At 43.2% G+C, this 144,179-nt stretch overlaps 3 protein-coding genes across 4 annotated transcripts; 2 read left to right on the top strand and 1 right to left on the bottom strand.

Moving 5' to 3' along the window:
- The first annotated feature begins 674 nt into the window (after positions 1-674).
- GNL2 (G protein nucleolar 2) lies at positions 675-32,367 on the top strand. The gene is made up of 16 exons (XM_075604746.1): positions 675-906; positions 4,334-4,418; positions 5,479-5,573; positions 7,498-7,637; positions 11,895-12,079; positions 12,938-13,004; positions 19,405-19,563; positions 21,213-21,326; positions 21,795-21,923; positions 22,648-22,752; positions 23,399-23,557; positions 25,057-25,164; positions 26,476-26,927; positions 29,575-29,648; positions 29,990-30,081; positions 32,174-32,367. Exons 1-16 carry the CDS (start codon positions 843-845, stop codon positions 32,321-32,323), a joined length of 2,178 nt encoding a protein of 725 aa, XP_075460861.1. The 5' UTR covers positions 675-842; the 3' UTR covers positions 32,324-32,367.
- Positions 32,368-33,999: 1,632 nt separating this feature from the next.
- Positions 34,000-39,697, bottom strand: DNALI1 (dynein axonemal light intermediate chain 1). The gene is made up of 6 exons (XM_075604747.1): positions 39,499-39,697; positions 39,219-39,352; positions 38,539-38,708; positions 37,765-37,943; positions 36,548-36,712; positions 34,000-34,178 (listed from the first exon to the last, which is right to left on the bottom strand). Exons 1-6 carry the CDS (start codon positions 39,682-39,684, stop codon positions 34,143-34,145), a joined length of 870 nt encoding a protein of 289 aa, XP_075460862.1. The 5' UTR covers positions 39,685-39,697; the 3' UTR covers positions 34,000-34,142.
- Positions 39,698-40,444: 747 nt separating this feature from the next.
- On the top strand, positions 40,445-67,996 carry CDCA8 (cell division cycle associated 8). Of its 2 annotated transcripts, XM_075604749.1 has the most exons (12): positions 40,482-40,587; positions 43,910-43,996; positions 46,700-46,816; positions 48,940-49,068; positions 49,492-49,532; positions 59,473-59,548; positions 60,159-60,241; positions 60,793-60,875; positions 62,779-62,877; positions 63,516-63,642; positions 66,739-66,825; positions 67,709-67,996. In XM_075604749.1, the coding sequence occupies exons 3-12, from the start codon at positions 46,720-46,722 to the stop codon at positions 67,748-67,750; spliced, it is 864 nt and encodes a 287-aa protein (XP_075460864.1). In that variant the 5' UTR covers positions 40,482-40,587; positions 43,910-43,996; positions 46,700-46,719; the 3' UTR covers positions 67,751-67,996. The 2 variants fall into 2 exon arrangements, with proteins under 2 accessions (XP_075460863.1, XP_075460864.1); XM_075604748.1 differs by lacking the exon at positions 43,910-43,996 and having other exon boundaries at positions 40,445-40,587.
- Positions 67,997-144,179: the final 76,183 nt, after the last annotated feature.

Below are 144,179 nucleotides of genomic sequence, written 5' to 3' on the forward strand. Positions count from 1 at the left end.
CTTGAGCTCTCTGAAAAGATCATGTGTTAAAGTGTCTAAATATAGTTTACATTTAATCAAAAATGTCCCTGTTCTTTGAGTGGTGTTAAGCATGGTACCCTGTTAATCAATTTTTTAAGGGGGGGGGAATCATTTTTTTAATAGTGAATTACGAGGAGAGTCACTCTATGGTGACATTTCCATTCCCAACACACTTGTCTCCTTTATAACGTTACTACAACTCCGCCCTCACACAACAGCACCGCAGAACAGTGCGCCAGGCACGTGACTGGACAGGAAGTCGGCCTTTGCCATCTTGGGACTGGGCAAACAGACCAGTTTGTGGCTTGTAATAATACATACCAAAGTGCTTCAACATTGAGTCGCATGGAACTAAGAACATGTACAGTGAAATTAAAGATGCAGCCCCTTTTCCACGGCCCTCACCACCCAAAAGTGGATATAATAGTTTTATAGGCAAAGTGGACAGCTATTAATTTTACATGCAAACACTGCAAAGGATGGTTATGTTCTTATTTTCGCCGTTGAATCGCTTGTTAATGATGTTTTGGATGCTAAATTTCACTTTGCAGTGTGTTTTATAATGGCTGTTACAAGCAAGTTACCCATATCAAATATGGCCGCCGGGCGCTTCAGCATGTCTAGCGTGTGCGTGCCAGCAGCATGCTTTACCCACAATGCCCTGGTCTGCTCTCTTCCGTTGCTGTGTCCGTGGGGTGCTGCGGCTTTCCACCGGTGCCCGGCTCTCACCCGTCTCTCTCCCTGCGCGCTCTTCGCGTCGTAGTCGGTGTTGTCCGGGCTGATTATTCTTCTCGTGCTCGAGGCCGAAACTCATAGACAAGATGGTGAAACCGCAGTTTAAGGGACGGAGCACCATCAATCCGTCCACGGCCAGCAGCAACCCCGGTATGTGAGAGGGAGCAAGGGACAGGAGGGACCCGGGGGTTGCAGGGGGACAGGAGGGACCCGGGGGTTGCAGGGGGACAGGAGGGACCCGGGGGTTGCAGGGGGACAGGAGGGACCCGGGGGCTGCAGGGGGACAGGAGGGACCCGGGGGCTGCAGGGGGACAGGAGGGACCCGGGGGCTGCAGGGGGACAGGAGGGACCCGGGGGTTGCAGGGGGACAGGAGGGACCCGGGGGTTGCAGGGGGACAGGAGGGACCCGGGGGTTGCAGGGGGACAGGAGGGACTCGGGGGTTGCAGGGGGACAGGAGGGGCCCAGGGGTGGCAGGGGGACAGGAGGGACCCGGGGGTTGCAGGGGGACAGGAGGGACCCGGGGGTTGCAGGGGGACAGGAGGGACCCGGGGGTTGCAGGGGGACAGGAGGGACTCGGGGGTTGCAGGGGGACAGGAGGGGCCCAGGGGTGGCAGGGGGACAGGAGGGGGTTGCAGGGGGACAGGAGGGACCCGGTGGTTGCAGGGGGACACGGGGGAAGCAGGAGGCTGGTGCATGGGCGTCCGCAGAAATGTTTTCAGGGGGGGGACATAATTTTAAGTAGACAGAGAGAGAGAGGGGGTGTGGGGTGTGTGTGGGTGACCGACTGACTCGTGTGTGACTGACACTTGGGTGACTGACTGACACTTGGGTGGGTGACTGACTGTGGGTTGGTGTCTGTAGTCATTCACAGACAGGCAGACACTAACACACACACACCCTCCCTCTCAGACTCTCAGACTCCCCTCCTCCCCGCTCAGACACTCTCTCCCCCTCAGACACTCTCTCCCCCTCAGACACTCTCTCCCCCTCAGACACTCTCTCCCCCTCAGACACTCTCTCCCCCTCAGACACTCTCTCCCCCTCAGACACTCTCTCCCCCTCAGACACTCTCTCCCCCTCAATTCTCCCCCTCAGACTCCCCCCCCCCCTCAGACACTCTCTCCCCCTCAGACACTCTCTCCCCCTCAGACACTCTCTCCCCCTCAGACACTCTCTCCCCCTCAGACACTCTCTCCCCCTCAGACACTCTCTCCCCCTCAGACACTCTCTCCCCCTCAGACACTCTCTCCCCCTCAGACACTCTCTCCCCCTCAGACACTCTCTCCCCCTCAGACACTCTCAGCCTCTCTCCCCTTCAGACTCTCTCCCCCTCAGACTCTCTCCCCCTCAGACTCTCTCCCCCTCAGACTCTCTCCCCCTCAGACTCTCTCCCCCTCAGACTCTCTCCCCCTCAGACTCTCTCCCCCTCAGACTCTCTCCTCCTCAGACTCTCTCCCCCTCAGACTCTCTCAGACTCTCTCCCCCTCAGACTCTCTCAGACTCTCTCCCCCTCAGACTCTCTCCCCCTCAGACTCTCTCCCCCTCAGACTCTCTCCCCCTCAGACTCTCTCCCCCTCAGACTCTCTCCCCCTCAGACTCTCTCCCCCTCAGACTCTCTCCCCCTCAGACTCCCTCTCAGACTCTCTCACTCTCAGAAACTCTCTCTCACACCACACACACACACACACACACACACACACACACACACACACACACACACACACACACACACACACACACACACCTTGTCTGGTGCCACTCTAATGCAGATAGTCCCAAGGTGTAGAGCCATCTCTTTCTTACCCTCTCTCTTCTTCATTCACTCTCCCCCCTCACCCCTCTATTACACCCCCTGTCTCCTCACTCTCCCCCTCCATCAATTATCCCCCTCTGACTCAAACCCACTCCCTGAATCCGCCCTCCTCACATTCATTCCCTCCCCCCCTGATCTCACACACACACTCAGACACACACACTCAGACACACACACTCAGACACACACACTCAGACACACACACTCAGACACACACACTCAGACACACACACTCAGACACACACACTCAGACACACACACTCAGACACACACACTCAGACACACACACTCAGACACACACACTCAGACACACACACTCAGACACACACACTCAGACACACACACTCAGTCACACACACTCAGTCACACACACTCAGACACACACACTCAGACACACACACTCAGACACACACACTCAGACACACACACTCAGACACACACACTCAGACACACACACTCAGACACACACACTCAGACACACACACTCAGACACACACACTCAGACACACACACTCGCAACAAGGGGGAATCGGAGCAGGGGGGGGGACCGGAGCAGGGGGGGAATCGGAGCGGGGGGGGACCTGAGCAGGGGGGAATCGGAACGGGAAGGGGGGACTGGAGCAGGGTGGGGGGGGAATCAGAACGGGGGGGACCAGAGCAGGGGGAAGATTTTGGAACGGGGGGGATCGGAGCAGGGGGGGAATCAGAGCAGGAGGACAAGGAGGAAGCGAGAGTGGCATGGAGCAGTAGTCACCTGACTTGCTCCATGCAGGAAAGGGCGGGCCTCGCTATGCAAGCTCAGATAGAGCTTGCGAGGGACAAAAAAAAAAAATCCTGACAGCGTGCCAACACGCGCCAGCCAATCAGGAGACGAGGGAGGTTTTTTTTTTTTGCAGAGACGCGCGCGCTTCCTTGCACATCGTGAGCGTGCTAAATCCTGTCACGCCAGTGCCCTCTGTCCCCCGCTGTTGGCGGCCCTGGATCCAGGGGGGGCAAGCGCCCCCCCTTGCCCCATCCTGCGGACGCCCATGGGCTGGTGTGAGCAGGGTCCAGGCGAGATATGGGGTTGCTGGTACCAGTGCAGAGGAAAAGGAAATATACCCGGGTGTGAAGCAGTAGGAGTGGGGGAAGAGTGCGTTAGGGTAGATATACACATTGCAACAATGTATGATCTCAGGGGCAGGGGACTGCAGTAGCCCCCCCCCCTCTCGTTCCACCGAAACACGGTAAATAGCATAATAAAAACACATTGTATGTTAACTGCACTCGAATCAAAAATACATTCAGGATATTATAACTTGTTACAATCTATTCACAGTACACAACATTTCAGACTTCATAATTATTTTTTCTCAGGTCCGAAAGCTTGTATATTGTAAATGTATTAACCGATTTCATCATTTTTAACATAAAATTCACATGACATAAGAGACCATAATAGTTACTGTTCTTTTGTGATCACAAGTGAAAGTTAAAAAGGACCACTGATCCCAACTAGTCTGCTGGTCTTTGTTGGTATAATTTTATTATAGTGCTAACCATGTATGCAATGCATTACAAAGATGTACACGACGTACAACGGGGAGTGTAATACAAATACGGATGTAAAGATCACAAGTAATTATGAATGTTGAGAGAGGAGTCCCCCTAGAGACATAATCTGTATGTATTTACATTTGTTAGAAGAAAAGATCCATCTAAGTACGTCATAGTGCAGCATCTATCTAATATTGCACTAAAATAGATTTTATTTCTTTTTGCAGATCGTGTGAAGGGTGAAGGAGGTAACAACATGAGGGACCGATCAACCATCAAGCGTCTTAATATGTACCGTCAGAAAGAACGGCGGTGAGTTTAATTTACCCTTCAGTTGTCAGTGAAATTACATTGCTAACCACTTGACCCAATTTAATGCCTCCTTTTATACTCCATAGATACAAAGCTCTGTCACCTGTAACAGGCCTTTTCTGAGTTATTTCTCTCAAATTCTTCAGGGATCAGTTAATGATACATTTTTTTGTTTCATCTTTATGGTGCTGAAAGTCCAGCAGCGCCAGATTACCATGGTACTTCCGTGATGGAGAGCTTGTGGTATCTTGTGTAATGATGTTCCCATTGATACCATAGCATAAGCAAAACTACCTTTCTCAGAAAATAAGGGCCACTGGTACACTTGCCTGTTGTGACATCTGGAGAGCATCATAAGCATAATCCAAAGGTGCAATGTGGGTTATGCCACAGTTCAGAAAAACCGTAACCTTAACGTAACCTTAATGTTTTTTCAAGTAGAGTAATAAATGTGTGTAGTATAAATGGGCCAAATATTAAAATAATCAGGTAAAATTACACCGTGTAAAGCAATTAGTGGTTTTCATCTTTGTGCTGCCATGTTAAGTGCTCTGAATTTCTCTGCTGTTCATTTTGGGCTCCAGGGGCCTCCGGGTTTCTGATATACTGTATTTACTGGTGTTACTACCTGTTATCTTAAAGGGATTTAAATGCCTGTCCAATAGGAAGCTGCAACAAATGACATTGCGTCTTTCTTTTAGCCCTCAGAATAAGTCAAGGGTGAGAACACTTTGATTGTAAAATTAGATTGTAAGTAGATACTTATTTTCAAACAGATTTCATATGTGATTGAGTGCCCTAGTAATTAGACCATCGCAATAAGGGGGCCCTGTGGGGGGGGGGGAGGTTGGGAAACATGGCCATAGGGACAGTGTAAAGGTTAAATGCTGTTTTCATTACCTTTCACATTCAGTATTGTGCTGTGACTGATTGCATTTTCTTATGTGAATGAATGCACCTTTTCCCCTGCTTGTATTTGACTTGTAGTTAAGTGTACATGTGTCGTCTTGATCCTTTGTGTAACCTGCATCCGTTCTCCCCCCCCCCCCTCCCTCTATAGGAACAACCGTGGGAAGGTGATCAAGACACTGCAGCACCAATCATCAGTTGCTTCTGGTACAGTGGCTAGAGTGGAACCCAATATTAAGTGGTTTGGTGAGTATCTCGTCGAGTTTGTGAACTAACACTGTTTTAATTAAACTTGCACTGCAACTGGCATGTAAGAATATACGTATGTCCGTACGTATGTCAATCTTGGTTAGATGGCACTCACTCACATATAACAAAGTTATGGTTGGTACTTGTCACATAAAAATAAGATAAATGAGATAACCTTACCGGGCAGACCCTTTTCAGTGTACTTTCCAGCAAGAATGAGACCACACAAGGCAATCCAATTTCAGGATATTTTGCAGGTAAATGGCACATTGTATATATGTCTGACACGATCACCATGTCAGTGCACTCCCTTTAGAAAGGTCCCTCTGTGAGGAACGAAACATCGGTATGTGTGCCACGTACTGCTATACAGTTTTTTTGAATTGCTACCTTTGTGTGCTGTCTCGTTTTTTCTGCACGGCTGTCCAGTGAAATTTATCCTATCCCATCTATCCCATCTATCCCATCTATCCCAGCTATCCCAGCTATCCCAGCTATCCCAGCTATCCCAGCTATCCCAGCTATCCCATCTATCCCATCTATCCCAGCTATCCCAGCTATCCCATCTATCCCATCTATCCCATCTATCCCATCTATCCCAGCTATCCCAGCTATCCCAGCTATCCCAGCTATCCCAGCTATCCCAGCTATCCCAGCTATCCCATCCGTAAAGACAGGCGCGTGCACACTGTTGCCTATTTTAGACCTCGGACATGGTAAAAAAGGCCGCGCTGAGCCAGCACACTTACCTTCTGCATCTGGTATGTGTGTGGCTTTAGCAGGCGCTTCCGCACGCGTGCTTAGGCGTGCGGAATTGCAGGAGACAGATTGATTTTAGTTTTCGCGCTGAGGCAAGCGGAGGGCCCGTCAGGTGATTGGCAAAAGCCAATGGCAGTGACGTCAGCGCCGTGACATGGCGCGCTAGCCCCGCCTCCCACCTGCCTCTCAAGCGCACACGCTGACGCTCATGCAAGGACACAAAAAAGCTCCTGCTTGAGCAGGAGAGCATGAGCGTCAGCGCAGTATTTTTTACCGTGGCCTAAGAGTAAAGCCGCAATTGCTCCTGTAAGATTCTTCTTTATTGAAGGGGCAATCCAGTTTGGGTCAAATACAGACATACCCCGCTTTAAGGACACTCACTTTAAGTACACTCGCGATTAAGTACATTTCGCTCAATAGGCAAACAGCAGCTCGCGCATGCGCCTGTCAGCACGTCCTGAACAGCAATACTGGCTCCCTACCTGTACCGAAGCTGTGCACAAGCGGGGAGGCTATAGAGCCTGTTACACATGCGTTATTTACATCAGTTATGCACGTATATGACAATTGCAGTACAGTACGTGCATCAAAATTGGGAAAAAGGGAGTGCTTCACTTTAAGTACATTTTCACTTTACATACATGCTCCGGTCCCATTGCGTACGTTAATGCGGGGTATGCCTGTATTGAGTTTTAAATATATTTAAGCAATATCAATAATTCATATGCGTCATTTGTAACAAAATCGGTAACCGCTTAATGATGTTTTATGACTTTTGTGTTAATCATGTCTCGCATGCTTTGGCAACACAATTTGGTAGAGGCCTTTCCTAACACCCAGTATGCTTCTATCATTACATTTTGGATTTGGTATATCCCCATTATTGTATTCATTTTGCATCAGTGAGTGCTGGGAACCCCCTTGTTCTTTGACAATAGCATAATGCATTTCAAGATTGGATCAGTTTGTTTTAAACGGCCAGACCAGATTGTCCTTTTTAAATTAAATATATTCTGAGAGGTGATACCTTTAATTTTTTAGGTGCAAAGAAAACAAACATTTTAAAGACCCTTTTAAAATAGGGACATCATTGACCTTTTTGCAAATACTCTTCTGACGTTGTATTTAATTTTTTTTTTATATATATGTCTATATTGAACAGGAAATACCCGTGTAATCAAGCAGTCTTCCCTGCAAAAGTTCCAGGATGAAATGCAGGTAGTAATGAAGGATCCATACAAGGTCGTGATGAAACAAAGCCAGTTGCCAATGTCTCTCCTGCATGACCGTACCAAACCACATGTAAGTTTTCAAGTATTTCTTTACATATTTATATTATAAATTCAACTAATGTTAGAGAGGATCAACACATACAAGAAATATTCAGCTGATCTATATTTTTATTTATACAGCTCTAACAGTGTATGCCGCACCATACATTGGATTTTTCAGGCCTGAGTCCCTCCCCAAAAAGCTTACAATCGAATTTAGCTGCCTATGGCACACATTTTTACTAAGCAGCCCTCTTCCGTGAAGTACCTTTCAGTGCTGGAGAAGAAAAAGAAACCTGGCGCCAAATAAACAATGGAAAGTCCTGTGTTCCTCATGGGGTCCGCACACTTGCTCGACAGGCCATGTAAAGAAAAAAACACAAACAAACAAAGATCATAGTGCAACACTGTAGGGTTAAACAGTTCTACACTATAAATCACATAAGACAGTGAGAAACCTAGCAACACTTAAAAATACTATTTATTAAAAGGGGCTATGCCATAAAATGGTACTAATAAATACAAAGAACCGCAGGTCATCCGGGATAGAAAAATTGGAGCCCTACTTACAAGCAGCAAGGCATAAACACGCGTTGTTAGGAACGAGTCCTCTAGGCGCTGATGATGTCCTTGCAGAGTTAATATCTCTGCTCCGCCGCGACTCAAGTTCGAAACCGCCCTTCGGGTATTCACCAGAACAGTGCCAGTGACGGAGGCCAGTTAGCAGGGTCCACAGCTCTGCACCACGTGTGGCCGCTCACCCCACTTCCTCCTCCGGTTGCACAGGATGTCTCAGCGCGCCCGCGCGCGAGTGTGCCCGTGACCTTAAAGGGACAGCTGATGTGTTCCAAATGTCGGGAGCTGGCAATTGCAGAAAGGCTCCAAATCCGAATGTCCATAAACGTCCAGTACCAACCAGTGAGTGACTGTGTCACCTTCCCTATACAATGATATTAGGTGACATACTAATATACCCATTGGTTAGGGTATATTAGTATGTCACCTAATATCATTGTTTGTAGCCCCTGAGAAAGTAAAGTAACGTCTACGAAACGCGTAGGGCAAGTCACTCACTGGTTGGTACTGGACGTTTATGGACATTCGGATTTGGAGCCTTTCTGCAATTGCCAGCTCCCGGCATTTGGAACACATCAGCTGTCCCTTTAAGGTCACGGGCACACTCGCGCGCGGGCGCGCTGAGACATCCTGTGCAACCGGAGGAGGAAGTGGGGTGAGCGGCCACATGTGGTGCAGAGCTGTAGACCCTGCTAACTGGCCTCCGGCACTGTTCCGGTGAATACCTGAAGGGCGGTTTCGAACTTGAGTCGCGGCGGAGCAGAGATATTAACTCTGCAAGGACATCATCAGCACCTAGAGGACTCGTTCCTAACAACGCGTGTTTATGCCTTGCTGCTTGTAAGTAGGGCTCCAATTTTTCTATCCCGGATGACATGCGGTTCTTTGTATTTATTAGTACCATTTTATGGCATAGCCCCTTTTAATAAATAGTATTTTTAAGTGTTGCTAGGTTTCTCACTGTCTTATGTGATTTATAGTGTAGAACTGTTTAACCCTACAGTGTTGCACTATGATCTTTGTTTGTTTGTGTTTTTTTCTTTACATGGCCTGTCGAGCAAGTGTGCAGACCCCATGAGGAATACAGGACTTTCCATTGTTTATTTGGCGCCAGGTTTCTTTTTCACGTTTTTCTGTTAGTTCTGGCAGTATCACCAGGCAGCCTTCCTTTATTATAAGATATTTGTTATTGTATACACATTGTTATTTAGACTTTAGCGCTTGTTCACATTTTTTTCTTCACCTTTCAGTGCTGGAATACACATTTTTATAGCCCACTCAAGTCAATGGACTATAAGAATGGCCCACAATGACTTGTCCAGGGTCTCAAGGAGAGTGGACACTTGGATTTAAATCTTCCAGATTGGATGGGAAGATGGTTTCACTTCACAGCATATTGAATGGTAGCCTAGGAGGAGAAGGAATTATTAAGTTTCATATTAAAATTTGGGATCTGGATGACGTGTACAGTATGTATATCTTGTCACCACAAGTTAAGATAATTGTTTGTTCTTGTATAGCGCTGCTAGTTTTTCGCAGAGCTTTACAGAGACATTTTGCAGACACAGTCCCTGCCCCGTAGAGCTTGCAATCTGTTTTTGGTGCCTGAGGCACAGGGAGATATAGTGACTTGCCCAAGGTCACAAGGAGCCGACACCGGGAATTGAACCAGGTTCCCATGCTTCAAACTCAGTGCCGGTGTCGGTGTCTTGACTCACTGAGCCGCTCCTCGTTGTTTTTGTTTTTTTATCCAGGTTGTCTTGACAGGATCCAGAGACTCTTCCCAGCTAGTCGGTGTTATAAATGAAAGTGCTCAGAGACTACAACCAGGCATGTTAATGTTACTGGCTTGGTTTCAAGATGAAATGAGTTCCTGGTTTTAAATATTAATCCTGGTTTATGTTGTGCAACTACAAACAACAGTTAATACAGTTCAGTCTCTTATTTCATTTAACGATTGGAACTTAGCACGGTCTGTTCCGACCGCAGCCGACATTCACAACATTTCCTCTCTTATTCAATATGCTGTGAAGCAGTCTTACCCCATGCTCGAGAAGATATCAGTCCTAATTCATTGGAATCCAACTGGACTGTTCTTCAAGAAGCGCGTCTTAAAGCTGCAGTTCAAGCTGCCGCTTTACATTATTTTTATTATTTCATTCAATATGTGCATCAGTACAATCTGCACACTTACAAGTGATTAGCTAAACTTGCAGATCAATCTGTTCTCCTGTAGTCGATCGCTTTGCTCGGGGTTATTTAATTCAGCTATTGCTGGATTACATTACCCACAATGCAAAGTTCTGTGTGGAAGATCATGTGACCAGGCAGTTACTAGATACAATTGGTGCACTGCTTGAGAGAGGGTGCGGCTCAAGAGCCAGAGCCAATCGGAAGGGAGGGGGGGTGACGTTGTAAATGGTTTCTATAGAAACAAAAATGCTTCCTACATTAAAAATATTAAACATTTATTTTAAAAAAAATTTTTTTTTAATGCTACAAGTATTTTCTCAGTACAGAACTGATGCATTAAAAAAAATACACGTAGGATATTTCTTGAACTGCTGCTTTAATATGTTGAACAGGGGCCAAATACTTTCCATGAATTCACCCATATGAGCTGAATGCAAAATGACCAGCATAAAAATGTTGATCCACACTGGTTGTGAAGTCATGGGCGGCTGCCCTGATGTTGGCTAATAACTCTGTTTTGTGTTCGGAGACGCAATTCTCCGTACAGATTTTATTAGATAACTAATATGAGGAATATTGGATGCTTTCTAATAATGTGACAGACTTTTCCACTAGCTGGAATCTTTCATCTCGATTCAAGAATTCTGTACTCTTTTTCATCCCTGTCCCCCTTTTTTATTTTTATTTTTTAGGAACACAAAGTTCTATGCTACGTCCACATCCAAAGATGATATATATATATATATACACACACACACTTTTCTTTGAATTGGTCCATCCATGTGTGTCTAATAAAACAGTAAATGTTATCAGAGTATAAAAGGCACAGAAAGACCAGCTGTTGCATGGAATGAAGGCTGAAATATCTTCCAAGGGAAGCTGGAAACTTAGGTTACGGACATGCACATATCCACTTAAACCTTAGCATAATTAGTCTTCACAAACCTATGCAATTGGGCCGAAGTTCCCTCCTTTTGTAGGAACTGTGGTATATTTTTTTTTAGTTGCTGTTCTAGCTACTCACACACTCATGTTGATGGGAAAAGCCTGGCAAAGGCTTTTAACCACCCTGGCAGTGTGTGTGTGAAATTAGCCTAGTTCTTCTCCGCTTGTGCTTTTGAGTCATTGCATTCCTTGGAAAATATCTTCAAAGAGATGTACAAAGGGAAAACGGACCCCTAGGGCAAAGTATGAAGCAGTAACATGTCAGACGCTTTCCAAAATATAGCTGCACAGGCAAACTTAAAGGTGCCCTTTACTGTTCATAATATACTCTTCCCATCTTTTCAGAGGGGTCTGCATCTTGAAATAAGTCAGTGCTATATAGGAATTTATTTTTCATATTACATTTTTTTATAAGCACTGATACAATACTCCTATGCATTGTTTGAATGTACTTGTTTTTTTTTATAATACGAATAGATATCAAATATGTGTATTTATATAAATGCATCACTGTATTTTCTATTGATCATATATTATGGTACATTTTTTTTCTTTTTCCCCCCCTTTATTTTAGAATTCCAAAGTTCACATTCTTGACACTGAAACCTTTGGAACCACTTTTGGCCCCAAATCTCAAAGGAAGAGGCCAAACCTTGCTGCCGGTGACATGCAGGAACTCCTGGAGAAGGCTGAGGCCTTGGCAGAAAGCTACGACCAGGAGAAAGATCGGGATTTGGTTACAGAAGACACAGGAGTCAGGTATAAGTCCTGAGACGCCGTACCAAGGACAACACACAGACCAGACACAACATTATATGAACCACTGCCGTGCAAGAGCAGCATCTAGTCACTCTAGTACATCAATATCACACTTTGAAAAAGAACTGTATAGGCAGCTATGCACAGCAAATCTGAAATTTAAATCCCAGCTACCGGGGTTTAAACCTCCTAAGTACCAGAGTGGACTGATACAGCAAGGAAGCCTATATAAGTTTAACTTAATGTTATTAGTGTTAAATATCATGCATTTCCTAATCTTGTGTCTGAGGTTACCATGGTAACCTTTAAACGGCACTCGGGTCTGGGGAGAGCTCCATTTTAACCTCCTTGGATACTTCATATTTAAAATGTTTGTTTATCTCCTGAACGGAGCATCACATTTTACAAATTACGCCAGTGTTGGAAAGGGCAAGAAGAGACTTCTTAAAGTAGGTAAAATGCACAGTAATTGGCATGGATTGCTACAACACAGAGCACAATGGCCAGCAGACCCGCTTAATGCTTGTTTGTTACAGGATGGGACCACTGGCTGAGCTGCGTATTGTTGCCCATAGTTTTTTGCCTGTTACGTTTTATTGTTTCAATAGCTGCATTATCTCACTGATGACTTGGATTGTGTGCTTCCTGCCTTTTTTAGTTTAGCGAATGAGGCGTGTCTTATTTCTATTGTAACTGTATCTCCATTCAAGTACAAGCATTGAATGACTGCGTCACACACCAGAAGTCCACTCTGACTTGCCTGATTCAGAATCTCTAAGCACTTCCATGCTGCTGTGACTGTGTATTGCTAAATAGCAGAAAAAACGCATTTTCTAAAAGTGCATTTGTGTCGTTTAGGGATGAAGTCAGTGAAGAGATCTATAAGAAGGGCCAGTCAAAAAGGATTTGGGGCGAGCTCTACAAGGTAAAGTGTGTTTGTGGGTACCAGATTAATTCTAGTTGTTTTCTATTTCCAGGTGGTTAAAACAGAGGAAAGGATCTATTATTAAATTTAAAAATGTACGTAGCACTGAAAATATACATGGCACTGTACTTAGAATTTTGCATGCATGATTGGTTCACTTTCACTAAGTAGTGTTCTGCACCTTCCAGCGCTGGTAGACACTGGGCTGGGAAGTGTCTTCCGGCAGCTTCAGCTCTCCCAAGGTACAAGGCGTGCAGACACTGGATTCACCCACTTCAAACACGGTGACAGTACGACTAAGCTACTCCTTCAGCCCCAAATATTGTGCAGGAAATTAGAAATACTATATTACCATAAATAGGTAAATATATAGGGAGACAATGATGTTTTAAATTCCAGACCAGCATATTAACCTCTTCCCTGTGTATTTGATGCTAAGGCGTTCTAAAGAACGTATCCTTATTCAGCAAGCTGCAATGGTGCCGGCGCATTTTGTCACGTCTCCTGAGCCTGCCGCCCCCCAGCTTCAGAGAATGACCTCTGCGTCTAGTGCTGAGTCTCTTTAAATGTTTTCTTGCTTTCACTAAGAGGTAATAGACCGACAGAGCAGTCAATTAAACTCCAAGTTTTAGTTTGCATAACATAATTGCCTCTGACTTTTTCTTGGCGTACCAAACCGCTAAAAATGCCTCGCGTTCCCCAAGATCAAGGCATTTGGATGCATCTGCCCAAATGAGAAACATTAGTTAGATGTTAATAATCCCTACCCTTGTTGGTCATATTTGCCGTGTGTAAGATGTGTGCAGAGGTACTTACAATGGAGTTCGATTAGGGTGAAATTATATATTGGCTTTATGGAGTCTGTTCCTTTATCCAGGCAAAAATATACAAAAACAACACAATAACAAACCCCTATCCCTTTGTATGGGCTAGCTTATTTCCCCAGACCCTCTCTGCAGGACTGGAAGAATAATCCCATTACCAGCATATCACCACAAAGTCGCAGGAGGTACCTTAAGCAGGTGGCCCTCCATGTCAGTCTCTGGTAGGTTCCTGGGTCCTCTGTGTCCAGGAAATATAGGTCTCTGGGTGTCTGGATCTCAGCACAGCCTTTGTGCTCAAGACAGTGTCTGTGTGCAGGCTTCACTGCTCTCCTTCTGTCAGCCCAAATGTGAGCTAAGAAATCTCTCTCCTGTATCTCACATGAGGCTTTTTACAGAGCTCTCATTAGTCCAGGTGGAGACTAATTAATTGACTGGCTGCAATTGACTATCTCTGTGCCGGATTCTCACGGCTCGGGGGCTGCTTTATTTAAACAGGGATCAGTCCCTGTTACACAGTGACATGTCACCAAGTCAATTGTATGGTCCCAATTATTTTTGTCAGGGTCTGCGTAAGTGCATGAGCATGAAATGAAGTTTCAGGGACATTGTGTTTGGTTAAGCTACAGTTTAACCCCTGCAGTGGCAAGTATTGCATAAATCCCACAGGATTTCTTATTAAAACGATGTGTTAGTGGATCCTGTTAAGAGACCGAGGAAAAGCAACTGGAAATAATTGTGATAAACTGTCTCCAAAACAATTTTGGGATGGTGTGAAAATGTTCCACTAAAATCATATGATGTCTGTACTTGTTGCATTGATTAAAAGCAGAATTGACATGTTCTCAGTAAGGTGGAATAACACCAAACACAAAACGGAACTGTTGGATAAATGGATCTCTGCCTTAGAGTTTACAATCTGAGCGCTACAGTAAGTTGGGAGACTTCTAGATATAGCATGAGTATTAAAGTCGGTGTAAGGGCCGTGCATTGTAATTCTTTGTTGAGTGGGGGAGTAAGTACATTTTGGATTTTGATAGCTCTGCACCTAGTTTCTGAGCTACTGATTAAATGCTTTATTATAGGCACGGGTCACACACACTGGACATAAAAAGTTGTTGTTCTTAAAGAACTGATCTGCGCAGTTGGCTTCCTTAGAAATATTGAATTCCTAACAGTCAGCTTGTAACTTGTTTAATTCCTGTGTTCAACCCAGTCTCTTTTTTTAATTAATTTTTTATAAATATGTAAAGCATGTGACCATGTATAATTCTTACCTAAGGCTGCGGCCCCAGTGTCAGCTGCTGCACGTGTGAAAAGCTGCGGTCTGTGGCTGAGCTGCAGGAGATCGCAGCCATGACGTCACACGACTTTCGCCCTCATTGGCTCAACCGCCGCCATAACGTGGCCACCGCTCCATCGCCACTAGAAAAGACAAAAATCTTGTCTTTACAAAATGTGGTTGCGCATCGCGATCTCTCCATGCGCGTGCAGGCAGCTACTGTGCCCAGCACCATAGAGGGGCGGTTCTTGTTCCCGCCTAACACTGGGGACGAAGCCTAAGATGGCAATCATTTGGTGTTCCTGTTATAAATCTGTAAAAATCTTGATTTGTGTGGCTAACATAATGGCTGCCTTTTCAGTTTCAATCAATCCTTTAGTTACTGTAACTCAGCAGCTACAATGTATCCTGATATGACTAAGTTTACAACTCAAACTGCTGGAAACATTGGCAACAAATAATTACAAACAGGAATGTGTTGCAAGTGTCATGCACTGCTAGGGAAATCAAAGGGTGCTTTAAAACGCATTAAAATGGCATTAAGAGTTGAATAAAAACAAAAAACAGCCACTATTATCTAATACTACAGAATAGAGAGAGAGATATACCTCTCTGCATCACAAATAAAAAGATCACTTGTGAGCACATTCACATGTCTTAGGCAGGTCTGCTACCCTGCCTTTCACCATTATCACCCAGCATACAGTGCTTCCACTGCAGCAAGGGATTCTGGGAAATGACATGCAAATGAGCACACAGTAGCACCTTTTGTCTCTAGTCCATTATTACATGGAGCCCTTAAGCCAATGCTCGCTGTTAACACAGCTTTTAAGCACAGCATAAGGCCTGGGACATGGTGATATGAAGAGCGCTGGGCAGCGCTGATGCTCATGCTCTCCTGCTCAAGCAGGAGATTTTTCGTGTCCCTGCATGAGCGTCAGCGAGCGCGCTTGTGTGCCGGGTGGGAGGCGGGCCGGGATGCAGGGCTAGGGCGCCACGTCACGGACTGCCATTGGCTTCTGGCAGTCACGTGACCGGCCCTGCGCTTCCCTCAGCGGCAAAATTTAAACTTGCCTGTCTCCTGCATTTCCACACGCCTGCGGAAGCGTGTGGATGCGCCGTCTAAAGCCGCGCTGATAGGGATAATGTTTCCCCTCAGCGCACCTCGGCACGGTCTTTTTTTACCATGTCCGAGGCCTTAGGATCGAATGTAAAGCCAGAGACATGCAGCATGACCAGGAGATCCCCCGATGGGCGGCTGTGTTGTGGGGGTTCACGGGAATAAAAAGAATCGGTGGTTACTGGAAACTATAAGCAGCTATAGAGAATTGCAGCTAAGCGTTGTTTACTTTTATACAAATATTCTTTCATAAGTTAAAAGAACTCAGTTGAAGTGCCCCATTAAAAATGTTTGATTTCTTCAGGTCTTGGGTAATTCTAACCTTATCTGCTTATTGTTTTTGCTTCTTATCTCCATGGTAATGATTGCAGCAGGGTTAAAGAAAAACAAAATAAAGTGCAGATCGATTGTTTGGAAAAAAAGACCTTAGATAAAGATTTGTTAACTCTCAATGGGGACATTAAAACAAGGGGCGCACTGAACACTGACCTGTCTAAACAATCCTGTCAGGTGGAAAATAGCTATCGGAGACATTAATCTGATAACCTCAGAAGGATTCAAATTATCTAAGTATTACTACTTGTATGGGACTAAGGCCTCGGTCCCGCTGCGCTCGTTGGCGCGGGCGGCAATGTAGCGAGTTCCCCACCAGCAGTCCCACTCCCCGGTCCCCACTGGCTGCACAGCTGACTACATGCTGTGGCGCGTCAGCCGCTGGAGACACCAGAGAATGGTGTTTTCTAGCTTTGACGCGTGACGTGTGTCGCTGTGAGCCAATGGGGAGGGGAGGCTTCGGGAGGAGGAGAGGCTTCGGGGAGCGGGGAGGAGTGTGGAGTGAAAGCAGGTGAGTGCCTGTCTATGTGTGTGTCTGAGTGCGTGCCTGTCTGTCTGTGTATGTGTGTGCCCGAGTGCGTGAGTGCCTGCCTCTGTCTGTGTGTGTGTGTGTGTGTGTGTGTTTGTATGAGTGCGTGAGTGCCTGCCTGTGTGTGCGCGCGTGTGTGTGTATGAGTGCGTGAGTGCCTGCCTGTGTGTGTGTATGAATGAGTGCCTGCGTGTGTGTGTTTAAACTTACTTTCCAGCTCCAGCCCGAGTCCGTGGAGGGAGGGGTGGGGGGAGAGTAGCGGGTCCCTCCGCTCAAGCCACGCCCCCCCTCCCTGTCAAACCGCCCACCACCCGCCCACCTCCCGCTCCGGCTCCCGCTCCCTACAGACCGCATATCGCGGTCTGTGTATCTCAGCGCACTGCCTGTCAGCAGTGCGGGTGCGCTGACTCTGGGAGCGGGGCCTTAGCCTAAGATACATTGTTTATATACAATACACAGTGCAGAGTGACACGTCACATGGTATACTAGCTAAGGAAGCGCTAACTGTTTTTTTTTGTTTGTTTTTTTTTTGCGCCCCATCTGCCTGTGCTGGTCCGGTGGTGCGCCCCCCCCCCCCCCCCTAACCTCGCGCCGTGTCAAATGACGCTGCGGGGTCGTGTGACATCACGTCACCCGCGGCGTCATTTGAAGTCACGTTGCTGTGGCAACCGTGATGCCACATGACCCCGCGTTGCCATGGCCACGTGTCCTGAGGCCGGCTGAGCCTCGCTAAGTAGAGGTTGCAGAGACCTTGTGCGGTCTCCCGGCATTTAATGTAAATGCTTTGGGGGAGAGCGTGGGACCTCTGAAACCGCCTGCGCCCACCCCCAGTTTGCGCACCGCTGTACTAGCTACCTAGACATATATTAGTTGATCTATATAATATTTACATCGGGTGGAAGGATATTATAACGAGCCTAACAATATAGCAGAGAATGTAGGAAATTCAGCGCTCGTGCTGCAGGTATATAGTTTGCTGGAAGCATTAATCCCCTTGCAGCATGTGTGTAGAGCGTCTCCCCAATGAGCTCCAAGATGGGGGGGCACCTTGAGATGAAAAGAAGAAAAAGGCTCACCAGGGATTAAAATAATGTCAAATATTTATTAAAACAAAAAATAACTGAGGGGATCCAACCCCACCTCAGTACATATAAGCTATAGATCCGGGTTTAAGTAACAATAAACAAAAACCACATCAAAAGTATACTGTATCTAATTAGACTAAATCACATAACAATCATGTTATGTGATTTAGTCTAATTAGATACAGTTTACTTTTGATGTGGTTTTTGTTTATTGTTACTTAAACCCGGATCTCTAGATTATGTGTACTGTGGTGGGGTTGGATCCCCTCAGTTATTTTTTGTTTTAATAAATATTTTACATTATTTTAATCCCTGGTGCGCCTTGTGTGCATTTTTCTTCTTTTCGAGCCTAAGAATATAGCAGGTGTTTATAGCACAGTTGTCTGTTGGTGTACCGACCCGAATTGGCGTTATTTAGGAGCATTTATTTTATTCTTGAAACTATTAAAACTATATTTTTATTTCTCTAATCAGTTTCACTTAGGGAGCCTGAGTACAATTCAGTCTGGGACCTTTTTTCTCTTGGTTTGAGGGACATTACAAGTCAAAAATAAATATATTTAAAAATACATTAAAAATAAAAATCTGAAAGGGCCTGACCCGATCCATGGAGTGAGGAGACTGGTGGATTTTGCTGGCCAGTACAAAATACAGAGACACCTCAGGGAGCACTGCAACAGCTAAGTGGAGAAATATCAGGATTTAACAGCCACAGGAAAGAAAGAGGTCCACCTGCATTGGAACACCGGTTATGCTGTCAAATTAACTGTAAGAAGCAGCAGCCTGTATCTGTTTGAATCCAGAGCTCCAACAAAAGGTTATTGTACAAATACCCTGTCTGATCAACAGGTTGTGAACTAATATGCAGTGACTGTAAAATATATAAAGAGAGAGGCACAGCGTTAGTGATTGGTTTTAGGATTGCAGAAGTACTGTGTGATTATGTGGTAGCCCTGTGTATGTATCCCTGTTCAACATTATAGATAAAGTAATATAAAGTTTGTTATAATTCCTTACAGTTTTGTGTCTAATTACTCCTGCTTCCCACTGTGCGTACCACTCACTATAAGAGTTAAACCCCAAGTTACAGGACTCAGGCCCCCACCTCAGTGACAGGTTCTATAGTCTGAGGTAAAGTAAAGAGCGGTTACATACAGTATGTGTGTGGTGTGTATGTATGTAGATGTATGTTATGGTGTCAATCAATGTTACCTGTATGTTCACTTTCAGGTGATCGATTCTTCTGATGTGGTAGTCCAAGTTCTGGACGCTAGAGATCCCATGGGAACCCGCTCCCCTCACATCGAGACTTATCTGAAGAAGGAGAAGCATTGGAAACATCTGATCTTTGTCCTAAATAAGTGTGACCTGGTGCCTACATGGGCTACAGTAAGAGCCTTTTTCATTGGCTTCATAACACCATTGTTTGAATAATTTGTTCCCAATATATGTACAGTCTGCTTCTCTTCTAAACAAGGCTTAGGCTGGGGCCATGGTACCGCAGTCCCTGTGGAGGCGTGCACACGCTGAGCGAACAGACTGCCTTAAGGCAGCGTTTGCGTCCATGCGGCGCACAGGCGGGTCCGCGGGGAAGCAGGCGGGGGCGTGTGTTGCGTAAAATCAGTTAAACTGATTTCTCATTGCGACAGACGAGTCACGTGAGCGGTTCGCCAATGACGTCACTGACACGCCCACGGATGGCGCATGTACCATGGTAAAAAACTCACCTGCTTCACGTGGGTGACGTCACGACCGTGCACGCCTCCGCACGGGCGAAGGCACCATGGACCAGGCCTTAGAATCTGGACTGGGTCCCAGAGAGACTGAACGCCATCGCAAAAGCTGTTTCAGGGCTGAGTGCTTTTACTTTCTTGCAGTTCAATAAATCTTGCTAAATGAGATTGTAATTGTAAAAGTCCTTAAATATGATAGGTACACAGAGAATAAATTGCTGCTGCTCAGCTTTTCTATAATTACCCTACAGAAGTACATTTAAGTTCAAACATCTATTTTATTTTTTTGTTTACAATGGGGATATTTAGTACTTTTTCACCAGCAGATACTTTTCTAGAATATTTTTTTTTACTATTCATGTGGTTCACATATTGGCTTTTTATCCCACACCTAGATTTCATAAGAGCTACATTTCCCCTCTGCAAATTGTATTGAGAGGGCCATCTTTTGTAAAATACCGTAACAGACATCAAAAGATGTCTGGTTTTTGTTATGCTAAACTAATTGGACTGCTTTAAGAGTAAAACAACGCTGGTTTATTCAGGAAAAAAAAAATAACAGAATTAGGCATGTATAATATCAGAGAAATATTTCTTATGCTATTTTGCTTGGAAATTGTTTTCAAAATGAAGTCAATTTGGCACAAGTGCACCTCTGCGGTTTGTTATTGAAGACTTTAAGTCTGTAGCAAATAATTTCCTTTACCGTTAAATTCTGGAATGGATGCGAATACGTGTAAACTTAGTAATGGATCATCTCGGCGAACTATTAACTGCTTCAATGCCAAAGGTGCCTACAGTTGTTTTTTTTTTTTTTGTGTGTAGTGGCATGATGGAGTTAAAAATGCGTAAGACTAGTAATAAAATTAGCTTCAGTGAAAGGTTCTTTAAAATGTAAAAAGCAGTGCTTTGTAATTATTCGAAATAGACCTTGTTTTGTTTTTTAAACTCCACCCCCGCCCCCCTAAATAAATTGACGAAGATTGCCAAGCGTGGTAAATTATTATCCTCAAGGGCCACCAACAGGTCAGGTTTTTAGGATATCCCTGCTTGAGCACATGTGATGCAGTCTGACTGAACCACTGATTGACCCGCCTGTGCTGAAACTGGAATATCCGGAAAACCTGACCTGTATGGTGGCTCTTGAGTACTGAAGTTGGCCACCCCTGAGGCATCCTCTAAAAGAAAATCCATTGAAAAGGTGATTAGGTAGAGCAGGACTTTTCCCCCCACATTACACTGTTGTGTTTTACACTCAACTGTAGATTTGCTGTTTAATCTGCTTTGTAAAATATTATTTTCCAGAAACGCTGGGTCGCCCGCCTGTCTCAAGATTATCCAACATTGGCCTTTCATGCCAGCCTCACCAATTCGTTTGGGAAAGGAGCGTTCATCCAGCTTTTGAGACAGTTTGGGAAGGTAAAAGTTCTTAAACCCTCTTTCCAGCCAGAGGGGCCTGCTGGGGAGCAGTAAATCCACGTTCTGCCGTCAGTTTGGCAATTGTAAAACCTTTGCCACAAGTCCACATAAGATGAGTGTATAGAAGTCATTGTCCCATATGAGGTGCACTCCTAAAAACCCTCCAATTTAATAATTAAAATAAACACACACCCTAAATCGAATGCTATAAGTATGTCACCCTGGTACTCTGACAGGACCTGAACATACGGAGAACCACGATGAGGTAACTCTGGTACCACGGATATATGATGTATATAAACATTAAGGGGAAACGGCATTTTTTTTTTGTATTTCATTCTATATACTGGGCAGGTATTTAGTCACAGGATATTTAGTCACAGCCCTTTCAGCTCTGCGCATAAAGATGTTTTGTAAATAAACGGACAACAGGTCATTTCTTTTTATTCCTTCCTTTCTGTGAAACAGCTGCACGGTGACAAAAAGCAGATAAGCGTGGGTTTTATCGGGTACCCAAACGTGGGCAAGAGCTCTGTGATAAACACATTACGGTCCAAGAAAGTCTGCAATGTGGCTCCAATCGCAGGTTTAACAAAGGTAAGACGAGAGGAACTGATCCCACAAACCATTGACCCCAATTCTTACAATTGAATGCAAGGTTTAGTTAGTACATGTGATCTTCACATTAACCACTTGGCTGCTGCAGGCGTATGCTGCCCCCAGTGTTAGATACACATTATGAATTAAACCCCTTTGAATTGGAGTTGATTGTAATGATGCCGGTAGTTCTGCATGTACAGGAAGAGTGTTGGCTAAAAGCTGACCCCGCTGAGCTAAGGTAAATTAGGCTAAAGGGTTAATTACTGCAGTTGCGTAGTCGTTGTTTTACAGACTCATTCATTAGTCGCTGGTAAGAGTTTTACTTGACAAACGGAACAAACGGAACATTGGTTGGTAAATGAGTTAAACAGATTATACACAAGTAAGAAACAGAGCATTAAATATTGAGGATGTTAAGTTTGCAGAACTTTTAACAAAAGGTTTAACCTGCACAATGGGAAGTTAAACAAGATAAGTCCTTGTGGGTATCCCTGCAAACACCGTCCATGTTACCTCCACTGCTGGAATGCTGCTGTCCTGCACTTTATGAAACTCTTTATGAAAAGACACCGATGCCCCCCCCCCATGGTTATCCCATAATTGTCCAATGCATTGCTGATCCCTCTGCCAGTGAAACAGTTAATAATTATTGATTGTACTGGATCATGCTTATATTTAAAAAATATGTTGTGTTTTTTTTTATTTTTTATTTTTTTGCAAGGTTTGGCAATACATCACCCTCATGCGTCGGATATTCCTCATAGACTGCCCTGGTGTAGTTTATCCATCCGGTGACTCGGAAACAGACATTGTGTTGAAAGGAGTGGTGAGTATTTAACCAGGTGATTGTCCTTTTCCCCACCCCTCTTTGCTTTATTGGTTTCTCCAGTAAGACACCACTGACCATTTACCCTCCAGTCAGTTATTTAACATTGTGTTAAAGGAGCAGTTCCGTCTACCATTTATTTATTTATTTTCTTCGCCCCACATTTCTTTGCAGGGTTGGGACTAGGGGTCCCCCTGAGCCAAATGCCACTATTCTTAGTTGCCAGGGTACTTACCAGCTAATTTACCAGTTTTAAATCTCCCACAGGAAATAAAAAAAGCTTTCGAATCTCAGGCCAATATGAAATTGCAGTATCAGTTGTGGCTTTCTATTAGATGGCCATTTAAATCCCCTTTAGAAACCAGGAAGTCATATCGCTAAGTTCACCAGGAAGTATCTCTGGATCAGTGGGGTGTCCCTGGAGCTGACAATAGTGTGCCTCAGCTCTTGGGGACCCCGAATCCAATTCTGTAATAAAAAAAGAAATGGTTACATAGGGTGGATTGCTCCTTCAACTAACTTTTTTTTAACCAGTGTCTATTAAGCCTAGCAATGTAACACACAGGAAAATACATTAATACATAGCGCAATGGTATATGTATAAAATAACTTTCTCTGCCTCTTACTTGTATTTTTTTTTTCCTAGGTCCAAGTTGAAAAGATAAAATGTCCTGAGGATCACATTGATGCAGTTCTCGCGAGAGCCAAACCGGAGTATATCAGCAAGACGTACAGAATAGACACCTGGGAGAATGCAGAAGATTTCCTGGAGAAGCTCGCCTTCAGGACTGGGAAATTGTTAAAGGTCTGTGAAATGGGGCTGGTCACTATATATACAGTGCACTTGCCTTTCTTTGCTTTAAACCTGTCTACCAATCTATGGGTGTTATGACTAATGGATACCTTATGTTTTTGGACACCTGTAGCAATCGGCGGTCAAAGTGTGATGGCACTAAGGCAGGGGTTGGCAACTCCGGTCCTCAAGGGCCACCAACAGGTCTAGTTTGAAGGATATCCCTGCTTGAGCCACCTGTGCTGACACAGGGATATCCTTCAAACCGGACCTGTTGGTGGCCCATGGAGTTGGCCTACTCCTGCATTATGGGGGTATGGCATGTTATTACTTTTTAACTTACAACTCTGGAGGGCAACTACTTTTTTTTATTATATTGATGGACTAATGGTTCCACTTTCTGTTTAAATAAAAGTAGATGCAATGTAGGAGGCCTCTGTTCCTTTCTGCTTTAACAGCATAAATGTTGTAGAAAGTATTTCTAAAACATGGTCACGGTACTTGTTTAAGACATTTAACCAGTGGCAACAATACTTTGTGTTTACGAGGCAATCCAAGCCGGCAATTTAACATTGGATGGAAGCAGGTGGTCTCCGGAGCTGAACCCCATTAATTTCAGCTTTTGGAACCCCTACTTCCAGAGATACTTCGCTCTGTATGGAGTACCAGTAGCTGCTCCGCTTGCAGGGATCACATAATGACCGTTTTTCAAATTGCCCACACCCTGCATGCCAATAAGAAGCCGTTCCGTAATCGGGGCGGCTTCCTATTGTGACATGGGAGCTTTAAAAAGAGGGAGATACCGGCACCCCCTTTGCAGGCAAATATCTTTTGAAGCAGGGGCTCACCGGAGCTGAAACTAATGGGGTTCAACACCGGAGACCCCCTGCTTCAATTCTATGGTAAAAAAAAAAAAAGAATTTGACAAAATAATCACCTGTTTGGATTGCTACTTTACAGGAAGTTCTGCAATTGCATTCGGAGAACCGGCGCACAGCAAGGTCCGTTACCTCTGCTCGAAGTTCTACAGGCCTGAGAGCTTTTTTTGTGGAGCAATGTACGCCTTGTGTTTTAATGATTTTTTTTATTTATTATTTTTGTATCTGCCGAAGTGGTACAAGAACTAGTAGTTTGTGTCTTCGGTCTCTATTTTTTTTTTTATTGTAAACTTTGTGACTGGCGTTTGCATAAAGTATGTGTATTATTCTACTTTGTTCAGCAATGTGTAAATTAATTATCTGGTAAGCCAGGCAAACAAGGGTGGGTAGCCGTGTTGGTCCTTTCTTCCATGAAGTAGCAAAGGAGGGAGAGAGGTGGTATGATACCTTTTTTATTGGACCAACATGTAGTTAGTTATGTTACAAGGTTTCGATCCTCTCGGGGTCCTTCATCGGGTATATCAATAAGCCAAACTCTATTTAGGAAAGCTAAAAAAGGAAGTGTGACACATCCTAATTAGTTTGCCTTTTGGTCATATCGTGATGTTCATTTATTGCCTTTATTGATTACAGGGGGGAGAACCTGATCGTCAAACTGTATCAAAAATGGTGCTCAACGACTGGCAAAGGGGAAGGATACCGTTCTTTGTGAAACCACCAAATGCGGAACCGGCTGCACAGGTATCCTCATTAAATAATCCTGTAATAATACTTCCGATGGTGTATGTATATCTTTATTTAGCGCCATTAATGTAGATAGCGCTTCACAGCTGTAATACACGTGACATAAATAACACACAATGGGAATATGTGCTTCAGACATAAAAGTAACATTAGGAAAAGTCCCTGCCCAGAAGAGTTTGCAATCTAATTGGTAAGTAGAAAAAATGTACAGAGACAGTAGGAGGGTGTTCTGGTAAGGGCATCTGCAGGGGCCACGGTCGATGTATGAGGTGTATAGTATCAGCCACATAGCTACCTGTATGCTTCGTTAAGAAGGTGGGTTTTAAGATAGATCTTAAAGGTGGATAGAGAGGGTGCTAGTTGGATATTGAGGGGAAGGGCATTCCAGGGGTGTGGGGCAGTGTGTGAGAGGGCTTTATATACAAAAGGGGTACAGAGAAGATATCCTTGAGCAGAATGTAAGAGTCAGGATGGTGCACATTGAGAAATTAGGGCTGAGATGTAAGGATGGGCAGCGTAATGTAAAGCCTTAAAAGTGAGAAGAATTTAATGTTTTAATCTCTCATCGGTGAGTCTGCAGGTAGATTTCGTTTTTGCGTTCATCCAGCCATTGTGACGGTGCAAATTGTGCTGTATTATTGGCCGGCCAAAGAATACAAAGATTCCAAATGTAATAGAGCAACAATTGTACATTCAATCAGACATTAAAAAAAGTAACGGTGGGTAAAAAAGTGACATCCTACAGTGTACAGGAAATGTAAAAAAATATCACTTAGTACATTTACATGTCTCAGACAGATCTGCAACCTGTTCTTTCCCCATTCTCTGTTTGCATACAATGCTTCCACTGCAGCAAGGGATTCTGGGTAATCCTCACACTAGTGTGTAATAGAAGTAACTGCACACAAACCTCTCTTGCTGTAAGGAAAATAGAACTTGGGTTGGTTCCATCACTCAGACCTAAACAAGAACCTTCACACTTCTGTATGTTGCTTTTCCCCTGTTGTCCCACAGATACGTCCTCCCGTGCAGTGACGTTAGAGGGCCTTAGGGACATGTTAAAAGGGTCAGCAGCTGTAATTGTTAGTGCAATCTTATTTAAGATGTTGGAATCACAGCAGTCTTACACCGTGCTCACTTATGTGTGATTGTCTATCATGAGCTGCTAACTGCTTTGCTGTTAGAGGCTGGTAATGCATAGCGTTGCTTGCTTCTCTGGCAGTCAAGGGGTTAGATTATTTATACAAGGAAAGGGGCACCATGAAAAAGATAAGCCATTGGTAATTGTGTTAAACTCTTCTTGATTAGCCCACACAGTCTTTACTGCCAGCTCCAGCAACTGCGGACACCTGTGTGAGCGAGGAGACCGCCGAGCCTGCAGATGTAACTACAGAACCCCAGGAAGCGAATCCTGCCAAGAACGAGATGAAAGAACTCATGTCACACGTTAAACAAGACTTCGGCAAGATCAGCGTGGCACCAGAGTACTCCCAGGACGATTTGGTACCCTTGGAGATAGATGGAATATCAGACCTCTCTGAACTGGAGTCCGAGGAGGAGGGTTCTGCAGAGGAGGAAGCCGGTGAAGAGCCAAGCAAAGGCAAGGCACTACATGAGGACAGCGGCGATCAATCCAAAGAAAAGTTATCGGGGGCCAAAGGCCAGGCCCCGAAAGTGTTGCTTAAGGAATTAGATGATAAGATCGCAAAGTACAAAAAGTTCCTGGACAAGGCCAAAGCCAAAAGATTTTCGGCTTTAAGGTATTGTATGAGATGTGGAAAATGTGTGCGCTCGTAAATATACACACCTCTATCTCGGCCTATACTTCTTGCATTGTATTTGTAAACCAATGCACACGTGTACGTATAGATGCGAATTGCCCTATATCGGCTGCTTTTTCTAATCGCATTACTTTCCAAATCGGAGCATTTGTGGGTTCAGTTTGTACACCTTTTAACCCCCACTTTGAACTTGGCCATGTGACAGCAATATCTTTCTTGGTCTAAGAATCTCACAGGAGCAGCACAGGGTGACATTTGTTACTAGATACCGTAGTTCATTTTTCAGTGCTCAAACGTGGAGGCGACGCCAGGTTGCGCGCAGAGCGCTGGCTGGGATATTCTATTTATTGGGATTCTGAAGATGTTTGTTGAGGCTTGAAACATAGCAAAGGGATTTAAAGACTGTTCGCTTATTAAATTTAATGATTCACTGCTTGCTTTTTTCGATTGGGGCTTTTCCAATTTCGAATGAATAAGTAACATTCTCTCGTTAGCACTCGTGCAAGGAAGTAAATCTGCAGCACATGTGAAGTTTTGGGACGACCGCCATTGAATCTGTTTTAAGATATTCGCTAATGAAAAATTGTTATGCTGGCACATTTGAATCCATGCTAAATGAAGAGTATAATCAATACATTTACACTGGTTAAACAAAACCCCAAAACACGGAACATGCCGTTCATTGGGGTTGTGCGATGCAGACGTGGAGAGCCCTTCCAGGAAAACAGAAAATGAAAGCGGTTTTAACAGTTTCACTGCCCCCAAAGCACAACGTTTAAAGCAGGGGTGGCTCACTTCAGTCCTCAAGGGCCACGAACAGGTTGAGTATTAAGGATATCCCTGCTTCACCACAGGTGGCTCAGTTGTTGACTGAGCCAATGATTGAGCCACCTGTGCTGAAGCAGGGATATTCTTAAAACCTGACCTGTTGGCGGCCTTTGAGGACTGGAGTTGGCCACTCCTTGTTTAAAGGATGGATTTGAATGTCAAAAGGAATTGCCACTACGATCCTAAAACTCTCTCCCTCTCCCTCCCCCTGTCCCCCTGTTCCCCTCCCTCCCTCCACCATAAATTACTGCTTAATCTATTCCATTTTTTAAACAATTATAATAAGGTTGCACATGGGGTACACGATTGCATGATAATACAAAATTAGCTTTAAATACATTTTGGAGCAGGTTATTTTTTTTAAAATATTCTACAAATTATGATGAATGAGTTGGTTAGTCTATTTGGGTGGGGAAAACTTTACCGTTATTCATAGCAGTAAGTCTCCTACTGTTGCAGCCGCCTTTATTCTCCTGCTTACCCGGCTCATTGCGGGGAGTTTCTCCGTTTTTTATCGGAGTTTCCCGCGCGGCGGCCGCATCATCAGATAAGCGCTAATGGCGCTTATCATTGAAAGCGCCCGCGGCGCGGGAAACCTGAGGGGAAAAAAGCCGCGCGCCGCTGCGTTTTTAAAAAGCCCGCGGTGGCGGCCGCAGGAGGATAAAGGCGGCTGCCACTGTAGATCAACAATAGTTTAAAGCGGCAAAACACCTTGCACTGCATCTTTTTTCTTCTTATAGGATTGAAGCAGGGGGTGTCTGGAGCTGAACTCCATTGATGTCAGCTCTGGGGCGCCCTGATTACAGAGATGCCTCCATAGGGGGGTGTTGGTATCTCTGGAGTTTAAATAGGATGCCGCAAAGGATGATGTTATCGTTTCATTTTGACCAGTGGGACAGTTAAATGCCGCCATTTCGTTAGGTAAACAAGTTCCCTGGCTGAAGAGATTCCGGCACTCCTACGGAGGTATCTGCGGAAGCAGGGGGTCGCCGGAGCTGAAATTAATGGGGTTCAGCTCCAGAGACACTCTGCTTCAATCCTAGAACAAAAAAAGATGTAGTGCGTGGTGTTTTGCTGCTTTTCTGGTCGAGTGCAGAAGATTATAAATGCTATTCATAGTAGACATTTGAGCATAAACCTTTAATCAGACTGACCTCTTACTGTCTGTGCTATTAGAGGTACTTGTTGCATGAATTTATAGGAATACATCTTTAATACCTCCAAAAGGGGAAGAATAGGAGGGGGGGTCTTTATATTGACCTTTGAGTGGGAGAAAAACTAGCATGGTTATCATATTTGAAACTCTTCGGGGTCGATTTATGTGCACGATGTATTATGCTGTGAAAACCTCTCCCTTCATATGAATTTGGTTAAAATCATCTTTTACAAGCAGCAGAGGGTATACAGCAAATTGGCTATGGACCTTGTGTCTGTATTGTGTGTTCTGTATATTAGAATATTAGGTAGTGTGCTCAGGGAGAAAGGCACATAAATGCACAACCCGGGTATTATAAAATATAGCTTTGTAGTGTATAGTGTTAACGCTATATTCAAAGCTATATTTTATATTACCTGGGGTGTGCATTTCTCCCTGAACACACACTACCGAGTGCTCTCAATTATGTTCTGATTCACTTTCAGTTAACAGTTTGCACCCACTTATTATCACTATTGCTTATCACACTGTCTACTAGTATGGCTCTTAGTTGATCACTTCCTACCACCCCCTGCTTTTCCCTGCTCAGTATATTCATTGATTAAGTTATCTGTCACACAGTGATCATTTTCTTTTCTTCAGACTCCCTAAAGATCTGACTGAAAACCTATTTGCAAAACCAAATAAGAAATCCAATGAAGAACTGCAAGATGAAGGTACTTTTTTATATATGCTCTCATTTCAAGATTTATAGACTGCAATTAATTGCACCTCACTGTTAACGTTTGTCACTGTTAATTAATTAAAGGATACCCGCAGCATCCTGACCGAGGTTAATTATTTTCCAAAAGTTCTCTCTTACCATATAATTACTACATTTAATTTATCAGAACCAAGATAACCGGTGGTGGTATTTCAACATTTTATGAAATGACCTATATTAATTTCTGTACTTCAATAGATGATTTACCCCCTTTGCTGCCAGCAAATGGGCTAAGATGCAACTTCCAAGAGTAGCAAATGTTTAAAATGCACGGCCTTTTCATCTGCTTCTCAGGCGGTGACAAAAAAGGGACGAAAAGAAAACAGTACGAAGATGACGACGATCAAGAAAGTAAAAAACCATGCAAGAAACTTACATCAAAAGAGGTACATGGTCCTTCCTGGTGTATTGACTTGTCTGCTACTTGTTGAAGCAGCGGTTTGTGTTGGGTATTCTCAAAGTGAACAGGATGTGGTAAGAACAGAAATATCCAAGTAGCTGTAATTACAGCTTCTGAGCCCAAGGACTGCTATATTTGCACTAATGTTATTGTTGATTCAGGTGCAGGGAGCAGGCACGTCCTACCAGCACCGCAGAGGAGATGCTTTTTCTCTCCTATATAGTGGCGAGAAAACATTTGTGAACCATTTAGGATTTTCACATATTTCAAACCTAAAATGTTATTAGATCTTAATCAATGTGCAGATAATGATAACCTGATCAAACAAATGACCAAAAACATAATACTTTATCAACTTTTTTTTATCCACTAATAATTCCACATTCAATATCCATGTGAGAAAAGGATGTGAACCTTTCGATTGAGTACCTGGTGGCACCCCTTTGAGCAGCAATTACTTAAACTAAGCGTTTCCTGTAACTGCTTGTCCAGTTTCTCACATCGGTTTTGAGGAATTTTGGCTCATTCCTCCTTACAGAACTACTTCAACTCTGATATTTGAGGGCTTCCTTGCGTGGACCGCTCGCTTCAGGTCCTGCCCCAACATTTTGATGGGATTTAGATCCGGACGTGGATTGGGCCATTCTAAAACGCAGAATTTTTTTCTGCAACCATTCTTTTGTAGCTCTGCTTGTATGTTTAGGATCATTGTTCAGCTTCAGCTCACAGACGGATGGTCTGACATTCTCCTCTAGAGTATTCTGATACAATGCAGAGTTCATGGTTGTGTCAATGATGGCAAGCCGCCCAGGTCCTGAGGAAGCAAAGCAGAACCCAAACCATCACACACCTTCCACAATGCTTGAGGGTTGGGATGAGGTTCTTCTGTTATAACGTAGTGTTTGGTCTTCGCCAAACATAACGTTTCTCATTAAGGCCAAAAAGTTCTACCTTTGACTCGTCTGTCCAGATAACATTGTTCTAGAAGTGTGGTGGATCATCTATGTGCTCTTATGAACTTAAGATCAGTCTCTTTCTGATAATTGAGTCATGATCTCACATTAGCCAATGCATGAGTGGCTTGCAGATCCTTGGATGTTACTCTGGGGTTCTTTGTGACTTCCTGGATGATTTGTTGGTTTGTTCTTAGAGATTTTGGTAGGACGACCGCTGCTGGGTAGAATGTGTAGTCTTGAACTTTCTCCATTTGTAGACTAACAGTGGATCGATGGAGCCCCGAATCCTTAAATGGTTTTGTAACCCTTTCTAGATTGAGCATCAATAACTGCTTTTCTAAGGTCCTCAGAGATTTATTTTGATTGTGGCATGATGTGTTTCCACACACCTGTATGGTGAAGACCAAACTCACAAAGTTTCTGATCATTATATAGGGTGGGGCCTCCCAAACTCTCACCTGAAGATCTACCTAATTATTTAAACACCTGATTCTAAATATCCCCTTTAATGTAGCTGATAAAACCAGGGTTTCGCTTACTTTGCACCTATTACTTTGTCTAATTCATACATCATTTTGTTTGAAAAGACATGGAATTGGTTAATATAAACACTATTGGATATTTAAGAGGACTGTTTTTTATTCAAGAAGGTTGTCATGGAAAAACTATGGAATTTCCATAATTATTATTGTGTTTCACAAACCTTCTCACCACTGTAACATGGCAATGATCTGCATAGTTTAGTCTGTTTAAGTTTCAGAATATCTTCTTATAGGGAGTGTTTGGAAGCTGGGATACTATTTAACATAATACAGTGCAGCCTGTTTGCTTTCATAGAGGTCAAATAGCTTTAGTTTATATTCAGGAAAAGGTCTTGATTTCAAATTCCTAGTCCTGTAAATAATGTACAAAGCCATTGAACCGTTGTATTAGTATCCTTCAGAAACCCTTGTAGAAAGGCGATCACAACACACACAAGCATTGATTTATACAGTCTAATGTTACAACCTGCAGTCTTTTTTGTCGTTCATGGCAGTTTAAATAATATCCCTTGGTCTCATCAAGTTATAACTGTGTTGTGCATTCATTTTCCACTGATTTGCTTTCGTGTTTCTTTTGCAGAGGAGAAGGTTAGAGAGGCAGCAGCACACAAAGAAAGTCGGAGTGCGGTACTATGACACTCACAACGTGAAAAACAAAAACCGTAATAAAAAGAATATAAACTCAGACGGCCAGAAAGTAGGACGCACAAAATCTAAGCAGAAGCAATGATCAATGTATCTGTTATCTCATTAAAATGGTCAGACTTTCCTAAAGCACATCTTTCTGTTTCCTGTAAGTAGCAACCGTGGGATTGTCAATTTCTGACATTCCTATCACACCAAGTGAAGCTCTTGTTCACTTTTCAAATATTTGCTACTATTTACAGCAAAGTTGTACTGGTTCCCAGGTAAGTGTAGATTTGTGACAGATTGTGATACCAACATGTATTTAAAATGTGTGTACAGGCCTTTCAAAACTTCAGACGTTCCTCACCTCACAGGAGCACATGAAAAGGAGATTTTGAAAACACTGCAAACACCATTAAAACCATGGCAGAAAAAGTAGTTCCCAGCACTCATTAAAACCATGGACTCTTGCTAGTATATTCAAGCTTAAGGGTTGTATATCATGCACACAAGCCCAAACCACCCTCTAAGCGTTCAGTGGAAGGAGAAAAATAATACATTAAACAGCACTGTTCAGCTTTTGCAGTGAAAATGGTACTGAATCTAGGCATTTCGGTGTGGAATTCTATTTATAGTTTCATACACATTTTATTTCTCTCTGGAACCTTGATCAAGTAAAATACAGATGCAAAAATGAATTTACTTAATCACTTGAGTGGCCACCAACCCTGGACATATCCAGTTACTTCCGAATTGTGCAAGTAGCCGGCATAGGCATATATTGCCAAGTGCACGCATCATGGGAAATAAAGTTGTATCTTACCCAGACCCATGGATCAGAAAAAAAATAGCTGCACATCGCAGGTATGTGTATCAAAATAGTGTAGTGTACACAAAAATCTATTACCCTGATGAAAGTCCTGTTCTAAGGACCGAAACTTCAGGTTTTTTTTTTTGTGTACAATACAGTATTTTGATACTTACCTGCGATGTGTTGCTTTATTTATTTTTTTGCTCTTATGGGTCTAAGTGAGATGCAATACTTATAGTCCTATCCCTACTTTATAGTACCCTCTCGTAGGGTTGGTTGCCAGGTGTCCAGTATGAACTAGACTGTCCTGTATTTGGACACTGTCCAGTAAAAAATGAGAGGTAATACTGGACATGTATGTGTCCGGTATTACCTCTCTGGACATCTTGACCCGATCAGCTTCAGGGGCCGTGGAATTTCCCCGAGCAGGGCTGTTACTAGGGGGCTGGGTAGCTTCCTCCATCCTGATTGGCTGCTGCTTGGTAATGCAACCAATCAGTAGGAGGTATCCGTAGCCTGGGGCCAAGGAGAGGAGGAAACAGCATGGAGCGGAGAGGGGTGTGTATCAAGCGCATTGCACCGTTTCACCATTGTGTTCAGTATTTTTGGAGAAGCCACCTGGCAACCCTATCTATATGCCTGTCTTGCATTTGTTACCAGCCCTCTGTTTCTTTATTGTACAGTATGAATAGGTCCCATTCATTTCCTGCTACTCTGATTTATCGGCAGTGTTGGGAGTCAGATTAAACATTCAGACCGGCCACACCCAGCCCTTGGGCTGCCAGTTGGACAGTTCTGATCTATGTTATTACACACATGGTCTGTAGACATCTGCAATGCTTTGATAACTGGTGCATGGAGGATTCCCTGCTAAGAATCTCGACACGGGCAGTGCAAACAGCCGACTTGGAAAACGATTGTAATACGTTTATCTTCAAAAGAACTTCAATATTAAAAACATTGAGGTGTTTCATTACAGATTGGGGAGGTTTTATTATATACAACAGCCAAGTACAATTAAAAATGTCCCAAAGATACATTGGTTTCTTGGAATTTGCACTGGGAAACAGTCCGGATCACAGACGGTCTGTCCATAGATGTTACTCTTGTCTTATTTTTTGGGCACAATAATACCTTCAAGTTGAGCCTGAAAAACAAAATCCTGGTTAGAGTATGGTACCTGATGCCTGGACATTCAAATGGTTACAAAGGGGAGGAGGAAGTTGCAATGCCATTTCAAGTTGAACAATAAGGTGAGAACATTATTTGCGAGCATAGTAAAACCTACAGCTACTTAAAACCGCTGCAAATATAATGTATCAAATAATTATTCTTAAACTGCTGGAAGATTTAAATAAATATGTACATCACAGTTTAACTCTAAAATAAAATTAATAGTTCCATGGGAAAATACTTTGGATAAGATTTCCTTATAAATCAAAGCTGTTGCATAATTTAAGATTAAGAACGGGGGAAAAAATGACAAAATCCAAACTTGTGCTAAACTGTTAGCCAAGATTTCAGATATCTACATTTTTCATGCAAGGTATACAGACATAAGATAGATTGTTAAGAGAATACATAAGCAATACGTGTGTTTTGTGTGAATATTCTTTCCCTACATGGTTTACAAAATATGAACCTAAATTGTACAAGTTCAAAGAATAGTCCATTTTGACAATTTTGGAAACAGACTTCTTTTATAAACTAGCAGCTAATGCCCAGGACATACTTGAAAACGAGAGGTAACACTCAATGTATTACTTCCTGGTAAAATATTTTATAAATAAATAAATGCATAAAACAATTCTTTCAGCAAGTGTATGTTTTATGATTCTTCTTTGGGCAGCACATTGTATATTTCACAAGCAAAATATACCGTTGGTTGACATGTGACTGCTAATTAAATCCAATCACAAAGCAGGTTAAGAATGATTGAAAGAGGGGAATAACTACAAGCTGATTTCCAAAAGGCATTTTCTGCCCCAGGTAATAGTGATAGAAGGGTAAAATAATTAAAGTACTCTATAAATGTCTTCAGCATTGCGCACGCACCGCAACTGAAACTATACAAAGTCCTTTTGCTCATCACAGTATGAATGGCCTCTGCTCCTTCACTGACAGGTGTTTGCAATGCATTTCAAGGCCGTGGTATAGATTTCCTGAATTCACCACATCTTGTGCTTATTAGTAGGCCTAGAATATAATTTGGACCATCGGGCCTAAAAGAAACATCTAAGTGGTGATAAACTATGTTATTTCCTTTCGGACTATTATTGAAAAATGCAGGTGGTGTTCGTTCAAAATGCTTTAGAGCTTTCTTTATCTTAGAATCTTTTTAAATTAGCTTTTTCCTACTTGGCTCAAAAAACCTGCCTTTTGAAAGGAGAAAAATGAGATTACTAGGCTTTGCAATATGATGATAGTGCAACATTATGTTTTTTACGTTAAACATTGGAAATGGGATGAAAGGTGGTGGAAACTGGTTTGCTTCTCCAATAGCAATCTGAAACAACCTTTTTATAAGGTGAAACATTTAGATAATAATGGCTTTGTGAATTGTTCGTCCTGTTTTTTCAGTGAGTACTAAAACATCATTTGGGCTTCAAATGTGCGGTATGGATCATCCAGAGGACAAGGCTCTTGATCTGTAACCTTTTGGCATCCAGTAAATTCCAGGCCCCAAAACAGGAACATGAGGGGTTATTTACTGAGCTGTAGTCTCAAGATAGCCATTTAATGGATTGAAGGACTTGTGTGGAATTAAAAGGTTGGCCGAAGCTAGAGACTATTTTGCCCACCATAGTCAGCCTGTTTCCTACTGAACCTGAAATATTGGATCTCTTTCGCTTTTGCATTATACCAAACCACGCAGGGTTCACTTGTAAAATATAACAAGTCCTTAAAAACAGTGGAAAGGATTGAGGCAAATTTATATATATGTATCAGTCCTGATACTGTGCATAAACTCCAAATACCATTTTTAATGTACTGATCATACTTTGTAAATTGTTGCTGTAGCAAGCAAAGTCATATCCACTTCCTCTTTTTAAACAGGCTCTGACGCACCATTTTGAGCTCTGCCCGTTGGCAAACAAAGTATCACAAACCGATCTGTTGCTGTATTCAAAACAGCAGACTATTACTCTGAAAGCTGTAACAATGTGTTACACTTGGTGATAATGTTACATATTGGCTGCAGCATTTCACAGACTGCAGCACAAAGTTAGGTGACCATTTCGTTAGGCACGCAATCAGAATTTTTGCTGATTTGTAACAGGCGCACTAAAATATTGCCATCTTGGGTAAGAATGTAGATTTATACATCGCCACGTACATATAAAAATTAGTAGCAAATAAAATAAGAGGGAAATGTGTTGCTTTAATTTGCTGTGAGGCCGTCTTCCCCATGCTGGAGAAGATTAGCCCCATTCAGTAAAAGAGGACTGGACTGTTCTCTTGGGGGAGATGTGCTGTTTAGTGTAGACCCAAGAGGCTTCAGAAGCCTCTCCTCACCTTGAGCTGCTGGTTTGTTCGTTTGAGGAACTGTATCTCCTCTGTATGTTTCTTCTCTTCCACTTGCCGTCTCTCTGCCTCGCGTTTCTCTGTAGCTTCGCACTTCGCTTTCTGTTCATTCACCTGTCTCTCGAATTCTTTTTTCTCATTCTCCAAGTCGGTGATCTACAGACAATAACACACTGGGTTATTTTTGGCATATACAGTGATCACCTCTTAATTTACAAACCTGGCAACCACTATTTTAATTACTTTGCAATTTTACAGTTTCACTTTCTGTCAATTCATTATCATGTAAAAAAAATTTAATTGGATACAGTTGGCAATGCCATAATGCTGAATGAGTTTGCAATTTTATTAAATAAGGCACAGCACCATTACTAGTACACAGTGGTTTAAAGATCACTGTGTAAAAAAACATGTCAAATTAGTGACAATGTTATACTATATCAATTGGGGAGACGAGTATTGAAAGATGTCAAAATTCCTTGACACAACACCTTTAAAAAAAATTTTTATATATATATTTTTTTCATAGTCTAACAATGTGGTTTGACACTTTCACCTAGCTGTATTTGCTGGCTTAGTCACACATTTAGTGTACACTGTCACATTTTCTTGGGGTAATCGCTCTACTACTTGCTGTGTCTTCTGGGGAGTGGTGCATTCTGGCCAATTTAAATAAGTAATTGCAACTCATTTTGATACATGCAATGTCTTGTATATAATGTATACCCTGCTCATTGTGTAACTGTATTTGTAACCATGTATTATTTGTTTTACTCTGTGCCCAGGACATACTTGAAAACGAGAGGTAACTCAATGTATTACTTCCTGGTAAAATATTTTATAAATAAATAATTTATTTTACGGTGAGACTGCAGCATTAAGAGCTTTATTACCATCTTGTGGACATTTTGTTAACAGCAACTGCAATGGGGATTACTATACCTTGCTTTTCCACTTATATAGAAAGGTAGTACGTGGGCCTGTTGTGACCTGAATGACTTGTAATGGGCCTGTAGTGGGCCTGTTGTGACCTGAATGCTTGTAATGGTAGCCTTCAACATGTCCGCATGGTGTACCTTACTTTCCCCCCTCGTGATCCAGAAGTTTGCCATCAGATTTTGCTCTGTGGGTTCTGCTTTGTATTGCATAGATAAACTGCACATTTGGAAAACAGTGAGACTACATCACCATGTTGAAAAGGGACGTACTTTCTTCTCCATGTCGGATTTGCCCTGCTCTGCTTGCAAGGCCTTCCTCATGCCAAAGGCCACGCTGCTTTCATAGAGGGTCTGATAGGCAGCAATGGTCATGCGGATTTCATCTCGCACCCTCAGCAGCAGGACCCCACGCTCCGCACAGTTAATGGTGATCTGTCTGATGAGCTCATCTGTCACAAACACAAACTGGTAATTAGAAACAAGGTGAAGACTAACTGAAAGCAAAGGCTGGCCATAACGTTATGGGATAGTGCTGGGTAGGTAAGTGTTGCACAGGAGTGAGCTGATTTTTTTGTTGAAACGCTACCATACTCGTGGTGGTGGATTCTTCAACTCCTTCACTGCCAGAACGGCCTCTATTGCTTCACATAACGGAATATTTTTAAACTGCTGGAGAGTTAGGGAGCCCTTCACGGCAATATTACAGACATTTCCACTAGAGGAAATGTTAACCTATTTTACACTGCAATACATGGTGCTCTCTTGCAACACAATGTGCTACAGCTTCCCCAGCACTGAAGGTGTTTCTAAGTAAAGATAGAGGCTAATTTATTAAGCGGTGCTATACCATGAAACACCTTTTGGGACTATTGGAGTGAAGGGGCCAGAATATGTCTTATGGAATAGCACCAGTTAGTAAAAATGGGCCAAAATGTGAACTAGGCAGGGAACTCATCCCCTTGTTAATAGATTGTGGCAATCTGATTACTGCAGCTGCAGGAAACATCCCACACTGTAAGCATTAAATGTAAAGGGGAAACAGACCGAAGCACTGTGAATATAGCTCTCTGCGCACAGGACAGATCCCAGTCTCACGAGCCTGTCTCTGCTGCAGCTTCACATCCAGCTCTTCCTGCAGGTGAACAACATCTACTCGGGTGCTGGGCGTGCTGGACACCTGCTGGATCCATAGCTGGCTATTCTCCATCCACTCTCTGCATGATAGAAACATAGGCTAGAGTAGATATTTTCATCCAGTTTAACCCTCATTATGTATGGTATTTCTAGTGTGCATGTACCTGTCATCAACTTTAAGGTGTATTTTAAAAAGTGTATTACTCTATAATGAAATCTTATTAGAAAACATTTGTTTCAAGATAGAACTTCAGCACAATTCAGCCTCTATTGAAGGAAACAAGGGATTACAAAGAATGGTAAACTTACATGTATATATGTTATTGTTAACAACCAACATAGCGACACGGGAAATCCTTTGCATGATTATTGTAATAATTACACACATCCAAAGAGATTTTAGCTATTAAATCTATTACATATAAACTAATGATTGATAATTAAATTATAGATTGATACTAGCATTGAATAGTTTAGATCACATTTTTTGTATTCCTCAGGCAATGGTTATGTTTTTTATTTTAAAAGGTAACATTTTCATTTTTCTAGCTTTATGGCTGTTACACAGAGAGGTAAGACCCACAACTTACCGAGGAGGTAGGATTGCATTTAAAATCTCTTCTGGCTGTCTGGTTGTGTCTGATGTAGGGGACTTTGGTTTTGGAGGAGGTGGTACTGGAGTGGTTATAACCTGCTGCTGGGGACTCGCTTTTAAAGGCCGAGACTGAAAGACAATCATTGTATTGTTTCTGGCCCAGATTCACTAGAGGGTGCTAAAGTTTAGCACACCTTGATTTACATTCAAATTAAGAGTATGGGCATAGCAGAGATCTGAAAAGTCTCAGAGTAGGGGGGTAGTTAATTCCTCACCTTCGGGGATTTCCTCTCCGTGTTCCTGCTGATAAGCACCGGGGTGTCATATTTCAGCAGTGAGTCCGCCGGGGGGATCATGGCTAGAGAAGCGATTGAGCAGATTAAGAAGGGGTACAAACACGCACACAACTGAAGCGCAGGACTTTTCACACTGTCGCCAATGCCTCTGTGTACCGTTACCATGGAAATCTGACGCCTAACTGGGTCAGCTCTGCGCATGCGCGGAAGCCCAACTCGTATTGGATCAGCCCAAGTTCCTTCACAGGAAGGAGGGGCCACCCTCCTTACCAGAGCACTCCGTGTTGCCTGATGTCCTTCATACCACATCTAATTTTGTTATTAGTGTTTTTACATTGTGTCAGATTGGGGGTGGGGGGGAGGGGGCATAATGTTAAAGTGAAAATGTGTGTTTTAGATCTTCTGTGTTCACTCTACACCCCCCCTTCTCATTATATGTGTTCCATTGAGACTAGATGAAAGCAAAGGTGAAGCCAGCAGGCGGCCATGTTGGTGGAGGAGTCTTTCAGGAAGTGGTACTTTTTGCATGCTACACTGGGACATCAACTGCACTGATTTGTATCTACAGGTGCAACCACCCTTAACCCCCCAAAATAAAATATATACATATGTATAAATGTTTATTTATCAAAGAAAAAAAATTAGGTAAGCAAAGTGGTGTTGTTTTATTTATCCTAAGAAATCACGATACATACATAAATAATCAGGCTACAAGACATGGTATTTTCTGATAAGTGCAGTTATACCTAGGACTACAAAACAGAGGGTGCCGTGGTTGGCACTCACTGTATAGTACACTTTACATATGACAGCCACAACATGGCTGCCCTCTTTATTTTCTATTGGCCGTTGCCAATGAACAACCGACAGCGATTGGCTCCCCCACCAACACTTCTATTGGCCGCATTCGCATTTGCGTGGTGAACGTCGAACGCAGGGGCTGCTCTCATTGGCTGTTGATGAACGGCGGTTGAGTTCAAATCATATCCGCCATTGTTGTCTCGCGCTTTGTAGATTTGTTCGGCGGGAAGGCGCAAGACGCGGAGATAAAGATTCAGGACTCGGCAGGTGAGACGGGGCTATATCTCACGGCGGGGTGTTTAGCGAATGCCGAAGGCAGGGTGTGAAAAGGCCGGGGCATTTAATGAGGGGACAAAGGGCTCCTCCCAAGGTCTGAATGAGGCTTACACAGACTCTTCAGCATAGAACGAGCCCTCCAAAGCTATAGTAGTATGTGTAATGTCGGACACGACTATGTAGTGTATATATACATATATGAGAATTGTGTTCCCCATTGTCTGTAATTTATTTACTTTGTATTGTCATTTTGTAAAATGTAGCTTACATTGCTGGTTCTATATAAAAAAAAAGTGTATACCTCTCCCCCCTCCTCCAACCCATGGCACATAAAAATAGGTACACTGGCTGCGTCCCCTTTGGAGCTGACCGCGCTCATGCTTGAGTGGTGACATCACCAAATCTCTAAGCATGAGCGCCGGGTGTCCTGTCTATTTCGGGAGCAGGAGGCATTGGGGGCATGTTGAGCGCGCTTCAAAGTCCCTTTTTTTTGTCTCAAGCGCCAAGCTTGGGGGAGCAAGCGCGCACCGCGTGAGCAGAGACGTCTACATAAGGTGTGTAATGTAGTCCTTACTGCTGTGTGCGCTGAGTTGCTTGGGTGCAAGCAGTGACGAGAGCGGTTAGGGGCTGTGACTCTGACGTCACAGCATTACGGGGCACTGTGATTGGTTCGCGGCGTGGCAGAAGCGCGAAAATACAATTTTATTATATTTTCCCTGTTCTGTTGCACCACCGCTCCCGGCCGTGCTCGCGCGCGTCTGAAGTATAGCAACTGACGTCTCATACCCTACAACTATAATTGGCGAGGACTATACTACACGCCATACTTGTTAGGCTGGGGCCATGGTTCCGCAGACCATGCCTACGTGTCCGCACGCTGAGCGAACAGACTGCCTTAGGGCAGTGTTCGCGTCCATGTGGCGGGAGGGGGCGCGCGTTGCACAAGAAATCAGTTCTAAGTGATTTCCTGGCGCGACAGGCCGGTCACATGAGCGTTTGAACTGATTGTAATGTAACTGCCTTTGCTGAAGCGCGGGCCTCTGTAACTGCCGTGCCCCCCAGTTTGCGCTCTCCTGTACTATATCATATTCTTACAATAGCGCTAAATGCGAGTCTAACCCTGCCCCACCCTCCTGTCAGCCAGGATTCCCATACTTAAGCGAATTTGTATGATTTTTCTTGCAGGAATGCTGTGATCCGTTCCATTTTCAGGATATGCCAAATTCTGCTCTTAATAGTCAATATTCCCAAACAGGTCTGTTTGTTTCAACAAGCAGCGATATAACATTTAGTTGCTAGTACTATACAGGCATACCCCGCATTAACGTACGCAATGGGACCAGAGCATGTATGTAAAGCGAAAATGTACTTAAAGTGAAGCACTACCTTTTCCCCACTTATCGATGCATGTACTGTACTGCAATCGTTATATACGTGCATAACTGATGTAAATAAGGCATTTGTAACAGGCTCTATAGTCTCCACACTTGCGCACAGCTTCTGTACAGGTAGGGAGCCGGTGTTGCTGTTCAGGACGTGATGACAGGAGCATGCGTGAGCTGGCGTTTGCCTATTGGGCGATATGTACTTACTCGCGAGTGTACTTAAAGTGAGTGTACTTAAAGCGGGGTATGCCAGTATATGCTGCATTCATTTATAGGCATTTTTGGACAAATTAGTGTGAGGTCTACCTAGTAAGGCAGCCAAGGGTCTGGGATCACAGCTATTTCACTCATGGAGTTAATGAACTCAAAAACATGTCACCAGAGGAGGGCCAAAATCAGACAGGACCACCAAATATGAGAGCGAGAACCTCTCTGTCTGCAACCTCGAAAGCACAGGGGAGAAGCGCTGCTATAAATTTCTTGTAGTCAAATTCAAGTAAGGTACCAACGAAACAGCAGCCTGTGTTTTCTTATATGGATATGCATATTGAGCTGGATACTGCTGCCTCTCATAGATCAGACCAGACCTGTAGTTCCTCCTCTAACTCAGCCTGCCACTTATAAATCTATATCTGAAATCTACATCTAAAAGTAGTTGATGGGTGTGACGGTAGTGGTAAATGTGACTGCTTTTAATAAAGGTCAAGCCTGCCATTACCCCTACCAGTAAATAATACATCTGTATTATGTTTGTATACAGATACACACAGATACCCAACAAGCTCTGAGAAACTCCAAACATTACCACATAATATATATGTACAGTATATGTGTCAAAAGGAGTGCTAGTGAGCGTGACTATAAGCACATGCAACGGATCCAATGTATTTGTTTTGGCACGGCATTGCCGACGCCGGGCACTATAAGCGCAGCGTTACTTACCGTGGTTCAGCCGGCATCTGGAGACGTGTCGCCATGGCATGAACAGGGGTCCTCTGACGCGTTTCTCTCTGTGAAGGAGCTTTATCATCTTTGATAAAGCTCCTACATGGAGAGAAAAGTGTCAGAGGAACCCTGTTTTTTGTGTCTTTTTGGCCCTTATGCCCATTAAATAGTTTTCTACTTTTATACCTGCCTCCAGCCCTCCACTTTTCTCATTGCTGTGCTCTATCTTTGCTTCACACTACTTTGGTTTGAGCTTGGTTAGGTGGCAGGCATCTAGCTATTTATTCAGCTTGTTATATCGTCCACCCACGGGCCTACTTTTTTCCCCATCATATAATGTTTACCTGTCTGCCATTTCCCTTATAGCGTGTTGTTGACCCTCCTTAAGCTCGATGAGGCGAAAGGGGAAACACCATTTGGAAATGGGTGATATCTAACTTCTTTAACTACTTTTTGTACCTCAAGCTGAAAGGCATTTGTCAAGCTTGCATATAGCTGTTGCATATCTTTTTTTTTTAGTGCATATACACTGGTCCAGATCCTCTTCTAGGTCAGTCTGCCTGAGCGGGCTTGGAGCCGTTATCTTGTTTTGCTCATGCAAGCCCTTGTCTGCTTTTTAAAGAAGCCCGGGACATCTTGAAATACTGTTTGTTTTTTGTTTTTGGCAGCATGATTGACAATGGCTGTTCCACTAACGTAGTTTTGCTGTTTGAGCTCTTTTTTTTTTTTTTTTTTAGATATACATTTTTTTTTGCATATTTTGTTCTTGCGCAGTTCCTAGTGGGAGTCACCGAGCAAGGTTCTAACGTTTGCAGTTCCTGTTGGTCGTAGCTGTTGCCCCTTACCCTTTTGTCTGTTTGGATTCCCCTGTTGCTGAAGCCACCTCGCTGCTTCTGCCTGCCCTGACCTCTGCCTGTTTACTGGACATTGCACCACTGCCGCCCTAACCTCTGCCTGCTTACCAACTTCGAATACTCTAACAGGACTCTGGTCGGTTATTCTGCATCCCTACGGCAGCCCTGCGGGTCCGCTTCCTGATTGGAGACGAGCACCGTCACAGCTACTTGCCAGTAAGCCCTTAATTACCTTAGTGGGTAGTAGCCGTTATGGTAGTTAAAGGGTTTTACCTCTACCCACCCGGAGGCCTAACCACCCTCCCCGGGGCAACTATCTTCTTCCACTCTTGACTCCTTTTTCTCCTGTTACCAAGTTGGAAGTTTCTATATTGTTGTTGTTGTGTGTTAATTTTTTTTTCCTACCACAGGGGTCTGTGCAAACTGTGATTTTTTTTTTTTGGGGGGGGGGGGGGAGGCATGGTGTTTACAGAGGCCCCGCGTTCTTCCCTCAAAGCATTTAAATTAAATGCCGGGTGATCGCGCGCAATGCTTTAAGTTCCCTTACCTTGTCTACGGCGTCTTCTGGCGACGCAGCTTCAAATGGTATCTGCAACAAGGCTCTATCCTGGTTCTCATCATACCTCACCCATAGAACATTTTCTGTTTCTGTTGCCAACATGTCTTCATCTCCTGTTGATCTGTCTGGTGCACCGAAGGGCTCTGTTCTGTGACCTCTCCTTTTCTCTCAACACATACACTTGGTGACCTGATCAACTCTTTTGGTCTTGGGTACCACCTTTATGGAGATGATACGCAGATATAGCTATCCACCCCATCACTCACACCTGCAATCCAGTCCCAAGTATGAATGGCTATCGTGGGAGCCCTTATATATATATGCCATTAATGGGGAGAGCAATTAAAGCTTTTCTCAGAGCCGGATCAGTCAATCAAGTGCCAATTTTTTTGAATACTTCTAGTAGGACTAGCTGAATTATAGTGACAAACTGGATCCATTTAGGTTTAAGGTCTGTCGTTTTTGGGCTGCAGAACGAATTCCCTATTCACCATGTTCACCCTCTCAAGCTCTGTATACAAATACATCTCTGGGTATCCCCTCATCCTTAATATATCAGTCATTTGTCTCAACCTCCCTTCTTTTTGTTCGAATTCACTGTGTAGAGTTGACTCCTCGGAAGTGACACTACACCAGGGGTGTGCAAACATTTCCCCATGCTTGCTCTCCTCACATAAATACCCACACACATACATATACACTAATTTATTTTTAGAAAGCTAGGATATTGTTATCTTTCCCTCTGTGTGTATTGTATATCGTGTTAATGGGGTAAGCCCATGTTTTAAGTGTTTACATCATTTACTTCATCCTCCTACCCAAGATTTTCTGTCAGGGTGTTTGATGTATATTGCCACCATAGACTGTAGTAGGGTCAGGCTCTATTAAATCAATAGATTTAATAGCTTTAGCCCACATAATTTGTCCTATAGTCTTCAAACACATTGGATAAGGTATGGTGGGTAAAAAAGTGACACAGCCCCTCCACCGTACAGTGTATAGAAAATAAAAAATATAACTCTTGAGCACATTAACACGTATCAGACAGGTCTACAGCTCCGCTTTTCACCATCATATCCTAAAATACAGTCAGGAATTCTGGGAAATTACATGCAAATGAGCACACGGTGTTGCCTTTTTCTTCTAATCCAATTTAACAACATGGGGGTAAACTTGTGCATGCCGCATTACATAGCTTTTCAGCACAGCCTGGGCTAAATAATTATGTAACCCCTCTTTCTGTCCTCATTCTTACAACTATTGCTGAGGTGGAGGCCTGTGTCCTTATGAATACCGGGGCGTAGAGTTAGACAGCGACAAATGAGTACACAGAATATGAGTGTTACAACGGCTTTATATATCCCCATGGTCAACCTTAACCACCGGTGATCCTTGGCGAGGACCAACTACACATACATGTACAGTAATGATACAATCGCATTCAATAATAACGCTGCGCAGATGTGTTGGTATTTACTGAGCCACCCAATCCTGGGTATGTTGGCTTGTGATGGTACTGGCACACCGTGGGAACTCATTGTTTACCAACTGTCGCAGGCCTGTACTTTGAAAAAGTGTACTTCGGTACTGCTCTATCTTGCAGCCATTGTGGGTCCACTTTGATGGTGCTCGGACACGTCCTGACCTGCATCTGTGGCTTCTGTAACCACGTCCATTTGTGGTTATTCAGCCACTCTCGATCGAACCAGATTGCATACAGGCTCACGCAGATCTGATCTCATGGCTGCCCTCCTTTTAAAAATCTCCTCTCCCTCTGTCCCACCTCTTCAAAAGCCTTCTCATTGGCTGCTATCTTATCCATTAACAGTCCTGTCCATAGCACATTGCAGAGGAACCTGCCAGGTGGGCAGTGCGAGTGTGTCGATTGCATCACACAGGGGGTTACAATTGCATAGCTAGTAAAAACCTCACAAATAGCGGTCTGTGACATCGTAGACTGTGAGATCCTGTTCTTTGGAAGCCTTTCTAAGCCTTATACAAGTCACATGCCCACGTATACATCAATTAGCAGAACACACATTTGCCCATAAGGTCTTAAATAATAATAGAAATACCATTCAGTTGAGCGATTATGTACAATTTTATAAAAGAGCATTGCTGGCCCCTCGGACAGTGGAAGGGTTAAATATGAAAGGAACTTTTGCTGCATTAGTGTGTGAAAATAGAGATATTAATCGAACAAATGTCGCAGGTTAATTTGGTCGAAACATGGTACAAGCTTTCACGGGGACCTTCTTCAAGCTCAGATAATTTTAAATATTAATATGTTTTGAAGTTCAGCTGTAACTGTTCACCCCTTTTTTAAGGAAGTGGCTAAATATAATTTATGTTCATTTTAGACTTGCTAGTTGTCGCCATCATGCCACCAGCAAAGAAAAGAAACAACCGCGGGCGGAAAAATCCCTCTGGGAAAAACGAGAAGATGATTTCATTTCTTAAGGATTTCGACAGTCAAGGTAAAGGACAGAAGAGTTGCGTTCAGTCTATTCTCGCACTAATACAGATGGAAGGGGTTTTTTTTGTTTTTTTTAACAACTCATTCGTTGTTTGTGACCTCCATTGACTTACAAGAATACTATATATAGAAAAAATATGATATAAATAATATTATACTATAACTAGAAATAATATTTGTTTCTTAAAGAGTAAGCAGTGCTGTACATAGAAGTTTGCAGGCATAACGAGTCCCTGCCACAAAGTTTTGGTAAACCGATGAAGTGAGCTGGCACTGGGTTTTGAACCGGGTTTGCCCAGCAGTGACATTACCAGGGAGTCGCTGCTTCAGTAAATCTAGAAGACAGTGATTGTGTATTCTACAAGGTAATTCAATTGGCAATACATTGAAGGGGGTGTGCAAAAGGCACCGGTCATTGTAAATTGAAATGCTAAAAAAGGGAATTAAGTAATCGTGGAAAATTACAAAGATGCTAGATCACTAAATGAGACCACTATGAATGATCATATCGATTTTATAGAGCAGAGCCTGTCATGTACGACACCCCTGTGAGCACGCGACCTGTATACAGGACAAGGGTTAATACTCCCGCTTGCAAGCGCTCCCATTTTTCACCCCCGCAGAGGTCCCTCAAATGGACAATATCTCCCCTATAGGACTAGGGTCAATACACAACTTGCAAGCTGCCCCACTCTTCACCTTCGCAAAGGTCCCTCAAATAAGTTAACATCTTCCCATAATCCGTCCCAACCTACCACTGTCACGAACAGCACTCAAGTGGGCACGTGACTTGGTATGCAATCAGGGTTAATACACACGGCTACTCTAGCCAACTCACCTTTCGCCTGCGCAAGGTACCTCCAATGAGTTAATATTAACCCCTTACTCAATTGCAATCATTTATACACTTCCACCACTTGGGAAATCAAAGGTAAGATGTAAAATTAATATTTGCTAGGTCCCTTTTTTATTATAGATAAAAACTATGCACTTTAACTCGGTTGTAGCAAAATGTGCCCGAAAACTTAAATACAGTACTCTCTCCAGAGCGTGCAAAAGTTCATTCAGAGCCCAAAGCATTACTTATTAAATGATATAGATGTGTATATATAAAAAAAAATACAGTGCTTGGATTACAGAAAAAAGTATTACAAGAACATTGTTACAATAATTGCAGAACAGTTTCTCAAAATAAAAAGGATATAACATTAAAATAAAACATATACACAACCATATGTCATGTTTTCCCCCAGAGGTCACTGGTGTCACACGTTTGTTCCAAAATGCACCTCTGTTGAAATCTGATTTTTTCATAATCTTTGCCCAAACTTTAAGGACAATTTCCCCCATTGCAACAATATAAGCCCACCCATGTCATAAATCGGCTGTGAGATTTGACCGTTTTACGACAGAGTAAAAACCCTCCTACAAAATTACATTTAAATTAACCTTGCAATATCTAAAAGTATTTATAACTTTCCTTAACTTCTACTTAAACACACGTGAGTAACATCAATTCATTCAGGCGTTCATGGCGGACGCAAAGAGACCGAACATGACTGTCTTAATTCTAAATTTAAGGAACAAATTAATCTGTTCCCCAGTAACTGCCAGACCTCCCATATCTGGACCCCTTGTGCTCGTCATCCTGCCACGAATGAAAATATAAAATTGTATACGTCGGCATCGCTGTCAAGTCCCTGATTCCATGTTTCATATCCTTGGATGGCATAGGAGTGTCCCATCCCCCTGGCAATACATAAAAAAATTTCAGAGAATCCTGTGAAAAACCTTTTGTTTGTCTGGCAGAACATTTGTCCTTATCGCTAGAAAATATCATTTTTTTACCACTAAGCCCGCAAAAGGTGTTGCATACTGTAAACCCTCTTTGTACTTTTCGCACCCAACTTCAATCAAGCCCCTTTAAAGCTCCCACAGAGTCATGACAAGCCAGACCCCGAATATATTGTATTTTCAATTTCAAACTGTAGCTCATTAACCCCTGATGCACCAGTGGGATTAAAATACCTAATATCTCCTTACCATAATCTGCCATTCTTATTTGAAACTGTGATGATCCCTGCACCAATGCGATGTTAAACAAGCTGTTTTATGTTTTTCCAGTCAAGACCACAATAGAGCAATTAAGGACAAATGCTTTGAACAGTGCGAAAGAAGTAGCTAGCCTGTACAATATCGAAATTATCAAACGACCCGTGGCTCTAAGAGAGATGTGCTGGATCGACTTCTTTGGTAAGGCTCCTTTTCATTTACCTTCTTGTGACTCCTTACTTGCCAAACAATACTTTTTACCATAGATTTCTGTTCTCGGCTAGAGCAAGCCACAGAAAGATATAGGTGAGATGCATGACGCTAGAAGTGTACAATATACTGGTATGAACTAGAGAGAGGGAGCCATCACAACTGATATGTAGAATGTATTGGTGGGCCGGACGATCCCCCTTCAGAAATCTCCATATTTCTTCTGATTGATGTACACCTCCTTGCCTGTAATATTGCGTTGTAATGTGTCTGCCACCTTCCGATCCTTTTCTGACCCGATGTTTTAATTTGTACCACCTGCAAATAATATCTTCATAATTATTGAAAATATTCAAATGTGTGCTTGGGATGGTCTCTTAACATTACTGACTGTTGCTTTATTTGCTTCTACAGCAAAAGGTGGAAGTCAAAGAGTTTTAGAGGCAGCTGAATCGGTAAGTTACATACATTAACAATCAACTTGTTTTAACTATGTATGGGCTGACATGATAGATGTGTATACATTTGCTGTGATAGTCTTAATTTTGAAGTCATCGGTTGCTAAACGTTTTCCTCTCTGACAGGTTAACATGGCCCCTCGTTCACACACATTCATACGGAGGTTGTCATGTGAACAGCTGATTATTTTATAATGTGGTGGGGGGAGAGTTGAGGATTGTACGTGAGAATAATTGATATTCTAAAATTCAGTGGTTGCGATTCTAAAAATAATCAATAAAATAAATTGTGATGAAATACAGTGAAAGAATCCAACATGCAACAGAGGTTTTATTATAACTGATCCATGAGTGCTGGCTGACTTAAGGACTCATTTTGGGGGAAGTTCACTGTTAGAAAAATAATAGTTCACGAGAGTCTTTGGTGCAAAAAGGGAATAGGGATGCACAAAAAAAGGGGGGATATATAGTGTACAGGCATACCCCGCATTAACGTACGCAATGGGTCCCGAGCATGTATGTAAAGCGAAAATGTACTTAAAGTGAAGCACAACCTTTTTTCCACTTATCGATGCTTCGGTACAGGTAGGAAGCCGGTATTGCTGTTCAGGACAAGCTGACAGGCACATGCGCGAGCTGCCGTTTGCCTATTGGGCGAGGGGAATAAGCGCGTCACAACTACTGCGGTTTATAAGGCAGAATAAGTATCCGTACTCGCAAAGCGAGTGTTCAGACACAGGGGTATGGGGCTATTGAAAATATGTCCTTACTCGCGAGTGTCCTTAAACCGGTGTATGCCTGTAGTATGTTGGTGAAAAATAAAAGTATTAATCGGAATTGATATCTATTTCTTTTGCACTGATATAGTGTAGTACATGTTTTTGTTTCTTGCGTCATAAGTTCATGAGTCTAACAGCTGATGCCTGTGAAATAATAAACCGATAAACTGTAAGAAATAGTTGATGTTGTGCTGATCTATCGAGTTATGTTGTGACTTTATTTTTGGGTGGAGCATATTAAAGATCGTTTCTCCTAGTCACTGTTAATTGTCCATGAAGCAGTGCTTTACAATTAAGGCTGTAGTAAAGTGAACTATAGTCCTACAATAAACAATACAGGCAGTCCTCGGTTATCCGGCACTATGCGTTATTGGAAATAGTGTTGGAATGTGAAACCCATTTTCCCATAGGGTCAATGTTATGCACTGAGGTTACGTTCCTGATCAAGGCCAAGAAGGCCTTAACACACAATGACCTCGAATATTGTACTCTGGCAATAATATGTATAGTAATTATAATGTATAAAGAGTATATTTATTGAATACAGTACTGTGTAATAAAATTATATAATGTACAGTATAAGCAATATCAATTATTTGAGGATGGAAGATTCGGATTTGGAAGGGCTTGGAGGTGATGTAGGTAGACTACTCCCAGAAGTACTAGATGGTGTGGTTGATTTTTTTCTCTTGAAGGAAGTCTGCACAGATGTTTTCCTTTTTTGCCTGTAGAGCACTCTGTAGCAGCTGATTTAAGTTGGATATCCCTCGACTGACTGAAGAGCTGCGTTCAATGTTGGTGTAATTTTCCTCAAATATGGCCAAGGCACTATCAATGTGCTTAAATGCCTCTCAACGGTTGTGTTAAGGATTTACGTTGAGGAATCACATCAACAGATGATTGTGCCTCTTCATCTGCATTTTTTTTGCTGTTCTAATTGCAGCAGCTCTTCATTGCTTAACTCCTTAGAATGTGATACTAGCAATTCATCAACCTCCTCTTTCCCCACCTCTAAGTTGAGATCTTTACCCATTTGCACAACACTTTGAGTTACCTCAGCAACACTCTCTGTAAAGCCTTGGAAATCAGTGACAAAATCAGGACACAATTTACGCCAAACACCATTTAAGTTGGCTTGTTTCACCTCATTCCATGCCTCATCGATATTTTTCACTTCATGCAGAATGTTTAAATCTTTCCAAAATTCTTTTAAGGTTGGGCCTCCATCAGTAGTGTATATGCCTGGGCAATGTTCGCCTAAGATAGTAGGCCTCGAAGGAAGCAACAACCCACTTGTTCATATGAGGTGGTGATGGGGAGGGGAGGGGGGGCCGGACGGCGGAAGGAAGTGAACGCCACCATAATGTGTGGATGCAAGTCGTCCAGGTACACTGAATGGCATGGGGCAGCAATGCTTTAAGGGCAGGAACAAAATAGTGTTGGAACCAGACCTCCAAAAAGGCTTCCGGTTGGACTTTCATTTCACTGGAAGTATGTGATTTTTGCATAAATCTTAAATTCACTCCTTTTTTTTTTGCATGGTAAACAAGCAAAGGTTTCAGGTTTAAATCACCTGCAGAATTTGATCCAATCCATAGTAAGCCTGTCCTTGGCAATTTTAAAACCAGGCATAGATGTTTCCTCTTTTGCAATGTAGGTTCTACTCTGCATTTTCTTCCAGTAGAGTCCAGTCTCGTCTACATTGAACACTTGACAGGCGCATAAACCACCATCCTCCTATAATTTTTGCTAATTTGGCAGCTAAATTTTTAGCTGCCTCATCCGCACTAACAGCTTCCCCAGTCACTTTAATGTTATGCAAGTTTGCCCTGTATTTAAAACGCATAAACCAGCCCTTACTTGCAGCCCTTGACTTTCATCCTTGGATCCTTCTGCATGCTACTGCTTAAGGTCCTCAAAAATACTCAAAGCCTTGGCTTGAATTATGGCTAAACTAGTGGACACACGACACTTGGATTAATCTTCATCATATGATGAGTTTTTCAACCTCTGCAATAAGTCCATCACGTTGCCTTATTGTTTTTGCTTGCATAGGATCTGAGCTCTTACCCTGCTCCAATACTCTGGCCTTGTCTTTCAGAACTGTCACAATTGTTGTACGAGGGATATCCAACGAGCGGCCAATTTCCATATTGGAGACTCCTTTCTCCAAATGCTTTTCAATGTATAATTTTACCTCCAAAGTAACAGGTTTTCTATTTCATTTTTGAACCGAAACATCAGTAGCACTTTTGCTTTTGTCAGACATGTTTAAGGGAACAAACGCCACAAACGTTCACACAGACTTAGCTGGGCGATTTCACTGAACTGCGCCTTTGTGATTTGGAAGATTGTTTCAACTTGTCAGCATGGCCTCATGTCGTATGAGCGGTGTCATGGAACAGGTATACCCCTGTCTGCACTTCTGTTTCACCCCCCCCCTTTTTTTTTTCCTCGCAGCCCTGCTTGTCAGCTTCTTAGTGCCAGCTGTATGTGTTTGGCTCTGCACACAAACACAGTGCTTGTGTGATAAATATAGTGCCATTTCCCCTCTCCCAGCAGCTTGCTGCATTAAAGATGCAACATTATTGCTACATGTTGTAGCTTCCCCAGACACTCCTGTGAGTTGCCATGGCAGCCCCAGCCTTTCCCTCAAATGGGCTAGTCTGCTTTCTCCCCCTCTGCTCTGCACACAGATGGTCTGTCCCCAGACTATCTTACTACCCAGCATACATTGCCTTTTCCTTTTCCACCATTCCTCTGGACTCGTGAGTACCTTGCTGTAACCCCTGTAATGGTGCTGCAGGATTATCTTTTCACCTCCCTTTACTACTAAGCACGCACAGAGATTTAGACCTACACCTCTACACAAGGACTGTTTTTCCCTGCTTTCTCCAAAATAAAGTGAGAAAAGAAACAGACCTTGTCGTGCTTGGAAAAGAGGGCGAGTTGACACTATCTGAGCTAAGTCATCACCACGTGACCCTCTGGCTTCCAGAATAGTGAAAAGATATCGTGTGCCTTACAGACACTTACAGGAGCTGCTACTCCAGACTCCATGACAATACAGAGCAGCCTCTACAGCAGACAAAGGAAGCACCAAGTAGCTCAAACTGCACACAGCCTGCAGCCTTAACAGACAAGCAGCAGCCTACACTGCACAGCAGCTTTGCAACAAACAGTGCTCCTTACACAAACCTTACTGCTTTTTTCTCTGTCTGAGTTCACCCCCTGCACAGCCCCATAGTGAGGAGCCACCTTCCCACCTACCCTTGCGCACGTCCCCACGGCCAGCGCCATCAAGGGCCACGCCACCGGACACCTGTGAGTACAGCTAGCCCTACGCCGCACGCTGCAGGACACCGCTCGGCATCATCTGAGACAGACGCCCATCGCTGACAAGGTAAAAGACCGCACGCCACACGGACTGGCAAAAGGCCTACACACACCTACAGCATGGCAGAACTCAGAGCCTCACCAGACATCACGCAGGAAAGTGATCACTCAGACACAGAGAACGCCGCGCAACCGCAACAGGCACAGGCAGGCGCAAGGCCCAAACGGACAGTCACACTGACACAAAAGGCCCGCGAAAAATATGAGACTGACATTGAAGCGCACCGCGCCAAATTAGAGTTGGCCTGGGAAACAACCGCACTTGGGGTATGCAATGTCGCCGGCGTTGGCAATTCTGTACAACAGCTCGAGCAGGCAATAACTCAATTAAAGATAGATCACGCACGCTACCAAAGGTTGTCAGAGGCATACGTCACTTACCTGGCCAGGGCTAACACCGGTGAAAGCCTGCAAGAAAGGGACTTACAGCTCAATATTGACTTGACACGTGACAGCCGCGTGCGAACCTCTATCACGGAAGCCGAGAGTAAGAGGAAAGACCTTTTGCTGGAAACCGCATCGCAGCGCTCAAGCACATCCAGGCATTCTTCAAGGTCAGCAAGATCAGCGCGATCTAACGCGTCCAGCGCTAGCGCTACCAAGGCGCGAGCCTCCGCAGAGGCCGCACGTGCCAGGGCCGAATATGGTCGGAGAGAGGCAGCCGTAACGATAGAAAGAGCGCGCATAGTAGAGGAGGAGCAGAATGCTGCCAATGCCGCCGCCGCCACTGCTACCGCCGCTGCGCGTAAAAAGGCCGAATTGGATGCGGATCTAGAAGCTCTAAGCAAAGAGTAGGACGCCGCTGCCGCCATAGCCCAAGCTGAAGTCCTAGAAGCAGCCGCGAGACAGGACGGCGGGGAGCTACCGTACAGACGGATAGCCTCCGAGGATCCAGCCCAACGCACTGAAGACTACGTAAGGAGCCTCTTCAGTGTGCACACCAGCGCACCATCTCAACACGGATGGAGCGACTCCACAGACACCGAAGACTCGCTAGGACCACGAGGAGAAGACGCTGCTCCGTCAATGGCACATGCTGCCTGGGATAGCCACAGCCGCAACAGTGATCCACACGCCAGAGCGCACACGGATGCACCACAACAGGCTCGCAATCCAGGTACACCCACGCGGGAGAAAACAGCCCCTCACACTAGCCAGCAGCCATCACGTGTCCACGCCAAGGAAGAGGCGACCGCAGAGACCGTCCCAGCAACTACCTCAGAACGGGACAAACACGCCGAGGCCTCAGGTCTGACAGACATAGCCAAGTACATGATCCGGCGTGACCTGGTGCATGCAGGACTCATCAGCTTCGACGACCGCCCTGAGAACTACAGGACGTGGAAGTTCACGTTCAAAGACGCAATCAACAGCTTGGACTTCTCAGCAAGGGAAGAGCTCAACCTGTTAGTCAAGTTCCTGGGGAACGAATCCAGAGAGTACGCAAAAAGACTGCGGGCAGCAAACGCGCATCAACCCCAAGTAGGTCTCGACCTAGTGTGGGAAAGGCTAGAAGAGTCCTACGGCAGCCCCGAAGCAGTCGAGGATTCGCTCTTCAAAAGAGTCGACAGCTTCTCCAAGATCACAAATAAAGACTACTCGAAGTTACGAGATCTTGGAGACCTGCTGCAAGAACTGGAGTTCACAAGGAAAGACAATTCCTTAATAGGTCTCAACGTCCTAGACTCAGCTCGTGGAGTGAGACCCATCCTGGAGAAGCTACCCTTCAACCTCCAAGAAAAATGGATCTCACAAGGCTCCAAATACAAAAGGGAGAAGCAAGTCGTCTACCCCCCATTCTCAGTTTTCTTGAGCTTCATTCGCGAAGCAGCAAGGACGAGGAACGACCCCAGCTTCTTCTTGCGTGCGCAAACCACATACAGTGCAAGCAGCCTGAGGAACGAAAAACCAGCGACGAGATATGGTAACACCCAAACGCCCATCTCGGTCCGCAGGACGGACGTGCCCCCCACGACCCAAACTACTCCCGATCAGTCGGTCGCCGGAGACAAGGAACCAAGGGACCCAAACGGAATGTCCCGTACACAAGAAGCCACACCCACTCAACAAGTGCTTTGGGTTCAGGATGAAGTCCCTAGAGGAACGCAAGAGGTTACTTGGAGAATTCGGAGTTTGCTTCAAGTGCTGCGGTTCCACGACTCACCTAGCCAGGGACTGTAAGGAAGAGATCAAATGTACAGTGTGCGAAAGTGACAAGCACGTGACAGTGTTACACCCAGAGGCGATGACACTCCACCAACTCAAGAACCCATCCTCCGTAGCGGAGCATGGCGGGGAGAAAGAAGGAGAGTCAACATCCGTCACATCTCTCAGCGCACTGAGGTATGCGGAAAAGAAGGTGACAAAATGTCCTGCTCCAAAATATGCCTCGTCGCAGTGCACCCCCAGGGACAACCTGAGAAGGCTATTCGGATGTACGCAATCCTCGACGACCAGAGCAACCGATCGCTGGTCAGGTCAGAGTTCTTCGACATGTTTAACATACAAGACGGTGCTTCTCCTTACACTCTCAGAACGTGCGCAGGGCGAATGGAGACCACAGGGAGAAGAGTGAATGGCTACACCATATGCTCAATAGACGGCAAAGTGAACATGCCCCTTCCCACACTCATCGAGTGCAACCACATGGCCACAAACAGGGATGAGATTCCCACCCCAGACGTGGCACTCCATTACCCCCACCTCAAAGGAATAGCCAACCACATCCGGCCTATAGAACAAGGCGCCAAGATCCTGCTGCTGCTCGGTAGGGACATCATGAGGGTACATAAAGTCCGTAAACAGCATAACGGACCCCACAACGCACCATACGCCCAAAGACTCGACCTAGGATGGGTGATAGTGGGCAACTCGTGCACCAACAAAGAGCACGGGCAAGACTACGTTGATGCCCGCAGAACGGTGGTGACAGAATGTGGATACACATCTCTCTCTGAACCATGTCTTGGCCATCTCCAAGTGACCGAAGGGCCAAGTGAAGAGAAAAGACAAGGTCATACCCCTGAGGCCAACAAAGACATCCTCACGTCGATGGGATGCGACAATGGCTTAGGATGCTCAGCAGTCCAGACAGCTAAGGATGATGAGTCGATTCCACCGAAAGAGGAGAGTAACCTCCCAAAGGTGACCGACAAAGGGATCGTCCAAAAAACAATAAACAATCAGACAATACTCCCGCGAGCAATGGCACAACTAAGACGTACAGTTGTTCCTCTCCACAGAGTATCAAGCAACAGAGCAACCAACTGCCACGGCTGGCATAGCCGCAAAAGATTGCGCCACACAGGTGAAGCCACAGTGTCAAAAGGACTGTGCTCTCACACATCCAAAAAGAGACAGCCACAGAGACATTTCATAAAGGGTTTTACTAGGGCAAAAGAGACTGTTCTTCGTTACGTCCGGGGAGACAATAACCTCCCGATGGTAGTCAACAAAGAGACACAAAAGCGCTTAACCAAATTACAGGGAGATGTTCTCGTGCAAGAGGAATGCACCAATGACCTACGGTGCACAGCGTTCCAGACAACAAGGGACGATGACAAGCAAACATCATCAAGGGAAGATAGAGGATTCCCGACGTTAACAGTCAAGGAGCTCTCTAAAGACGGACTAAGCAGTTGGGTGACTCCGCTACCATTCCGTTCACAAAGAAGGCGCTTCCCAAACAATGGAGAACGTGCCATCTCTAGGTTCACTTCGCACCTCTGTGACCTACAAAGGGAACCAGAGACCAAAAAGAACCTTGTGGCCATCATCCAAAAGATATTCCTTACCGGCCACGCAATGCCAGCACCTCTAATGGAGGAAGGTGAAGAATGTCGGTACCTCCAATCACCTGGGGCCTACCACCCTCAGGAACCCGATCAAATCCGGGTAATGTTCAACCCCAGCACTCAGCTTCAGGGAGTCTCTCTGAGAGACGCCCTCTTTACTGGACTAGATTCGACAACCAGTCTTCCAGAAGTGTTGTTCCGCTTCCGCAAGGAACCAAACGCCATCTCCTTCTGCCGAACGCCAGGTGATAGAGCGACAAGCTACCACGACTGGCGCACTTACAAGGGGATGTGCTCTGTGGATAAAACTGCAGAGACAAAAGGACTGTTTTCTCACAAGGCTAAAAGGAAACAGTGCCAGAGACTCTTACAAAAGACATTGTGTTGCATCAAGCTAACCAAGAGCTGTGCATCCACCCGGCTTCCCTTACTGGAAGATTGGCCAAAGAACTTTAACGCCAGTGGTACCGGCCGGTATCACCTTGCTATGGGAATATGGACCTTTGCATTGTTATGTTATGTTTGCATTGCACATATGTTCCACATAGCATGTTATATAGTGGTATCTACAGATACCAGACGGGGAGTGTCATGGAACAGGTATACCCCTGTCTGCACTTCTGTTTCACCCCCCCCCCCCCTTTTTTTTCGTCGCAGCCCTGCTTGTCAGCTTCTTAGTGCCAGCTGTATGTGTTTGGTGCTGCACACAGACACAGTGCTTGTGTGATAAATACAGTGCCATTTCCCCTCTCCCAGCAGCTTGCTGCATTAAAGATGCAACTTTATTGCTACATGTTGTAGCTTCCCCAGACACTCCTGTGAGTTGCCATGGCAGCCCCAGCCTTTCCCTCAAATGGGCTAGTCTGCTTTCTCCCCCTCTGCTCTGCACACAGATGGTCTGTCCCCAGACTATCTTACTACCCAGCATACATTGCCTTTTCCACCATTCCTCTGGACTCGTGAGTACCTTGCTGTAACCCCTGTAATGGTGCTGCAGGATTATCTTTTCATCTCCCTTTACTACTAAGCACACACAGAGATTTAGACCTACACCTCTACACAAGAGACTGTTTTTCCCTGCTTTCTCCAAAATAAAGTGAGAAAAGAAACAGACCTTGTCGTGCTTGGAAAAGAGGGCGAGTTGACACTATCTGAGCTAAGTCATCACCACGTGACCCTCTGGCTTCCAGAATAAGCGGCGGATAAAGACGTTTTGGTGTCTGAAAAATGCCTATTAGCATGTATTATAAAGCATCAGATATGCTATTCGTCGAAAAGGGAAACGTCGGAAAGCAATGACCATCAGTACACAAGAAAATAAATGTACACGTAGCTGCACAGGTGTCTTTTTCACTGCTAAGTGACAGATATGCATTGCTGAGCTGGTGTCTTATATTGTGTTGCCTATAAACAATTCTAGTTGCAATTCTAGTTACTTCATGCAAGCTGTTGATAGAATTCTTTTAGGTTTATCATAATGTACCATATTAACCTGCTGAAAATAAAATGGCAATAAGGGCTAATTAAGGTGGATATCAGCTGATTATCAGTTAATATAGTGTGTGTGTGTGTGTGTGTGTGTGTGTGTGTGTGTGTGTGTGTGTGTGTATATCATTTTAGCCATTTGTAATTGAGATGCATGTTCTTGGATCATTCGGGTCAGTTCTTTAGTTATACTGAAGTGGTCCTAAAAGCTTTCTTATAGTCGCACATTAATTGTCTGAAGTAATTAGCGTACTTTAGATAAACCTTGCATTGTAAAATGTTGCCGTTGGCTCTGCAAAAAACCCTATTAAACATCATATTGATTGGACTCTTTGCCAAAACCAAAAATATTTCTCTTGATTTCAATGGTGGTTATCCAGAGTCTGTCAATATATATAAAGTAGTGTATATCCCCTCGCTGTCGTCATTAATATGCTGGCAATGAAACACACTGAAATGTTTGTCATGGTCTGTTTCCTTTAGGTGAACCAGGACATAGAGGAGATAAATCGGTTAACAGCAAGTGTTTCTCAAACACCATTCAAGTCTTTTAAGAAAGGTCAGTATACACCTTTGTCTAATTATATTTTCTGTTGTACGAGATTGCTTCATTCAAAGCAATCTATAATGTTAAGAGGACAATAGCTGTTGGCTTCATATGTTTTAAAGGGGAATTTACCCTTGCCCAATTTTCTTTTCATGAAAGTCAGCAGTTTTTTGCCTTTATGGCAATGCAACCATCTAACCTGCTGAGTGTTTTTCTCCTGTGATCGATCAATGAAGATCCTGCTTCCCAGGGCATGCAATATGGCTGCCTATTTCAAAAGAGAAAGTGCTGTGGCTTCCTAAATAATTTCTATAGCAACCCCAGCAAGCTTAATACATTTAAAAGGGCATTGGGGAAGAAATACATTAAGTATTACAGGGGTATCTAATACAACACAACCGATTTACATTAAAAAAAGAATAAGTTGCACAAACTTTAATGAACTGCTTCTTTAAGGCCTACTATATGTGCTTCCTAAAGTCTCTGTGGTACAGCCCCAAACATTTTGAGAGCAAACCATGCTTTTACTGTGCATATTGCTACTACTTTATAATATGTAACATTTTAACGATAGTCTGATGCCCTTTACAGTTTTTGATTTGCTCCGTTTCTTTTTGTATAGCGAAGAAAACAAATCAAGTGGGGTCTATTGAAGAAGATGAAGAAAATATCCCTGAAATGAGTGTTCTACGGACAAAAACAAAGGTAAGTCTCAGTGGTGTGTGCTGTATTTGGTCACAATAGGTGCCTGGCATACAGAGCTGCAGAACACATCCTCCTAAAACAAGGAGCCGACACTCCAGAGGTCTGCATACAAAAAAAAAAGAATTTTAATCCACACAGATCACCGTTTCGGTCAAACACACTGACCTTTTTGTCAAGATGTTTCTTCTGGCTTACAGAACCCAAGACCAAGGGAGAGCAGCTGATTTGCTCAGTTACACAATGCTGGCACTGGGGTTTGTTCTAGAATCTTTTCTTTCTGAGAAACAAGAACTTGAACCGCAGACCTTTTAGCCTTAAGTGATGTAATATTTTTAATATCGTATACATTTATTGTTGACTTTTATTCAGTGCAGGTTCTTGTGGCCATCGGGTGATGTTCAACCTGTGCCACTATCACCCATGCAAAACTGTGCTTGCTCCTTGATTGGCTTTCTTGATTGGGAATTGATATGATGCGGTTTACATTGTTAATGTTGGTGGCAATTGTACATTTTTGCTCAAAATAACAAACCTGCTGTTTTTTCCCGCAGGCCAAGTTTTCTACAAAGAAGGTGCCTACTACTACAAGGAAAGCTAGAGCTTCTGCTACAAGCACAGGCACCACCAGCAAGAGGTAATGGGCACGTTTGTTCATCTATTGCAGGGGTACTCATGGGCCACCAACAGGTCAGGTTTTCAGAATATCCCTGTTTCAGCACACGTGGCTCAGTCATTATGATCAGGCCACCCCTGATCTATTGGGTCTCTGCCCTCTTGGAGATCAAAGACGTCTGCAACATATCTCAGAGCAGGGATGCACAAACTGAGGGGCGCGGCACTTACAAAGGCCCTGTGCTCGTCCCCAAAGCATTTAAAGGAAGTGCAGGGGGAGCGCCTGAGGCCTCTGTATGCCTCACTTACCTTGTCTTCGGCGGCATCTGGTGTCGCGTGACGTCAGATGACACCGGACAAAAGATAAGAGGAGCAGGCAGGGGGGTGGGGGGCGCAGACTAAAAAGTTTGCGCACCCCTTTCTTAAGAGTATCAGTGACTGTTGTTTTAAGCCAGTTTCACTGCTGTTTAAAAGTCATTCTATTTATCATGACAATGCTGTAAAAAATAAATTTTATATATATATATTACAGCTTAACCCCGTTATAGCGCGGTCCTCGGGGGCCACCCGCGACCACCGCGTTATAAACGGGGTTGCGGGGAAAAAATGGCCGACGAATTTTTTTTTTTTTTTTTTTTTTACATTTTTTTTTGTGGTGGTACCGCGTTTGCCGGAGGGGGAAAGCTGAGAACTCTCCCAGCGTTCCCAGACCCGGTGGGGCAGCGGCAACAACACGCAGCACTTACCCGGCATCTGGCAGCTCTTCTCCCTGTCTCTGCTTTCTGCTTCAGTCTTGCGAGAGCAAGCTCCCTTTAAGAGACAGTGTGTCTGTGTGTGCAGTGTGCTGCGAGTGTGTGCAGTGTGCTGCGAGTGTGTGCAGTGTGCTGCGAGTGTGTGCAGTGTGCTGCGCGTGTGTGCAGTGTGCTGCGTGTGTGCAGTGTGCTGTGTGTGTGTGCTGTGAGTGTGTGCTGTGGCTGTTAGTGTGAGTGTGTGCTGTGGGTGTGTGCAGTTTGCTGTGTGTGTGCAGTTTGCTGTGAGTGTGTGCTGTGAGTGTGTGCAGTGTGCTTTGAGAGTGTGCAGTGTGTGCAAAGTTATTTTATTTATTTTTAAATTCGGGGTCCACGCTCAAACCGCGCTATAAACGGATCGCGCTATAACGGGGTTGAGCTGTATATCTATCAATCAGGGGAACTACAAGTGGAAACTTTTTATATTGTTCGGTATAAAGAGATGCGATGTGTTGTCCTTAGGAACAATGAGGCTGGCTAAATATGTGTAACAACTGACTTTCTGGAAAAGATGCAGTCCCTTCCAAAGAATAAAGATGAAATAAGCTATTCTGCTTTTTCGTTTGTTAAAAAAAAAAGATGTCACAAGGAATGAAAAAAGAAGGAAAAAAATTGATTTTGTGTGGTGGATAGTGACGATTGCTGCCTTTAAGATAAGTTATACCTAATGGCAGGGGTCCCCAACCTTTGTGTGTTCAAGGACACACATGAGAATTCAGGAGAGCGTGGTGGGCACCAACCAATTTACACACACACAAAACACTTGCCTTTGGAGGAGGCCTGCGGGGAACTACTCGTGATTGACGTGTTGAAGACCCCCTGATCTATGCGTATTATCAACTGGTTGGCCAGTCCGCAACACAAAAATGCAAAAGCAGCTCACTGCCCATTGAGCCAGATGGTAGAAAAATATGAAAAATGTATTGTCTAAAAAAACATCACAGGGAGGTGGAAAGCCTCCTATGCGTTTCACATGACAAAGTGCTTTATCAAGGAGTTGACCAGTTAGTCACTGGTACCCACAAAAGACTTGGCTGGCGCTTGCGGGCACTGGGTTGAGGTCTCCTGTTCTGATTATGACTTGTTTTTTTTATTTTTTATTATTTTTTTTTATTATTATTTTTTTTTTTTTTTTAGAATAAGTAAAAGAAACCTTATAACACCAACTACAGGCAGAACAACTAACATCTCGACACTGGGACCCACCCCAATGATTACCCCCAGGTTTGATCCCAGGTAATCTAATCCATTGGGCGAATCCATGGCATAGAAATATAGAGCAAGGATATTGGGTTATACTTTCAACTGCAATGCCTTTTCATAGAGATTAAGTGAAGGATGGAAATTGTATTTGGTCTGGGTGCCACAATAAGAGAACCCGTTTCGTGCCTTGAAACTAGGGTGTTAAGCAAATGGTAATCCTTGCATGTTGACTTCAGCATTATGAAGGATTGAGCAGTAAATTTGGAAGAGCTTGGTTTAGAATGATCCTTGCAATTGGAATTTACTCTCCCACTTGAGGGGAACAATAGTACCAACTTAATTCAGTAACCATTGATTTGCTTAAACAGTGAGGGCTGATAAGAGAAATAGAGAGTTTATCCTGGGGTGAGTCAGGATATGGATGATCTAAGAACCTATTTTCCCTTAAATGTAATTCTCTAATATTTAAACTGATTACGAGGTGTAGGAAAAGTAGTTGATTTGTATGAGTAAGCACTTTTTTAGTTTAATATTAGAATAGACATACTTGCATAATAGTCATATTAAATGTACTGTATTAATTTGGATCCATGTGGTCCCCAGGATATAGTGGTGTCTGATTTTACGGTGTGGCAGTTTGACATCACTAACATAAACTGGTATGTTTACAGGATATTTAAAACGCCAGCACTTCGCACGCCAGGCATGCGCGAACGAGTTTACACCTTCTCAGCCAATGGCAGCCCTCTAGCGGATGTCAATGACCTGTTCATCAGTGTGCCTGTACAGGGGGGAGAGGTAAGCAAACTTACATTGGCACTGCACCACATTGTGTAACAAATTCTAGGGTTATCCAGCGTTTCGTTCAGTGATCATGAGAGTACAGTTGTTTTGAGAACCCATGCTCTCATGTTTTACACAAGAAGACTGGAGGTGGGAAGGAAATGCCAAATGACCATTGAGTTGTAGGAGCTAGCTTCTTGCGTAGGCGCCAATGGATGACAATATAAACTCAATTTAGAATTGCCCACACATGCAAATGGCATTTTGTGTGGGGGTCGGTAAAATGACGAATCAACAGTCTGAGTGTTGGGGTGTATATTCCTTATTTCATTTGCTTTACATGGGCGTATACCCGTTTAAAGGAGCAGTAGCTCCTACATGTTTTTTAAATGTATTTTATTTTTTTTAGCCCAAATTTTTTTTTACAGTGTGGGAAGTGGGTGGGGGTAGCGAAACATCACTAATCTCAGCTCTAAGGACGTTACCGAGAAACTTACCAGTGAAGTTTACTGGATTTAAATCTCCTTCCACGTAAACAAAATGGCTGACATCTTGTTCAAATACGAAGCTGCAACATTATCGTTTGGCCCTTTAAAGACCAGGCAGAAATAACTTTCACCAGTAAGTAGCTCTGGGACCTGGAGCTAAAAATAGTGGGGTTCAGCAATTGGTTCCAATCCTGTTGGAGGCAATGCATGTTTTAATTTTTTTAATACAGGATTAAACAGGGGGTCTCCGGAGCTGAGCCCCATTAATTTCAGCGCAGAGAACCCCCTGCTTCCTGAGGTACTTAACTCCATACTTGGGGTGCACTGCTACTTTTAAATAGCACAACCTTTAATTGTCCAATTAAGTGATTTTAATGACTGTCCTTCACTTTAAGGAGGCTTCTTCATTTTCCTCTGTGGGACTACTTAAGTAATAATCCCTGAAGAACAGGTCGTTACTGGCCAATAATGCCCTGGCTGGAAGAGTTGAAGGCCTGAGGCGAAGCCGAGGGACTTTAACCCAGCCAGGGCATTATTGGCCAGTAATGCCCTGTTCTGTGGGGATTATTAATATTATAGGCTAAATGTAGGCTTTTTCATAAATAATAGACACTTTTTTATAGTTATATAGATTTTTTTATTAAAATAAAATGGTAAATACATTAAAGCACCTCTATCAACACTTACACTGCAGCTCTCTATATCCACCACTGCCGCCCCCTCTGTGTGCACACACACACACACACACACACACACACACACACACACACTGCAGCTCTACACACACACACGCTCTACACACACACACACTGCAGCTCTACACACACACACACACACACACACACACACACACACACACACACACACACGCTGCAGCTCTACACACACACGCTGCAGCTCTACACACACACACACACTGCAGCTCTACACACACACACACACACACACACACACACACTGCAGCTCTACACACACACACTACAGCTCTACACGCAAACTCTGCTGCTGCTGCTACACCCATAAAACACAACAGCACACCACACACCCACAAACTCTGCTACTGATGCACTACAGCTCTACACACATACACATCAGCTCCACACATACACAGCAGTTCTACACAAAACAAACTGCTGCTACATACACATACAGCACAACACACACAACACAAGCGCTACTGACACAAACACACACAAACACTGCTGCTACTGCCACACTAACACAAACACTGCTACTGACACACAAACGCTGCTGCTACTGAGACACACACACTGCTGCTGACACACAAACGCTGACACTGACGGGCGCTGCTGCTGCTGACACTGACACACGCTGCTGCTGACACATGGACACATACAAACACACAAACTGCTACTGACACGCTGCTGCTACCACATTGACACAAACACTGCTACTGACACACACACACACACACACACACACACACACACACACACACACACTGCTGCTGCTACTGACACACACACTGACTGACAAACACACACACAGAAACTGTATCCACAAACAAACTGCAGAGAGACACTTATTTGCTTTGTAGCTACAGTACACAACTCTCTTATCGCCCTGCTCACTGAATCTGTCGGCTCTGTTCTGGAAGGAGGGGGAGGAGTCACTGCCTGTTCCTACCTATGGACCAATCCCCTGCCCTGTCTGACCAAAAAGAAAAGCTGATTGGTTGGAAATAAACAGATTTGAAATAAACACCTTTCAAGCTGCAAAAATTCCGGGCATTACTGAATGAATAATGCCTGGAGTTTTAACCAATCAGAGAGCAGGGATTTCAGCAATGCCCGGAATTTTGCAGCTTTAGCCTATAATCTATAATAACACATTCATTTTAACTGTGGCTGCTTTTGCTGCTCTGTTGATGCACAGAGTGCAGGTCAATAGACCAAGAGACAGGGGAAGGGAAAGCATTTATAGGATTCGACTGAGTTTGTTTGGCATGATGATAAGGTAATATATATAAGTCTATTGTCCAATGCCTCCTATTATCCTGGAAATATGAGATCTTATTCAGTCTGATCTGGAGCCCAAAATTAATCTTTGTAAATGTGTCGTCTGGTGCAAATATGTGCCAACATTACGCAGTACTATAATTGTTTCGCACAGTCTTATAATTGCGCAGATTGCAAATCTGTAGCGTCTGCAATCATGCTAATTGAAGGCACTAAATTGCATTGAACATAGAAATTACATTGGCCCAGGGCTAATGTTTTTACAGACCTATAGTGTATCTGTGTGTATACAAACACCAATAATATAGATGCGTACGTGTGTGAACAAGTAGCATCTGTTTAATTGTCATGTTTTATCATGTTATATAGCTATTCATTGGAATAAGCACAGAAAAGCATTACTTTGGTGCCATGGAAACCCAATGAAAAATATGGTTTTTGGTATTGCATTCCCAGTGTTTAACGTTGAAGGTTATGATGCTCAGTGGTTTCAGTGACAAGCCCATAGGCAAGATCATAAATAAAAATGCCATTCTTTTAGTCCTTTCTAGTTCATATCATTTTTCTGGCTCCTATATTGCTGCTGTTGGAAACATTTGATGGATTTGTGTCGAATAAACTGAAGTTATTTCCTTGCCACACAGAATATTCGCGTAACTGCGAATGAATTGGACGACATGGACTTGACTCGCCTGGACCGGCGGGCATTTGACAATATTCAGCTGCTTTCGGTAAGTCTGTTTCTTATGTTTCAAAGTCTCATTTACTTGACTTAAAAGCAGCAATCCCACATAACGCTTTTAGTTGCCGTGGTCTCCAAATCTTGCGGAGCAATAGGAAGGCGTAATGATGTTGGGTGGCTGATGTTGTGGCTTCCTTGTGGAGTGCCGTTTTTTGTTGCCAGTGCTACTACCAGGACATTTAAAAGTAAACCAGTGTTTCCTCAGGGACATTTTAAAGGAAGCCGCAGCATCCGTCTAGTGATGTTGCAGCCTCCTATTGGCCTGTGTGCCTAATTTTATTTAGTGGCCATTTTGATTTCCTTAAAGTGGAGGAAAGCACTAGCAACTAATCTGGTCCATATCTCTGGAACCAGAGGGGTCCCCAGTGCTAAAAGTAGCGGGGTTTAGCTCTGGAGATCTCCCTAGTTTAAATTTTTGGTGGAGAGGAAAACAATTAAAAACAGTCAGACTTGCGACTTTAAAAAAAAAAAATCTAAGGTGTGAATTGCTAAGGAGTTCTTGAATAATATATTAAAATCAGTTGAGTGCCACTTATTCTTTAACATTAATAACTTTATTTCATATAGCGTTTTTCTCCCAATGGGACGCAAAGCGTGTCACAATTACAATATAGCGCACAGTACGCAGCACATAGGCATGTTAGACACAGCCCCTGCCCAGATTAGTCTATTTTTGCTGCGGGAAGCACAGGGAGATAGTGATTTGCCCAAGGTCACATAGAAGCAATAAGGTAAACAAAAGTCCACTTAGCAGCCCATGTTAGCCCACACAATGTTCTGTCTCTTAGGTGACTGCACACATTTTTCAAATATCTGAATATTTCCCCTGTATAATGCAAATTTGTAACTTGGAGTCCTCCTTATCTTTTCAGAATCGACTGACAAAAATCTGCAACAAATTAAAGTCCAAGTGACGCTATCCTTTTTGTATTCTCTTGCAATGTGTTTCTTTTAAAGATTTTTTTTATATATATATTACAAACTTGTTTCTCTATAATACTGTAAATACTATTGAGACCTGTTAAATTGAATATCTGTGCAAACAATTGGGTATGCCAGGTTAAAGAATGTAGAAAGGGCAAACTTCCCTGAGCAGTAAGTGTTTTAGTTTGACATCAGATTAATGTTCTGTTTCTCTAATAAATCACAATTTCTTTTAATTTGCTATCTTGTAAATGACCAAATTGTTACAACAAACGTATACAGAACCTGATCTGAATGAGAATAGTTAGCAAAGTGAGTTGAATAAACTCCTTTTAGTCATACATGCATAGTTTTTAATTTGTACCAGTTGCAAAAGGTTTTGTGTTTTTGGTGTGCATGATTTTATTTCTTGTACATACAATTTTTAGCTTGTCATGGACAATGAGCGCTAACCTTGCGATACATGAAACATGATTTATTGAGCGGCTATTCCTCTAATTGGGGTCGCCACATATTTCCATGTGAATACCCGTCTCTAAAGACCAGAGCCTACAGGGGCATAACAAAAATACTACTTAAAATAAGAATCTGATCACCGTGATGCCCAGTGGGGAAGCTGAAATGGGTTTCTCGCAGATTCATACCTATGGATCAATTACCATTGTACTAATGACTGTTTCTATTCCCGTTTACTAAAATGGACAGTTAACCATGATTTATCTATTTATCAAAAAGTCAGATCAATGTAACCTGTCAAAAAAGCTGCTTAAAGGATCTTGGCTGCACAATGAATCCTGTTTCTGACCTTTAAAACAGGTGCTTTACCCTGTTGCTGGCACAAAATGGATTAAGGAAAATGTGGGGGGCGGGGAAAATATACATGTGCCGCTAGCAGTCCTGCGAAAGGTAGTTACCTTTTTAATTTTCCATATAATGAAAGGGATCTCTTTTTACATGGTGCTACTGAATTGTTACAATTGTTTAATGAGCAAAGCTGATGTCTTGAACCTCAATTTTTGGAGTATGATACCAGATGTGCAGCTGATAAATTTAGAAGCCCTTCATTATCATGTCTTCTAAGAAAAATTAGAGTATATATACAAATCTGACATTTTTAATTTTGTTACAAAAATGCTGTTCTAAAAAAATACATTACATTAAAACTATCGCACACGGGTAAGTGCGGTAACCATAAATGTTGTTAATGGGGTTATTTATCAAGCTGCAAGTGTTTCAAGTCAAATGAGTGCTAACTTTTTTTCTCTCAAAATATTTAGCAATGCATTTTGTTTGCATTCAATCCCTTGACACCAAAGGAGGGGGTGGGGGTGGGTGTAGTTTATTAAAAAAAATAGCGCAAGCGCCATAGCATAATACTGTTACAAGGTGTAATAACAAATAGTTCGCTGCAGACAAGTGTTCACTTACAGCAAGTATGATTAAAAAAAAACTGTCATTGGATAAGTGTGTCAGGAGGATCCAAGGCTCCAGCTAGTCTAGGACAAGAGGCAGAATAAATCCAATACCTCTCAAACAGCTGATTGCCAGCGGTGCTTGAGTAAACAGACTGGGCAGGTTTCGCGGTCACAGGCAGCCTCCAGGGGATTAGTGGTTCATCAAGGTCGTACACCGCAATTGGGACCCTCTCTGGGAGAAGTAAAATCACCTGTTGTCCTCAAGTCAGAGATATGCTGTCTTACCGCCCAGAGAAATCCAAAAGTCCCTCCTGATCAGCGCTGTGGATATTGAGTATCCTGTGCGCTGGTAGCAAAGCCTCTTATTGACATGCAAAACCACGTGACCCAACTCGTTTCGTTACGCTGAACGTAACTTCATCAGTGAAACTGCGTGACACCCCCCTGATGAAGTTATGCTCGGCGTAACGAAACGTGTTGGGTCACTTTGTTTTGCATGTTAGTAGAGACTTTGCTACCAGCGTTTAGGACACTCAAGATCCGCAGTGCCGATCAGCCGACAGGACTTTTGGGTTGTTTTACTTCTTCCACAGAGGGTCCTGATTGCGATGGGACAACCTTGATGAACCACTGTTCCCCTGGAGGCTGCCTCTGACCGTGAAACCTGTCCTGTGTGTTTACTAAAGCACTGCCGGTAATCAGCTGTTTGAAAGGTACTGTCTTTTTTCTGCCTCTTGTCCTGGACTAGCTGGAGTCTTGGATCCTTCTGACACAGTTATCTACTGCGAGTTTTGATCATACTTGTCGTAAGTGAGCACTTGTCTGTGGTAACCATTTGTTATTAAATTTTGTAACAGTATTATGCTATGCAGCCTGCGTGTCTTTCTTTGTTTTAGAAATTCATCGTTTGTGCAGTAGATCTGAGAAGCTGCCCTAGACTCTGGATTACAGTTTTTATTCCCAGATTTGCAAACTATTTCATTGGAACTGTATGAACTTGACTGACTTTTTTTTTTTTAAAGCTATGTATATTTTAATATTGGTGTGTGACATGCATACAGACATACATGCATAAAGGAGTGCAAAAATCCTCAGGTAACATGAAGAAGGGAATATAGTGCAATAATGTATGAATAAAAAATGGGGATAATCCCACTCACATTTTATCAAAATTAATCGGGCAATTTGGGGGAAAGCACTTCTACAACCATACAGCAATACGTCCTCCAACAGCAGGTTAATGGACTAGATTTTCCGCAAACCATTTACCGGCTTTTGGAGAACGTGTTGCTGTTTTGGTTGCAGAGTGAGTGGCCTTCCCCCAAATTGCCTGTATTTCCTTTTTTTTTTTTTTTTTTTTTTTTAATCATATCCAGTTTTGTACCATACATTATTGCACTATATTCACCCTTCATTTTACCCGAGGATATTTGCGCTCCATTACTTGTTCCTGCTCGTACCCAAAAACACATGTAAAGACTCTTTTGGAGCTGCACTATTCTGTAATGTTTATACTTTTAATCACAATTGTGCACTGCATATATTTTTCACTTTCCTTGTACGCATATAGTGTTGTGCTAAGTGGTTCCCTCCTTTTGGTCAAATTTGTCAACCACTCCCCAAACCGTACGCAAAGACAGTTTGATGAGCCTTTGATCAACAATTGGTCAAACTATTTACTGTATAAAAGGCTTTCTGCTCACCACTACTTAGTAATTTAGATCCTATAAAGCGTGTTTCCTCCCACCACCCTAACATGGCTTCTTAAATGAAAGGTGCTATTTACAACACATACTTGATTAACCACATTTATATGGTGCCCTTTAATTTTTTTTTTTTTTTATTGGGTAATGTATGAAGTTCGAATACAAATCCATTCTTATGCGCTGGCATGCTTACATAACTGGCATGCAAGTACTAAGGTATTAAAAAAAAAATATCATCCAGAAGCCCTTCAAATGATAAATGTTTTCATAGTTCTGTATGAGGGAGACTGAAGGGAAAAGGACAATAGATTTATGATGCTAAATCTCATTAACTGCTCCCATAGTCTAGAAATTGTCCACCCAAAATGTGTTGCATTGTATGTCTGTGAAAACAATGCTAGTTATGGTGACTTTACGTTGCCCTGCAGATGGCGCTGTTGGCAAACTATCCATCTAATTTTTCTTGTGTGTTCTGTTTCATTTTACTTTCACAATTTAATGGAAAACTGTTATTGTTGACCTCACATTTGATAATCGCCAAAGGCATCATTTTGTGGATAAAGCAGTCGCGGCAGTAATCCTAGCATGAGCATACTCTTTATAATGGAATGGACCTTTTTATATCCAATAGCTTTAACATTTGCTCAACACAATGCATTGAAAGACCGTTAAGTGTGGTGGACGTCTCCCACTGCAACTGTTGTGGATTTGTGGGTGACTTTCTAGCATTGATCGTGGTGAAGTTGGAGCAAATGGTTTCAGAAATTCTTAGAAAATACACAATCATTTAATGTGGAAAGGCAATCTGTGTACAGATGTGATCATGTCCTGCCGTGGTGGAACCTATATTTGAGGTCTGTCTGTTATTGTCGGTCTTTATCAGAGTTTTACATCTTTGATCAAGCCCATCAGCATGACCGAGTAGCCCATTTAATGGCTGTTCTGTGCTTTGCTTTATCTGGTGGTGTACATATTCTTCCCCCTTTCTGTGCTGGTTTGTCTAGCATTGTCCATTGGATGCAGTGCACATGGTTTTTAACTCACAAATTCACTATGCCAATAGTGAACCACTGCATCCATTAAATTATAGATATAGATATAGATCTCTTAGGCATTTCACTTTACATCAAAACATATGTATTACCACGTGAGCAGCTTGGTGGATTTTGCTTTGTCTTCGGAGATCCAACACACACACTTGAGTAAAGTAAGACCTGAAACATAGGATAAATGCTCAAATCCCAGCATTGTGCTTTATGCATCCAACATCAATCTTCCCTCATACAGTAGTATGTAACACATTTTTATTTAATTGTTTTTCCTCCCCTGTCTCTACTTTGAATTGTACACTTCTCTTCCTAGAACCTTTTTATCTTTTCCCAGTAAAAGGCTTTCTGTCTGTTCATGACCCCTATTCAGTATGTGAACATAATGCAGTTCTTTCGGTTACTAAGATTAAGAATGCAGTGCGTTATGACTAAAAAAAAAAATGAAAAAAAGGCTTTGATGTTTTGACAAGTCTTATTTTATAAACCTACAGAGAGCAACTTTACTATGCCATAGGTGCTTTTTGATTTATTTGCTGGAGATGCCTACGGCTGGTCCTTCTGTGCATTAGCCGCTGAAGATGAGAAGGAAGTTGCCGCAGGAAAGCCCAATTCTATTACTAATAAGAGGAACTTATTACTTAGGTCCAATCAACATTTGTTAACGTTGCAAATACAGTAATGTGTGGGCAGAGAGTCTGTGATAATGCATATTTCAATAACTATATAGTGATGATAATTTTCACAGTACTTTTTTACATCATGTGCATATATCACACTTCACCTATGTAATCTTGGTGCCATCAAAGAGGATCTGTGTGTTCGTGGTCAATTGAGAATTACAAACAATTACGCATTTACTTAAATTGAAATTAATGTCAAAGTAGAAGCTGGATACAAAAAAGTTTGAGATTTCAAAAACAGCATTAATATTATTGTGAGAAGCTTTTCTAGGTAGTTTAGCTGGTAATGTTGCTGCTGTAGGTCAGTACAATTGCTTCTCTGGCCATTCCTACAAGACTTCTTCTTCCTGGTGAACATAAACTTAATTTATGGCCATCACAAATAAGTCCCAGCACACAGAACAATCTGACCCATTACAATAGCATCAAAATAGCGCAGAAGCAGCAGCTCTGAACACATTCTGGGTTCTGCCTGGTGCTCTATACAGTGAAAGTGATGTATCTTTTAATTTCTACTAAAACCCTTGGAGCATTACTAGCCCTGAAGGGGTTACACAGTGCACCGAAAGGAGGATATAAAGAGGCACAACCTAAAGGTCACTCTGAGCAGCTGTACAATCCTATCCCAGGGGCTTCATTCTTGGCAAATTACTTTCACCACCTGAGGCACTCCATAAATAATATCAGTATCAGATGAGAGTGCACTGTTCCTTAACAACGCTCACTATTCTGCAAGCCCAGTGCATATGCAAGAAGATGGAATACTCCTATAGTTCATGCATTGGAATGTCAGATGGGATACTCCGACAGCACCAATCCTGTTACCTTGGGCAAGCTACAAAGTTGCTCTGTGCATCAATTTGATTGTAGGCGTTACAGTCCAGGGAGTGGACGTGGCTGCAATTGTTATCCCTATGGTAACCTTATGTCTGTGTGGTGTGATTGCTTTCACTTGGGAGCTTGTAACAAATCTCAGCACATGGCAATTATATCACAGAATTACATCCACATCCAATCAATTTGCAAAATATTCATTTGATTTACACAAAGCAAACAATCACTGTATCACCATGACCCTATTAAGACTCCAGCCTATTAGTAAAGCGTTTTTTCTGTCCTGCATCTGTTTGGAGTTAAGAGAACTTTTCAGATTTCATATATTTGATACAAAAAAGGGCTTCTCTTGCCCAGCTAATGGTCAACGTGCATAGGTCAGATCAAGGTGCATATATTTGCAGTTTTTTTTAATCCGGTAGATTTACATGAGCTCAGAACTGACCGTTTTCAAAAAAGCGGAAAAAAAGTATACTTCAATTGGTGCATACAGTACATTGATTCCTTCCATATACATCATTTGGCATCTCCCCAAATTCTTTTGTTGCTTCATACCATTACTCTCCAAATTCACAACTAACTCAAGATTTGCAAAACCAAAGTACCTTGATATATTACCAAGCGACTTAAGTTCCTTAATATTATTGCAATGACTTGCAGTAATGAACAAGGAGACATATATATATATATATATATTTTTTTTTTTTATATATATAATGTGTAGAGGTATCAGTACCGTGTTAGCTGAGCTTCAATAATCAAAAAATAAATAGATGATACCGTTCTGTGGCTAACAAAATGCTTTTATTTGTGCGAGCTTTCGAGATACACTGATCTCTTCTTGCAGCGATGTTACAATGAATGAAGCAATCAAAAGGTATACTTAACAACAGTGTCTATTGGAATGTTATCTGTGCTGGTCCTTCCCCCGGTGTGGATGTGTTTTATGGCTAGGTGTCAAAAGGTTCCTGAAAGCAAGTGATGTAAGAGTGTGTGTGTGTGTGTGTGTGTGTGTGTGTGTGTATCAGTGTGAATAAAAATGAATGGAGAGCCCACAGTATATACAGTGCTTTACAAAAGGTGGGAGTGGATAAAGCCCCTCTACAATCCCTGGCTGATATCACCCAATTTCTTGGCTCCATTTCCTCTCTGAATGAGAAGAGTGAGCTGCTAGTTCTTGGGGATTTCAACTTCAATTGGCTTGACCCTAAAAACCACAAAATCCAGATACAACTCAAGTCACTTAACCTATCGCAACTCATTTCCCAACCCACATGGATAAACCTGAAATCGCATAACCATTCCTTGCTAGACTGGATTCTCTCCTCAAACCCCAGCAGAATCCAATCCTCTGGCATCCTTCCTGATATTTTCAGTGACCATGCAATAGTGTACTGTGTAAGGAAAATTAAACCGCCCCATTCAAGCCCTAAAGTTCTCACTAGAACATTTAAAAACTTTAACCCACAACAGTTTCTGGATGACCTTACCAACTGCCCATGGCACAGAATCGATTTAATTCCCGACCCTGATTCTGCGCTCGACTATTTCCAATCCGAGTTCTTAAAACTCTGCGATACCCATGCTCCACTACGCAAAAAAAGGTACGGGGGGCCCACCTTCCATGGGTTACACCTGACCTTATAGCACTCTACCAGTTCAGGGATGCCTTGTGGAAAAGCTACAAAGTAACTGGCACTACCAAGGATCTCAATCACTACAGATGCATGCGGAACATGTGCACAAGGCATTCAAAAGCACAATATTACTCTGACAATCTCCACCAGAATACATCAAACCCAGCTAACTTCTGGAAGGTTATCAACCATATATTCCAGCCTCCTAACCATCAACAACCAAGTAATATCACTAAGGGGGATATTACTCTGGCAAACCCCACTGACATCGTAAATGCATTCAATGATTACTTTGTGGGGTGTGCCACTAACTTATTAGCGAAACGCAGCACAAACCCCAAACATGAATCTCATCCTGGGAGTATCCCTACAGTCCCACCCCCTCCCAACACTGCCCGCAATTTTCAATTTGGCCCAGTAGCTGAAGAGGAGATTATGTTAGCCTGCATAGTTTAACCCCCCACCCCTTTACAACTTCTTTCACTGCAGCCTCTCCCAAAACTGACTGCACAAAACACTGAAACCCTGAATTGACCCTAGCATTGCAATGCAGCAAAACACATGACAATGTACAGGTTCACCCCTGCTGTTTAGTCTGCACACACTCACTCTGCTCATAACAGCTCCATGCAACACTGCCTACCTCTAGCATCATGAACCTGCTATGTATTTTAACTTTTTTCTTTCTCCTGGCCTCATGGAGATGTTACTCCCTCTATCCACTACAAACTCCTCCATCCTGGCCCGCACCCAACATCACCATACACCCTGGACTACTCAAAAGCCTTGCACTATCTACTGAATGTTGGTGGAGAACTCTAAAAACAAGCACACCAACCACTGCTCACTCTAATGGAAAACACCACAAATTTACAACTTGTAAACAACTACCCAAATTTCTTCTCATACTATTACTCTCTCTAGCAGGTGATATTGAAACTAACCCAGGTCCTCCCATTTCAGCTCTGTCCCATGCCCCTGAGAATTCCACCTTTAAATTCCAAAAAGGGCTATCTGTCGCCCATATAAACATCCGGAGCCTGCTGCCCAAACTAGACGAACTAAGGCCATGGTGCCTTATGCATAAACCCAAAGCCATCGTTCTTACAGAAACATGGCTATCCTCTAAAACCCCTGATGCAAATATCGCCATTCAGGGATACTCCATTTTTAGGAGAGATAGGTCAAAGAGAGGAGGAGGGGTGTTATTTTATATTGCAGACACCTTACAATTTACACTGCTACATTGCCCACCAAGTCCACCCTCTTTTGAAACTCTAGTTGGCAAAATCTGCCTCCCCTTTTCTAAGCCCATCTTGCTTGCTGGCATCTACCGCCCCCCTAAAGCCCTTCTACAATCCTTGACTGATATCACCCAATTTCTTGCCTCCATTTCCTCTCTGAATGAGAAGAGTGAGCTGCTAGTTCTTGGGGATTTCAACTTCAATTGGCTTGACCCTAAAAACCACAAAATCCAGATACAACTCAAGTCACTTAACCTATCGCAACTCATTTCCCAACCCACACGAATAAACCTGAAGTCGCATAACCATTCCTTGCTAGACTGGATTCTCTCCTCAAACCCCAGCAGAATCCAATCCTCTGGCATCCTTCCTGACATTTTCAGTGACCATGCAATAGTGTACTGTGTAAGGAAAATTAAACCGCCCCATTCAAGCCCCAAAGTTCTCCTCACTAGAACATTTAAAAACTTTAACCCACAACAGTTTCTGGATGACCTTACCAACTGCCCATGGCACAGAATCGATTTAATTCCCGACCCTGATTCTGCGCTCGACTATTTCCAATCCGAGTTCTTAAAACTCTGCGATACCCATGCTCCACTACGCAAAATAAGGGTACGGGGGGCCCACCTTCCATGGGTTACACCTGACCTTATAGCACTCTACCAGTTCAGGGATGCCTTGTGGAAAAGCTACAAAGTAACTGGCACTACCAAGGATCTCAATCACTACAGATGCCTGCGGAACGTGTGCACAAGGCAAACAAGGCATGCAAAAGCACAATATTACTCTGACAATCTCCTCCAGAATACATCAAACCCAGCTAATTTCTGGAAGGTTATCAACAATATATTCCAGCCTCCTAACCATCAACAACCAAGTAATATCACTAAGGGGGATATTACTCTGACAAACCCCACTGACATTGCAAATGCATTCAATGATTACTTTGTGGGGTGTGCCACTAACCTATTAGCGAAACACAGCACAAACCCCAAACCTGAATCTCATCCTGGGAGTACCCCTATAGTCCCACCCCCTCCCAACACTGCCCACAATTTTCAATTTAGCCCAGTATCTGAAGAGGAGATTACACAAGCGCTCCTCAAACTAAAACTAAGCAGCCAATGTGGACCCGACTTACTACAATCTAGGTTCCTACGACTTGGTGCCCCAGCCATTGCCAAACCAATTGCGTCCATAGTCAACTCTATCCTGTCTGCAGGCCATATCCCTAAGACCTGGAAAACTGCCAGAGTTGTCCCAATCTTCAAAAGTGGGGACAAAAACACTGTCTCAAACTACAGGCCAATCTCACTTCTCCCAATTCTATCCAAAGTTATGGAAAAATGTGTCCACTCCCAATTAAGCGAGTTCTACACCAAGACAAATTTCCCTAGCCAATTCCAGTCTGGGTTTCGTCCCAAACACTCCACCGTAACTACCCTGCTAAAAGTTTGCAATGAAATCCAGTGTGGAATGGAACGGGGACAACTCACTGGTGCAGTATTCCTAGATTTTGCAAAGGCTTTTGACACAGTTGATCATGCTATCCTGCTTAACAAACTCCAGAGCTCTGGAATAGGGAAACATGCTTTAAACTGGTTTCAGTCCTACCTATCAGGAAGATCCCAACATGTGTCCATCTCAGGCTCTAACTCCAACCCCCTGGATATCACCTGTGGTGTCCCGCAAGGCTCTGTTCTGGGGCCCCTACTCTTCTCAGTGTTCATTAATGATCTTCCCACAGCTTGTACGGAAGCCTCAATACACATGTATGCAGATGACACAATCCTGTATGCACACAGCCATAGCCTCTCTGACCTTCAACACATACTTCAGTCTGACTTTTTGAGACTCGAAAACTGGATTTCCCAAAAGAAACTGTTTTTAAACACTGACAAGACTGTAACAATGGTATTTGGGACCAAGACTAAATTTGTAAAGCTTCCAGTGACTGAGCTCCTGATTAGAACCAACGCTAAAACCACCCTAACACCTGTCACTAGTTTTAAATACCTGGGCTTATGGTTTGACTCCCACTTAACATTCGGGATGCACATTGATACCCTGACAACCAAGACCTATGCCAAACTAGGGGTACTTTACAGGAACAAATCCTCCCTAAGTCTCCTGGTCAGAAAGCGTATTGCACAGCAGATGCTAATGCCAATTATTGACTATGGAGACATAGTATATGGCTCGGCTCCTCAAACCCACCTTAGCAAACTTGACACCCTCTACAATTCAATTTGTCGTTTTGTTCTCCAATGCAACTACAACACACATCACTGCGAAATGCTCAAAGAACTAGATTGGTCATCACTAGAGTCTAGGCGCAAAGTTCACCTTTCCTGTCTCACCCTCAAATACTTTCTGGGCAAGCTACCCAGCTACCTGAACAAGCTCCTCACCCCTACCACATGCAGTACCTATCACCTGAGATCAGACTCCAAAAGACTATTCATGGTCCCAAGACTCAACAAAGTATCCGGACGTTCCTCCTTCTCCTTCCGTGCACCCCAAAACTGGAACAACCTACCAGAGACTCTCATATCCACCACCAGCTTAAGTTCTTTCAAATCTAAGGCTGTCTCACACTTTAATCTGGTCTGTAACTGTTTCATAAGCTCATAATATATATTTTCTTTAACTGTGCATGCAATGTCTTGTATATAAATGTATACCTTGTTCATTTATGTAACTGTATTTGTAACCATGTATTATTTGTTTTACTCTGTGCCCAGGACATACTTGAAAACGAGAGGTAACTCTCAATGTATTACTTCCTGGTAAAATATTTTATAAATAAATAAATAAATAAATAAATTATACAAGCGCTCCTCAAACTAAAACTAAGCAGCCAATGTGGACCCGACTTACTACAATCTAGGTCCCTACGACTTGGTGCCCCAGCCATTGCCAAACCAATTGCATCCATAGTCAACTCTATCCTGTCTGCAGGCCATATCCCTAAGACCTGGAAAACTGCCAGAGTTGTCCCAATCTTCAAAAGTGGGGACAAAAACACTGTCTCAAACTACAGGCCAATCTCACTTCTCCCAATTCTATCCAAAGTCATGGAAAAATGTGTCCACTCCCAATTAAGCGATTTCTACACCAAGACAAATTTCCCTAGCCAATTCCAATCTGGATTTCGCCCCAAACACTCCACCGTAACTACCCTGCTAAAAGTTTGCAATGAAATCCAGTGTGGAATGGAACGGGGACAACTCACTGGTGCAGTATTCCTAGATTTTGCAAAGGCTTTTGACACAGTCGATCATGCTATCCTGCTTAACAAACTCCAGAGCTCTGGAATAGGGAAACATGCTTTAAACTGGTTTCAGTCCTACCTATCAGGAAGATCCCAACATGTGTCCATTTCAGGCTCTAACTCCAACCCCCTGGATATCACCTGTGGTGTCCCGCAAGGCTCTGTTCTGGGGCCCCTACTCTTCTCAGTGTTCATTAATGATCTTCCCACAGCTTGTAAGGAAGCCTCAATACACATGTATGCAGATGACACAATCCTATATGCACACAGTCATAGCCTCTCTGACCTTCAACACATACTTCAGTCTGACTTTTTGAGACTCGAAAACTGGATTTCCCAAAACAAACTGTTTTTAAACATTGACAAGACTGTAACAATGGTATTTGGGACCAAGACTAAATTTGTAAAGCTTCCAGTGACTGAGCTCCTGATTCGAACCAATGCTAACACCACCCTAACACCTGTCACTAGTTTTAAATACCTGGGCTTATGGTTTGACTCCCACTTAACATTCGGGATGCACATTGATACCCTGACAACCAAGACCTATGCCAAACTAGGGGTACTTTACAGGAACAAATCCTCCCTAAGTCTCCTGGTCAGAAAGCGTATCACACAGCAGATGCTAATGCCAATTATTGACTATGGAGACATAGTATATGGCTCGGCTCCTCAAACCAACCTTAGCAAACTTGACACCCTCTACAATTCAATTTGTCGTTTTGTTCTCCAATGCAACTACAACACACATCACTGCGAAATGCTCAAAGAACTAGATTGGTCAACACTAGAGTCTAGGCGCAAAGTTCACCTTTCCTGTCTTGCCTTTAAATTCTTCATGGGCAAGCTACCCAGCTACCTGAACAAGCTCCTCACCCCTACCACCTGCAGCACTTACCACCTGAGATCAGACTCCAAAAGACTATTCATGGTCCCAAGGCTCAACAAAGTATCCGGACGTTCCTCCTCCTTCCGTGCACCCCAAAACTGGAACAACCTACCAGAGACTCACATCCACCACCAGTTTAAGTTCTTTCAAATCTAAGGCTGTCTCACATTTTAACCTGGTCTGTAACTGTTTCATACACTCATAATATACATTTTCTTTAACTGTGCACGCAATGTCTTGTATATAATGTATACCCTGTTCATTTATGTAACTGTACTTGTAACCATGTACTATTTGTTTTACTCTGTGCCCAGGACATACTTGAAAACGAGAGGTAACTCTCAATGTATTACTTCCTGGTAAAATATTTTATAAATAAATAATAAATGGTGTGGGTGGGTGTGGAAATGTGAGAGATGGTAGCACAACTAAAAGTGTGTGTGGATACTTTGTGGTCCCTATTGGTGTATAGGGATGGAAAAACAAGGAGTATTAGTATGTGTAAGAGACAGCTGTGTGTGCATACATATAGCACAGTATGTACAGATATGGCCTTTAGCGCTCATGGGAAGAGAGTTCACTTGTGTCAGTAATTACTCATAAAATTTCGATCTCTGTTTAGGCCACCGTTAAGTGCCCCGAACAGTTGCATAAATTTGTATTCATGCAACCGTCTCTCTTTCGGTGTTTTAAGATTAACTTTGAGTATGGCAACCCTCAGATCGTTCATCTTATGGCCAGAGTCAGAGAAATGTTCGCCAACAGGACTGTCTCTTGTTCCGCGTGTCATGATGTGATTATGATGTTATATATATAACAGAAATATTTACCAGATGTTGGTCCGGGAAACAGAGACAGCACACAGCCAGGAAAGTACAAAAAAAACTGTATTCATAAGAAGTACATGGCACTGCATCCAACGTTTCGGTCATCAGAATGTGACCTTCCTCAGGGATGGGCAGTGAATGAGTGCCAGTGAAACACCATAAATACCCACAACAATCAATAAAAAATTACACTCACCCCTTGTGGGAACCCCCAAAGCCAGCGAAAACCGTGTGTGTGCACCTTCTGTGAACCGCAGCCCTGTCCTGGAATGCACCGCCATCTTGGAAATTAACAAAGTCACTTCCTTAGTGACGCTGTAACCAGAATGCCTGCAATGTGTCAAAGACACCACTAGATGTTGGCGCGCATGCGCCCTATGTGTAGTATACTAATCCTGACTGCGCTCACCACTGCGCATGCTCAGAACTACCGGGAACTGCCATCCCCAGTCATAGCGTGGCTAACAGCGTCCTGCGGCTGCTGGCTGTCAGCGCGTGCGCCCAGCAAGTGGGACGGTCAGAGACCTCCCTCTGACGGCACAATTCAACTGCACAAAAGCAAAATCGCCGAATATAATAACACCAACCAGAACGCAGCAACTAGCGTCATGTGGTGGCCATGGCAACAGTACCATGAATGTAAAGGCTATAGCAAGCATGCTAAATAACAAAGCATTACATTAAGAACCAGGGCAACGGTGTACAGAGAAACCACACACTAAGCAAATAAACACGTAAACATATGGTGTATACCATTGATCTGGACAACATTTTCATGCTTTAGTCTAATACTGCATTTGTAATTTATTGCATAGATTATATGTTGCATGCTTTGTCCTGGTAGTGCATGCATTGTGCCTTATGTATGTGTTTACGTGTTTATTTACGTGTATGTGTTTACGTATTTACGTGTTTACGTGTGTATTGTGCCGCCAGAGGGAGGTCTCTGACCGTCCCACTTGCTGGGCGCACGCACGCTGACAGCCAGCAGCCGCAGGACGCTGTTAGCCACGCTTTGACTGGGGATGTCAGTTCCCGGTAGTTCTGAGCATGCGCAGTGGTGAGCGCAGTCAGGATTAGTATACTACACATAGGGCGCATGCGCGCCAACATCTAGTGGTGTCTTTGACACATTGCAGGCATTCTGGTTACAGCGTCACTAAGGAAGTGACTTTATGTTAATTTCCAAGATGGCGGTGCATTCCAGGACAGGGCTGCGGTTCACAGAAGGTGCACACACACGGTTTTCGCGGGCTTTGGGGGTTCCCACACGGGTGAGTGTCATTTTTTATTGATTGGTGTGGGTATTTATGGTGTTTCACTGGCACTCATTCACTGCCCGTCCCTGAGGAAGGTCACATTCTGATGACCGAAACGTTGGATGCAGTGCCATATACTTCTTATGAATACAGTTTTTTTGTACTTTCCTGGCTGTGTGCTGTCTCTGTTTCCCGGACCAACATCTGGTAAATATTTCTGTTCATGTGTGCATATGGGATAAGCATCAGTGGATCATCAGTTTACAGTGTGCTAACTGCCCTTGTTTTTTATATATATATATATATATATATATATATATATATATATGCAAATATAGCTGTATGCTCATCTGCATGATATATATATATCTCAAGAACAAGAGACAGTCCTGTCGGCGAACATTTCTCTGACTGGCCACAAGATGAACGATCTGAAGGTGGCCATACTCAAAGGTAATCTTAGAACACCGAAAGAGACGGTTGCATGAATACAAATGTTTGCAACTGTTCAGGACACTTAGTGATGGCCTTAACAGAGACTGAAGTTTTATGAGTCGCTACTGGCATGAGAGAACTCTTCCCATGAATGCGAAAGGCCATGTCCATACATACTGCGCTATATATATGCACACACAACACATACAAATACTCTTTGTAATTCCATCCCTATATACCAGTAGGGACCACATAGTATCTACACACACTTTTAGTTATGCCACAGCCTCTTACATTTCCACACCTACCCACACCATTGATATACACTCCCACTCCACACACACCTTTTTTAAAGCGCTGTATGCACTGGGCCACCTTAGAAGATGCCCGTGGGGGCGAAATGTGTTGTGGTATTCATTTGCTGCTGGCCCTGACTGCTGGCCTCGTTTGGACCTCATATTTTTGGATTGGACTCTCTTTATATGTTGATGATTCACTCCGGCTGGGGTGATCCCGTCCAGGACTCTAAGCTGCACTGAACTCAGACCATCCATGTACCATCAGGAGCTGAGCATACTTTTTACTCTGGTTCTCATTGTAATATTCACCAGCTAATGCACTGGTTTCCTATTTTCCTAGTATATGACCAGTTTCCTGCATGTGATCTTACTTTGGGTTTATGTTTGGGTCACTGAATCATTTCCATTGTTTTTCTCCTTTGTTTATGTGAGCTATATCAATAGCTCTATGCTATTAGGAGATCTCATTACAGTGTCCTACATATGGGTTCAGTTTGCTTAGGGGTACATTTGTGTCATGATTACATCTTTCCTGGTGGGTTAACACCACATATTTTCTCTTGGAATTTAGGGCATTTGCCTTTATTGTTTTCATACCATCTCCTCATTATATGACCGTCCGGTTGCTAATCACTATGGGTACTTGGTCCCCATAGTGGTTTTACAGATTGAGGTTTTGTTTATTTTTTTCTCCCTATATTTTTTTGTGTTATAAGAGTTAGTCCCATTTATATATTTATTTTCTGTCCAACGATATTCTTTGAGTCCAGTAGTTAGGGGTCCAGTTAGCTGTTTTTGTTTTTCTTTATATTTTGATTCAATAAATGTATTATTATTTCGCAATATTAGTCTGAGTGCTTTTTGTGAGGTTTCTTTTTTCTTCTTTTGTGTTCATATACTTTATTTATTCCTCCAGCACCGCCATCAGAGGTTTTTCTGTTATTTTCAGTTATTCTCTGTTTTGGTTTAGATAGCGTGTATATATATATATATTGGTTGTTCTGATGCGGTATTCATTTTTGTGTGTCATATATATATATATATATATATATATATATATATATATATATATATACATATATATATATATACATATTCTCTCTTCTCTCCTCTCTCTCTCCTCTATCTCATTATTAACATTTAGGGACCATTTAACACCTTAAGTCATAAAATGCATACTGCACAGGGGGGAGGAATAGACTTTAATCACAGATCACATTCCAGTATGCACTGTTTTAAAGTAAAAACTTTTTTTTTGGCTTCATTCATTGTAACATCGCCGGAAGAAGAAATCAGTTTATCTCGAAAACTTGCACAAATAACAGCATTTCGTTAGCCATAGAACGTTATCGTCTATTATTTTTTTATTATTTAAGCTCTAACAAGCTCTACCTCTACATATATATATATATATATATATATATATATATATATATATATATATGTATATATATATATATATAACTATCTCGTGCGAGAAGATATGTCAAAATTATTTTATTTATAAAATGTTTTACCAGTAAATAATACATTGTTACCCTTTGTTTTCAAGTATGTCCTGGGCACAGAGTTACAATGATAATACATGGTTACATTAAGTGAACAGAGGTTATACATTCAATTTACAGACATTTCAGGACTGTTACAGATAATATATGATTATAGGCGTATGTAACAGTTACAGATAAGATCAAATTGTGAAACAGCTGAAGTTTTGAAGTTACTTAAACTGGAGGCGCGTTTGAAAGTCCCTGGTAGATTGTTCTAGTCGTGAGGTGCACGGTAAGATGAGGAGCGGCTGGATTCCTTGTTGAACCTTGGGACAGTGAAAAGTCAGATCAAAGGTGATAAATGCTGTGTGTCGTAGGGGTGAGGAACTTGTTCAGATCACCAGGTTACTTGGCCAAAAAGCATTTCAAGGCAAGACAGGAAAAATGTAATTTGCATCTGGACTCCAGGAATAACGGGGTATCAGTGCGAAGATTTCTTGGATGAAATGCATTGGGCAGTGTAAAATCGTCTTCATGTCTCAGCTTAGCCAGCTGTTATTGAGTAATAATTCCTCTCTGTATTCCCCTATGGAAGTTGCAATGCACACCACAGAACCTTAGAATGTACTCCTTCCATTCCAGTGGTGGCTGCATGAATGCTTCAAACCTATATTTGTAAAGCACGTTAGTGGTATATAAACAAATAGCTAGTATTACGGATCAGTTATTTTTAAGTTCAGCTATGGTAAAATATATTTCAAGAGTTGCAGTGTCCTTGGATGCTTTATATATTGTTGATTTTATATAGCCAGAGCACTTATAGCAGACAGGGATAGTGATTAAGACAGTGGAGAGATTGTGAGTAGAGAGGCTAAGCACTACACAACAGAATACATTCGTGTTGTTAGATAACAAAGATCCATAGGACATGTTTGTAACCCCCAAGGCAAGAAGTGTTTACCTGAATTCCTATCTGACAAGGACAGCTTGTCTCGGGTCCATTGAGCTTAGGTTGAGCCTTAAGGGGTTAGAGTCTTGAAAGGTGGGAGAATAAAGGAGATTCAATCTGTCCCACTTTGTCCCTGGGTTGTAAATGTCATTGATATAAGACATCTGTGCCTTGGATCTCGGTGACTTAAATTATGTCCCTTGCTTTTGGAAGGAAATGTTTCATATCCCAGCAGAAAGGCAAAACAAGACACTTTATTATCTCTCCCTTCAATAAGTGGAGATTGTTGAAATTATATCTCCAAAGCGCAGAGAATCTCTTATCAATAAAGACGCTCAATGGACTTTGATGGATTAGAAAGCCCAGCGGAAGCTCCAGAACCTATCTCCTTCACCTCTCCAGTGACTGGCAATGCATTGCTTGACAAGCAAATAAATGTTTAAACATCACTATCACAGATGAATCGTGTAGCAATTTCATTTTCTGTAATATTTTGCTACAAGTGTTATTGCGTTAAGAAATTCATACAATGTTTATGAAAAGTTAGACACTTATTTTTTTGCTTGCAACAAAGTTATCAGCTGTGTGCTACTCCACAGCAATAATAACATTAACACAGTAAAGGATGCCATGTGTAAATCAAATTCCTGTGTATATCATACTGACAACAGAGTAACATTATTTCTGAGAGTATGACAGACTGAACACCATGTCCACCCATAAACTCCACCAATACAAAGCCTTCCCTTCTGTACAATACAAGGCTGAAACGTTGCACTGCAGTATTGTTGCTTCCACTAGGTGCCCACAGTGCTACCTATTCTATTGAGGTTTTGACACTGTGTGTATCCTGCTTACACACTGCAATCTCTGGGCACCAGCAGCATCAAAATGCAAGTCTACACTTCAACTATCTCTGGATCAAAATACTGTAAGTTCAAATATAGAATAAGTATCTGTCGTCTACATTTAGCATAGGTTGAACTTGATGGATGTCATTTTTCAACCTCATCTACGATGTAACTATCTTGATACAAATCCACGTTGCTACTACCTTGCTTCATCTATAACTACTTTGCTTCACACCACTCTAAGATTTAGCTGAACATACCCAAAACAGTCCACAGTAATGCAGAATAAGTAGGTTAGGTATCCATCTGTTTTTAGGTGTTCTGTCCTAATTTGTTACTGCTTTTATTGACTTATTGGCCAAATGTGTACTCTAAATTAAGCAAATACACCCCTTTTTGTAAATCACCATACATTTCTTTTTTTAATTTTTTTTTATTGCTGCTGAACATTCACATATTTTTCCTTGTTATTTGGGGTATAGGGCTACCCTATTTTCCATGCACTAAATAGTATATAATCCCCCCTATATCTGTGCTTTATTGGCAAGGAGGACTGTTCAGTACACCCTATTATGCAATTGGTTTTCTCCCTTTTCCTAGCATAAGTAAAATCCTTCAGTTTTGTAGTGAAATAAACTTGACTGGCTAACAGATCTGTGTTAAATATTCTTCAAATGCACAAAACGTTTTTTAAAAAAATCTTGATTGATGTGTCCCAAGCTTGATGATTTCATTTTGACCTGATAATACCCTCTTAAATGTCAGTGGGGTTTATAGCCCATTGCTGTCCTGACTCCTCTAGTGCTGAAAGACTTATGGTTGGAAGAATTGGACAAAGCAGAATTGTGGCACACACTTTTGAGCAAAAAGGCACTTTTAAATGGTCTACTTCTTGTTTAAGAAGGTTGATTCAAGCATTCTGCTGCTGTCCCCTGTAAACAGTTTCTACCTATTTAAGGCACTTAACAATGTTTCCTAAAATTCAAATCACTGCAGTTCGCAGGCATGCATGGAGCAGGCACAGACCTTTTCACTCCACCTCTTCTCTAACAATACAATTATTTTGATCGGGTCTGGAGTCCAAATAAGCATATCAAATTTATTCATAGATGTTCTGATTTCTGAAACAGGATTTCTTTCACAGCTGGGATGAGCAAATCAGAGCTGCATTGTCCACTGAATCACATTAAGTTTAAACTAATATAAAAACCGATATAGCTGATACAGGCATTGAATCAGTGCCATTGTGGCGTGTTGTGGGTCTGAGGATAAGAGAATGATGGATGCTGTAGAAGACACATATCTTGGGAAGCAGAGCATTGCACTGTAGTGCCACCTATACTGACACTTTTAGACTAGGGACTGTTAAGGTAGCTGATTAGCTGTATAGAAAATGATCTCTAAGGATAACCTGCTTAAATGTGCTGTCTTAGTAAGAAAGGCATATTGGAGGTGAGGGATACTCAGCCATGAAACATATTTTCTACCCAAGTTAAAACAAACAGGAGAAGTGCAATACCCTCTGGATAGAGAAATAATAAAAACATTCCTGATACATGGTGCCTGTTCTTGCTTTGGTACTATAATTTATTTTTAAAAGCTTCATGTCCTGTTCTCTGCAAACCTTTTTTCTTCACCCTGTTTTTGTGTCATTTGTCCTAAAGATGCTCTGAAGAACATGTTTTCAGGGATGAATTTAAAAAATGGTTTGCAATACTAACCGCACACCAAAACTACAAAAACTGTCTTTATCTGTAAGGACTTTTGAACGTGATAGAAGGGGGAAACAAAGTTGCATCACAATGTGAACTTACATATTGATGCATTTGAGAAGGGATCGCTGCTTTTAATTCTCTTCTGGGTATGTTGCATGCCACCCGTGGCAAATGCCACCTTTGTACTAGCAGTATGTTCTATGGCAATCTGTAGGATACAAATTCAGTTGGTGGAAAAATGGGGAAGATAAATGGATCCCATCTGTTCTCTCTCTGACATGTTGCTACCACTATATACTCTGAATTATTCCAATCTGTTTTACAAACCCTAGGCAACACATAGTGGGAGCATTCTTAAAGCAGCACTTATTGTAAAGGAAAAATGTAAACAATCATTATTAACGCACACACTGCACTATCTAATGACACCGTTTATCTCAATATGTGTCAGTCCCCTACCTAAAGACTCCTTCTCCTTAGGAGAAATAAAATTAGCCCTAATATACAGAGCTCTGCTATGTTGTAGTTATGGAGTACTTTCTAATCCCCGGTACTAACCAATACGGGAATGCTTTCCTGCAATAATATATTTCTTGATTTGTATTGGGTGGGGCAAGGTGTCTCATTTTAGAAGGTCCAGTGGTCCCGGAATGTTTTTTTTCCCTCTCTCGTGATTCTCTTGAGTTAGAATTAAATGTAACTCTCCTTCCTCAAATCTAAAGGAGGTCATATCAGATTACTTATGTACAGCACAATGGCAGTGCTCAGTCTCTCAGGCGTTGGCAGGGTGCTGGGTAGGTGCAGGCTGAGCGTGAATAAAAGTATGGAGAAAGAGATGGGCGCCAGGCACTTTTATAAAACATTAAGGTGTTTGATTCACAGCCGTCTAAAACACTTCACAGGTATTGACATACGGTGCATATGGACAAAACGTTTGGCAAACAATAATACTCTGGACTTCATCCCCTGATAGATCCCGCTCCTATTCAGGGAGCTGCATTACTTACGTACCCATTGAAAAGGATGTAGTGGAAACAGCTTCCAGGGAGGTTATGATGCAATGAAATCCTACTGGACGGGCAGGTTCAATGCGAGCACAGGCAACCTTATGAGGACAGTGACGGTCAGGCTGCGGTAGGGGCAACCCTATCAGACCAGGACAATTGAAATATCTCTCCCACAAACTTAGGTTTCTTGTTCTTTTAACAGGTGCTAGCTAAGGCTGAGTCCATGGTGTGGGAGACAGCACAGAGGCATCCGCACGGGGCGCGACCAGACTGCCTTAAGGCAGTGATCGCGCCCATAGACCGTGCGGGTGCACGCGGGCAGAGGCAGGAGGGGGCGTGCGTTGCGCAAGAAATCTGTTGAAACTGATTTCTTGGCCGGACACGAGCGGTTCGCCCAATGAGGGCGAATCAGCTCTGTGATGCCCCCAGGAACGCCCCATGGCACACCCCCAATGGCCCGTTGACCATGGCCAGGGAATGTACCTGCTTTCCCACAGCTTCCGCGTGGAAAAAGGCACCATGGCCCGGGCCTTAGAGGGACATGTTACTAACTGGAAAACAACAAAGGATGACAGGACACATCTTAATACATATTACCAAAAACACAAACCTATTTACAGGACTCACAGTGAGGACCCAAGTCAGAACTCTGAAGAACCTGCTTCTAGAAGACAAGGGGCAGCTATGTATACCCTAACATTGACATCATACATCACATCTGGAATAGAAAAAGGACAAGCGCACGACTCTCAGTGTAGTATTTAAAAACTTATATTGCATATTGTAAAAAGGGTGAGTATCACACGTACAAAAACAGTTTAAAGCATTTTATGTAACATTTGACATGGGTTACTACAACACCATCCAAACACAGTCTCCACAGGTACGAAACACGTAGGAGGGTACATACCTCCGTTTTTTTAAATATGGATTAATAAAGATTTTTATTTTATTATTCTTGCTTGGGACCCACTCTATTTTGGCTGTGCATTGGAGAGTTTTTTTCTTTGGATCTCTGCTTTTTCTCCTGGTTGCACGCCTACAGGATACATTGGACTGGGGCAATATGTGAGTACTTTATTATAATCTATATGAGTCTAAGTATTTCCCAATGAGGCTTTAGGTCTGAGTTCATTGTGCTTAGCCTTTAGCCTTCAGGGATAGAGACATCCTGCTATTGCTTGTGTAGCCACAAAGTGCTATGGAAATTGTCTGTATACCTCACTAGCCCCAGTAGTCTATTCTTTGTATCTTTCAAAGGACATATATTATCAAATTGTCTTTTCAAGACTGGAATTAAATGTTGGAGCGCATTTCACTCATTTGCGCTAATCCTCGGGAAGTCTTCCGACTTTGTCCTGTAAATTACAATTATACATGTTAACAATGTTCACAGGTAGTATAGCTCAGCAGCTCCACAATGATAACATTCTCTCTACTCGTTAACATACGAGTGGCCAAGGGCAGAGTACCTGCCCCCAACTGCCTTCTAAAAAAGGGGACGGGTGGGAATTTCGCTACCGCCGGGAGCAGAATGAAAACTGCCGCTCCCAGCTGCAGTTTAAAAACCCCTTACCTAGCGGTAAAAAACGGTCTCTGGCAGACATAGCAATGAAATCCAAGCTCCGTTCCCCCGCTGGTCAGTTTTTGACCTTTGAATGTGCAGCTTAACCGACCCATCCCCTAGAATTACGTCCTTGAGCTGCAAAGCCCCTCTCCTCTGCGTGATGTGCAGACCAGCTCTCCGGCTCACAACACTGCAAAGGAGGACAACGCAAACGTTAGCCGAAAAAGCCTTGTCTCGCTCTGCCGTCTGCATCAAACCCTCTAGGATTGATGGTGTCACTGGCCTTCTGCTGTCTTTTGACGTCGCCTCCCTTGTAAACCCTGCTAACACCCTTTTGACTATAAATGCCTTTGTCAGATCTTCCTTGCCTTCTAACCTCAAGAAGAAGGAACCCCCTGTCAGTTTTTTCCCTATGTATTCTCCTGTTAAGAGCAAAGGGTTTAAGTTCAAAACGAACGACAGACAGGTCCCTATTCCTGAAACCTCTAGCCCCAATTCCCCTGCTAGGCTTTGATCATCGCGCCAAGCTGCCATGTAGGCCCCCCAATGTACCCATAGCCAGAGAGGATCGTACTAGCTCTGTCACTGGATTGTCGCAAGTTCCCACAAGTCTACTGGGCATAGACTGCTGTTTGGCTCTGCCTCCGGTGCCAGCTTCCGAAACTGCGCCATCTGTAACCGGGATAAAGAATCAACAATGTTATTTGCAACCCCCGGGATATGCCGTGACTTGAACGCAATGTTTAAGTGAAGGCATGAAAGTACAAAATTGCACAGAAGGGTCAGTACCAGAGGGGAGCGTGAACCGAAATTGTTCACCGCTTCTACTACCCCCATGTTATCTGACCAGAAGGTGACTTCTTTATTCGCAAACAAATGACCCCACAAAAGCACCGCAACGAGCAAGGGGAATAGCTCTAGGAATGTTAGGTTGCTAATTAGCTGAGTCTCCCTCCAGTGGAGAGGCCATTGCTCCGCGCACCATGCCCCGTTAAATTATGCCCCAAAACCAACTTAACCTGACACGTCTGTGAACAATTGTAGCTCGGTGTTATGGGCTGGACGTCCTCGCCACAAGGTTCTGCCATTGTAATCCCTTAAAAAATCTAACCAAACCGCCAGATCTTTGCGGATTTCAGTGGTGACCCGAATGAAATGGCTAGGACATTTTATCCCAATTGTGGCAGCAGAGAGGCGCCTAGGAAACACCCTTCCTACCGGCATCACTCATGCTACGAAGACTAAGTGGCCAAGCAGTGTTTGAAAATGCCTCAATGACGTCTTTTTGAGAGTCATGAATTCCTGGAGCAGCTTGCCTAGGGCGACCAGCTTTTCCCGGAGGGAGCCTGTACTCCATCCTCACTGAGTCAATCTCGCCCAAAAAAGTAAGGACGGTTGTTGGATGCACCATTTTTTCGTTGGCCAAGGGAACGCCAAGCTCATATTGAGAATTCAAACAGCCACCCTGCGCATAAATCTGAACCCCCCAGGGCCAACAAAAAGGAAGTCATCAAAGTAGTGCATGGCACCGGCTGCCTGCACCCTTTTTCGCGCTAGCCATTCCAGGAAGGTGCTAAACATTTCAAAATAGAAGCAAGAAAGCGCGCATCCCTTTGGCAAGCATAAATCAACATAGTACTGTTCCTCGAGCATGTAGCCTAGCAAGTGGAAACACTCTGGGTGAACCGGCAAAAGCCTGAAAGCCGATTTGATGTCTGCCTTTGACATTAATGCCCCTTTACCCATCCTTTCCACTAAAGTTGCCGCCTGATCAAAGTTTGCGTAAGTCACCGAACAGAACTCTCGATCAATACCGTTATTCACTGACGACCCCTCTGGGTAGGATAGGTGTGGGATTAACCTATAGGCCCCCACCTCCTTCTTGTGGACCACCCCCTACCGGAAAACCCTGAGATAAAGAAAGGTGGGGAAATTGAAGGGGCCTGCCATTCTCCCCAATTCGACTTCCTTCCAAACTTTCTCCTTATCTACATTACCGTGAATCCTGACCGATTTCAAATTCTGTCCACTCTCTGAGATTGGTACTCAAACGGAATACTGAACCCCTCCTTAAACCCAGCTAAAAGTAGCTGGGCTGCTTCCCTATTGGGGTACCTTGCTAGCCATGGGGCTAAGTTGCCAGCGGTTATCAGTGTCACCGCCCTCGTTGCCAATCTTCTGCCACGTACCTCCCTCTGCGTGTGCCCTTCTTAAAACACTTTGACTGTGTGTGTCGGCCGCCACAAATGGAGCAGACGTGCCGGAAATGGCAGTTGTCAAACGTGTAGTTGGACTGATTAAACGCCCAACAGACGCCGGAGTGGCTGTGCGGTGTATTGCTACCCCCTGGTATGCTAGTTCGCCATGCGCCCCTACCTCCATTGCTACCACCGCCCCTCCCCCAGAAACAAACTGTAAATAAAGATCAACGTCCTTGATGTTCCAAGCTATCTCGCCCTCGTGAACCTTTACTTATTGCCTGAAACGCTCGTCATACGTCCACCAACCCGTGCCTCCATAAATGTGGTGGGCTTCCTCAATCATGTTGTGGTAATTAAAGAGTGAGGCACACACATGCGGTTCCTTCTCCCCAATTGCACCAGGCAGAATAACGGAAGCTTTTGACCAATTGCGAAAGGAACATGGAAAAGGCCTTTTTTCCACGTCCTCTTTCTTCGCCTCCTCTTTTTTGGTCCAAATTACCAACGTTTCCCTATAGCCTAGAAGCAGAGATAATATCTACACGTATTCTCCTGCCCAAATCTTGTCCTTAACCTCTTTAAGTAAATGTATGCCCAATGAGCTAGATTTGGTTGTGTAAGAGTCTCTGTACGCCACTTGAGGCATCCTCTTATCCTCAGTCAGTGTAGCTGTGGCAAGCACTGAAGGTAGCAATCCCACCTGTGTGACCTGCCCTGCTGATCCCTGTGCCGTATCGCTAGCTACCTGTGGGGAACCCATGGCTATTGCAGGCGCTATAGCTGCTGCTGGCGCTATGCCTGACGTTACCACTTGTGCAGTGTTTATTGTTGGCACTACGACTGCTGCTGGCGATATTCCAGACATGGGCGTTGTAGCCCCAATACACTCACTTGTGCCTCCTGTCACCATTGGCCCTGCGTCAAGATGCATTGCTAATGGGGACAGAGCTTGCCTATGCCCAACAATGCTGCTTCCATAAGCTGTGGTCCTGCACTCAAGGCTGACTCACCCACACTCACTCCCTCAAGGAGGCATGGTCGCTGCTACCCTCTTGGGGGGACCACTCCAGCCATCTTTACCCGTGTACGGTATTGCTGGCCGATAACCTTTTGTCAACCGCTTTTGTGCCTGGGTGCGGGTTGCCCTGGACGGCGTTGCGGGCTGCCTGTCGGGATCTGCCACGGCTGACTTCTCACCACGGCCTCTATTAGCAGGCCTACCCTGGAGTCCGGAGTATCCCCATGCTGTCGACGTAACACCAATGCTGGTTGGCGATGGTGACCATGTCTCAGCTACATGCTGCCGACTCACCGCCATCTGAAATTACAGAATGAGGGTGCCTCGACACCCTAATCACTGACTCATCCATGACCGTCGATGGCCTCAAAAACCTCTGTGTCGACATGCCCCCTGGCAACATTGCATACTTATGCCCTGTCATAGCAGCATCTCCGTTATGCTTACTTGCCCTGCCACATGGCGCACCTCCTTGCTGGGGACACCCTCATGAGGGAGCGTGACCACTTTGTCCGCTCTACACATCCTGTCCGCCAGCTTGACCTTGTTCGCTCATATGGCCTTATCCGCTCGTATAGCCTTGTCCGCCCTGTGCTCCATGCATGAGCGCTAATAGATGTTACTGGAACCAGCCTTCCTCCTTGTTCTGCGCCTCTGCCTGTAGTTATACGATTTGGTCTACAAAAGACATTATTACAGGTGTGCTGTGTGATAAGGAGATATGAGTGGTGGGTTTGCGTTTTTTATCTCAACTTGTGAAGATTAATAAAGTATGTGTGCTGTTTATCCAATTGTCATGTGTGTGTAGAGATTATAGCGTCATCGACAGAGAAGGTCCCAAATCCAGACGAAAACAGAATTGTTACTTGAACAAAGTACAACTCTGACTGAAATAAACATGAAATGATAATGTTATCATCGGTACACAAGACATTTTGATATTTAGCGGACCCCATTCCCTGTCCACTTGTGCTCTGCATCCAACCCCAAACCAAGGTTTTTTTTTTTTTATATATACCCAGGTCATGCCCTTTCCTTCTCTGTACATCCTACATTGATAAATATTTACAGAGACTTCAATAAACATACTAACCCTTTTTTTTATTTTTAAATTCCTACAGTAATTTAATAAACCTCGTAATGTTATGGCCACAGACATGCAGCATTTCCTTTTAGCAATTGACTTAGCGGCTGTTACAAGGCCCTAGAAGGGAACCCTGCATTACAGGTCACTATACAGAATTACATGTGGTCATTGACCCCTCCCATTTTCACCACTTGTCAATGGCCTAACATATGGTCACTGACTCATTCCCCTTCCACCACTTGTAACAGAATAACATGTAGCCATAGCCTTCTCCTTATTCAACACGTACAAATAATGGGACTACGGAGGAAAGGTATTTACTTGTGCTGGACAGAATGTGCATTGCTAACCTACCCCGTGACATATAGTCTACCTGTACACGCAAGGCAAATATAATCTAAGAAGCAAGTACGTTGATGGCTCCACCCTCTCTACACGTCTATATTGTGAATGTATAGTGCACGGCTATGTGATGTACCTGGATGGAGAAGGATAAATGGCCCCATGCATCCTTGCTATACCTGACGCACACATGAGACTCCACATGAGACTCTATCAGCTCACCTCACCATAGCGACATGCACATAACAGTACATACCACAACGCTACCCGTACATTATAACCACCATTATGGAATATACCAGTATCATATAACCACAATTATAGTACGTACCAGTGTTTTTTTAACAATAATTATCATACCCATACATACCAGTGCATTATAACCATAATTACAGTACATACCAGTACATAATAACTACAATTACAGTACATACCAGTACATTATATACTAATAAATTATAACCACCACTACAGTAACTACATAACCACAACTACAATATGTACCAGCATGTTATAATCACAAATCTAGTGCATACTCGTGCCTTATATCGCATATACCTTACATATTAGCACATTATAAGCACAATCACCGTACATCCTGTACATTATAACCCCACTAACACCACATACCCGTACATTAAAACCCAATTATGATCACAACCTGTATATTTCTCTCCCAAACCCCCTAGTGGAACATTATACCTTAATCTCCCACCCCAAAAACTTAACCTTATAGACTTCGGTACATTTTGGTAGCTTACTGCGCGCCTAGTATTGGGGAGGGGAGGGGTACTTAGGAGGCGTATGTGCGGCAAGACTGGTGTATTTGCTGAGGGGGAGGGAGAGTTTATTGCTGAGGGGGGGGAGAGTTTGTTGTGATTACTCTTCCCCCTTCACCCGGCTTGATCGTCGGCAATTAACATGCATTGAGTCCACCCAGATCAAGGCTGCACTACTTGCCCTGTGCCGCCTGCGCGTGTGCGCTGTGGCCAGAGCTACCGGCGTTCAGGTGAGGGAGATAAATAATTTCGCTACAAGCTGGAGCAGAGTGAATGCTCCCGCTCCCGGCTGCACTTTAAAAGCCCCTTTTATTATTGTGACTGGGCCACTGATTGAGCCACCTGTGCTGAAGCAGGGATATCCTGAAAACCTGACCTGTTGGTGGCCTTAGAGGACTGGAGTTACCCACCCCTGATTTAGACAAATGTATACATAGAGTATTGATAAAATTGTGGCTGAAGAAACCGTGTATCTGAATATGGAAAATACAAAACCTCATCTCAAGGGTTAATTTAGAGGGAGTCTGCTGCTATTCAAATAAGATGTCTCGTCATCTCTAAAGCGAAAAGAAACAGACAAAGGACAAGCGCACGACTCTCATAGTGTACTATTTACAAACATGTATTACATGTGGTAAAAAGGGCGAGGTTCACACGTACAAAAAGGCAGCACTTTAAAGGCAGCACTTTAAAGGCAGCACTTTAAAGCATTTTCATGTAACATGGAAGTGGCTGGGGTGCTAACGTGTAATGTCAAAAAAATAAATACAAATAATATTAAGTGCAAAAAAAAGGTTGTGAAATAACCTGTGTTTAAAGTGTAATATTTTTGAGAAAAGAAATGTTAGAGTTGTGCAGCCGGAGTACAGTATAGGGGTCTCCAGCCCCCCGGCAAACACGCGGAGAAGAAACAAAGCTCTGCCGCATGAACTCCTATTTGTGATTTAATTAGTAATTAGATTTGTGAACCAAATTAATGACCGAGGTCCTGAATGACAAAGCATATGAAATATAAAATATACAAAATAATACACATTTATTAGAATACAAATATTAAAACATTAATCACATTTGTGTTAAACCTGAACCTTGATTAAGCTTAATAATTAAAAAAAAAAAAAAAATATATATATATATATATACACCACAAAACAAAGCTCTCATATGTCCATTTGGTGTTGAATATCCAGTTTTCTCTTTATAGGAGGAATACATTGAAAAATGATATATGTATATATATATATATATATATATATATATATATATATATATATATATATATATATATATATATATATATATATACTTATATTCTCCGATTTTGATGGAAACAATTCAATGCTGTTGGTGAGGTTTTTTTATGGAGGAGTTGGTTTTTCCTATTGTGTGGATTAGCAATTTATCCTAAATGTAGTGGGTAGCGGGAGACGGGGGTTAACCCCTTAATTACAGGACGTAGATCATTAATTTGGTTTACAAATCTAATTACAGTACTAATTAAGTCACAAATAGGAGCTCTTGTGCCATAGCTTTTTTTCTTCTTCTTGTGTCTCCCTTGGATTTTCCGGGACCGTGGACGCATTGATCGGAAGTCCTCCTATTCATCTGCCTTTTCGTCGCCGCCCGGACCAGAAGCTGTCAGCACGGATCATCTGCAATGTCTGTGGAGACTGTGTTTGGATGGTGTTGTAGTAACCCATGTCAAATGTTACATAAAATGCTTTAAACAGTTTTTGTACGTGTGATACTCACCCTTTTTACAATATGCAATATAAGTTTTTAAATACTACACTGAGAGTCGTGCGCTTGTCCGTTTTCTATTCCAGATGTGATGCATGATGTCAATGTTAGGGTATACATAGCCGCCCCTTGTCTTCTAGAAGCATTTTCTTCAGAGTTCTGACTTGGCTCCTCACTGTGAGTCCTGTAAATAGGTTTGTGTTTTTGGTAATATGTATTAAGATGTGTCCTGTCATCCTTTGTTGTTTTCCAGTTAGTAACATGTCCCTCTAAGGCCCGGGCCATGGTGCCTTTGTCCACGCGGAAGCTGTGGGAAAGCCGGTACATTCCCTGGCCATGGTCAACGGGCCATGGGGGGTGTGCCATGGGGCATTCCTGGGGGCATCACGGAGCTGATTCGCCCTCATTGGGTCATTGGGCGAACCGCTCGTGTCCGGCCAAGAAATCAGTTTCAACAGATTTCTTGCGCAACGCACGCCCCCTCCTGCTTCTGCCCGCGTGCACCCGCACGGTCTATGGGCGCGATCACTGCCTTAAGGCAGTCTGGTCGCGCCCCGTGCGGATGCCTCTGTGCGGTCTCCCACACCATGGACTCAGCCTTAGCTAGCACCTGTTAAAATAACAAGAAACCTAAGTTTGTGGGAGAGATATTCCAATTGTCCTGGTCTGATAGGGTTGCCCCTACCACAGCCTGACCGTCACTGTCCTCATAAGGTTGCCTGTGCTCGCATTGAACCTGCCCGTCCAGTAGGATTTCATTGCATCATAACCTCCCGGGAAGCTGTTTCCACTACATCCTTTTCAATGGGTACGTAAGTAATGCAGCTCCCTGAATAGGAGCGGGATCTACCAGGGGATGAAGTCGAGTATTATTGTTTGCCAAACGTTTTGTCCATATGCACCGTATGTCAACACCTGTGAAGTGTTTTAGACGGCTGTGAATCAAACACCTTTATGTTTTATAAAAGTGCCTGGCGCCCATCTCTTTCGCCATACTTTTATTCACGCTCAGCCTGCACCTACCCAGCACCTGCCAACGCCTGAGAGACTGAGCACTGCCATTGTGCTGTACATAAGTAATCTGATATGACCTCCTTTAGATTTGAGGAAGGAGAGTTCATTTAATTCTAACTCAAGAGAATCACGAGAGAGGGAAAAAACACATTCCGGGACCACTGGACCATCTAAAATGAGACACCTTGCCCCACCCAACACAAATCAAGAAATATATTATTGCAGGAAAGGGGGGACTGAATTAACTCCTTGATAAAGTACCAGCAGGTACGAAACGCGTAGGAGGGTACTTACCTCCGTTTTTTTAAAAATATGGATTAATAAAGATTTTTATTTTATTATTCTTGCTTGGCACCCACTCTATTTTGGCTGTGCGTTGGAGAGTTTTTTTCTTTGATTCCCGAGGAATAGAAAGGACTGAAGTTCCTAAAGGAGGGGTCAGTTTGACCAGTTTCCCTCGGTTGCAGCGGCAGTTTGGGGGGGTAAGTGCTTGTCCTTGCCAGACGGGGCTCTGGGCTGATAAAGCCCAGGGGTAGCCGTGAGTGGGCTGGGTCAACTGAACGTGACTCCCGGGAAACCACTATCAACAACGACAGGCTCATGGGGGCTCAGCCAGCCACAGGGGCAGCAGCCTGGCTGACCCCCTTCCCTTAACCAATTAAGCGAGCACTCTGGCAGGGACTAGTGGTTACTCCATTATTGTTTAATAAACAAAGCCACAACCTTTTATGCATCCAAACCGAGTCTGTCGTTACTTGTCTGTTATATGTGGGTATCGGTCAGCAGGGGAAGGGGGGGGGGGGGTCCCTTGCAGCCTCCCTGGTCAAGCATGGCTCTCCAACTCATTTTCCAAAGGGGCAGGATCAGAAAACAAATCACACGCTTATTGTAATGTCATTGTTGATGCATTCAAGGACTTAAAACATATTCTATTTCAACATTTTACAGGCATTTATCACATCTGTACTATATGCATGTCCATTACCATTACATGAGAGTTTCAGTGTAAAAAAACTGCACTTAGCTACTTAAGCAACTGGTATGAAATTAGCAGGAGCCGAAAGTCCAAGGGCCACATCAAGGCCTTCACGGGTCACATTTGACCTGGGCTGCCAGTTGGAGAGCCCTGATGTATAGCATGCATAAGGTAATAAGAGACCATGACAGATGGATGGACACATGTGAATTGTATGCAGAAACTTTTCATCAGATTTTTGCCAGCGAGCAACAGGGAGGTGGATCTATAGAGGAATAGGAAGCGTTAGCAGAGAAGTACTTTGATGAGCACATTACAGTTTTCGTTTGGTATGCTCTAACTCCCTCATGAACAATGAGCATTGCAGCCTTTTCAGTGAAAGGTTAACTTTGGATGTAAAATATGCTCAACATTTTTCCTCTTGGCACATTTCAGCTAAATTGAGCTATTGTTTCTGTCCTTTCTTGTGTAGCACAATAACTATTAATGCACCAACATAGCATAATATGTCCATTGGTCTGAAGCAAAGAGGCTGTTATGGATAATGAAAATCTCTGTAATAAAGCATTACTTTGTACAAGCACATGTGCATACATTGCTTTTGGAGTTGTTCATTCATATAGCAAATGATTGAATACCCGTCTGAAAGTCTCAGGGAAGTGACCAGGCATGGAATGAAAAGCCTATAGCACTATGTAAATAAAAGGATCTAATTTTACATTCAGAACATTTAGGTTTTTCTCAACTAGGTCTCGGCAGATGTCAATAAAACATAGATTTACATAGTCCGGAAGCCTGGCTGTGTATTGAGTTACCAACAAAGCATGCTCTGTCTTTTTAATAAACACAGAAAAAGCAATACAATCTTTGTATAGTGATTTACCCTATCCCAAACCTCTGGCCTGCTAGAACGGCTCGCACGGCATTATCCTTCCAGCGGCCAGGAGGAAAGGTAATATTTGAAAGTTAAAATAAACGGCACGTTTTGGACAGATTAATACAGCATATAGCACCACTGGTGCAGAACAAGTGCAAATGCTGAAAAAGGTGGTTCGGTTTTTCTATACCTCCCTCCCCCTCCCAAACAGCATTAAACAAGCTTTTGTAGACATCCAGCAGAGCACATGAAATATCATCTATTACTCTATCTTAATGTCGCCTGACACTGATAAATATTTCCAACTCTCTGTGGCTTTTGCATAGTCAATTTCTAGTCCCTTCTGCCGTACAAAATCTATTTAGTTGTGCTTGCTCATATTAATGTTCCTCTGCTGTTATGCGTCTCATTGCATTTGTTCCTCTGGTGTTTAAATTCACTTGACAGTGCTGTTTGTCTTGTGGTTTTCCTTGGAACAAGACCTTCCCAAGCGATATGCAGAATTCCTACTGTACACTTTCCAAAAGACACCAATGGCTCTGTGTTAAGAGCAATAATCCCACCCCCCGCCCCCAAAATGATTCAACTCTCCCTTCTGTGGCGTCGTCACGAAACTGAAGAGTTTTTCAACTTATTGCGCAGTGTTATTCAGTTTAATTGGTAAAGGATGGAAATTGAATGAAAGAAATAGAGAGTTTTCATTTAAATAGATTACATTATCAAAGTCGACAGCTTGCAAAACTAGGGCAAATGTGGAGCAACAAAACAGCACCAGAATGATCAAAGAAAAGGAATTTATCAAAAGAAGGAATGAGGGCAATGGGATTCTCCTCTTTGATAAAGTCAGCGTATATTTTTCCGTATTTGTTTTGCTCCAGTTCTGGTCTAAAAAATAGCTGACTAATAGTCAACTTTATTAAAAAGGCAATCCAAGTGGGTGATTATTAAAACAATATTTTAACATAGGATCGAAGAAGGGGGTGTCCGGAGCTGAACCCCATTCATTTCAGCTATGGGAACCCCCTGCTTCCCGAGATACTTACCTCTGTAGGGGGTGCCGGAAGTTGCTCCGCTTGGCTAACAGAGATCACGTAATGGCCGCTTTTCAAAGCCCCCGCACCCTGTGGGCCAATAGGAAGTCGTAACAACATCCAGTGCGGCTTCTTATTACCCCACGTGACACAAGAGCTTTAGAAATCAGAGCGATACTAACACCCCCTTTGGAGGTAAGTATCTCTGGAAGCACCAAAAGCCTGTCCTGATAATCCCCACTACCACCGGCGGATGCTCCGAGCCTCCTGTGAGCCAGACCGGTAGCACCAAGACCAGGTAACCGCAGGAGATCTCCCTTAGGGTGGGGGAAGATAGGTTACATATACATCCAGAATCTGGGGTGGGTGGGAAGGGGGATTTAGCAAAGAAGGGGATATGGCCATCATTTACTCAAATAAAAAAAAAGACAATATTGTATCTGCCAAATAATTAAATGCATACTGTATAATTTCTAAAGAAATATAAAAGATGCTGAATATTACTAAATTACTATTTTGTTATTGAAGATTGAATGTGTCTTTACCAATAGGTATGTGTGTGTGTGTGTGTGTGATCCGTTAAGCTCTTCAGTGTCAGAGGTAGATGTGTTTCAGAATCTTCTGGCACTAAGGTGTTAGTGACGTGACGGTCATTTTATTGCCAAGAATTGCACAAGATGCCTTATGTTAAGGAAATATCTTTTCCTCCTGACCAGAAGGCCTTATTTGTATTAACACAAGTATAATCTATTCTCATCCAGAGAACATCCTGTAATCTCATGCTGGGTGCCCCGAGGATAGCCAAGGCGTAATTAAATCAGAACACCTTAGCTGCTTTGGCTGCCCACTACTGTAAAGGAGCTGTCACTCAAAAGAAATGTTAGTAACCAAACATACAGATGTAGCCCGACTTACTGTCCCCAGTGTCGTGGACAAACAAGCATAAGTCTGCGGTGCCCGGGACCGTGTCTGCCATGATGGAGCTGCGGGTGTCTATGCTCCTGAATGGGACCCCCCCCCCCCCCCCCACAGCGTTAATCTTTTGGTGCCGCGGGCGCATGATCGCTCACAAGTCTTGCTACATCTGTATAATAAAAGAGTACTTATTTCCTTAGAGCAATATTTCGTGATGGGAGAGGGTGTGATGGGGTGCTAATTCTCCACGGAAAAGCATGCTGCATTATTTAAAGTGGTTATATCTCTTGGGAGTATTACTAGGTTTTAAGTAGGAAGTCTCTGGAGCAGAACTACATTGATTTCAGCTCTGGGGACTCCCTGCTTCCCAAAGTACTAACATCGGAAAGTGATGCCGTTAGCAGCCACAGGGGGACAGAAGATGTCTGTTTAGAGGTCATTTGGGCCAACAGGAAGCCACACCATCATCCCTTGCGGCTTCCAGTTGGCCCACGTCACACGGAACCTTCAACCAGGACAGAGATCCTGGCATCACCTTCCGATGTAAGAATCTGCGAGAATCTGCGAGATTTCCTGCTAAAAACCTTGGTCCTTTAAGATACCTTTGTAATTCCAACAGAAACTGAGCAAGTACCATTGAGTGATCGAACTGTCCTTACATGTTACAGTTCTGTGTCTTCCATTCCCTGATCATAAAAATGCTCTTTGCTTTTACTAATGTGAATCTTGTGATGAACTGTTTTTCTGACACAATTGTGTTAGTTGATTTTTTCCTTCTCCATTGATAAGCTTTAATTTATGCAAATGAGCACAGAGATGCAATTTTTAATTAGTATATATTTTTATTTCTTACAAGTTGTTATAAATGCTGCCAGGATTCTATTTTCTATTAAAAACAATGCTTACTTTTTTAAGATACAAACTCTTCATGTAAGACTTATGGCGATCTTCTTTATCAATATGTAAAAATAATATGCATTGTATAGACAGGATTGCACAGAAATAGCATTATCTCTGTGTTCACTGAACATTTTTTTAATAATATATAATAATACTGTGCATTATGTTCAGTTACTTTGACAATAATCTGACCAAGAAGGGCACACCCTGTATCTCTTTAATGTGGTTTCAATTAACATTTAAAGAGGCAATTCAAGCGGCACTTAAATAAAAATACATTTGTTTTAATATATGCAGCCTTTGATTAACTTTATTGAAAACGAATTACCTAAGCTACCGATTGATTCGTTCTCTCACAATCGTTCATCAAAGATCCTGCTTCCCAGGGTTCACTATATGGCTGCCATTCAGTTTCAATCAAGCCAGTGTAACTCAGCAGCTACAATGTATCCTGATATTACTAAGGTAACACGATCTATTGTTACAGTTTGCAGCTCAAACTGTCGGGAACATTGGCAACAAATTATCACAAACAGGAAAGTGTTGCAAAGATCTTGCACTGCTGGGGAGGTGGGCTAAAATTTGCAAAGGAATTAAAGGATGCTCAGTATATTAAAACTCATAATAAATGGCATTAAGAGTTGAATTTAATTTTTTTTAGTAAGTATTATCTAATACTATATAACTAATTTGTTTCGAAAAACACACGTAGGATATTGCACGGATTGACTCTTTATGAGGCAATTCTATATAGTCCAGAGCATCAGTTGGGGCAATTTTCAACAGAAAACAGCAAAAACAGCCTCTTCAGGCAACATAGAACAAGGCCCTTAATGTTTTATTTTTACGTGGAAAAAAATAATTGTTTAAATTACAAAATATAGGTAATTTAAAATTAAAATAAATGTGGTTTTATTTATTTGAATGTATGTATGTCTTTATTGATATAGCGCCATTAATATACATAGCGCTTCACAGCAGTATTACACGTGACAATCATATAAATAACAAATAATACAAATAACACATAAAGGGGAGAAGTGCTTCAGACATAAATGTAACATTGTGGAAGAGGCGTCCCTGCTCCGAAGAGCTTACAATCTAATTGGTAGGAAGAACTTACAGAGACAGCAGGAGGGCGTTCTGGTAAGTGCGTCTGCAAGGACAACATTTGAATGTTAATCTTACTCCAAATCTAAAATAAAATATATTTATCAAATATGACCACAAAGGTGCCCCACTCCCTCAACGTAATGAATACGCTTTGCTCGCTGGATATGATGATATGGACAGAGTATATTGATAAAACTGAGAATGACGTTTTAGGTAGGAATTATTGGGCGGGAATATTGGAGTGTAGCCGTTGTAAGGATTCTGCACAATATTAAATGAAAGATTTCTGTTTGCCTTTTTCACCAATTAACTACATGGACGGATCTCGTATGTAATCTGTTAGCTATCTTATGCACAAGTTAGCACACTGTATAACTCCAATAGGAAACGTTCCATGTATACTTCTCTTACAGCGAGAAATTCTTCATCTTGTCTCAAATCCTGCAATAACATTTTCATTGACATTGCCCAATGTCTTTCTCCTTCAATGAATCAACCAGATTATAATTGTCTAACCATGTCAGGGATAGCAGGAGGCCTTCTCTTAATGCCATTCATTCTCGTGGTTGTTTTGCATGCATTGACCTCATTCTGACATGTTGGATAGAAAGAACGGGCTCTTTATAATAAAAAAAAGAAGCCCAGCGTGGGAGGCCAGTGACATTATGTTTTTAAAGCAGCAGACAGTCTTAATGTCAGTCAGTTTTTCTACATCAGCGTGTACAACACGTTACACCAGTACCAGTGTTCTATACACAATATATAAAGTTACAAAACTACTTTCATCAGTGTTATCCTCTTACTTTGGTACAGGGCCGGCTTTGCACAGCAGACCTGGTTTGTGACAATGTCGGTTGCAGGTCTCACGGAAGCATTAGGTGGCCCTCAATGTCTAACGTGTCCAGGCCTTGGGTAGATGTAGCAGACAGACTGCTATGGGAAATTCAGCCAGTCTGTGACTGTGTGTGCCACTGCACAGCAGCAGTTTGCTCTAACTGCATATTTCAGTGTATATACTGTATTTGGTGCTATATAAATAAAGACATACAATGTGTCTACCTGAATCAATTCCCTCTGCATCTGTTATCCTGTGTGTGACACCCGTAACATCACCCCCCCCATACCCCATTCTGAGGCACACTCAGGCTCAAAATGGGCAGTCACGTATACCTTTTTGTTTGAACTGTGCCCCTTACTCCCTCTAGATAGTAAGCTCTTGTGAGCAGGGCCCTCAGTACCCATTTTATCGGCCTGCATTCATTTGTTCTTACTTTGTATGTCATTCTGTTTAAAGTATGTGCCATTTTCCCATTGTACTGTGCTGCATATGTTGGTGCTTTATATATAAATGATAATGGTGTGTATGAGTATGTATGAGTATGTATCTATGTGCTCATGTATGTTTGAATTTATTCCTTATAGAATGGATATCTGAAGCTAAGCAGGTATACTTGAGCAAAACGTTTTGTCCTCTAATGGCCCTTTAGTGTGAGCACCTATCATCTGTTTGCCTCTTTGGGCCCGTTCATAACCCAGTCTGACACATTTTATTCCCCTAATTAATATGCATTGAAGCTGTCTTCCCCATGCTGGAGAAGATGTTGCTCCCATTCATTTTAATGGAGCCGAATACGTCTCCAGCGCAGCGAATATAACTTCCCAGTTTATGCAATAGAGGGCATTAGTGAACCAGTTGCATTTACTGTTTTTGTTTTCAGAACTGAATGCTACATTCACATAGAGCTCATTACTGAAGTATTGTAGATCGTAAAGGATTCATGAATCATGTACAGCCCGTTCTGTAATGCGCTGTGTAAACGGCTTCGAACAAATACGTGGCCTTCAGTGTTGTTATTAACCGTAATGATCATAAAAAAAAGATTGTTAAAAAATTTACATGACAAGCCATAAAAAAAAAAAATTATGGATTCATATTTGCGCTTTACAAAATGTAAGACCAATAACTGTTATGGGAATGTGTATTCATATATTTCTTCTTCGAGAAGAAATTCGGCAGATTTGATCAAATCCTGCAATAACATTTTCCTGAAATTCTCCAGCTTATTTCTCAGTCAATGAATCAATCAGACTATAATTGTCTGCACACGTCAGGGATAGCAGGAGGCCTTCGCTTAACGCCATTCATTCTCTTGGTGGTTTTGCATGTTTTGACCTAATTCTGGCACGTTTGACAGAAAGTACTGGCTCTTCTTTATAATAAAAAGGAAGCGCAGTGTGGGAGGCCACTAAGTTTGTGAGAACAGCAGCAGCCCCTCATTGTATTGTCATGTGTTTCATTGCTCAGTAGTCCACAGTTCAGTTTTGACAGATCTTTGGTTTAACAAAATGCAGCGTTGCTTAGATTGATTTTCATATAGTTACTGCAGGCTTTTTAGAGGTTTACTGTGTTGGGCTTGTGCTATTTTACCACAGCAGCACTGCTTTATGGTAACATGTGACTTGTATAGGCTGAATGCGCAAAATGTACAAAAACGCCAGGGTTATCACGAGCTATTTACCAGACCCTCTATTCCAGGGCATAGAGGACCCTGGAACCCGCCAGAGGGTGTCCCCCACAGACACCAACCTAGACCCAGACTGATATAAAGAGCCCCCTGCTTACAGGTACATACTTGGACTTTGGGTCAGAGACTGATAAGAGGCCTTGCCTCCCAGCCCTGCATATAGGGACTGGGAAGTGTGAGTTAGCCCTTACAAAGAATTAGGCTGTTTGTTTATTTATATGCTAACAAAAAGCTGTACTGTTTAAAGCTGCGGGCTAAATAAAAGCCAATGTTATTTCCGCTCACATACGTCTCCCAGGTTATACTTCTGGTCATATCTCCAACAACAGCAAAAACAATAGGTGGCGCTCCAAACGCTCGCAGTGCCCAGTGAACAAATACTAAAGAATCATATCATTAGTGACCACAAAAGTGTGCAAGCGTGATAAATGCAAAAAGAAGTACTCCTCCACTCAACCCTTACAAGACGGTTCCAGAAGTCTTCTCCACATCATACTCTCCAAAGGTAAGGGGAGCGGGGTACTGTACAAAAATAAAGAAATACTATATAAAGTAGTAGTATGTAAGTGAATGGTGAAAAAAAATAAAATAAAAAAGTACCCTCCAATAGTCCTACTCACAATGTAGGAGGGAGGTGTAAAGCAAAATCCAAATCAGTGGCAATCTTGATGTTGGGGGATTTCGGTGATGTACACTAAACATAAGGTTTCTTCCTCTCAAAGTTCTTTAGTTGAAGAGCTTCACATATTTTGTTGTCACAAGCCCGGATAAAAAATGGGGATTGTTGGTTCCCGTGGCGACAGAACCGGAAAATTAACCAAGAACCCAATGGCAGGGCAACAATTACGACATTTTCCTATGGCTAGCACAAACGGCTAAACCGATGCGTTGGGAGTAGCTGGGCTCCCTTCGAAAAAGGGGCTACCAGCCACACGCAAAACAAATTTCAACGCTAAAGACGTTCTATACAGGTTGCTATGATTATTGGCATGTATGTTTCTTACAGCAGAAGGGGTGCAGACTGGTTAGTTATTGTCCAGTTGGGTATTTGGAAGAATGCTGATGCAGTGCGATGGAGGCGGTCTCAGGTCCAGGCCATGTGCGGCAGGTCTGAGGGTGTCTCCTTAAAGGGACCCCGGGGTTTTTTGAACCAAGAGTGCTCACTGGGTTAGGTTCACAGGTTTGGAGTTACTTGCTGACCAGCTCCAGGGATGTTGTATATTGATAATTGTTATGGTTTATAAAAAGTTGTGACCATTTTAACCCAGTTTAGGTGCCTGTGGTTATTAAGGTCTCTGGATTCAACAGAAGGGGAAATTAATGGAAGGGTCAAACAGTTTGGAAATATCTTTATTGTTTAATCTCCCCCGCCCCCCAGAAATAAAATTCCTTGCAAAACGTTTCGCCATGCCTTAAAGGGTTAATAATGTCACCACAACAGTAAGCGTTCAGCAAAATATCGACTGACCGTGAACAAAACATGGTGTGTGTGCCCTATTTATCATTTCAGCATTAAGCCAATCTAGCGAGAACTTAGCAAATTAGCATATTAAACAAACTTGCAATGCACACTGATTTAATGCTTGATGAATTGCCTGCAAACTCTGACAAGGTTGCACTTTTTTTGGGATCAACGGGCACATTTTGCCTGACTAACGACACACAATATAAAATTCTGAAAAAATAAGAGTTTAAAGACTTTACTGGCACCCACTCAAGATCTAAACCCACAAGGGATAAAGAAAAAAATACATGGCCATTCGCTAAACCAGCAGGATGTTTTAAATGTGCCCAATCAAGATGTCTGACCTGCGAGTTTCTAGATCTTCATAAATCAATAAATTCAAGGATGGCAAGAGTGGTTTATTCAATGAAGCACTTTATTAACTGTAAAAGTACATTTGCCGTGTATCTACTTAAGTGTCCCTGTCAAAAGCAATACATTGGAAGAAAGAAAAGATCACTTAAAACCAGGTTCCTAGAGCATAATCGCAATACAGGGAAGGGTCTTTTAAAACAAGGAGTCTCCAGGAATTTCTGAAGTACAGTATATAGAGGGGACTCAGAGGGTCTCAAGGGGACTGAGGTGTACTTATCTGGTGCACAGAGAGGCAACCGTTTCAAGGTACTGTGAGAGACCTTCTGGATCCACAAATTACAAACACAAGCATTTTATGGCTTAAATGTGGCTATAGACCATGCAGCTTTCATGTAATTAATCTTCTGGAGCTTCGATGCTAGATTGCTCTTTCTCCCTTTTTACTGTTACATTGTATCTTCTGATTTTAAGCTGTTATTTACTCATACCAATTAAATGAGGATCTTTATCTGTTTATTTTTATGATTTTTTTAAATGCCTTTTGAACATTTTACTAACCACTAACCTCTTGGTGTTTGATGCCATTCTTATCTTTTCCTATCCCATTTTATTGCGCTTTTTAAGCATAATGAACTAATCTATTGTTTTAAGCATTGCTTATTTTTCTTTATGGGACATTGGAGTCTCTGTTTACTACAGGATAAATTGTATCACCTATCTCAGCACATATAAAGTACCTGGGCAGTCATTTCATGGTTGGAGTATCCCTTTAGTTCAAGTAACTACTTAAGGTAGAGAGAGAAATATTGGACTAAACAGTCCTAGGATCAGTGTGACAGGGTATTGAACAGAGTTTAAATATGTATCTGAAGTCCCAAAAATAGAGTCAGATAATATAACTAGCATGTTGATTTTAGTTCAAATACATTTTTAGGCATACTAAATCAGTAATCCATTAGATAACCACTCATAATTTAATAGATGCCACATGAGGGGCTTAACTTCAATTGGGATTTATGGTTAATAAGGGAAACATAGCCAGTGAAGCTAATTTACCCTGTTCACCATCACACTTATAGGAGATACTACTCAGAGTGTAATAATAGTATAGGATCACAATAAGCATTGTAATTGTTCTTGGCTCCAGGGCGTGCATCCAGCATAAAGGAATAGTAGCAATGTAATCCACTGGGGAGAGATGCGGTGCACAGCATGCAAGGGAGATAAAATGGAGTATAGCACATCCAAAAGGATTAAAAACGATTTATTTTTATGGGTGACATACGAGATATCAATAGTAGATGGGTTAATGAAAAAACTCTGACGCGTTTCGGGCGCAGCTTGCCCTTTGTCAAAGAATACTACACCCGAAAAGCGTCAGAGTTTTTTTGCATGTGCTGTACTCCATTTTTTTCTCCCATGCATGGTGTGCACCGCATCTCTCCACTGTGGATTACATTACTAAGGTAGAGAGAGTACAAGCACATTTTAGCCCTAAGGAAGCAGAGTAAAACTCGTCAAAACGCGTAGGGTGAATAGATCGCTCTACCCCCTTCTTTATAGTGCTTCACTGCGCCCAGGAGACTGTGTTTTCACAGATTTACTACTTATATTGGTCATTGCCTGTTGGTGTAGCAATGAGTCACATGAGATAATCCTCACTGGGGCTGTAAAGCAGAGTGCTGAAAATCAAACACAACTGCGTGTCTAATTTAAGTATTACGGTATGAGTGCACTGTGTGGAAAAAAATGTGTTTTTCTCATCTAGGTCTAACCACTATTTTAAAATGCTAATTCATGCAGCTCATCTTTGTTTCATTAGATGGATAGTTAGACATTTGAGGGGGACACCTTGGTGTAACTGAGAATTAAGCAAGAAGCCTGATACATTGGTCCTTGTTGCTCTACTTAAGGTGACCAATGGATAAAGAGTTGTCTTCTAGGTTCACGGTTTGCCAACCGAAGCCTTCTATATATAGTTCATCTGACAATATTCCATGGTTGCTGCCCTCCCCAGCACAGGCCTCAGCTTCTCCAATATATGCAAACTTTATCATCAGTATTTCCTGAGCAAATCTTTATTCATCCCAGCTCCCCCAGGATTCAGTGGCAATGTTTGTTTTAATTGGAATGGCTGAGCACAGGCACCTCTGAGCTGAGTCTTGTAGCTATCCTCAAATATGTATTCCAGGCTGTCATGTTATAGATGCTGGCTTGATTTAAATACAGGCAACCTGGTGAGAGTGACTTTGTTATCAAACTGCTGCTTTGCGCAGATGGTATCAGAACCTTAATATTTCGGCAGCTTGTATCTAAAATGTCATTATTTGATATGCATTTAATTCTTCAACATATTTTTATTAATAATAACAATAATAGCTGCTTATTCTTACTAAGAAGCAGTTTTTGCAGCATCTTACAGGATAGAATATACATGAATAATAAAATCCTGCATTTAAAGGGTGTTGTTCTGTCTACTATGTTTTTTTTTGACAGGTAGGAAGCAGGGGGTGTCCGGCGATGAACAGTGTTACTTTCAGCTCCGGGGACTTCTGGTTCCCGAGATACTTATCTCCGAAGGTCCCCCAAGTACCATCCCGTCCTGGGGAAACACAATGGGGATTTAAATCTTCTGCGGCACGCAAGCCAATAGGAAGCCGCAATGTCATGAACCGCGGCTTCCTATTGGCCCCATCTGCAGCGGGAGATTTAAGAGCCAGGAAGTAATAGGCAGCACCTACAGAGGTAAGTATTTAGGAAACTAGGAGTTCCTCGTAGTTGAAATTAACACGGTTACGTTCCGGAGACCCCCTGCTTCATAACCATTAAGAAAAAAAGATGGCACTTGGATGGAGAACGCCTCTAAAAACATACATTTTAAATGTATCGGACAATAGGCCTCAAATACAAGAAAAAATGGGGGAGCACAGATATAGGAAACGGGCAGTTAATAATTTGTCCTATTGGACTGGTGATTATTGTGGTAAGTGACACATCTATTGAAGTGACAGTTTATGGAGCAGACTCCATACGTAGAGGGCATACATACATTGATGTGTATATGTGGGTCTGCTCTTCATTCGGGACATTATCACAGCTTATTCAGAGGAGACAGAGGTGCAGTCGTAGCTCTCCATCCGGACGCGGAAGGAGAGACCTCCTACCACTAACCACCTTACTACTCCCCTTGCTTTTATTTCCCTATAGAAGCCTTTGGTTTCTTTGTTTTATATCTGTTTTTATCTTTATAGATTGTTTTTTGCTTTTTGTTTTTTTTGTTAAAATAAAGTTTTTATCCCATAGACCATAGTGTCCTATAGTCTGCCTTCACCCCTCCATTAGTTTTAGGGGTATACAACGAGAAAGAACAGAAGTGTAAAGAAACCACTACTAGTGTGCACTCACACTGGCCCGTGTGAGTATTGTGTTATATCGCTTTTTATTCTCTTTTCACCACATACACCACTACCTGTAACCATGTGAAAGTTACATACAGACAACAATATCTGAAGCCCTGTAGTAACGGGCAACAATAAGATACCAAGATAGGAGAAGACTCACATTGGCCCGTGTGAGTGCTTGATTATACCATTGCATTTCAATGGTTTATTGCTATATTACCCTTCCCCATATCGCAGCCGTTGTATATTTGCCTTAATCTAACCTCCTTTTCATTTCCACGAGAGGAAAACCTACTGGAGGGACATATCCAACAAACGAAGAAAGCTGAAAACACACCAAGGAGAGAAGTCTTGACCGCAGAAGAACACATCCTCCTAAGAAGACAAGCAACCCAAAGAAACCTTGATGTGATAGAACTTACACAAGGCCGTGTAAGTTATTTATTCTCTTACCTTTCCACCCACATATACACATCAATGTATGTATGCCCTCTACCTATGGAGCCTGCTCCATAAACTGTCACTTCAATAGATGTGTCACTTACCACAATAATCACCAGTCCAATAGGACATATTATTAACTGCCCGTTTCCTATAACTGTGCTCCCCCATTTTTTCTTGTATTTACTGCCAACAAGGGTCCCGGATAGATCCTGCTGAGGTTCCGAGTCACAGGAGGACATCACAAGAATACTATTCTCAGGCTGTATCATATCCCCTTTTTTTACATCTTTAATACGCCATATAGAGATAGCACCCGGGTATCTTTTCGAACGGACAATAGGCCTCAACCTGTTTTTTTCACTTCAAATAAAGTGCTTTAAGAGTGTCGTAGTATTTATCAATAAATTGGGAGTTTTGTAACAGCAAATATAGCTCAAATATATTATATTAAATACTTAAGAATGCTTGCAGCACTCACCATAAATATATGAAGAAAACCATGGTATTCACATAGGAGAGGGCACGCTGGGGGTAAGATCTTCATGTGCACATATTTATACTAGCTCAACAAGTCATTATAGGCATTGTGTAACATGCTACAGATGTCAAATATTTGGAAGAAAACTTTATTGACTCCATTATAAAAATATTTCATACAAAAAAGGCAATAGTGGGGGAAAGCATGGGGGGGGGAGCGATACAAATTCATACAGCTGTTTCACGCAGGCGTGCTTTATCAAGGCAATGTGGATGTCAATTACCCAGAGAGCCATCATATAAAGGTGGGGAGTTGCCTGTTTATGACACTTCTCTGGGTAGTTGGTAAGAGATGATGTAGCAATTAAGACAGTACAGATTAAAAAAAAAAAATACATTTTGATGTTTGTTTGAATGTAGAAAGAAAAGGCAATTAGAAGAGAAATGTGCCTTTATAAATGCACGGGAGCCTGGACATAAAACATGCAAACAAATCAAGGCAGGTGCAGCAATAAAGGCACAACCCAAACCAAAATACAGACGGGTTTAGCCAATTCCTGCTTGTAAAATCTCTTGTTTCAAAGTAAAAACCTGGACTGGCTGAAGCTGTCCCTTCCATCCAAGGACAGCCACAACCATTTCAGATACTAGGGCAGGGGGGGGCAACTCCAGTCCTCAAGGAGATATCCTTGTTTCAGCACAAGTGGCTCGGTTTTCAACTGCACCAGTGCTGAATCAGTGATATCCTGAAAACCTGAGCTGTTGGTGGCCCTTGAGGACTGGAGTTGGCTACTCCTGCACTAGGGCTTGAGAATAAGCTGTTGTAAGGAGCAGACTGCTTGGCTTCAGTAGGAGTTATCTGGCCACACTGCATTTCCTCTGAGTCAGAGCACAAATCCTACAGTAAATAACACAGATGGTAGAGTTCTGGGCCAAAGAACCCTATTCTGTGCAGAAAGTATGGGACTCCTCACTTCCCCTCGAAATGACTAATATAAAAACAATCCAGTCATGCACATGATATTTCCCTCCCTCTGCTGATGCACATTTGCAGGTAGGAAATGAAATCGCTTGATGCTAATTAGTGGACATAAGCTGTTTAACATCTGTGGCCAATTACCATTTTAGCTGCTGGCTCGTGCACTATATAAACAGTCAATTCTGCTACCTTCCTCTCTACAGTTATCCATCTCCAAAACAGGTTTTTATTTAGGAGGAGGAGATGGGAATGAGTTTTCATAACATAGGCACTGGACCATACCTTCCATCTTTCTGATTTAGGAAGCTGGTTTCTTTTCCCCCAACGACACTGCTCAATGACATGGCTCCTGTTTATTCTAATTCTGTAGCATCTGTGGTAATTAACCACTACTCTGTTTAAATGGGCCAGGCCAAGACAAGTTCAACCGAGTTCTAGGCATCAGCAATCTAGGCAGTTGGTTACATCTCCACCTGGTTGCAGACCATCCAAACAGGTGAAGCTACTCCAAGTTTGTTTTTAGGACCAATTTGTAACAATATTTTTGCTGTCCGTGTAGGCAACATAGAATTTCTGCAGACACATTTTTTTTGGTGGTAAATGGTACCATGTTAAGACACAGTTAAACTTTTTGGGCTAGGCCCACCCCTAAGTAGCCAGTGACCAGGGATGATAAAAAAAAAGGCAGCCAGCTGTTTCCAGGAGCCTAAGTTGCAACGTATAAACAAGTGGTAGCTAACTCTAGTCATCAAGAGCTACCAACAGCTCAGGTTTTTAGGATATCCCTGCTTCAGCACAGGTGGCTCAATCAATGGCTCAGTCAAATACTTAGCCACCTGTGCTGAAGCAGGGATATCCTGAAATCAGAACCCGTTCGTAGCGCTTAAGGACTGGAGTTGGCTACCCCTGGTACAGTATGAACTATTCTCAACACGATTTATGCATTGCACCATGGCCAAATCATAAATGCTCTGCCTGCCATATTTCAGTCGGTATGATTTAAAATGGGAAAAGTGAGGCTTGTTTTGTATAGCGTTACCATTATGAGACTCATAATGGTCTCCATTAACTAAATACATGTTAAGATTTCAGTGTAAATGGGATCGCCCATTTTTCTGGATCTCAATGTTTGCATTTTGATAGTACTATAGACTGTTAACTTTGATAAACATTTATAGGGGAATGGGGAGAGTACAGTGAGACTATGACTGTTCATATATTCATTTTTTTTAAAGATGCAAAGGCGAGCAATTCCCACCTTTCTTTCTGTAATACCCAATGAATATGTGCTGCACATCCAGATGTAACGAGCTTTATCTTAGTGATAAGGCAGAATATCACATTATAACGCAGAATATCTAAGTTGACCCTTTTTCAAGAGAATATATAAGTATTTTACTGTGTATTTTTGTCATGTTGGATGTAGCATTGGGCTTCTCTGTCGTCTGTTGTATAACGCAGAATATCACAGTGTTTCAATAGGATTCAATGGCAGTGATAGCACAACATATCCCATCACAACACTCCAAAGGTTCAGAAAACCCTGGCTAAGGGCCTCATGCAGAGAGCAGCGCTATGCAGAATTGGAGAGGGGGAAATTTTTTACCTTTTTTGGAGAGTTTTTATGTCCATATGCAGAAAGGGCAGAAAACTGCCTTTCTGCATATGGAGAGTTTCAACCAGCGCTATTAGCGCTGTTGAAACTACTGGGGAAAAAATCGCGTTTTTTTTTTTTTCCCTCTCCACCGGCCGCGGAGCGCCAGCTGCTTGGTGGAGAGGGAAAATGTTGAAAATCGCGCCATTTTTTTGCCGCGAACAGCCACTAGATGGCGATCGCGGCTCTCTGCATACGGCAGAGAAAAAAAACTGGAGAGATTTTAAACTCTCCAGGCGCGCGGCGAATTTGAAGGAAAAAAAAAAAATGGCGCTTTTTTTAAACTTGCCGGTTTCTGCCTTTCTGAAGGCAGAATCCGCCAATTAATGCCGCTTTCCATGTTAGCGCTGCTCTCTGCATGAGGCCCTAAATCTGTGTAATGAGGATGGTATGTTTTTCATACACTGTTCATTTCTGCACATACAGGCATGAAAAAAAACACTTTAAAACTTTTAAACGCCCATTTTGACCCCATATTGTGGAACTTCACATTACAGCCAATAATGTCCCTATTTGCACATTGTATTTGGTCATTTATTTATTCGCTTGCTTTTGCAGTTCTTCAGAAAACCAAGAAAAGCGTTCCTATAAATAAGTTACTATTTGGTTATTTTCTTAGAAATCATATGATATACAGTAATTCTTGTGTTTTATTTATATTTTATTTATAAAAATGTTTTACCAGGAAGTAATGCATTGGGAGTTAACTCTCGTTTTCAAGTACAGTGTATGTAGTGGGCACAGCGTTATGATGAAAAATACATGGTTACAAATACATGTTTACATTAAGTGAGCAGGGTTATATATTATATACAGTACAAGACATTGCATGTGTTAGCAATACTATTTAAAAAAACCATATATATGAAATACTGGTGACCATGAATGACCTACAGTAGCATTAACTTAATAAAAATACATGTAAATAGATTACATTTGATGCAAAGCTGGAGAAGAGATATATAATATTACATTGCATTGTGTTGCTACACTCTTTGCATATGGAACGTAGTGACATTGCAAGGTGGCAAAGCGTATATCAAGTCAAACAGAGAAATAACAAAACAGATCCACTGCCAAAGCTCATTTGTTATCTCCAGCTACCAAATTAGAAATTAATCTTCCAAAGTCAATGGAACGCTTGGGAGAAAGCGCCAGTCAATTTCACATTGTGCATGTACATTAAAGAGACCTATGGGTCATTTTCACACTTCAGAGGAGGCTGATCTACAGCTGAAACTCTCCTTGCTACAGGAGGGACCAATAGCGTATTGTGCTGCAATATTTTGTAGACCTTTTTAGATGATTAATGATTCATTCCCACTTTGTAATACATTGGGGTTTATGTATCCATGCCATTTTGGAGCAGAATGGAGACGGAGAAGGCTTTTCAGTTTGGTCTCTTGGCATCAGTGTATCCTGCTACTTGGTGCCTATTTTGCCCATGTGCATTAGCTTGTGATTTAGGGAGTGTGAGTAGGAAGCGTTAAGCTGTGCACCTGCTGGATAACAGAATGTGGCACATTCTCAATCTTCTGCGGTCATTTCTTTTCCAATAGCTTTGCATCAAATTCTCCCACAGGTCTAAAAGGGCGTAAATTGGTGCCCGTGTCAACTTTATTCTCAAGCTTCTTATATCTGATGCAGCCGCAAACTTGTGATAATTCGGATTAGTTTACGTGGCAAAATAAGAGTTAGGGAGGAGTTACAGGGTACACATATTGTAGTGGTATATACTGTACCTGAGCATGCATTGCATCCATCACTTTTTATGTTGTTACACGTGGCATAGAATTCTGTATAATCTAAGGTGGTATTAACCTTGCCAAATTCCAAGACCCCCAAAATCAGTAACATGTTGTGTTTCTCTGGTTAAAAATACAGCAATGACGTATAAAAGTGCTGGTTTTGACCTTCCTGAGTAACAAACATGTTAACTCCGGTCTAGGATGACTTGCCGCAGCCAACTCACTGCCGTTGATCAGCCGCCAAGGGCAGCTCACTGGCAGCCATCCTACTGTGAAGGTAACCCTCTAACCTTACCCTTTACCCCAAAAGTTCCTAATGTTACGTCCTTACCCTAAGACCCTTAACTTTAACTCTAACTTAACCCGTTAACCCTTTACCCTAAACCTCTAGCCTTAACCACTAATGCTAACGCACAATTTCACCCTAAAAACCTTAACCCCTTATCCTAAAACCCATAAGCTTAACCCTGTACCCCAACACCCCTAAAGTTAACTCCTTAATAACTTACCTTAGCGATGAGACGGCCCTCGGCGAGCTGCCCTCTGTGGCTGATTGGTGGCGGCGAGTCGGCTGCGGAAACCTGTGCTATTCCATGTTAACTTGAGATGTGTGAAACTTTCCTGCGAGGTCGCGACCCATGAAAAATGGGCCCTTTTCGAGTTGTGAAAAAAAACAATGGCTGAGTCCGAATTCGCAAGCGATTTGTCGAGCAAATGTGAGTTGTAATTTACTTTAATATGCCGATTTGCAAAATGATCTAAAATTGCTAGGCTCACTGAATGATGAGACAATAAATAGAGCCCACACCGTGTGTCTCTCATGGTCTGGAGGTCTGAACCCTACTAATTTGGTGACTGTATAACATTTTGCGCGTGCATTTTGGGCATTTTCTCTAATGTTAACTTCTCACTTATTACCGATTTGGGGTCCGTTTCCAACTAACTGATTTTAGGGCCTCATGCAGTAAAGTCCACTATAAAAAATCACCAGGGTTTTTAAATCGCCATTTTTGACAGCGTTGCTATCACGGTATGCAGAAAGCCCCGAATACCAGTGATAGCAACATTTCAACAAATGGCGAGTAGCCAGCGGCGTGATGATCTGCCCTCCGAAAAGGGCTCCCCTGGCGAGTTCTTTCTGCTGCAAAGAGAGAGAGAGAGACGCCTCTCTCTACACAAATCTCGACCGAAAGAAAAATATTTTAATTTAAATTATATTACTAGTGTAGATGAGCAGGGGGTCTCTGGAGCAGAACCACATTGATTTCAGGTCCGGGGACCCCCTGCTTCCCGAGATACAGGTCCCGTTATGGGGTGCCGGTATCTCCTACGCATTGCAATGTCCCGGTCACGTGATGTGGGAGATTTACATGCATAGGAGATATCTGCACCCTATAACGGGGCCTGTATCTCGGGATGCAGGGGGTCCGTGGACCTGAAATCAACCCGGTTCTGCTCCAGAGACCCCTTGCTCTTCTACTAGTAATAACATTTAAATTAAAATATGTAGTAAAAACCAATACACAACCCACCCCCTGTGCCCCCACATAAACCCTTATATATATTTTTTACACACAGGATTAATACCACAGGTGTCTGGGAGTCCCCTGGTCATCTCCGTGGGTGTCTGTGAGCCCTTGGGTGGTTCCCACGGGTGTCTGGGGGCCCTTGGGTGGTTCCCACGGGTGTCTGGGGGCCCTCAGGTGGTTCCCATGGGTGTCTGTGGACCCTCGAGTGGTCCCTGCGGGTGTCCAGGGGCCCCAGAGGGGTCCTCAAGTGGTCCCAGCACGTGCTTGGAGATCCTCGTGTCGTCCCTGTGGGCGTCTGGGTGTCCTCGGGTATTCCCCGTGGGCATCCGTGGGTCCTTCGGTGGTCCCCGCAGGCCAAAATGATTTTTGGTGGCCTAGGTGGCTAGTAAGGCTATTGTCTGTATTTTTTTGTATTGTAGGTAGCAGGGGTGGGTGAAGTGGGTGTTAGCCCCAAGGATGGGTGTTTAGGCCTACCGGTTGGGTAGCGGGAGGGTTTAACCCCTTCATTACCTTAGCGGCATTAACCACTAAAGTAATGAAGGGGTTAAGTCCACCTGCAAGGCCTAAACACCCACCAATAGCCAAATACCACCTTCACCCACCCCTGCTACAAGCATGGCACTGGTGGTTAACCCCTTCATTGCCATAGCGGTTAGCCGCTAAGGTAATGAAGTTGCCTGTGAATGCATTTTTCACGCATCTGACTGGGGTCTCCAGTGCTGATATTAATGGGTATCCGCTTATCGGCAGCTTGTCACCACCTTCTTGCCAACTTTTTGTGGCGGGATGATTTGGAGAGGAAATCTCCATTCTAGAGCAGCGATCAGCTGATCGGGGCTACTAGAATTGAGCGAGTTTGAGAAGCGGTGATAAGTGGCGATAAGTGGCTTATTGCCACGCATTGTTTTTTATCTGCATCCCCCCCCTGCGATTTGTGCCCTTATCGCCAGCTTATCGGGCTTACTGAATCGCTGCAGGCTTTTTTGTCGATAAGCTGGCGATAAGGGGCTTATCGATACTTATAGCATGAGGCTCTTAGTCTTTTTCTAGCCTTAGCAATGGAGTATCATTTATTTAAATAAAAAATAAAAAATCTGTACTTTCTCATTAAATACAATTTTTTGGCCCAGAACCCTCAAATCTCACTGATTTTGTTCCTGGTAGGTTGACATCCCTGTGCTAAGAGATCTGCATCAAATGTTGATTAACCACATTTGACACCGCTGCAGGGCTTAGGACCAGGAAAGAGTTTAATCAACGAATTTTCTAAGAGAGTTGCTAAAGGTCATAAGGAAAACTGCCACAAGGATTCAAACCAGGCTTGTCCAGTTCTTGCTACTGAGCTTCAGTCTATTTATTTGCATCTTCACTTTCCAGTAGCTAAAACTCTGTAGCTTTGTGTTCAAGAGACAAGTTCTATCTGACCTTGGATAAGTCATCTTGGCTCTCTGTGCCTTAGGAGCCAACATTAAATTGTAAAATCTTCCGGCAGGAATTCATTGTGTCTGTCTTGTTTTACTTTATACAGTGAAGCACACAATGATATACAATAATTTCCCACCAGACACAGTCAAATATCTACATTACCAAAAAGAACCTTGGGAGAGAAAATTGGATGCTAATAGCACCAGTTAATTACTGATTGTTTTGCGTCAGGATCATTGGAAGAAATGGCTTATTTTCACAAATAACATTTCTCTCTGCATTTAGTTCATCCATATGGCATTTGCCATCTGCTCCTTCTGATAATCTTTTTTTTTTTTTTTTCTCTCCTTGTTTTATGTTTCCACTAAAAGCAGAAGATTTTCTTTGCAGATTGTGGATCCTGGATATATCTTGCTAAGCAAAATAACCCTGTGTTTGAGACTGCAAACAATCCGTGCAAGAGAGATCTGCAAAACGTTCGTCCACGTTAGCGAAAATTGTTAACATTTGCCCTACTGTATTTCACCTGTTAAAAAGTTTGCGTCCTGATCAGAGTCTGCAAGTGATTCATGAAGCCTTTTATTGCAGGCCCTGAAATAGGGCATTTTGCCCTTCTCTCAAGCAAATTGTGAATGCTTGATGAAACCGCAAATTCTCTGTGGAAATGTGCAATTTTGCTAATTTTGTGTCCATTTTGAAGCAATGAAGCAATGCAACAATTTGTGATTTTTGTGACATTTTCAGAAAATAAATAAAAATGTTACAAACCTCCTTTGGAAACCTGCCCACACCTCTATTGCAGAATCAAATGTTGCTGGGTTTAAGTAGGACAATCTGCACAAGGTATGAACATATACACATGTAATTCCCCCCCCCCCCCCCCCATTTCAATGTGTTTTCCAGTTTTCTGGAAGTGGTTAATGGTAGAGCAGCATATGTTAAGCCCCACCCTGGGTTGCCAAGGGACATTGACGACACAGGAAAGTTTATAGAAGAGGAGGAAGGTTAGGTTCCTGGAGGACCAGAGGAGAGGAGCCTTGGGGGGAAAGAGATTGTGGTTATGTTCCCGAAGTGTGTGTAAGAGATCTGGCCCCCCTTGTTTGTTATGTTATAGATAGGGACATTGCCTCGTTAGTAAGGATACCAATGAGATGGCCAATGGTAACATGCAGTTCCCAGAGAGGGAGAGACAGACATGCCGAAGAGGGCCATGTGCAGATGACTCACAGGGTGTCAGCGGATCAGCTGTACAGGTGGATCCCTCTAAGTAGTCTCCTTAACCAGGGGCAGTTCCCAATCCCAGAAGTGGGATATAATCATTACCTGTACAGAACCGTTCAGGATCCCAGCAAGGGTCCTAAAAATGTAGACTGGGTATGACGGACGTTACCCTGAAGGGGGGCCCGATCCACTACAAGTAACTAAGCCAAGTGTATGTACCTCCCTATGAGTGTTAGGAGTGGGCAACTAGGGAAGTACCGTGTCATGAGCAGCAATGAATGATGTAAAGCAACGTTCACTATGTGTGTGAGATGTCTCCATTAGTGGCTGATTTCCCATTAGGCCTGATAAGTCCGGACATAAGGCGGCAAAATTTGGGGGTGGCATGTGCGACTGGCGCTTGTCGTCTGCTCATGCTTAATCGGTGCTTGCCAGCCACTCGTGCACTTGCTGATCGCACATGTGTGGTTGGCAACATGACGTCACACCGCGTCACGTTGCCATGGCAATGGGAGAGCACGGCGCTTTAAGAGGAGGGCGGCACCATGTAAGTGCCTAAAGGCGGCATTTTTAAAAATCTGCCACTGGTCCCCATTCATGGGGACCTGAATAAAGATTTGTGCTGTACTATAAAAGTTTCTGGCACCCATAATTTTCACTTTTCCTATCTCATCGCCCAGCCGCCTGAATCCAGCACCCTGGCTTGAGGTAAACTATGCGGAGTAGCCAAATACTGCACATCTATGTAAGCTCACTAGAAGCCGGGCTGGGAGGGTTACACACATCTTTCAACCTGTGTACAGTTTCCAGATGCCCACCAGCACTGCTCAAAGTGACATGAAAAAGTAGTGTTACAATGTTCATTACAGAAAGCAAAACGTTTTCAGACATAGAATAAAGAACCTTTTAGCCCTATAATAAATGAAAGACCGTTAAACAGGATCTGTAAAAGGTTCTATTTCATTACCTTAAAAATCCTATATTTGTGTTTTTTTTAAATAAATAATCAGTTGTGTAGTATTAGATAATATTGTATTGAAAAAATAAAACAATCCACAATCTTGATGCCCTTTTTAATGAGTATTAATATATTACGTTTCCTTGGGTTGCTATAACAACTATTTAGGAAGCCACCGCACTTCCTCTTTTAAATAGGTAGCCATATTTATATATAAAATGTTTTACCAGGAAGTAATACATTGAGAGTTACCTCTCGTTTTCAGGTATGTCCTGGGCACAGCGTTAAAAGACAAATAATACATGGTTACAAATACTGTTACATAAATAAACAGGGTATACATTATATACAATACATTGCCTTGGGAAGCAGGATCTTCGCCGATCGATCATGGGAGAGCGTATGGATTGTCAGCTTACATAATTGCATTGCCGTAAAGGTAAACAACTACTCCATCTATTAAATATAGATGGATTATCAGATTACATAATTGCATTGCCGTAAAGGTAAACAACTACTCCATCTATTAAAACAAACACAAAAATGGCAAGAAGCAATAACTCTGCAATTCTCCCTGTTGGTTTTTCTTTTTAACCCCCTTTTTTTTAATCCAAATGAGAACGAGAATGTCCTGGAACCTGCTATATTACTCCCTGTTTACCATAGAAAATAAGTGAAAAGAGTAGCACTCCAAAATAGTGGTCTAGGGGTTAATATTTATTTATTAAACATTTCGGTCCAACACAGCAGACCTTTCCCCCTGCTCCTACCATACTTACCATTAAAAGTAGAAAAATACAGTTCTCTCTAGGGGAAATTAAATGGCAAAATGGTTGAAATCTCCCCTATTACATGGGCCAAATAGAAAGTCATGACATCATCACCATTGCTCCTTCCTATTGGCCCGCATAAAGTGGGTGATTTGAAAACCAGGAAGTACCTTGAACAGTGAGTATCTCGGAAACCAGAGTTTCCCTTCCTAGTAAAAACAAGTCTGGTAGGGGAAACTGCAACTTGATCTCTTTGAGTACAAAAGTGGCCACTGAACCATAGTGCCACAGCCCCTCCAGCACTCGCGATCGCTTCCCCGAAGCGATCACATGATCGCTCTGTCACTGATGATGGAAATGAAGGGGAGTTCCTATCCTGTTAGATCTCCCGTACAAAAACCAGCAATGGGATTAGCATAGGGCCTCTGTAGTACCAGACCCAATAGCATAGTAGCTATGTCCATGGGTACACAAAGAGTTAAGGAAGGAGGAGCCATTGTGTTTCTTATGTAGCCCTTGGACCCCAACCCTAAGTGAGATTTGATCTGCTACTCCATATTACTGGTTGTGTGGTGCGTACCTGTGAGGTAACCTGAGGGCTGAGTTGCTCCGCGGTGGTGTGGGGAGAATCAGCAGGACAGGCTTTCAAGGTTCTTCACTCGTGGTCAGCGCCCCCATCCAGCATGGATCCTGTGTTTGCAGGATGGTCCATACCGACACTATGTTCTGGTCCAGTCAGTAACCACAATAGATTGTAGTGCAACTGGTTCTTTATTCAGTACAGCAGAAGTCAGACATACTGTACAGCTCTTCTTTAGGGATAAGGCCTTGCAGGTCCCATCCAGATTCTTATCCCTGGTAGTGCTCAGCATAACACACACTCCCACTCCTCAGGGGGAGGGGAGACAAACTGACTCCCTTCTGGAAAGTGTCATAATAGACCCAGAGGATGTGCTTGTAACCCCGCCCCATAACAGGGCAGGCTTGGATACTGATAGGTCATCACATACAGCATGTAACCCAATCAGTATCCTTCCCTCAGGCTGACACTTTCTGGCTGTTGCTAGGCCCGCCCTTGGATACATCAAATGTATCTAAGGCTGTAAAAGCACACAAGGCCTTTCTGAAAGAATTAACCCATCCACTGCCTGCACCTAACAGTGCCCCCTGCCGGCTGTCCCTCTCTCCTAGAGCCCCCCTGCTTACCTTGGCTTTGACGTCCTGGCGTAATGATGTCACATTGCCATGGCGACGCGTCACCAGGAGTCATCTGAACCACGGTAAGGAGAAGTTTACAGAGGCCTCGCAGCTCCCTCGCCATTAATTTAAATGCCTTCGGGAACCCTGCGCCTCCCGTAGCAAATCTCAGCCACCCACTTTGCGCACCCCTGCTCTAGAGAATAAAGTTATGAGCCCGTCTGGGCCTTGTCTTGCAGTGATTACAATAAACTTTTGTCAGGTCTCATCATTTGATGAAATCAAGAGAAGGGGATTTATTACGGGCCCAGAAGATGTCTCCTGCGATTATCAGAGAGATATTTCAGATCACCCATTATAAATAAAATTGAAAACATAACACCTGGAGATGGTAATTGGTAATACTCCAATAAATGGATTACCTAAGAAATTGTTTGCAGAGCAGGTGCACCGAAGTGAGAATATTCTGTTTTGATCAAGTCATAGTAGATGATAAGCAGATCTTTCATGCCAATTAAGTTTAGTGTAATTGTTTAATGAAGCTGATAAATGACAGAGTTCATGTTGCTTGGCACTGGCGACTTCCTTTCAGCTGATCGCTGGTGCTGTTTACTTTAGCTGGAACTGTGATATCTTCCTTTTTGATTTTTTTCTAAAATAGGTTAGGGGAGGAAACAAGACAGCTTGAAATACAATAGTTTGGGTATGTTGGGCCTATTTACCCTCCTGCCGGAATCAGCAATTTAATATGGAATTTAATATGGAATAAACACTAATTAGTAATCGGTATAGCAGCATGCAATGCCATCAAAATATTCAACAAGAAGATTCCATGCTTGTTGTAGCCAAAGAACCTTGAAGGAAAAAAGTGGAGTGTTCACTTTCTGAAGGTAATCGTAGTATTACCACTAAACTAAACATAAGACATCATAATGTGTTTCTGTTATGTGATCTTTAAATAACTGAAGAGACTTGAGAGGTTTTAAAAGCAATGTATGGGGAACTCTTGTGCTGGTCTGTTAGAAAGTATCATAACCTGCATTTAATCTACTTACAATATCAAGTAAGAGAGCACGTTCTAGCTATTGTGTTGCTATTGCTTGACTTATTCATGCCTCGAACTGGGCCCCTGTCCCATTCCCAATAAACACAACATACAACTTATTGGTCGAAAAAAATGGTCACAGCATTATTTATAATATAACCAACATGATAAATATAATAATTTATCCCAACTAGAGACCCAGCCAGTCTTCTCCGCTAACATCCATTAAGAGCTCAAGGGATACCCTTAGCTAGTGCTCTTTAAGTCATTCAGCACCTTAGGCCGAATGGTACAGAGCACCCATAGGGAAGGTCACCACTAAAACCGAGAATTATACCGCCTTCCCCAAATTACCATATGGAAGGTCACCACCATTTCGTCCGCCTATGACTGGAATGGTACTGGTTTGAGACCTCCGCCCAGGAGCCAATACTGACTTGAGTCACCGCCATCAGAGTAAATATTACTTCTGCCACCAACAAGGTAATTGAACAAGCCTTAAACTGTCCTTGCGAGCCGCCATCAGCTTCAGCGCCTTCTCTAGCGCCTCCTGCCATGCTAAATCATGATATCATTCCCGATGTCAGACAGGTGAAGCCCATCCTCTCTAGACAGGCCTTTTAACTCTCCTTCAAGGTCCACATACCTTATCGCATTTCCCCCTAAATCCAACATGAATGCTGCCATCGCCTTATTAACTTTCTTCTTGATCTGTCTACCACTGCGTCTTTCCTGTTTCCTCACCACCACATCCTAGGTGACACCTCTGACCAGACTAGCAACATAGGCTTGAATCTCGCCACTAACTGCGCTATGTCCCGCAGTAACTCCAACAACTGGACCGATGCCAAATCTCCCCCCCCCCCCACATTCAGCAAAATTATATAAGATGCCTTTTTACCCTTGAGGTGGCAAGATGAGAAGCTGCGAGTTGCAGCCGTGATGTGATTATTGAAGCTTCCTGAATACCGTGATATCTAAAAAAATGCGAGTTTAAGAATTTTTTGAGCTCCTGCTCAGTTTGTCTGAGCGGCAGTGCTACCTATCGGGGGGAAGCACTTCGCAAGAGAGTTTGGCAAGCTATCAAAGCTTTCTGAATAGCTACACTTGCAAACTCGTTCGAGAAGTGCCCAAAGTGCTCAATGAGTTAGTTATCGAAGTTTAGTGAATAGGCCCCTATGAGTCATATGTAAGAAGTCACATACACTCTGCTCATATTACTCAACCTCACTGCAGCATTTGACACCGTGGACCACCCACTTCTCCTTCACATTCTCCATACTCTTGGTATTCGGAACAAAGCTCTATCCTGGATCTCCTCTTACCTCTCCCATCGTACTTTCAGTGTCTCTTCTGCTAACACCTCCTCCTCCTCTATTGAGCTCTCTGTGGGGGTACCCCAGGGCTCTGTCCTGGGACCTCTTCTCTTTTCTCTGTACACATTCTCTAGGTGACCTAATAACATCTTTTTGGGTTTAATTATCACCTCTATGCTGACGACACACAAATATACTTTTCAACACCCGACCTTACACCTGCTGTACAAACCAAAGTTTCTGAATGTCTCTCTGCTATATCATCCTGGATGGCCCTCCGCCGCCTTAAACTCAACATGGCTAAAACAGAGCTCCTCATACTTCCTCCAAAACCTGGCCCTACTACCTCCTTCCACATTAATGTTGGAATTACGATCATTCACCCAGTAGCCCAAGCACGCTGCCTAGGGGTCACACTCGACTCCTCTCTCACATTCGCCCCTCACATTCAAAACATTTCTAAAACTTGTTGCTTTTTCCTCAGCAATATAACAAAGATACATCCTTTCCTCTGTTGCTCATCTGCTAAAACGCTGACTCAGGCCCTCATTCTCTCCCGTCTTGATTACTGTAACCTCCTGCTGTCCAGCCTTCCTGCCTCTCACCTGTCTCCCCTACAATCTATCCTAAACGCTGCTGCCAGAATCAGTCTACTCTTTCCTAGATCTGTCTCAGCATCTCCCCTCATGAAATCCCTCTCCTGGCTTCCGATCAAATCCCGCATCTCACACTCCATTCTTCTCCTCACTTTTAAAGCTTTACACTCTTCTGCCCCTCCTTACATCTCAGCCCTAATTTCTCGTTATGCACCATCCAGACGCTTGCGTTCTTCTCATGGATGTCTTATTTCTACCCCCTTTATATCTAAAGCCCTCTCCCGCCTTAAACCTTTTTCACTGACTGCCCCACACCTCTGGAATGCCCTTCCCCTCAGTACCCAACTAGCACCCTCTCTATCCACCTTTAAGACCCACCTAAAGACACACTTGCTTTAGAAGCATATGAATAGCACTGTGGACATTCTGAACACACGATACATAAAGCTTGGCCCCCTGCAGACGCACTTACCAGAACTCCCTCCTACTGTCTCTGTACGTTCTCCCTACCTACCAATTAGACTGTAAGCTCCTCGGGGCAGGGAATCCTCTTCATTAATGTTACTTTTATGTCTAAAGCACTTATTCCCATGATCTGTTATTTATATTATCTGTTATTTATTTGATTACCACATGTATTACTACTGTGAAGCGCTATGTACATTAATGGCGCTATTTAAATAAAGACATACAATACAAAGACATACAATAACAGCGAGCTTCATAAATAAGACGTTTATTTTATGATGCTTTGAACCCCTTGTTTGTACACCTTGTTAGCACTAATATTGTGATTCACAAATGCTATTTCAAGTCTGATCTTGGTACACAGGCCAAAAGTGTTAAATGTTTGAGATTTTTGCAAAAATATAAAGTTGAGCGAGTAAGACTTTATTCCCGTAATTAAACAGAGGGGCTGAATTCCAACCTGACAGTTTTGGGTAGACTATCCAGGCAAATTATTTTGTGAAAAAGGGTCCCGTTGATGCCCTGGGGGAATGTGAAGTGTGTAACATAAGGATATCTTTCACAATGAGAGAGCACTTGCCAAGACAGTGATAACTTCAGTTCCAGTTCTTTCCTCGCTTCTTGCAGGGGGTTTAATAGGAGCCTGACAAAGTACAGTAAAATATAATATTGTGCGCAGGAAATCTTTGCTGATAAATGATGAACGCTGGAATGGATACAGCATTACCCTATACAGACTGGTGTCTGGAGACATAAAAGACAGTATTTGAGTAATTGATAAAGACGTGAGAACCTTCAGCTACATTTGTGTATTATTAAACACAAGCACTTGCACTTGGGAATAGCATCTTTGAGCATGTATAGTTTGTGAAGACTTATCATTCAGTACACATATATTGTCAGACAAATTCCCAGGTTGGGAAATGTGATTTATTTTTAAGTCTCCTGGATCTTTAAAAAGACATTTTCTAGCATGTTCAAATAAATGTATTTCAAAACAATTGATCATTGTTGGCGCTGTGTCATTTAAAAGAGCCGTCCATCCCCTCCATTCCCTTATTTTATTTGTTTACATGGGTGCAAAGCAGGTGTCCCCCAGCTCCTATGGCTCCTGAGATACATACTCTCCAAAAGCAAGAGGAGCGGGGGACTGTACAAAAAATAAGAAAACTATATTGAGTAGTAACGTCAGTGAAATAATGAAAACATATAGAAAATACCCTCCCATGGTCCTACTCACAATGTTGGGGGATCTTAAAAGCAGAATCCAAATCAGTGGCAATGCTGATAATCTTGGTTATGAAGTGGGTGATTTGGGGAAGTGCTCATGTGAAAGAAGTAAACACAGCAATGGTGTAGATAGTAACAACTACTTTTACCACATAAAATTCCAACTCAAGGCTTACATCAGCTCAGATATATACGGGCATTGGTGTGTATGATGACCCTTTGACCCTGTAAACTGCAGTATCACCGTCCACTCGATATCCACTGCTCACCTCCACACCCGTGAGTCTCGTTTCGTCACTTCCGGCGCTGTCACTTTCGGTTTGCACTATCCGGTTGCATGACACGGAGGAATTATAAAAAAATATATATTTTACATTTATTAATAAAAATCTCTACTTTCGTCCTACAAACATAAAATCCAGTATATATAGAAAAAGAGGAAATTTGGCATATTCAGGCAAGGGACACTCCCAAATCTATGAATGGAAGGGAAGTAAACATAATTATGCCCCTTTACAAAGTATTAGTACGACCTCACCTTGAATATGGAGTACAATTTTGGGCATTATGGAACTAGAGAGAGTGCAGAGAAGAGCCACCAAATTAATAAAGGGGATAGACAATCTAACTTATGAGGAGAGGCTAGCTAAATTAGATTTATTTACATTAGAAAAGAGGAGTCTAATAGGGGATATGATAACTATATACAAATATATTCGGGGACAATACAAGGAGCTTTCAAAAGAACTATTCATCCCACGGGCAGTTCAAAGGACTCTGGGCCATCCCTTAAGGTTGGAGGAAAGGAGATTTCACCAGCAACAAAGACAAAGGGTTCTTTACAGTAAGGGCAGTTAAAATGTGGAATTCATTACCCATGGAGACTGTGATGGCAGATACAATAGATTTGTTCAAAAAAAGGTTGGACATCTTTTTAGATGGGAAAGGTATACAGGGATATACCAAATAAGTATACATGGGAAAGATGTTGATCCAGGGATTAATCCGATTGCCAATTCTTGGAGTCAGGAAGGAATTTATTTTTCTCCTTATGACATATCATTGGTGGATATGACTCTGGGGTTTTTTGTTTGCCTTCCTCTGGATCAATAAGTAAGTATAGATAAAGGATAAAGTATATGTTGTCTAAATTTAGCATAGGTTGAACTTGATGGACGTATGTCTTTTTTGAACCTCATCTACTATGTAACTATGTAACTATGTCTACATTATGTCCAAGGGGGATCAGAGTTTTTAATTGGTGAATCCAAAATATTTAGACAATGTGATCACTCCTACAACTCATATGCTCCTTAATTCTGTAAGCTGCTTTAGTGGTGTAAGAGACAAAGCTGGACTTATCGACTGCCCTATGTTGGCAGGCACAGTGTGTACAACCGAAAAACCCCTTTGCCTGCGGCAGCCATCTATTAATCTGTTATTTTACCTTAGTGCAGAAAATAACACTATAGAGCACAGGTTGCGTGAAAAATGTCAGTATTTACAGATCATTGGTCCTCAGCTGTACAGCTGATATTCACATTCCAGAGTCGCAATTATTGCTCGCACTATTCCACGGATGATTATTGTCCAAAATAAACAAACGTGTCAAGAGAGAACCTGTTGCTAAAATTTCTGAATCCCAGTCACTACTCCTCCAATTTATTTGGAACGACAAGAGACCCAGGGTTCCTCGTTCAGTGATGCTCTCCCCAAGAACGAGAGGAGGTGTGGGGGTCCCCGACATAGCAAAATACTACATCGGAGCACAGCTAAAGCAGGCTGTAGTTTGGAATTGCGACCCGGCCTCAGCTTCTTGGCTAGAAAGTCCCACTACGCCCGCCCCCTCTCCTTCCAGGTGGCAATGTGGACCACTGGCAGCAGCGGGGCCAGACCACCAAGGTTTGGTCTAGGAGCAATGAGATGCACGTGGGAAGTATGGCTTAAATGCAAAGGGAAGTATGGTCTGGTAGCGTCCCCCTCACAGCTCACCCCCATCTTTCGGAACCCCAAATTCCCACCAGGGTGTTCCCCAAGTCAATTTGACCAATTTCAGAGTCACAATATTAGGATGGTGGCCGATCTACTGCAGAAAGATGAGATTGCTACTTACCAGGCGCTTAGAGACAAATTTGAGATCCGGGGATTCCACTTGTTTAAGTACCTACAGGTCCGCCACTTCCTTCTGCTCTATCCCCAACCTCCAAATTTCCCCAACTAACTAGATTCGAATCTTTGTGTTCCAAAGGCATTTACCAAAAAGGTCTGATCTACGAAATATATAAAGGAATGGAGCCACATGCCACTCCACCGAACCACCGTTATATGCAAAGATGGTCAGAGGAATTAGGTCTACCAATAGACCTAGAAGACTGGGAGGAGATCTGGGAGCAGGCCACTAAAACATCAATTTGCACAACAATAAAAGAAAACATCTACAAAATCCTATTTCAATGGTACCTGACTCCCGCTAGGCTGAGCCAAATCTACCCCGGCACAGTAGATCTGTGCTGGCGGGGATGTGGTCAAAGGGGGGACATGGCCCACATTTGGTGGTCATGTCCGGAGATCCAGAAGTACTGGACCATGATCCAGACGCTTATACATGAGGTCTCGGGTCTATCCCTACCCCTGGATCCGCTGTCCCTGTTGCTGAACAAACCCATAGAGGACCTACCTCTGCCAATGTCCAGACTAATAACGGCCATGCTGATGGCGGCTAGATGCTCCATAGCAGCCGCCTGGAAGCAGATAAAAGCCCCCTCGAGAACGACCGTAACTAGGAGAATCAATGAAGTTATGATAATGGAGAAACTGATGGCCATGCTCCAAAAGAAAATGCCTCAATTCCTGAACACCTGGGATCCCTGGATAGGAAGATAAACCCAATTGCGCTAGGCCTCAGAGACACCCGGACCCCCCCCCCTGATCCCCGGGGGGGAGTGGTGGGGAGACGCCTGCGCGCATCTCCCCCCTCTCCATACCCCTCCACCCCCTCCCTCCCCCTGTATGTCTCCCTCTCCCCCCCCACCCCCCCTATTTTCTCCCCTCCCCTCTTTTCCTCCCACTAAAGGAAACGGAAAATGTTATTGGTCACTGATAGATTGTAATAAACCTTGGTGTCATGGGCTCATGGCACCCCTGTATGTACTGTATCTTCTGAAAGTGTCCAATAAAAAAATTGTTATAAAAAAAAATTCTGAATCCCACTTCTGCCGCAATTGGAGAGTGCAAACCGAAAGTGACATCACCAGAAGTGATGAAACGGGACTCACCGGCGTTGAGGCGAGTGGTGGATGTCGACTGGATGGTGAGACTGCAGCTTACTGGGTCAATGGGGCATCATACACACCAATGCCCGTATATATCTGAGCTGATGTAAGCTTTGATTTGGAATTTTATGTGGCAAAAATTGTTGTTACTATCTACACCATTGCTGTTTTCTTCTTTCACATGAGCACATCACTGAATCACCCACTTCATAACCAAGATTATCAGGATTGCCACTGATTTGGATTCTGGTTTTAAGACCCCCCAACATTGTAAGAACGACCATTGGAGGGTATTTTTTATATGTTTTCATTATTTCACTAAGGTTACTACTCAATATAGTTTTCCTATTTTTTGTAGAGTCACCTGCTCCTCTTGCTTTTGGAGAGTACGCTATGGAGAAGACTTATGGAACAGTCTTACAAGGGTTGAGTGGAGGAGTTCTTTGCTAAACTAAATATTTATTGCACTTTTGTCACTTGTGTGGTCAGGCCACCCCTGACTACTATTCTGCCCTTGGGCTGGCAGTAAACCCTGGTAAAATCAGGTTGCCAGTAGTTGGTATGGGGTTTTCCACTCATCTTTGGTACTGCACTTGAGTGGCAGCAGGGGGTAGTACATCCTTTTGTAGCTGGGGCAACGGACTGCCCGCCTTCTGGCAGTATTTAAGGGCAGGACCGTCCTAAAGTTAGGGTTGTTGTTCCTTCCCTCTGAGGAAGGCAGGTCACACAACTGGGAGCCTGAGATTGGGGCCTTCCCATGTGCTCTTCCCTCCGGGGGAGAGTGAGTGTGGACCATACTTCTGCCTCTGCTAGGGAGGTGGGGAAGAGCTAGGATGGCTGCGGGTGCCCTTGGCCGGTAGTGACAGTCCAGGGACCATCTTCAGTGATAGCTGACCTGACAGACTGTATCCGGCAGAAGACTGCTGTGTAACTGTTACTGCAGAGTGCAGTAATAAACCCGTTCCTGTTTTGCAATATACCTCCTGCCTGGTGCGTGACCTTACTGGGTGGAGAGGTAATAAGTTCTACCGTGGGAGATCACCTTCAGTTCCTGGAGCCTACGGCAGATGGAGGCGCTGCACTGCTAAGAAGATATGTGGGGTATGAACCCCACAAGCCTATTCCTGTGTCCCTACTACCATCGGCGGACGACTCAGCCCTCCTGTTGCTACCAGGTATATGCACCACACACCCTGTAATAGCCCCTATCTGCGATTGGGTGGGGGAAACACCGTTACACTTGTTTTTCACATTATATTCACTGTGCGCTTTATCACTGTGAGCGTTTGGAGTGCCACCTATTATTTTGTTGCTATCTCCTACGATGCATACCGGGAAATGTGCCGCCGGTATTTCCAGAAATGTAATTTCCTTTCGTCATGCTAGCCAATAGGAAACCGCTTTGGAGAACGTTGTGGCTTCCTATTGGTTCACGTAACAGAGGAAATTTAACCCACCATTTTGCAGCACCAGCGCTTCCTTTACAGGTATGTATGTCGAAACCAAACAACGGCCATGTGACCGCAGAGGCCCTTAACCTGGAAACGGAAGAGTACTACTTTTGAAGTGAAACATCTTTGCTTGCACCTACCAAATGAACATTTCCCTTACAGTAAATCACCTTCAGAGTGACGGAAGTGACGTCACTGCTGGCAGAAAAGGCCATCGGCGATGTCAGTGTTGGCAGCTTGGTGCTCAATGGCGCGCATGCGCAGATGCCTGAAGCGCTCGTCACGCCTACGCAGAGGCCTCCACAGCAGCAACATAGGGACGCACACACATAGAGATACACACAACAGACACACACACACACAGATACAAACACACACACACAGACACACACAGACACACAGAGATATACACACACACACACACACACACAGAGACACACACAAGGAATTCACAGTTAGTATAAATATAGAAGTGCAAATAGCTAAAACAGGGGGGGTGTGCCGAGCACGCGCATTCTAAGTCAAACTGCTAAGACAAAGAGGTTTCACTTATAATGCGCGTGCTCGGCATACAAACCTTTTTTCCCCCATTTCCCTTCACTGCAGGATGTGAAAAAAACCTGAAAAACTAGCACTCCTTGGGCATGATGCAGCCACAACATCATGGCGCCCCTGGGCTGCCAGACCCCATGATGTAGGGCCTATATCTTGGGGCACTAAAAGGGTTTATCTGCCTTGAGGATGGTGTAGAAATATGATGTCTTTTTTATGTTGCACAGGATAATTGAATCTTGAACTACAATTGTTCTCTTCCCGTCTACAGGGCCACATACATTTTTGCATTTAGATTAAAGGTACCTACATTTTATTTGAGGAATTAGCGGTTTCAAGCAGGCACTGGTTTTTGCTGGTGAACCAACTAGAACCGAACTGTAGATGAACCAGTGCCAGTTTTCCTGTGAGAGCATCGTATGATTGGGCAGATTGTAAATTGCTCATGCTGCCAATGCCTTAATTGAACAAAAAAAAGCATTTGATTTTTTTTGCTAATTGCTCATGAATTTCATTAACATCTCTGTTTTCAGATTTCTGTAGCTTTTGTACCACAATTGTGTTTGAAACGCATATTTTTTGTAAAGTAAGATATTCTTTGGCATTTTAAAATATATATACCCTTTTAGTGCTTACATTTTCTCTCCTCTCTTTTGCCATTTTTTTATTTTAAGCCCAGCAGTAATCAGCTTTTGTGCACACGTAATGCTGTTTTTGGCTGAGAGTAACTGCTGGGCAGCTTAATTTTGGACAATTGATGCAGGAACTGTCATTTAGAAAATGGGCAGGAGCAAACACCTACATGAATTACAGCTCACACTATTCAAACATCTTCTATAATGTTAAATGAAAACATAAATATATCCTTCATCAGTAATGCAAAAGAGCTTAACAAACAGAGATCAATAATTACATTTCCAAACTTCGATTCTATTTGAGATTTACCTGTAATTTTGCATATATATATATATATATATATATATATATATATATATATATATATATATATATATATATATATATATATATATAAACAGTAGTGCCAAACAAATGTGCCAATTGAAAGTATAAGCTATTGTGCTAATGCTATAAAAAATACAATGTGAGAAATAGACCAAATATATAATTAATAAGATGGTAAGTCCTTAGGTGAATAAATATTTTATTGCATTACTGATAAAGGATATATTTATGTTTTCATTTAGCATTATAGAAGATGTCTATACTGTATCTCGAGAAGTAGGGGGTCCCCGAGGCTGAAATCAATGCGGTTCAACTCAGGACACCACCTGCTCCCACATACTAGTATCAAAACTCCCCCCCAAATAAAAATAATTACCGTAGAGGCTAGCCGCTAAGGTAATAAAGCTGGTTTAATTTTATTTTTACTAATAGTGTGTGGGAGCAGGGGGTCACTTGAGCTGAACCGCATTGATTTCAGTCACGGGGACCCCCTGCTTCCCGAGATACACGCCCCCGGTATATATATATTTGTAGCTTCAACCCCGTTTTACCTCCTTCGGCTGTGTGGCTGTGTGGCTGTGCAGGGAGCTGCCGGAGCTCCGAGTGGTTCGGCACTGCGGGCGATGGCCATCTTGGTTACGGGCGCATGTACAGTGAAGCTTCGCGCATGCGCAATGGCAATAGTGCAGCGGCCATTACCAGGATCCGTGAGGAGGGACTACAAGTCTCAGCAGCCTCTAGGTCTGCTACCACATGAGCACCAGGAGCCAATAAGGCTCATAGGATCATGGCCAGGTTACTGATACTTTTGGCGAGCTCAGCGGGGACCACCCCAGTCGGAGCAGGGACACAGAGTGGTAAGGTAGGGTCTGGGTGCAAGTGGTTCCCAGACTATGCCAGATATCTCCCTTTAGGCCCCAGCTAGGCCCCGACTCACACCAGATTGTGCCTGCTACAGAGAAAGCCCATAGCTAGAGACATTTCCCCAGTAGCTGCCGATAGTTAGCTTATAGCACTGGTGAGACTCCATGCGGTGATTACACCCTGTGGTCTGGGACCAGACCAGCTCCAAATAGACTCTTAAAGGTGAGACCCTCCAGCGGGAGTTCCCCTATGCAGAGGCGGACGTCATCCCTGTTTGTTAGTCAGCAGTACCCAGGTGCTGGAGCCCCAGGCAGGTACCTCAACAAGTGCACCACCAGTTCACGGGATAGCGCTATTCCACACACGTTTGGGTGGGCCCTGACATTGGGAAAGGACATCAGGGATATGTACATTGGGGACACTCATCTGGTGGGTTGGGATTGTATGTGGGGGCTATATACTGTGGAATACAAGTTGATTATCCTGCGTTCAGTAAAACCAGCTATTATACACCCTGTGTGTGATTATTATTGGTATTGTTCCTGTGAGGGGCTTATCCCACCACGTTGGGATCCCACGCAGGTGGAGGCGCTACACCAAGGTGAACGAGATATCAACCCAGGCTCCCAGTAGCCAAACAGGTAGCAGCAGTACTGGTAGTTCCTTTAGTGACGGTGGAAAAATGGGTTACATTTGGAGGCGCTGCTGAAATTGTAGACCTGGGGTGCCCAATCTAAATTTAATGCAGGGAAAAAGGAGTGAGCACTGCAATCTTGAAAATTAAGCTGGAGGCAGGAACAAATTTAATTTATTTATTAGGTATAATAGCCAAAAAATAAAAACAACAGTTGAATCCTCTGACGTGTTTCCCGCCTCAAGGGCGCTTTATCAAAGAGTGATTCTCGTTCGGAATACAACCCTATTAGTAGCGTCCTCCTGCATGCAGGTGCACCACACAATGCCTCTAATCAGCCCAAACCAATGGGAAAGAGGTAACACTAGATGGAAAGAAGCCAATGGGGGTCCACCTGCATGCCTGGAGGCAATGCCACCAATAGTACAACATAAAAAAACGTAATGCGCATGATACATTTAAAAAACATGCAAAATCACAGTAACTAATGGTACCTCTTGTCTCTAAGTAAAACCCTGGCTTGCTTTATTCATTGTAACACCGCAGGAAGAAGAGATCAGTGTATCTCGAAAGCTCGCACAAATAAAAGCATTTGGTTAGCCACAGAACGGTATCGTCTTTTCGTTTTTGATTATTAAAGCTCGGCTAACACGATGCAGATACCTCTACATCTATATATACTGTATATGTATATATGTAGCCCTGGTAAGAAATGGGGCTATAGTTCTATCCTCCTCCTGGTATAATTCCTGATAAGGGCAGGTTGCCAGGAGTTATCATGGGTTTCCCCCACTTGAAGCACTTGCCCTGAATGGTGGAGGTAGGTCACCTGACCCTGTGTCAAAGCAAGGGACACAGGGGCAGTGCCTGCTGAGATCATAAAGAGCAGTGCATTTCCTATTTAGTGAGTTCTGACACAGGAGTCTGTCAGTGTGTCAGAGTTGAGATAGAGTGTTAGTGTTAGGGAGGAGAGGAGTGAGCAGCTCATGAGTAGAGCTGCTATAGCTATAGTTAGTGAGGTGGACCAAATACCTCTCACCCTGCTTAGGGGGTGAGGGAAGAGCTAGCCCCACTCTGGATGCCCTTTGGTCCAGAGTGGCGGCAAGGACCATCACAATGGACTGTGCATCAACTGTACCTGTCGGCTGCTGCTGCTGCCCAAGAGAATAAAGAGTCTGCTGGTTTTAAAGATAACCTTGTGTGAGACTGGAATCTCTCATCCCTGGGAGGGGGATTTCTGTGGTAGGGATTCCACCCCGTATTCCTGGGGCTTACTACAGATGGAGGCGCTGCACCATTGAACAAGAATGAAGGCATTCACCCCAGTAACCTGTTCCTGTTGTCCCCCATATCATCGCGGGAGACTCAGGCCCTCCTCTTGCCAGCAGGTATGCACCACACAGAGACATATAGCCAGACCCCAGAACACCTTAGGGGGCCTGATCTGCGATTGGGTGGAGATAGATGGGTTATAGTTGGAGGTACTGCTGAGATAAACAAACAGGTTTTCAGCGAAGCAGAGCTGAAAGTAGTATGTACACTTTCAAAGCAAGTGCTGCAGAAGGATGGGCATTTTTGGAGACTAGGGGTAGTCAGGAGAGACAGTCCTCTCGCACAGTACACCCTAGGTGCCCTAAGAGGGTGATGTAAACTTGGGTACAAGTGGCTATAGCTGTTCTAGTCGCCTTGAGGCAGACAGTGTAGGATTCCTGTGGGGGTAGCCTGTTAACAAAGGCCAGGGACGTCAGCATAGGGTCTGCACTATGAGTGGCCAAAAGTAGGTTGACGCCAAGTACTTAGGAATGCCAAGTACACTAGCCAGTATCCAGAAAACACACCACAGAGTGCTTGTAATGAACTGTCAGCGAGTGCGGTGTACAAGGAGAGAGTTCTGCTTAGCCTGGGGTATGCCATGTGTTATATTTATTGGTTAGAGCACCATTAAGTATAGTGTCTAGGAACGAGTTACACCATAGACACTGAGAGTAGCGCTATCGTGGGCTTAGAGGGCTCACTAAAGATGGCGACGAGAGATACATGTGCTCTGCGGGGCATGGAGGAGGTTAAAATGGTGACTGCTGCGCCATTCACTGCAACGCGGGTTGCAGCCGATCCAAAATGGTGACTCCCGCCAAGCCTAAATCGCGCACGTGCTGCGTGCAAGCAAGCTGCATGAGAAATGTGGCAAGAGATGTGCAAGGGTTTGGCGCCAAAACCAGAACCCCAGCCAAAAGAAGGGAGCGGCGCGAAAGCTGAAGCCGTACCCACCTGTGCAGTGACTGGCCGACGGACGAAGCCACGTCACCCAAAGAGAGAGAGAGTGCCCCTCCTCTTGTTTCCACCAGAGGGAGGTGGCACACTGAGAACCAATCCCCCAGCGGAAGGAGGGACAGGAAGTGAGGCTGAGGAACTTCACTTCTGCTTGATTGGTGAAGGAGAAGGAGCTGATTGTGAAACCAGTGAGCTGAGCAAATCAACCCCTGCGCAAAAGATGGCTGACTTAAGCGTGACAACTTATCAGCTTCCAGGAGGCCTCCTGGTTGTGGAGGTTGATGGCCGCGAATATCTGCAGTGCCTGTGCATCCAATGCAGGTCACCCGAATCGGCCCCAAGTACTACGGCACGATGCCAACAGTGTGGCACGTTCTACCTCTGGCCTATCGAGCCATGCCCTACAATAGTGACCCCGCGAGATGCCTCTCCAGCGACGCTGATCGAGATGGAGGAGGTGGATGCGAAGTCTGCCCTGGTCCCATATGTCACCACTGTGGTAGGGACCCAAGCCCAGCCACCGACGGAGGAGAGAGCGACCGCAGTGGAGGTACCGGAGCGGGCCCGTTTTGTACCTATACCCACTGGCGGTGCCGCAAGGACTCGAGGTGATTCCCAAGCGGAGGAGCCGTTGCAGTCCTCATCGGGTCATGAAAGAGACAGCCTGTCATCGGTGGTGATGCACCGGCCGGCGGACCACCCCAGCTGTAAAGAAGAGGTTCCACTTACCCCTGAGATGGAGCAGATGAGTCTGGAGACCCTCCGACGGCGAGCGCTGGTGCGGCCTCAACCGCGTAGAAGTGTCACGGCCGTGGCGACTCCCAGTGCGGCGGAGATGGGACCCGAGACGGCTAAGGAGGAACCAACGAGCATCGCAAGACAGCGGAGTGGTAAGAGGACACCACCACCCCCTTATTCCCGCCAGGTGAAGGAGGAACCTGTGGAGAGAGAAGGGCTTGAGGCCTACCTGCCCGTCCGCGACCCTGATGGTCCACCACCGCCCCTTCCGGTTCTCGACGCACTTCCAGTGCGGGACCAAGGAGTGGATGGAGATTCCCCGACGACCAACGATTACGTCACTTCCGGGTCGGACTGGCGCAGAAGCCTGGAAGCTTTGATTGCTTCCATAAGGAGAGCTGGGCTGGAATCAGAGTTTGAGAAGTTTAAGGCCCATGTAGCCAAGCGGGGAGCCCGAAGCGCTGCCGCAAGAGACAGTAAGAGAGTACCTACAGGTCGTGGCATCGCCCGACTCAGAGACACTGTAATGGACTATGGCGATCCTATGGTCACCGCCCCTAGCGCCATTGCCCCGGCCACTGCTCCTGCCCCGTCATGTGTCGTGCTACCGGGTCCTAGTGGGAGTAAGCTGGATAAGACGCGCAAGTTTTCAACTGATTGGTGGGATTGGGTGACAAGTGATGAGGGTTCTGATGGGGAGATACCTTTGTCAAGTGTTGTACATGTACCTAACCCCACTGTGTTTAATCCTGTTCCTAGAGGTAGGGCCCGAAGGTCCCAGTCTACTGCAAAAGCGAGTCCCGTAAGTCAAACCACCTAAGATGAATCCCACGGTTTACAAGAATGTCCATAGAGGGAGGCGCAAAGGCTCGCACTCTACAGAGGCAGCGACATCTGGTGTATCCTCCAGAGCAGAGTCTGAGGAAGGTATGAGTGTGTCATCCTCATATGAGCACCGAGATAAATGGTGGGCACCGTTATTCACAGGGTATCATGAGGGGATGGACCGCACCATATTTTTATTAATAAAGAAAGATATTGAACGCGGATCTGCTGAGCGACGGACAGTTCCTGAGTCTCCAAGAATTACGCACCAAATTGAAGGTACCTCACCTAGATACCTTCAAATTTCTCCAAATTCGACACTTCCTACAAAAAATGTCCCCAACGTTGAAATTTCCCCCTCCCACAAAATTCGAGAAACTGTGAATCACGGGAGACACAGGCCCTCCCGTTGCCAGCAGGTATGCACCACACAGAGACATATAGCCAGACCCCAGAACACCTTAGGGGGCCCGATCTGCGATTGGGTGGGGATAGATGGGTTATATATATATATATACACACACAGTGTGTATATATATATATATATATATATATATATATATATATATATATATATATATATATATATATATATATATATATATATACAGTATATGTCAATGTAAGAATCATATATAGACGTTGCTATACACCAATGTATGCTGTAAATCTCTGGGTATGTCTTTTTAATCTTCTCATGGCTAAAAATCAGTTTAATGTTGGAACCCCCCAAGGATTAGAGATCTAAAACATCCAATGAAAGCCTTCACAACTTATAAAGAATCCAATCATCCCACTTTATAATTCATCTTATTTTATCCACTGAGATCATGCTTTATCTGATTTTTTTCTCAGCACCATTGTCTTTTTTAATCCCTTGCTCCATTGTGATTTTTTTAATACAAGATTTAAGCTTAACATTGAAATAAATAATTACAATACTATTTGTAACCATATGTTGCTGGTGACAAACATTGACTTTTTTGTATTCTAAACAATTTTTTTTGTTTTGTTTCTGACCACTTGTTTATTTTTTGATCCCTCCAGTATTTTTGTTTACATTTATTTTGGAGGGTGTTGGGAATGGAATTTATTTATTAGAGAAGAAAGAAGTAACATTGTTTTTAGGAGTTCATTAAACGTGACTGCCATTGTGTGAATATTCTGAGAAATTCACTATAACTTCACTCTAATTACAAGATTACTGAAATGACTGCGGTATTATTCCACCATATATTTATGAACGGCTGGAGAAAGCATTACAAAAATTAACTTTCCTATTGCTATGGAATTATTTTCACCACGGCTTTTATGCTTACATACTAAAAACGAATTAACATATCTTAGATGAGGGGTGCGCAAACTGGGGGGCGGAAAATTTGTCTGGGGGGGGGGGGGGGGAGGTGCAGGCGGTTGCAGACAGAGGTCCCGCGTTCTTCCCCCAAGCATTTAAATTAAATGCCGGGGTACCGCGTGACGCCTCTGCAACAAGAAAACTTAACAGGATTCAGACGACCTGATGTCACGTGACCCCGGAGCATCATTTGATGCACCTGCCAGGTAAGAGGGGGGGGGGTAGGGGCGCGAGCTCTGGAGCAGGCAGACTGGGGGGGGGGGGGGGGGGGGGGCGCAGCAGGAAAAGTTTGTGCTCCCCTGTATTAGATTATTTAAAAAAAAAGAACTTGAAAATCACATAGGTAAGTAATTTCTTCTTATTACTGTAACAGTGTTTCCCCCAACCATTACTGGTCGTGTGGTGCATGATACCAGCTGGTAACAGGAGGGCTGAGTCATCCGCTGATGGTTGAGGGAAACAGAACTAAGCTTCTGGGTTTCACACCCTACATATCTTTAACAGTGCAGCTCCTCTGTCTGCCGTAGGTTCCAGGGAACTGAAGATATCATCTCACGGTAGAACCGATAACCTCTCCCCCCAGTAAGATCACACACCGGGCCGGAGGTATAACAGGAATGGTTTATTGTCTGTAGACCAACAGCAGTACTCAGCAATCTTCTGCCTAAAGCAGCTCCACTCTCAGCTACCCACTGACGGATGGTCCCTGGACCTTCACTACAGGCCAAGGGTACCCGCAGCAATCCCAGGTCTTCCCTGCCCCTCTAGCAGGGGCAGAAGTATGGTCAATACTCACTCTCCCCCGAAGGGAAGAGGACCAGAGAAGGCCCAATAGTCAGGCTCTGGGCTGTGTGACCCACCTCTCTTAAGGGGGTAGAGGCACTGCTAAATTTGGGTCAGTACCACCCTTAAGTGCAGCCAGGAAGAGGGCATCAGGCCTGTCCCATGATTGGACATTCTCAGGCCTGATGTCACCACCTCCCCCTGTAACTCAAGTGCAGCATCAGTGAGTGGGGAAAACCCATATTGACTACTGGCAGGCCTGCTTTACCAAGGTTTACTGCCAGTAGTAGGGCAGGTTAGTAGCCATAGGTGGCATGGCTACATCACATTTATTGTTAAGTAAGCTTGAGGAATTAATGGATGGCTAGTAGATATGATTTAAAAAAAATTTGTTTTATTTAAATGTTATCATTATCAAAGTCAGTATTCTGCACAAGTAAAAGTCCTATTTGAGCACCAAAACCTTTCAATATTTTATTGATACAAATCAGAATCTTTCTTGATCACAAACTGTTCTTAATTATCACGCTGAGATCTATGCACTGTTCACCTACTTGGACCTATTTATCTACCTCCCTACTTTAGCTTTGTGTCAACCTGCAAGATTTTATTACTCTGTCCCTAGTTATTACATTTCAGACATTTTATATAAGTTTCAGACAAACAGCTTTCTGTCAGCTCAGGGCTGGGAAATGTTATTGACATAACAAATTTGGAGAAAAACTATGTCTGGAAGCAAAGAAATAGCACTAGTATATACAGAAGTCACTTCTCCATTATTCCTCCT

Source organism: Ascaphus truei, chromosome 6 (genome assembly GCF_040206685.1).
Source record: "Ascaphus truei isolate aAscTru1 chromosome 6, aAscTru1.hap1, whole genome shotgun sequence".
NCBI classification, from domain to species: domain Eukaryota; kingdom Metazoa; phylum Chordata; class Amphibia; order Anura; family Ascaphidae; genus Ascaphus; species Ascaphus truei.

Bases quoted from the DNA above. Each gene is read 5' to 3' on its own strand.
- CDCA8 (XM_075604748.1), top strand. From the start codon at position 46,720: ATGCCACCAGCAAAGAAAAGAAACAACCGCGGGCGGAAAAATCCCTCT. The intron at 46,817-48,939 runs GTAAAGGACAGA...ATGTTTTTCCAG, and splicing joins TAAGGATTTCGACAGTCAAG to TCAAGACCACAATAGAGCAA. The intron at 60,876-62,778 runs GTAATGGGCACG...TTTTTTTTTTAG, and splicing joins ACAGGCACCACCAGCAAGAG to AATAAGTAAAAGAAACCTTA.
- DNALI1 (XM_075604747.1), bottom strand. From the start codon at position 39,684: ATGGTAACGGTACACAGAGGCATTGGCGACAGTGTGAAAAGTCCTGCG. The intron at 39,353-39,498 runs GTGAGGAATTAA...ATTGTCTTTCAG, and splicing joins CGGAGAGGAAATCCCCGAAG to TCTCGGCCTTTAAAAGCGAG. The intron at 34,179-36,547 runs GTGAGGAGAGGC...TTTGTTTTTCAG, and splicing joins GAACAAACCAGCAGCTCAAG to GCTCAACTTGAAGGTATTAT.
- GNL2 (XM_075604746.1), top strand. From the start codon at position 843: ATGGTGAAACCGCAGTTTAAGGGACGGAGCACCATCAATCCGTCCACG. The intron at 7,638-11,894 runs GTAAGTTTTCAA...CCTTTATTTTAG, and splicing joins ATGACCGTACCAAACCACAT to AATTCCAAAGTTCACATTCT. The intron at 29,649-29,989 runs GTACTTTTTTAT...TCTGCTTCTCAG, and splicing joins TGAAGAACTGCAAGATGAAG to GCGGTGACAAAAAAGGGACG.